Source organism: Chiloscyllium punctatum, chromosome 3 (genome assembly GCF_047496795.1).
Source record: "Chiloscyllium punctatum isolate Juve2018m chromosome 3, sChiPun1.3, whole genome shotgun sequence".
NCBI classification, from domain to species: Eukaryota; Metazoa; Chordata; class Chondrichthyes; order Orectolobiformes; family Hemiscylliidae; genus Chiloscyllium; species Chiloscyllium punctatum.
The window spans coordinates 57673480-57817658 of NC_092741.1; the positions used below are offsets into that span (position 1 = coordinate 57673480).

The following is a 144179-nucleotide window of genomic DNA, read 5'->3' on the forward strand; positions in this document are numbered from 1 at the left end:
TGGTTCCAGAACTGCGAGGGAATGGTTATCAGGAAAGGCTGAACAGGCTGGAGACTACTTCTCTTGAGAAAACAAAATGTTGAGTGGTGACCTGACACAGTACTTTAAAAGAATGAAAGGTTTGATGGGTAGCATTTGAGAAAATTTGTGGGTGAGATCAAAACTATGGCCATAAATGTGTGGTAGTGCCCCCCCCCCCCCCCCCCCCACCACCCATATAAAACCAATGATAAATTCAAAAGAAACTTTTTTACCCAAAGTTTTCTAAGACTGTGAAATTTGTTCCTGCAAGGTGTAATAGAGATGAACAACATACTTGTATTAACGAGACTAACAACGCATGAGACAAAATGGAATATAATAATCCTTTTTGTTTCAAAATATATTTTATTCATAAAAATATCTTTACACATATCATAGAATCCACAGTGTTGAAACAGTCCATTCGGCCCAACAATCCATACTGACCCTCTGAAGACCATCCACCCAGATCCATCCCCTTACCCTAACCCTGTAATCTTGCATTTCACATGGTTAAGCATCTAACCTATATATCCCTGCATACTATGGGCAATTTAGTATGGCTAATCCATCTAACTTGCACAACTTTGGACTGTGGGATGAAATAGGGTGGCACGGTTGCTCAGTGGTTAGCACTGCTGCCTCACAGTGCCAGGGACCCGATTCCAGTTCAGGTGACTGAGCGGATTTGCACATTCTCCCTGTGTCTGCATGGGTTTCCTCTGAGTGCTCCGGTTTCTCTCACAGTTCAAAGATGTGCAGGTCAGGTGAATTGGCCATGCTAAATTGCCCAGAGTGTTAGGTGCGTTAGTTGGAGTAAATATAGGGTCAGCGTCTGGTTGGGTTACTCTTCAGAGAGTTGGTGTGGACATGTTGGGCCAAATGGCCTGTTTCCATACTACTGGGAATCTAATGGAGGACCCATCAGAAACTCATGCAGACATGGGGAGAATGTGCAAACTCCACATAGACAGTTGCCTAAGGTTGGAGTCAAACCTGGGTCCCTGGCGCCGTGAGGCAGCAATGCTAACCACTGAGCCACCATGCTGCCCTATGTACATAGTCACAGTTCTGCACAGTAGCATATCAAGACTAACATTTGTATTTAATTCCATCCAAACAAACTAAAGGCATCTTGTTCCAGATTATTTTTATAAATGCAATTGAGGCATCAGGAGGCTCTGATAACTGAGTGGACCAGGGTTAGATGAGGAAGGCTAGCAGGAGGTTTGGCCCTGTGGCCCTGAATTGAACATCCTCCATTAAAGCAAGGTTGGAAATTAATCTCTCTTGGCGGCCAACCTGTCTTACTGACATGTTCTATTGCTGACCTGCTCCTTTCTATAAGTCACCTGGATACCTGCAGAAAACCAGTAGAGTATAATCTTAAATATGCATATCTATAATTTTAGTTGGACCTGAATCACGGATACAATAACAGCTTTCCCCTTGCCTGTTGGCAAGTAGGTCCTGGAGCAGAAGAGGTGAAGCAAATGGGTCTTTAATTCCCATTTCAGATTTCTATCTGGCCAGGAAAAGCCAGAGTTCCACTTCACCGATTCTGAACTAGAATATGTCCAAGGTTTTCCTCACAACGAAGTCATACATTCAGGAGTGGTCCTATGGGTAGTGAACTCCTCCAACTGGATTTTCATTCCTATTTGCTAGCCGGGTAGTGGATTTGGATGGGTTTGGTCAGGTCATTGAGAAAATTCACAAAAAAGTGATTGCAGCTTTTCAAATCAGTCAAGCATCAGCAACCTTGGACTCCCTAGAATGTTTTTGCTCATTTTTGCATTCATGTGCATCCCACACACCCTCACTTCAAAACTGTCAACAAAAGCAAATTGTTAGTGTAAGAAGCAGGGCTCATGTTTATTTTAATCAAAATAGAAATGAGGAAATTGGAATGCTTGCAAAGTAGAAATTTATAAAAACGTAATTCTAATAGGTAAGTGCATCATGATTGGAACTCCTCAACAATTACAATCATTTATGTGGAACTTTACATAATTTGACTGCCTCTTCATCAACAAAACTGCCACCAATCCTCATTAGTGAGATGAACGGCACTTTTCTTCCCCAAAACACAGCATGTTTATGTCTACTTCTGATTCAACAATGCACCCCTTGGAGCACTTAAGTACAATTATATCTTAATGTCTGCCCTCGGGCCTGCAGGTGATACTTCTTCCCTTGAAAAAGGGATATTAAGCTGATTAAAACACTTAGATATCAGTGTGTGTTACAAAATTTCCTGACCCTTAATCTATCATGGAACTGACACAATCATGAAATGTCACTGTTAGGATATTACTATTGAGTGCTAGAAGTGCTTGCTGGAAGTTGGACTGAATACCAAATGGGGACAAGACAGTAAAGCACAAAAGTTTAGTGATGCTGATAGTACTTTTATCATTGCTGTTATAAATATTTGGAATCAAGTTTTTCAGATGTGTTATAATGCACCTCTGGACGCAGGTTGACCTTGAACCCAGACCTTCTTGCTTAAAGGAAGAGACACTACCACTATGCCACCACAGCACAGGCAGATTTACTTATTTTTAATCAAGCTGTTCAGTCGTGTTATATAACACACCTCAGAAGCAGGTAGGAATTGAGTCCAGGTCTTCTGACTCAGAGGTATGGATACTACCACAGTCCCTTATTTGTTGCCAACTCAGGGAATGTTCATTGTTCTAGACCAACCTCTTTGTGGAACAAGTGGGACTTGAACCTAGGTATTCCAGCTTAAAGACTGGGACACCACCACAATTCCAGGAGAGCCTCTGATTTTGCTGTGACAGTGTGATAGGATTTGAAATTGGATATAAATATGATTCACTGAGTATTGTCACACTGATTGTGATGTCACAAAGCCATGTGATCCAAAATCCAATTTGAAATAAGGTGATGATTATCAATTCCCATCAGTCAGTAAAGTGACTGCTATAGAAACAGTTATTACATGACAGTGTTATGCAGAGTGTTTGCATGGTACAGCTGTTGGATGATCCAAGTGGTTACCTGTATCTTGTATTAACTGGCCTAGGCTCAGTCGTGGCATCCTGAAATGTGAGGTAAATTCAAGCTTCACTCCAAAAACTATTGCATGTCCTGAGTATAAAGTGTGTTGTAGCAACATGAAATACAATGTGAAAAATGTGAGCCTTTCAATGGATTATTCATTATTCTGACCACCTAAGTGACATTACAAGAGAGGCAAACTTGATATTGATTTTCTTATAGATCTTAGTTAACTATTGGGGAAGCAAAATAGTACATGCAAAATGGGGTTGGGAAATTTTTTTCAGCATCAAATGAAATGGTGATTACAATGACATTGCTGCGGAAAGGGGATACCAAGGTCACATAGGGATCGAATAACAAGTGAATTTGAGCTATTGTGAGAAAATGTATCAATATTTTAAAGATAAGTCAACAATGGAGACACGATGTATTTTTTTGTTTGTGACTTGCGCTGCCTAAACGCTCTGAGCTTTCCCTTTCCTACATTGTCCTTGTCTTAGCTGATCCATGGTTTTAGCTGGTTCCATGTATAAGATTTGCAATTCATATACATAAAGCAAAACAGAGATTTCCCTTTGGCAATGTTCTCACCTTTTATTTTGTGGGTGGTGGAACCCATTTATATGATGAACACCGAAGGCTGATATACAATAGTGAACAGTGATAGCGTTATCCCTGGCAATGCTCACTGTTGCAATTTATTGAGACCAAGATGATCATTTATATTTAATCTATATCTTTTTTGTTTTTTAATACAGATTTTTCAGAGTCTCTTCAATGTTCAATAAAATTAACTTGGTTTAAGTGCAACCACACAAAATATTATTGAGAGATAAATAAGTGAAAAAGAGTTTTAGATTGTTAACTAGGATCCGAAAGATGCAACATTTTACAACTCAGAAAGTGTGGAATGGGGATAGAACCAAGTCAGGAAACAAAGGCAAATTGTATCATGGCAAAACCACAAAGTCTAGGCATGGCCGAAGAACAAAATGCAGAACACAAGGCAAAACTGGGACTGAAAATATGGTGCTTGGCATGAGCCCAGCAGAGGAAACAGAGTTCTTGGGATGGAGCCAGGAAAGGAAACAGAGAGCTTGGAAGGCGTTAAGTGACACAGAATGGCAGAGGGCTTCAGCAGAGTGTAGAAGAGCCAGAAGGGTAATCCCACACTTTGCAACGAGCTGAGAGAAAATATATGCAACTTAGAAGAGTGTGAAGAAGGACTTGGAGAATGAATCCAAGAATCAGACCAGAGCTGAGGGAAATTTACATGAAGGAGAATCACGCAACTTAAATACAGCCAGAAAATAAAGAAATTCTAGCTTAAATCATATGGAAATCACAGATGGCATTTGATGACGATTCTGTGATAAATAGGAATTACATTCCTCATTATAGCTTCATGTCTGCAGCTACTTTGTTGCAAATTTGGAGTTTATACCCTTTATGCACTGATTTGATTAAATTTGTTATAACTTACAATTCCAAATGATTCTTATTATACCATAGTCAAAGTTCCATCATTCATACTTCCCTGTATCTTTTGGGGTAGAATGTCAATATAATGTGAAAATAGATACTTATTATCAGGAGTGCCAGTTTTATTAAATAAGTTTGAACATGAGAGGCATTCGGATAAGCTAAAAGAAGCAAAACTTTGTGGGCGATTTTTTATCCAATCTATTTTATGCAATCTGTTTTGCAATACTTGAAGATGCATAATAAATAAAGGTAACAGTTAAAGTAGATTTCATAGTTGGTATCAACTGATTGTTGTGTGATTACCCTGGGAAAGTTACAGTTCACTTTGGTCATGCAACATATGTTTAAAGTATTAATGTTTTTTAAAGTAAACATTAGTCAGTGAAGTAGATATCATTGCATATAGGATGAGGTGTTTATTATGGAATCATTCTTATAGCATGATACTCTAGAATTTAAGGGTAACCCATTTTTGCATCTCTGGATATGATGCAATGCAACACCTCCTACAACAAACATATGGATAATTGTGGGATGTCTATGAGTTCAAGAGACAGAGATGTGCACACATCCTTTCTACAGGGCTTTCCCTTCCATTAAATACCAAAGAAGTCAAAGAAACATATTTTACCAATGAAACAACAACCTCTCATTGTCCATGTAAGCACCTTCAATGGCTCCACACAATTAAATAATGCGGTAGCATCCTGACACAATATGAGACGATGGTTTGCAGCGTGTTGGTTAACTTAATGTTAAATATAGCCTGGTGAGGCTCAGCAGCCTCACTGTAGTTGGCATTTGCTGCATAAGAAGACACCGGGTGAGAGAAGGCACAAAGCACTGGCCTCTGATTTCTTTGGACCATCCTGTCGATCAGCTGCGCTATTAGCTTCTGTCTGCCTCTTCCAGTGCCTTTCCAAACTGTCAGCCTTGAGAAGTTATGAATAGCAAAGACTGTCTACTGGTTGGAAATATAGATTCAAAGAAAATAGGGGCAGAAGCATGCCTTTGAGCTATTTTAGCCTGCTCCATTATTCAATAACATCATGGCTGATAAACTAACTCACATAACCGTTAGCCCTAAGAACTATAACCAATTCCTTCTTGAAAACTTTCAATGTTTTGGCCTCAACCACTGTCTGTGCCAGATAATTCCACAGGCATAACCTTATGTGGATGAAGACACTTCTCCTCATCTCAGTCCTAAATGGCCTGACCTCTATTCTTAGACATTGGCCCCTGATTCTTCTCTCCACAGTCATCAGTAAAGTCCTTTCTGCATTTACCTTGTCTAGTCCTGTTAGCATTTTTTAGGTTTCTATAAGATCTCCCTCATTCTTTTAAATTCCTATCTATACAGACCTAACCAATCCAATCACTCTTCATATGTCAGTCCTGTCATCCCAGGACTCATTCTGGTAAACCTTTGTTGCATTCTCTCCATAGCTAGTGCATCCTTCCTCAGATAAGAAGGCTAAAATTTCACACAATACTCCAGGTGTGGTTTCACAGGGTCCTATTCAATTGAGGTAAGACATCCTTGCTCCTGTACCCATCCTCTCACTATGAAGGTCAACATAGAATTTTCCTTTTTCACTACCTGCTAGACCTGGATGTTTGTTTTCAATGACTGGTGTACAAGGACATCTAGGTCTTGTTGCAACCCCCCCCCCCCCCCCCCCCCCCCACCTTCCTGATTGACTACCTTACAGATAATAACTTCCTGTTATTGCTATCAAAGTGGATAACACACATTTGTCCACATTATATTTCAGCTGCCATCCATTTACCCAGTCTCTCAGCTTGTCCAAATCATACAGAAGCACTTCTACATCTCTCCTCACCGTTTACCCTTCTACCTAGCTTTGTCACCTGCAAACCTGGAGATATTGTATTTAGTTCCTTCATCTCAATCATTAAAATAATCTATGGTTAGCTGTGTCTTAAACACTGATTCCTGCAATATCTACTTGGAATATGACTTGTTTGTTCCTTACTCTTTGTTTCCTTTCTGCCAGCCAGCTCTCTATCAGTACACTAATTCCTAATCTCATGCACTTTTTTTTAGATAATCTCTTATGTGGAATTTTATCAAACATCTTCTGTAAATCTGAGTAAACCACATTCATTGCTTCACCATTATCCACTCTATTCGTTACACCCTGAAAAAAATCCAGTTGATTTGTCAAACATGATTTCCTTGTGTAAATTCATGCTGACTCTATGCAATCCTGCCACTATTTTCTAAGTGCTCTGCTATTAAATCTTTTATAATGAAATCTAGCACTGTCCCCACTATCAATGTCAGACTAACCAGTCTGTAAGTCCCTATTTCTTCTCTCTACCGCCTATTTTGAATAGTTGGGTTACATTAGCTACCTTCTAATCTACAGGAACTGTTCCAGGGTCTATAGAATCTTAAATGAGACCACTAATCCAACCGTTATTTCTAGGCCCACTTCATTAAGTTCTCTGAGATGTAGGTAGTTGGGCTTGAGGGAATTTATTGCCTTTTAGACCCATCAATATCTCCAACATCATTTCACTGTTAATATTGATTTCCTTCATTTCCTCTTTCTCAAGAGACCATGTGTTCTCTGACATTTTTGGGATGCCATTTGTGTCCTCCTTGTGAAGACATAACCTAAATATGTATTTAATTGATCTGTCATCTCTTTCTTCGCTATTATAACTTGCCTGCTTCTGTTTGTAAGGAAACTACATTTGTTTCACTAATCTTTTTTTAATCTTCCCATTCCAATAGAAACTTTTACAATCAATTTGTATATCTCCTGCAAGTTTGCTCTCATACATTATTTTCCCCCTCTTAATCAATCCCTTTGTCCTCCTTTGTTGAAATCTAAACTATTCCCAATCCTGACGTCTACAACTCTTCTCGCAAACTTGTATGGTCTGTCCTTAGACCTAATATCCTTTGCTAACCATAATCAATTCATCTTTCCCACTTTATTTTTTGACAGACAGGAAGGAACAATTATCTTTGAATGTTTGCCATTACCATCCATTATCAACCCTTTAAGTAATGTTCCCAATTTTTCGTAGCCAGATCGTGCCTCATATTATTGTATTTTCCTATTTTTAGGTTCAGGTCTGTAATCTCAGAATCATTCTCCATCTGAATGAAAATCTCTATCATCTTATTGTCACTCTTCCTCAAGGTGCCCTGCATAGCTCAATTGCCAATTATTCCTTTCTGATTAGCAAATAGTCTAAGATGTGCTGTCCACTGGTTAGTTCCTAAATATATTCATCCAGAAAAACATCCTGTACCCACTCCAGGAATTCCTCTTCTAGAGCATTGTTATTGATTTGAATTGTCCACTCTATTTGTAGATTGAAGTCATCCATAATTACAGAAATACCTTTAATCTTGCAACTCTAATTTCCTGTTTAATGCCTTCCGAACATTACGACTATGGTTTGAGGGTCTAAGTACAACCCCCATTGTCATTTTCTACCCTTTAGCATTTCTAGGCTCTCCCAGGACTGATTCAGCTTCAGAGGGGCTCATATCCTTTCTCACTACTGTGTTGATGTCATTTTTAACCAGCAATGCGACCACACCTCCTTTTCCTCTTTGTCTGTCCTTCCTAAACACTGAATGGCCGAGATGTTCAGTTCTCATCCCTTGTCATCTTGTTGCCATGTCTCTATAATCCCAACTATATCATGCAAATTTATATCTATTTGCATGAATAACTCATCCACTTTCTTGTGAATGCTCCACCCATGAAGACCTAAGGCCTCACGTCTTATCTTTGTAACATTTTTAGTCCTGTTCACATTAGTTTATACTGTGGCTTAAATTGTCTGCCTATTATCTTTCTTATTTCAAACTCTTTGTTTTGTTTTTGCCCTTGCTTCCCTCTCTCATCTCCCTCTTTAGGTTTCCATTCCCCTGTGATCTTAGTTTAAACCATCCCCAACTGCACTAGCAAATACTCCCCCTAGGAAATCAGTTCCGATCCTGTCTAAGTGCAACCCATCCATTGGTCCCATGTCCCCAAACTGATCACAAGACTCCAGGAATTGGAAACTTTTCCCCTAGCATTATCTCTCCAATATATCTTGCTGTTTCTACACTGTGGCACTGCTAGCAATCCCAACATCACCACATTGAGGTCCTACTTTTCAACTTGCTTCCTATCTCGCTTTATTCTGCTTGCAGGGCCTCATCCCTTTTTTTCACCTAGTTTGTCAGTACCAATGTTTACCACATCCTCTTGGTGTTCACACTCCCACTTCAGAATGTCCTTAAGCTGTTTTGAAACAACCTTAGCCCTAGCCCATGAGAGGCAACATACCATCCTCTAGTCTCATATGTGGCCACAGAAACAATTACCTATACTGACATGTTGGCAGTGTCTCCTAGCTTCTCATTCATAGATGTTCTTGTAGCAGAGATATTGACACTCAAGAGATCATGACCCAGTGGCCTGTTCATTGTACAGAAGATCTTTGGTGTATGGCTGTTATCCATTCGATGGACATGGCTGAGTCAATGCAGACATCACTGCTTAACTTAGTACTTAGGAGGAGCTCCAGCTTAGTGACCTTGCTTTGCTAAGAGATGCTGAGGATATATCTAAGACAGTGAAGGTGGAAACTGCCTAGCTCATGTTATCCAAGTTGCTGTAATGGAAAGTATTGAGGATGCATCCTTGGTACACTCGCAGTTCAGAGTTCTCAGTCAGGTTGTTGACGCTCCACACTCTCTTACTGAGTCTGAATATTAACTGCAGCCATTGCAAAGCATATTAATTTCAGCACCAAGTGACAGATTGCTAGTGAATGTGGAACCTAGATATGCGCAGTTCTCTGTAACCTTCAGTGTCACCTTGTCAATGTTGATAGATGGCAATATGGAAACAACCTGGACCATGACATTTGTCTTACTGATACCCATGGCAAAAGCTTTGCTAAACCCGTCCACTGTGGGTTTGATATCTCAAATCATAGTGTTCATAGAGTCATACAGCATGGAAACAGACCTTGCATTCCAAATAGCCGACGCTGACCATGTCCCCGAACTAAACTGGTCCCAGTTGCCTGTGTTTGGCCCATATCCCTCCAAATCTTTCCTATTCATGTACTTATTCAAATGTCTTTTCAACACTGTAACTGTACCTGCATCCATCACTTCCCCTGGCAGTTCATTCTACACATGAACCACTGTTTGTGTAAAAACGTTGGCCCTCATTTTCTTTTTAAAACTTTCTGCTCTCACCTTTAAAATATGCACCCTAGTTTTGAACTCCCAGACCTGAGGGGAACTACTCATGATTCATTATCGATGCTGCTCATGATTTTATAAATCTCTATAAGTCCAACCTTCAACCTCCTATGCTCCAGTGAAAAATGTCCCAATCCATCGAGCCCATTTTTACAACTCAATCCTTCCATTCCCAGCAACATTATGGTAAATCTTTTCGAAACCCTCTAGAATTTATTAATATCCTTCTTATAGCAAGGTCACCAAAGTGTCCACTGTACTTCAGAAGAGGTCTCACCAACGTCCTGTACTGAAAAGTCTGAGCAATGAAAGAAAGCAAGCATGTTAAATGTCTTCTTAACCACCCTCTCAAATGTGATGCAAATTTCAAGGAATTGTGTACCTGAAACCCTAGGTCTCTCTATTTCACAACACTACCCAGGCTCCCAACATTAATTGCCCCTATTCATTTAACCAAAATATAATGCCTTACCTGCCATTCCTCAGCCAGGCAATGTCAAGTAAAAGGCCCAATTGACCAAGATCTCTTTGTAATCTTTGATAACCTTCTTCACTGTGCACATACCATCAATTTGGTGTCATTTGCAAACATACTTACCATGCTTCCTATATTCTCAACCAAATCATTTCTATAAATGACAACCAAAAGTGGACCAGTAAGACAGGCAGCTGTCTAGAGCTTTTGCCATTGTACTCCCTAGAGTACAATTCAATGTTCTGTTCCATATTATCTCTCCAATTTTTTGTTGCAATCAGTGAAGACCTTCCCTGATCACATTTTCAATAGACCTTTTTTTCGCTGATGAACTTGTTGCTCTACACCATTTTATTTCACTATTTGCCACTCCCCAAACACTGAAGCAGGCCATGTCCATCTGCAGAAAGACATAAGCAATTTTAAGGCTTAGGTTGATACCTGTATCTAACAATTGGGGGCAGACAAGGGCTCAACAAAGACCATTTCCAATAAGAGAAAATGTTATAATCTCCACAGAACATTACCATTGCTGAATCCTCCATTATCAATATGCTGCGATTAAAACACTGACCAGAAACTGATTTGAATTCCAGAGATGAGATGAGAGTGATTGCTCTTGACATCAAGGGTACACCGAGTGTAGCATCGAGCAACACTAGCAAAACTAGAGTCAATGGGAATTTGAGGGGGAGAATGCTACATTAGTTGGAGTCATACCTGGCTCACAGGAAGATGGTTGTGGATGTTGGAGGACTGTCATCTCTGTTTCAGGACATTTATGCGGGAGTTCCTCAGGATAGTGTCCTAGGCCCAACTATCTTCAGCTGCTTCGTCAATGGCCTTTGCCCCATCATAAAATCAGAAATAAAGATGTTTGCTGATGACTGAACAATGTACGGCACCATCTGCGACGCCTCAGATACTGAAATAGTCCATGTTCAAATGCAACAAGACCTGGACAATATCCTGGCTTGGGCTCAAATGCCAAAAGTAACATTTGTACCATACAAATGCCAGGCAATGTCAAGTAAAAGGCAATCTAACAACCACCTCTTGACATTCAATTCTCCACTATCAGCATCCTGAGGGTAATCTATTGACCAGAAAGTGAACTGACGCACCATATAAATACAGCAGCTACAAGACCAAATCAGAGGCTAGGAATACTGCCATAAATAACTCATCTCCTGACTCTCCAAAGCCTGCCCTCAAGTTACAAGGCACAAGTGAGGGGTCTGATGGAACATTCCCGATTTGCCTGGATAGGTACTGCTCCAACAACATTCAAAAGTTTGACACCATCTAGGATAAAGCAGACCACTTGATTGGCACTACATCCACAAGTAAACACTGCCTCCACCATCAAGGCTAAGTAGCAGCAGTGTTCTAATTACAAGAGATAGTGCACAAATTTGCCAAAGAACTTTCAACAGTGGTTTCTAAACCCATGTTGATTCCATCGAGAAGGCAAGGGCAGAACATACATGGGAGCACCACCATGTAAGTTCCCCTCCAAGCCATCCAGACTTGGAAATATATCGCCATTCCTTCAATGTCACTCAGAGTTCTCCAAATCTTTGAGTTCCCTTCTTAAGGGCATCATTGGTCTACCCACATCACAAGGCTTGCAATGGTTCAAGAAGATAGCTTATCACCACTTTCTCAAGGGCCAATAGTGATGGACCATAAACGCTAGACCAGCAGTGATGTCCACATCTCACAAGAGGATCAAAAAATTAGGGGTAGGCAATAGATGATGCCTATTTCCCATGAATCCATACAATGAATAAATAAATGCTAACCCAGACTGTGACCCCCACATCCAGTGGATGAATAAAACCAAAATTCATAGAATGTCTATAATGTGGAAGCAAGCCATTCAGCAAATCAAGTCCACATCGACCCTGCGAGTCCTAGTTCCCTAAAATATCCCTATAACCCTGCATTTCCCATGGCTACTTCACCTAGCCTGCATATCCCTGAACACTACGGGCAATTTAGCATGGCCAATCCACCTAACTTGCACATCTTTGGACTGTGGGAGGAAACCAGAGAAAACCCATGCAGACATGGGGAGAATGAGCAAACTCCACACAGTTAGAGATTTTTGAGAAGATTTGTAGCTCAGGTTGATGATAAGTATATAAGTTAGCTCGCTGAGCTTGAAGGTTTGTTTTCAGATGTTTCATCACCATACTAGGGAATGTCTTCAGTGAGAGTCTCCGGTGAAGTGCTGATGGTATGTCCCGCCTCTCTATTTATAGGTCTTGGTTTCTTAATGAGTGATGTTATTTCCGGTTCCTTTTTTCAAGGGAAGGTACAAAGGGTCTAAATTGATGAGTTTATCGATGGAGTTCTGGTTAGAATGCCATGCCTCTAAGAATTCCTGTGTGTGTCTTTGTTTTGCCTGTCTGTGTGTTGTCCCAATCAAAGTGATGTCCTTCTTTATCTAGTGATAGTGGGTCAGTTTCCAGCTAGTTTGTCCGCACAGTCACCTGAAGGTGGAATCGAACCCAGGTCCCTGGTGCTGTGAGGCAGTAGCGCTAACCACCATGGATGCCAGAAGTAGAGGTTTTATCAAGATTAGTAATTTCCTTGCAGCCAATCCTTGCTCACCTGCCAGAGGAACAGTTAATCTGTATGATTCAGTGATCTGCTGTTGACAAGCCTGGTTTCTTGTTGTGACATTATGACAATATTCAATCTATTAAGTTCTGTGTTGATCTCATTTGTCTTTCAGATGTTGTTGAGCAGTTCAGGCAGCATCTGAGGAGCAGTATTTTACCCCGGATGCTGCCTGAACTGCTGTGCTTTTCCAGCACCACTCGAATCTAGACTCTAGTTTCCAGCATCTGCAGTCATTGTTTTTACCTTCCAGATGTTGTTGACAAGTCATCTGACAATCCTGCGCACAAAGGCCTGAGGCTGTAGCTTGCCAGCCAAAGAGTTAACAACTTACTTTCTCTTACTTGATTGTTTGCCTGTGTGATGGGTCCTGTTCACTTGCTCATCAGAGACTGTAAACTCCAAAAACCCTTTGAAGCAGACGGATAGGTGATGATTCTGCCCCTTACCAACTGGGGACTACCCAACTCAGTGCATGGTGGCTGAGCAGTGGGAGATGATCACCCCTCCCATCAGCTCATCCATGGCAACTGTTTCAATATCAGTTGAGTTTGACTTATCACCTGTAGCTGCTGACTCCCTTGTTGTGTTAACACTCAATCAAGAAACTGGAGTGTCCTTACCAGAACACAGAGCAGGGCAATATTTATCAGACCCCGATCTCCCCAATGTTAGGTTCCCTCTCCTGAACTCTCTGATGCATTCCAAAGGAATGCCCAACACTATATTTGGCACTGGCACAGATCTAGGAGTTGCCAAAAAGATGATAAATGTCGACATTACTGGACAGCCCACTCCAGAATTTGTCAGGATTTACTCCCTTAGCCTTCATCTCTTTTGAGGCATCCACAAAGCAATGGAGTGGTTTCCCCATTGGTGGGCAATTTTGTTCATGAGTGTCAGTGTCTGCTCATATGTAGGCAGGCCTGCACATTGCGTATGAGGAGCCAAACCTCCTCCAGACAATGTGCAGATTTACCACATCACTATTTCAGCAAATGTTAACGGCTGTATTTACGTTCTACAAGAGAACATCTCTCATGAAACAGTCACCTAAAAGAAATGAGCAAAGATAGTGAAGAGATCCTGTTGTATAAGGTGTGAAAATATTCAGTTTAGCAAGTTCTCAGCACATGCTAATTGTTACTTAGGTTGCTGAACAGATTGCTTCTGTTATTTCAATCATTACAAGGACAATGGAAATTGTTATGGTTCTCATTTATTACACTCATGGAATTCCATAGTTTGGAGAAATTCTAAATCGAAGTAAGTGCCATTAATTAATGGTGAGCTAATTTTACAAAATGGTCTCCTGTGCTCAAAAGCTCAACTGCTGAGAGCATGGGTCAAAGATGCACCCAGTGAGCGGAACTGACAACAATAGCGTCCATGGAAGTTTTGGACCTTCTGATCTTTCCATTACAAAAATGGAAGGAAAGTCTTGTGGTTGTCTGCAATTCTTAAGAGGTGCTCCTGGCCAGCACCATGCCAGATTCCTGCATTACCTCCTTCAGGAAGTTGAACATATGGTCACCATATTTCCCTGTCAATAAGAGATGACATATACTGGGATGCATTCCTGAAAAGCAAGCTTTTGCACTGGGATTTTTAAGGTAAATTGATAGAATCATTTTTTTAGATGAAAATAGTCACTTTTTTTGGAGACACTGGCACCATAATCAGCTGTTTTTCATAATAATATTCATAATTACTTAAAGAAATAGGGACATGATAGGGAAATTAGGGGTGGCACGGTGGCTCAGTGGTTAGCACTGCTGCCTCACAGTGCCAGGGACCCAAGTTTAATTCCAGCCTCAGACGACTGTCTGTGTGGAGTTTGTACATTCTCCCCGTGTCTGCGTGGGTTTCCTCCAGGTGCTCCGGTTTCCTCCCACAGTTCAAAGACGTGCAGGTTAGGTGAATTGGCCATGCTAAATTGCCCACAGTGTTTAGGGATGTGTAGGTTAGCTGCATTAGTCAGGGGTAAATGTAGGATAATAGGATAGAGAAATGTGCCTGGGTGGATTAATCTTTCAAGGGTTGATGTGGACTGGTTGGGCTGAAGGGCCTGTTTTCAAACTGTAGCGATTCTATGATTTCTGCTGCCAGTAAATCTTACATGTCTGTTGGTCATCCTGAAACTGTACTGCTATCAGAAGGTAGAAATAATATCAGCAAGGCTATCACGACAAATGACATGGTCTAAGCTCTAGCCTTGGTGGCTGTGTTGCAGATAATACTGGAGCAACAGATGGTGTGTTTTGGACCCAGCGAGCAGCCCTTCTGAAGAGTTGCATAAGAGCAGCCTGATGAAGACAGCAGAAGAGCAAACGCTGCCTCACCTGTGACCTGATCTGAGGAGCAGGTGAGAAATAAATTTACTCATCTCATCAAGGTTGCCAAAGCATGTGTGCTCATACTTTGCTTAATTTCACAATGTTGCCTTACAATGCATCCTAACAGCTTTCTACTGTGAGCTAGATGGAAAATCACAGAGGGAGAATGCATAACATTTTGGCAAACATTCACCTGATTTCCAAAAGCACAAGAATGCAAGTGTTTTAGCACTATACTTAGCTTGCTATCATGACAATGCATTTGTTCTGTAATCTATGAATAGTGACAGGCTTAAAGTGATATAAACAAAACTCCTGTTTAAGGAACAAAGCCAACATGCTGGACACAGAATTTATTGCACAGAAAGTTCCTGCATGGCTTTGAATAGCATTAATTTATACTTTCTGGGCTTTAATAAACCACATGCATGCCCTGGATTCAAACACCCGTCTTATTAACCTTAACTATGAGCAACAGATAGAGTGAATGACTCAGTATCCTACAATATGAATCACAGGTGCCTGAGACATATCACTGTTATTAATACCTTTATTTTTATAGAGGGTTAAATTTCATGTCTGGGCTTGTGGGTGTAGTGGACTGTTCAGCTGTGGGCCCTTCATAGCCAGAATCAATCCTGTCCTCAACTACCATTTGCAGAGTATATAAGGGTTTAATAGTAGTTGGGTAAATCCTTGCTTTCCAACTTGGAAGCACAGTTACAACTACGAAGGTCAACAACTACAACATAGATTTTTGTCTTTCCTCATAAGCAAGGCTCATCAACTCACTGAGCCACCAGGACAAACAGCTCTTGCTCTAACTTAATTGACATCGATTGCATTTGCTCGGCAGAGATTTTCGACATAACAATAATGAAAGTTACTTCGGTCTGAAAACAAAGCCATCACAGTTTGCAAATGCTGTTCTCTGCAAGATTCATTAAAATGTAAGTTGAGTTGATCATTAAGAAGGAAGGTAAACACAGGAGCGCTCAGTTCATAGGTATTGCTGCAGCAATTTTGCCCTGACTGTGTAAACCTGTGTTGCCTCTAAATGCATTTATCCTGCTAGTAGCTTGGATCAATAAATACTATGATTGGGGTTAATAGTTAGCTAGTGAGCTGTGCTATGTTAGCTTGTTGCAGCAGAAAATAATAGATGTAGGGTGATTTTTCTGATAGGAGATGTGACCTGCTTACAGAAACTGTTATCAAGTTTGTTTGCAGAAGATAAAGCTGTTGAAGAAAGCTTAAATCATAAAACTACTTTCATAGCTTTGGTCACTTGTGCCCCTGGGAAATCAGGAGAACTTGAGATAAATTGAGAGATTTCATACCATCAGCAGGATAAGAAATGTAAATCTTCAAAAGATGACAGTTAGAATCTTGCCTGCTGATGAAATTCTTGTCTCTGTGTTTCCAGCAATATGCCTAAGCTCTTCTTTCTTACCTTTATTTGAGGTGTGTTAATAGATGCATTATCAAAGAATGCCTAAGAACACCAACAGTCTAGATTCCATCCCATCCACTCCATTCTCAAAAAGAGGCTAAAGCTTTCTGTACAAAACACTAGACTGGTTTATGGGAAGCGAAGGGTAGAAAGCTCCAGTGATTTTGAAGAAATCAACCCGAGATATTCACCATACTGATGGACAAGTGGAAGATTATTCAGCAAGGGGATAAGAGGGATACATCAAGACTTATTTGAGTGCCTGTCAATCTAATGCAACTAAAGTACATTCTGTTAGTTGCTAACAAACTGGTGACAGAATAAATCATGGGGCAGAGGAGGAAGCCATTTGTCCATTTGTGCCCATACTGACTCTCAGAACAACTATTCATGTAATCAGTCTCATGTTTTTTCACCAGGGTCCTGCAACTCTTTCCTTTAATATATTCAATTTCTTCCATTAATTCATGGACGTAAGTATCAGTGGAAAGGCCAGAGTTTATTGCCTGTCTTTAATGGTCTTGAAAAGATGATGAATTGGCTTCTTGAATCACAGTAGTCCATTTAGTGAGGTACTCCTGCAGTGCTGGGAAACTCAAGTTTTTGAGCCAGCAATATTGAAGGAACAGCAATATATTTCAAAGTTACAATAGTATTGATTTGGAGGGGAGGTGATGGGTTTCCCATGTATCCACACATGGGACACATTGCATCAGTACTAGAGAAAACAAAGGTTTAAGGTGATGGATGCAGTGACAACCAATTAGAATGATTAGTCTTTGTTGAAATTGAGTTTCTTGAAGGTTGTTGGAGCAGCCTAATTCAGACAATCATAAAAATGAAGAGCAGGAGAAGTCCATTCAGCCCCTCAAGCCAGTTCCACCATTTGATATTATCACGATTAATCTCAACTCAGCCTCAGCTCTATTCTCCTGACCACTCTCCATAACTCTTCAACTCATTACTAATTAAACATCTGTCTATCCTTAAATTTATCCAATATCCCAATTTTGACTACACTCTAGAGTAATGAATTCCACAGAATCACAACCCTTTGACAGAAGGTAATTTCTCCTCATGCCTGCATTAAATCTGCCCCCCATTCTAAAACCTCTTATTCCAGACTGCCCTACTTGAGGAAACATTCTCTCTATGTCTACATTGTCAATCCCTTTTAGCATCTTATATACCTCAATTACATCTCCTCTTGTTCTTCTATATTCTAGAGAATATAGACATAAAGTATTCAATCTCTCTGCAGAAGGCAAATCCTTCACCTCTGGAATTAATCAAGTGAATCTTTTCTGAAATTCATCCGATGCAACTTTATCCCTCCTCAAGTAAGAAGACTTAAATTGTATGCAGTACTCCAGATGCCAACTCACTAATACCTTGTGCAGTTGCAGCATCTCCCTGCTTTCATACTCTGTTTCTTTAGCAATAATTGCCAAAATTGCATTTGCCTTCCTTTTAAACCTGCTGTACCTGCATTCTAGTTTATGCCACTCAAGCATGAGGACACTCAGATCCCTCTATACTGAAGCGCTTTGAAGTTTCTCTCAATAAGTTGCCTTTATATTCTTCTGAGTCGAAGAGTGCGGTGCTGGAAAAGCACAGCTGGTCAGGCAGCATCTGAGGGGAAGGAGAATCGACGATTTCATCATAAGCCCTTCATCAGAAATCAACTGAGACTGTCACCCAAGGTTTGAATCTAACCTGGGTCCCTGGCGCTGTGAGGCAACAGTGTGAACCATGGATTCTCCTGCTTCTCAGATGCTGCCTGACCTGCTGTGCTTTACCAGCACCACACTCTCAACTCTGATCTCCAGCATCTGCAGTCTTCACTTTCTCCTAGCTTATATTCTTCTGACCAAAATGTTTAACCTCATACTTCTCCACATTAAACTCCATAAGACAAATTTGTCTCATTCATCAAACCTAACTGTACTAATTTGTAAATTTCATATTTCTTTATTGCAACTTACTTTCCCACTTATTTTAGTGCCAAGTGCAAATTTGGCTACAGTACCTTCCATCCCTGCAACCAAATCATTAATATAGATTGCAAATAATTGGGGCCCAGAGACCAAACTCTACTAGTTACATCTTGTCAGTCAGGACTCCTTGCTTTGTTTCAGCTACTCAATTCTCTATCTCTAACCATACATTAACCCCATGTGATCTTACCTTGCCTATTAACCTTTTGTGTGGCACCTTATCAAATGCCTCCCAGAAGCCTAGATATACTAAACCGAAAGGATCTGTATTACCCATGTTGTTTGTTACATCTTCAACAAACTCTAGCAAATTAGTCAAACATGATTCACCCATCATAAAATCATATTGATTCTGATCGATTATATTTTGACTTTTCAAAAATCCTGCCATTACTTCCTAAATAATGGATTCTAACAATTTTCCAATGACAGATGTTAAACTAACTGGTCTACAATTTCCTATTTTCTGACTCCCTCTTGTTTTGAATAAGGGCATTTTATCAGCATTTTTCTAGAACATAGAACATAGAACATAGAAAAATACAGCGCAGTACAGGCCCTTCGGCCCTCGATGTTGCGCCGACCGAAGCCTACCTAACCTACACTAGCCCAATAACCTCCATATGCTTGTCCAATGCCCGCTTAAATGACCATAAAGAGGGAGAGTCCACCACTGCTACTGGCAGGGCATTCCATGAACTCACAACCCGCTGAGTAAAAAATCTACCCCTAACATCTGCCCTATACCTACCACCCCTTAATTTAAAGCTGTGTCCCCTAGTAACAGCTGACTTCATTAGTAGAAAAAGGTTCTCACTGTCAATCCTATCTAAACCCCTAATCATCTTGTACACCTCTATCAAATCTCCCCTAAACCTTCTTTTCTCCAATGAGAAAAGCCCCAAGTACCTCAGCCTTTCCTCATACGATCTTCCTACCATGCCAGGCAACATCCTGGTAAACCTCCTCTGCACTCGTTCCAATGCCTCCACATCCTTCCTATAGTATGGCGACCAAAACTGCACACAATACTCCAGATGAGGCTGCACCAGAGTCTTATACAACTGCAACATGACCTCAGGACTCCGGAACTCAATTCCTCTACCAATAAAGCCCAGTATACCATATGCCTTCCTCACAGCACTATTTACCTGGGTGGCAACTTTCAGAGATCTGTGTACATGGACACCAAGATCCCTCTGCTCATCCACACTACCAAGTAGTCTACCATTAGCCCAGTAATGCATCTTCTCGTTACTCCTACCAAAGTGAATGACTTCACACTTAGCTACATTGAATTCCATTTGCCACCTTTCTGCCCAGCTCTGCAACTTATCTATATCCCGCTGTAACCTGCCACATCCTTCTTCACTGTCCACAGCTCCATCGACTTTTGTGTCATCCGCAAACTTGCTCACCCAGCCTTCAAGCCCCTCCTCCAGGTCATTTATAAAAATGACAAACAGCAATGGTCCCAAAACAGATCCTTGTGGAACACCGCTAGTAATTGCACTCTAAGATGAACCTATACCATCAACTACTACCCTCTGTCTCCTTCCAGCCAGCCAATTCCTAATCCAAACCTCTAATGCACCCTCAATGCCATACCTCCGTAGTTTTTGCATTGGTCTGCCATGGGGTACCTTATCGAACGTCTTGCTAAAATCCATATACACCACATCTACTGCTTTACCCTCGTCCACTTCCTTGGTCACCTTCTCAAAGAACTCAATAAGGTTTGTGAGGCATGACCTGCCCTTCACAAAACCATGCTGAGTATCCTTGATCACATTATTCCTATCCAGATGTTCATAAATCCTATCCCTTACAATTCTCTCTAAGACTTTGCCCACATCAGAAGTAAGACTCACTGGCCTATAGATACTCGGGCTATCCCTGCTCCCCTTCTTGAACAAGGGGACCACATTCGCTATCCTCCAGTCTTCTGGCACTATTCCCGTAGACAACGACGACATAAAAATCAAGGCCAATGGCTCCGCTATCTCCTCCCTAGCTTCCCAGAGGATCCTAGGATAAATGCCATCAGGCCCAGGGGACTTGTCTATTTTCATCCTTTCCAGTATTCCACAGACCTCTTCCCTATGTACCTCAAGGCCATCCATTCTAATCACTTGTGTCTCAATATTCACATCAGCAACAGCGTCCTGTTCTCGCTCCACCTCTCTCCATGCTGTTTTAACTCACTGGTCTACTTCTCTACTGTTTCATGCTCTGAAGCAAATCTCTTTTATCCTTTTTCTTAACTCACTGGCCCACCTCTCTGGTGTAGTTTCTCGTTCTGAAGTTACACTCCCTTTCGTACTGTTTTAACTCACTATGTCTACCAGTCCCCATTCTGTTGCTCAAGAGAGTATCCTATCGACCTCCTGACTTGTGCTTTATAACTGTGGAAAGGCTTTGGGAGTCACGAGGTGAGTTATTCACACCAGAATACTCAGCCTTTGACCTTCTCCAGTAGCCTCAGCTTTTATGGAGCATAGAATCCTATAGTGCGGAAAGAGGCCACTTGGCCCATCGAGTCCAAGCCAACCCTCCGAACAGCATCCCACCCAGACCCAGGCCCAGCCCCAGCCATAACCCACTTACCCTATCCCTAGAACCCCACATTTACCATAGCTTGGCTCCCTAGCCGCACAGCTCTGGATAGTATGGGGAAATTTAGAAGGCCAAACCATCTAACCTTTGGATGGTGGGAGCACCTGCAGAAAACCCACATGACACGGGCAGAATGTGCAAACTCAACTGAGACTGTCACCCAAGGTTTGAATCTAGCCGGGTACCTGGTTCTGTGGATGCTAATCACAGAGCCACCGTGCTGCACCATAAATATTTCTTGTCACAGTTTGACTGTTTTAATAGAAGTGTTCAAGATTATGAAGTGATTTGAGTACACAAGTAGCTGATAGTGTTCAGTTTCTCGTCAATGGTGACCCCTAGGGATGTTTATACCAGATGATTCAGAAATCAAGGTGAGAGATTCAGACTTCCTTGTGTTGGAGATGGTCATCATCCTGGTACTTGTGTAGCATGAATCCTACTTGCCACTTAGCAGCTCAAGCCTGAATGTTGTTCTGTCAAATTGCAATGGACATGGAATGTTTCACTCCCTTTTGATAGTTATATTGAAACTGCTAGCAATGTCCTTTCATCTCTATATTCCAGATTACTCACAACATATAACAAAAAAACCTCATTCCCCAGTGGTTGTTTTGCCAATTATCTTAAAACTGTGCCCTCTGGTTATTGATGCCTATACCAATAGGAACAGATCTTCCTCACCTACTCTATCAAATCTCTTCATAATCTTGAACATTTTTATTAAACCACCCCGTTAGAGTGGACCAGTGAAAAGAAACATTTAATGAAATCTGACAGGCAACATGAAAGTAAAATATCATTGAGCTTCTGACAACCTCAAGTGCAGTTTCACATTCCCAATCAGAAATAACTACAAAACATAAGAAAACTTAGCAAATCATTCATGCAGCCTATTTGACACTTTAAACTGCAATCTGAAGACTAGAAGCTCATAACATACAGCCTGCCAAGACCCTGCTAGCTCCTCCAGGAGTTTCAATGAAAAATCACAGACCTAAAATATCAACTCTGTTTTTCCTTCAACAGGTGCTGCCTGATGTGCTGAATATATCCAATATTTTCTGTTTTTATTTTGGTTCCAGTTAGCTGCAGCACTTTGCCTTTGCTCTGCTAAATCTCCTCTCCTGTCTCCCCTGACTTTTCTCTGGACATGGTTCCCAATGAAGCAGGAACTTTGGAGAAACACGTTCATGCTTTCCATCCCTCCCAACTTTCCACTTTGAGATTGTCACACATCGTGGGCTTGACAGTAAACTGGAGGGGTCCACACTTGGTCTGTACATGGTCAATAAATTGTTTATACTTAGTGGAGCTCTCGAAATTCACTGACAACGGGAACAGCACAGGCCCCAGCATAAGCCTGCCACCAGCTTTATTGAGACCTGTAGGGGAACACCCATCTGAAAAGCCCCTTTTAAGAAAGGCAGAACTTGATAAAAATATTAATTCAAGGCAATGATTGCATTTGGCATGTATTAAACTCATAGCCTTCATTACATTTGGCACTTTGGATGTCAGTATGGTTTCATAACAATTTCTAATTATGCATCCTTAATGTTGGCTTGCACCCAGGCTTTCCAAATTTGATAGAAGCGGCTGCTGCTGCCTTGCCCCATCCACCTGCAAGCCACTCTATGTAGCAAGGTGGCACACTGCTATGGTGCAGAGCATTCTTTTATGGAACACACTGTCAGGCCTATTGAGACACTTGGACCTTTGTTTCAACAATGTGCATTCCATCTTGACTCTAGTGCTCCTCTAGCTTTGATTACACCTGTGTTACTTAGACAGAGTGGAATTACTGAAGAATATTGAGCGTTTGTTTGTGTAAGGGGTATCTCTTGGTCATCTATAGCCATTCCAGCATGTTTACAGAGGGATAAAATATTGGGATGATAGTTGAGCAATGCACGTTAAAACCATTTAAACAACTGTCAAATCTGGCATAGCAGTATGCTATTTCTGTGATCAGACAGCTAACTGAACACTATTGGATAAGTAGACATCGCTGCACATGAATACTGATGTTCTGGTGTCCTGTTAGTAGGCTGTGTGTACTCAAACAAATCCTGGCCAATAGGCAAGCTGCAAATCCCCATATTCTCTTGGATTGATGCCAATGGGGAAGGTGAATGATTTGTCTATCCTGGCTAACAGAGTATTCCTGAGCTACTCAATCTACTCCAGACTGGGATATGTGACTGATATCTGTTCAAAGCAGCCAGTAGCAAATATCTTGAGAGTCATGGTGATTTTGATGGACTCAGGTCCAAAAATGGCAAATGCTGATGTGAGAGGCAGAAAAGGGTCAGTACAGTCTTTGTGGAAAAGGTCAAACACTTAAAGCACTGCCCTGCATATAGAGCTGGAAAAGTGACTGTGTGTCTGTGTGGTCTGTGTGCTGGGCATGGTATCTTACAAGCAGCCCCCTCACCTGCTGTTTTCTATAGACACAGCTGCTGCTGCTTAACCTCTTTCGCTAACTGCTCCTCCATTCAAATCAAATTGGTAACAAGAGTACACATGAAAGGCCAATAAAGTTTCCTGAGGATAATTAAGGTAAAATTCATTAGAAGGATATGATTGGGATGACTGAAACTGACCAAGCAGCACAATACCAGCCCAGCATCCAATTTCCCAGCATCTGAAACTCATTTAATGCTACTGCCAATGTCACAGAGTCCCACTAACACTTTTCTGGTGCCTGGGACGGTGGGGGAGGATCACAGCGATGTTGAGTCAAAATATCATGGGGTCCCTAATGACATAGTCATAGGACTCAGATCCACATCTGTTCACAAGTCCATTGCATGTCTTGGCTGACTAACAGGATTGTCAGGTTAGAGTGACCATCAGTGAAAAGGTAGCAATAATTTGTTCTAATGATATTATCCACTTACCCCTTTCCCCAAGTGGGATGGGTTAACATTGCTCCTGATAACTTTAGTATGTCTCTCAGACATTCAATGCATAGCATTGGATTTAGTCCTCTCTTTTTACACACTCAAGAGATTTACGTTAGGTAAGCTATAAGGAGAGGTGAGAAAAATTCTGTGGAACGACAGAGGCTAAGAGGAGACGAGATAGAAGCCTATTAAATTGTGAGATGTACTGGTAGGGCTGAAGGTCAGAATCTCTTTCCAAGTGTTGAAATGTCTAATTCTAGGGAACATGCATTTAAGGTGAGGGGGGAAAGTGCAAAGGAGATGTGAGGGGCAAGTTTTTTTATACAGAGAGTGGTAGGAATCTGGAACACACTGCTAGGGATGGTGGTGAAGGCAGATATGGTGGACATGTTTAAGGGATTTTTAGATAACTGCATGAATATGCAAGGAATGGAGGGATATGGACCAAGGACAGGCAGAAGGGATTAGTTTAATTTGGTGTCATGCTTTCTGTTCAAAGTCTCTATGCTCTAAGTTCTAAGTTTATGATAGCTTCTGGGAATCTTTGCACAAGTCAAGACCTATTTTGTTCAGGTCAAGGTGGGTAACACACAAACCTGATGCTTCCACATCAACTGCAGCACTGCGTGTCTGGGCGAACAGTTTCAATGCTGCTTCCAACATCCTAAATATGCCGGCTTCCTTTGCACTCAGCTGGAGAACAAAGTAGCATTGTTCAGAGACTACCATGTGGGCTCTGAGGTTCACCCCTTAGCAAAGAGAGGCTGTACATACCTAAGATGAAAGCTGTTGGAAAGTAAGAGGTGAGGCAGGAGGTGAAGGAGAATAGTGCATCAGACAAGAGAGAGTGAAGCTTTCCGATCTAGAGCCACTATCTTGGAGGTTCTGGTGATCCAGGTGGAGCAGCAGGAAGGCAATGTTTCCATTGTGTGGAGGTTGGGTGGGACCAGGAAGACTTCACGTACCAACCTCAGAAGGGAGTAGGGACAGGTTGCCAATGCTCAGATTCTGGTCGCAAGGAAATGGCAGTAGAGCCACAAAAATAAATCAATGGTTGCACAATGATGTCAAGGTAATCGAATGTAACCTCACATGGCATTTTGTAGAACCACCACACCACCAACCTCTCACTCTGATTGACATGCTGCATTCCCACCACTTACCCACCAGCAATCCCTGCCGCTCAGGGCTCCTGCCTGCCATTCATGTACTCCCCTTCACCAACACACCCACATCCTAATAATACCCACCTCTCTCCACAGACCTTCAGCTATTCAACGATGGCAGGAACATCACCCAAACACAGTGCTGTCGATCACCACAACAGGAGGTCACATGCAACACCAGATCCACAGAAAAGTGATTGATTCTTAGATACGCTCTGGGCAATTTAAACTTCACCTTACCAGCTTAAGTGCTAAAATGTTGCAAATGTTGAAAGCTGATGTAGAGTAGGCATCTGTATTGGATACATTGATGGGCATGAATGGACAGTAGCCAGGTCAGGGAAAAGACATCTAAGATTTAGGTACTTTCTCTCCAGGGTTGAAAAGTGTGGCACTGGAAAAGCTCAGCAGGTCAGGTAGCATCTGAAAAGCAGGAGATTCGACATTTTGGCCTATGCTTGAAATGTCGACTCTCCTGCTCTTCGGATGCTGCCTGACCTGCTGTGCTTTTCCAGCGCCACACTTTTCAACTCTGACTCTCCAGCATCTGCACTCCTCACTTTCTCTTAGTACTTACTCTCCAGGTGTTTCTGTTTCTGCAGACCCTTTAAATAGTTTCTTACGAGCAAAATGAATCACTTCAAACTTACAGTCACAGAGCCATAGAGATGGACAGCAAAGAAATAGACTGTTTTGGTTCAGCTCATCCATGCTGACCAGATACCTTAAATAAATCTAGTCCCATTTGCTAGCATTTGGCCCATGTCCCTTTGAACCTTTCCTATTCATATACCCATCCAGATACCTTTTAAATGTTGTAAATGTACCAGCTTCCACCACTTCCTCTGGCAGCTCATTCCATACACGCAATAAGCTCTGCATGAAAAAGTTATCCCTTATGTCCCTTTTAAAATTTTCCCCTCTCACTCTAAACCTATGCCCTCTAGCTTTGGACACCTCTACCCGAGGGAAAAGACCTTGTCTATTTACCCTATCCATGACCTTCATGATTTTCGAAACCTCTCTTAGGTCACCCCTCAGCTAGCGCACTCCATGAGAGTCTCTCCTGATATCTCAAACCCTCTAACCCTGGCAACATCCTTGGAAATCTTTTCTGAACCCTTTATCACTATCCATTACACCTCTAATTTTGGTGTCATCCGCAAACTTACTAATTGTTCCTCCTACTGTTACTCATACTCACATCCACATCATTTTCAGCTTTACATTTGTCTGTCCATCTTACCAGTCCATCTATGTAATCCTAAAGTCTTTTTATATCCTCATCTTTGTTTGTACATTTCTGAAACATGTATTATATCGTATATACTCAAGTCCAGTTCATTGATATACTGCAGAAAGAAGAGTGGTGCTTATACTGATCACTGGGAAATGTCATTATACTCCTCTCTCTAGTCTGAAAGATGTTTGTTGACCACTGCTGTCTGTTTTCTGACTCTTAGACAATGCAGCTGCTGGCCATTTCACCCTATGGCGTGTGGTGTTGTTTTAGTGTCCCTGTCTCTGAGCCAGGAGGCCTAATTCAAGTCCCACCTGTTCCAGAGGAATGTTATACTGTCCTTGGGAATGTTGATTAAAAATACTTACAATTCTCCCCATTAGCTTATAGGCAGCAGTCAAGATCAGATTACCTTTATCAATTCTTTCTATTATTTCATTAAAGACTTGAAACAAGTTAGTCAACAATTTGGCTTTAACAAATCCACACTGACATTTATTTGCTAATATCTTCAAGTGTCAATTAATTTTGTTTTGATTCACTCTCTCTAAAAGTTCCCTTGTATTCGACTACACCACTGGTTTTATCCTGATTGCGTTGCAGTGGGCTGGATTCTCCCTTTCCCCCTCTTTGAGCAGGAGCAAGACTTTTGCAATGCTTCAATTGTTGAGCATGAATCACATATCTAGAGGGCAGTGAAAGATTATGGTTTGGGCCTCTACAATTTTTGTTTGTGCTTCCTATACCAACTTTGGATGGAACACATCAAACCAGGTGGCTTTTCAACTTTGAGCACTGGCAATCTTTTAAGTTCTTTCATATTTATCTGCTTTATCCATCCAATTTCTCAACTACCTCTTTGCTGATTAACTTTGATAGCATTCTCTTCTTTAGATAGATACAAAATACTTGTTTGATCCCTTCGAGACTCCAGCTTTCTTAGACTATCCTTTAACTTTCAATAAGGAATTTTGGGCTCTTTTTTATCTTTTGCACATATTTATTCCCACAAAGCTTCATTGTTGATCTTATGTATTTTTAGTTCATCTCTACCCTTTTTTGCATTCTGCTCAGATTTCCGCTGAATAACAGACCTGATGTTTGTCATAAATTATTTTTGACTAATTTTAATTTTCATATCTTTAGCCATTTGGGGAACTTCTAGTGTTAGATAGCCTTCATTTCCCCTCAAGAGTATGTATCTAATCTGTATCCAAGCTATCTCCTCCTTTAATGCATCCATTGCTCATCTACAGTTTTGACTGTCAATATTTGATTCAAATCCAAAAGTAGTACATCCATTTTTGATTCAAATTAGTCCTATTCAGTCGAATATTTTCAAATTTGTATGTTCCTTGTCCTTTTCTAGGATTATTGTGCTACTAACGATATTATGATCACTGTTTTCTACATGCTCCCCCAATAAAACATGCTCCACTTGCCCTTTTCACTTCCTGCTGCAGGGTGCACACAACACGATCACTCCTTGTGAATACAGAAGGATATTTTTATATGTGTCTAGGCACCTGGAGCATGATATCAAGAATCCAATGGCTTGCTTGATGACACACCTTGTGGTAATATGCTTTAGTTATAACCCCTGTGCCAGTGGTGTGGTACAAGAGCCAAGTATGAAGTGGGTACCTCTTGTCTCTTAGAAGCTGGGTTTAAGTCCGCTTTCCAGCATGACAAGGTCTGGGATTTTGGAAGGCTTCTGTATGAAGGTATAGACCGGCATGAAGTTCTTCTTGTGGTTGCACATCAGTTGTACATTGGATATTGCTGTTTATAAAATCCCTTGGGTGCTACAGTGGTACTCAGATTGCTACATGCCGACAGTCAACCCTAAAGTTGTGGAAAGCTAATCTGAGATGCTCATCCAAAATTGAAACTCATTCTGGCTTTTGCCATCGCAGGGAAAACTTGCATGTTGACAGCCCTGGTCAGCAATCCAATTGACTTACAGATTTACATGCAGTTTTCTCTGAGACTGTGGATATGTCTCTGGTCACGCTCTGGAAGGATCCAGTGGTGAAAATCTTTTCACTGTGTAACGATTCCAGTTAAATGGTTAACAGCTCTTGACATTTAGTCCAGAACAGCCACTAGGTTGAGTAGGGAACTGGTATTCCTGTCCCTCCTCTGGCCTCAGTCCCTCTTCTTCACATCTCCCTCTACTGTACCATCCTACGATGCTCCTCAGACCAGTCCACACATGCCTGTTTTCCTGTGGGTTTTCTCACCTGCTGACAATAATGACAAGCTTCCTTCCTTATGTCTGTGGTAAATGGCTAAGATGAATGAAAAGTAAAATGTGGCTGATAAGTCTGGCTGAGGGGGAAAAGACCAAATAAGTAAGTTAAGGTAATGCAAGACAGGAATGAGTATGCTCCGAATGAGTACTAAGAGAGCATGCAGACAGGCTGGAGATGCGACCTGGTCCAGTCCATGAACTGGGTGCATGACCCCGGGTGCATGGTGTTCATTCAGCAGCGTTACAATGATAGTTGCTGGTGCAGGCCATGGTGCAGCATTGAAGTGCAGAGGCATCCTTTAAGTGGTTCAGAGATGTGCCATGAGAATTCTTAGAAGCTAGCACATATTGGATGCCTATGTCCATGGATATTGGATGCGTGGGGTGTTGGTGCCCACGAAGCATCTCCTGTAATGTTTGTACCCGGTGTCTAATGTGGAGGTCATTTGGAGCAAGCAGCAAGTTGAATTTGCAAGGTACCCACACTGATTTCCATGTTGAGCTTCCTTGATGTCCAACCTGATAGGCGCCTTTGGTAAGATAGGATGTATGATGCAAGTTGGGCTGTTAACATCTAACTAACCATAACCTCCCCCTTACCCCCCCCTTTACATTTATCTGACTATAACACCCCCTTAATCTCCCTTTAACATTTAACCAACTATAACCTCCCCCCCTAACTGGCAACTCTCCGCTGCCCAGTGAGAAATTCACCACGCTGCTTGTGAAAAACATAAAAGATGGCACAAGGTGTCCTGATGTTGAAATAGACCTTGCCAGACTTTGCAATTCTGCCTTAACTCTCACCATTTCACATGTCGCTCAGACCCCTGCAGGAATCCACTCACACTCTGTACAAGCATTTGCCAGAAAGAGCTGAGAGGCTAGCCGCAGTAAGTGAGCTTTTATATAGATGGGACAAAAACAAGTTTAAATCCCTACTTAAACTGCTACTCAAACTGACTTTTGTTTCTCTGGCCTGTTTAAAGAACCCTGGAATACTGCATTGCACAAATCCAATTTGAGGCCAAATTCAAAACAATTTCAAACTACCTCCTAAATGTATCTACTTTTCTCAAAAGTACGTAACCAGTAAGCTCTCCGTTTCTTCCTTTGTTTCAGCCAGGTCTCTAGCTGTCTCCACAGCACCATAATTACATTACTTGTGCCTGCTCATTTACCATGCCCTGTGCATTTGCACACATCCACTCCAAAACCACCTCAGTTCAGTTCATTTTTCTCTCCTGACTGACTTCTCTTATTTCTGAAATACTCTTGGTCTTAATGCTGTTTGTATCTCTCCAAGTCCTAGTAACACCAGGGCTGCTGAAAATATCCAAAATGGGAATTTACAATGGTTTCTACTTGAAAGATTCGTCTTTCTCTGTTTGAGGCATGGATCAATCTGCTTTGTATTTCCAGCATGTTCCAGGGTCAGTAATCTTTGGAAATCTCTTCCCCAGAGAGCACTGGCATTTGAGTCATTGAATATATTTAAGTTTGAATTTGACAGATTTGTGACCTACAAGGGAATCAGGGTTTACGGGGGGTGGAATGGAGTTAAGATCACAGTAAGATCAACCATGATCTTATTGAATAGCAGAGCAGGCTCGTGAGGTTGAATTACTGGCCTTCCTCCTAATTCGTATGATTTCCTTAGAAGTTTGCTTCACTCTGATTTCAATTACCTTCCCATATAAAAGATTTCACAGGAATGTAACTGGGAATGGAATTTTCTTGCATGAATATAATTTCCTTTTTGCATTGCTTTTACTCATTCAAATACAAATTTAGCCATCTTATTTAATTAGCTGCATAAAAAGACAGCAATCATCCTGTGGAAATAATTCATCTTGAGGATGTTACTCACTTTCACCAAATTGACACTGCGCAGTGACAGCTTATAAATAATTCTATCTCCCTAATTGTTCCGATAATAGAGCTATAGCTCCACGATGTCACTAACTCTGCTCTCAAATTCCTCAAAATACCATTCTTCAATATAACGAGAAGCTCCCCGGTTCGATAGTGGGGTGTATATGATTGCATTGCTTCCCCAGTTGTCCTTTTTGATTTAAAGCTGCTAAATGAACAATCAATAAAGATAACGGGCTCCTGTTTCTGTTTATTCTCATCATGCTGAATTGCATTCCTTGGTTTAATTAGACAACAATTCAAATGTTGTTAAATGTTGCTCCCTGCCAAAAAAACAAAGTTATCCTCCAGAATCCAAGTGTGCCTTTGCTTTCCTGTGGCTGCAGCAGAGAAATACAGCATAGTTCCAGCTGTACAAATTTGTTGGAGCCTTTTCATTAATTAAATTTGTTTTATAGTCTTATTTGTCAAGAACCACCCAAGGGCACTGGGACACACTGGTGTATAGTATGCATAGGCCAAAGGTATGACAATGGTTGTCCACAAGATTAAGCGTGACTGCTGGAACTATTGCTGCCTAGGCTGGTTCTTGGTGCGTGCTAAATGAATGATACATAAAAATATGGTGCTTTCTCATTTTGAACATAAAATTAACAACATAAAAACAGGTTTATATTCTGCAGGAGCTTCCTTTCACTGAACAATGGTCTCACCCTATCGGCACAAACCTCTAGTCCTTTCTTCCTGAGGCACTTATCCAATTTGTCTTATACTGTATACATTTCTGCTACTCACCTCAATCCCTTCCTTCCTACGATAGAATATCCCACATTCTAATCGCCATATAGGGAAAATTTCTCCTGTCTTTATTGGAGGATGCAATAATAACCATTACTTATTTGTGGCTTTTGATTCCTCAATATTTCTCAACTTTCTCATCTCTTTTACTTCTTCCATTTTCACTGTTCCCCTTGAAGACCCTATTTTTGGTCTTTGCAAACTGTTGCCCATTCTCTCAGAAATGTTTGAGGGTATTTTTGTGCTTCCAAAAAATGTGCCCATCTTTGGATCCCTGCAGTCAGTGTCTCTGCCCCTGCCTCCAAAAAAGAGACATTTCTTCCCCCAGAGAGTGGTTGAGCCTGTGGAATTCTCTGCCATAGAAAGTGGCAGAGACCAAATCTTGAATGTTTTCAAGAAGGAGTTGGACATAGTTAGAATGGATTAGATTTCCTGCAGTAGGGAAACTGGCCCTTCAGCCCAACAGGTCCATACCAATCCTCCGAAGAGTAGCCCACCCAGACTCATTCCCCTACCCTACATTTATCCCTGACTAATGCACCTAGCATTATGGGCAATTTAGCACGGCCAATTCACCTGGCCGGCACATCTTTGGATTGTGGGAGGAAACTGGAGCTCCCAGAGGAAACCCACACAGACACAGGGAGAATGTGCAAACTCCACACAGATAATCGCCCAACGTGGGAATCGAACCCACGTCCCTGGCGGTGTGAGGCAGCAGTGCTAACCACTGAGCCATGGTGCCGCCCCACTTAAGCTGTAAGGTCCCTCCAGCTCACACATCACAGAACTTGACTTTGGAACCATATTGCCACCCTTTCATCATCTCTAAGTCAACATCCTAAAACTTTCTTCATATTATTAGCAATCATTGCACAGTCTGATACAGGAGATCCCACAGTCTCTATATATTAGCACGTTGGATACAAATAAGGAGTAGTTTTGTCAGAATGTCATCTCATTGTATGATTTGCAATAGCCAATCTGTATGAATGCACTTGCGTGAACACATGAGAGATAAACCAGATGTTTTGATGAAGTACCCAGAATGATCCTTTGAATCTTGGGTTTAACTGACTGGAGTAAAGTATGATACCAAAGTTAAAATTTGGGACAATATTAATCAGAAATAAAATCAAAGTAAAGTTGAAGTAGAAAATAATTGAACATAAAACAAATTGAAAAGAGAAATTAAGAAAAAATATACAAAAGTATTGTGAAGCTTTTAAAACTTTTTTTATTGTGTATTTATTTGAATAGGTAATAAAGCTATTTCTTTCATGATAGGAACATTATCACTGCAATATTATGTTTGACTTAGATGTGAATTGAAAATGTGTAAGAAATGACACCTGGCTCGCCTCGAAAATTTAAATTTCCTGAACTATTAACCATCTTGGGGCTAAACAAAGTTTACCATGTAATTTCCGGATTTACCAGTCATTTCTTTCTTTATCTGTGATTTAACCTCTCTTATACTGAATATTTAATATTCAAGAGTATAAAAGACTCTTTGATTGCTTCTGCCCTTGTGTTTTGTCTCTCCACACCAGTTGGCAGCACCCTCATTAAGATAAATCATTCTGAAAAATCATGAATTAATGCCCCCTCCTCTTTTCTGAGCAGTGGGATTTATCCTTTCCCATTGAGTTTCCAAGAAAGGCTTGAGCTTCAGATCTTAGAACTTATTTGCATCTACCCTTTTAGTATTTTATCCACTGCACAGCATTCACATTAATAATGCATCAGACATAAACAGTTTTGTCACATTTAAGCTACTTCTGGCTTTATTCAATTCTTCATGTATATCCATCACCATAAATTTCAATTTGATCATACTGTTCACACATTGTAAATAGTATTCCCTCAGTGATTTTACACTTAGATAAGATGAGCAATTGTAACCACCACATTCATAAATATTTGTTATCCTTATTTGAATTTGATTACTAATTGATTGCTCTTTTCCTCTGGAATAGCCAATGTGCTCTCTGTTTCCTGACTACTCCAATGTCTTATTTCTCTCACTCTTTTCACAATAAATCCAACTCCCACAATAATTATTTCAAAGTCATTATGCTTCTTGAGTTCTTTCTTTGTTCCCCAGTTGTATTAATTTTTCTAGTCTTTTGTAGCATTCACCTTGAATATAAGTATTGTCTATCCAGGTATCCAATCTCCGTTATATAAAAAAAACAAGAGCTGCAGATGTTGGGAATCTGAAACAAAAACAGAAATTGCTTGAGAAACTCAGCAGGTCTGGCAACATCTGTGGAGAGAAGCAGAGTTGACGTTTCGAGCCCAGTGACCCTTCATCTGAAAAGTCTCTTTTCAACATTTCATTTAGTGTACCAGTCTCCTGATATTATAGTTGTTGGACTATATTTGACCAAGGTTACATAAAGACGTCCTACACCTTCATTATTATAGATAAATTTGCATCATCAAGTAACAGGAAGGAATCCTCCACACTAATGTTCCTCAGATGTGCTACCCATCTGACATTGAGAACATGCTCAGCAGGGGTTAGTTTCACTGAGTCAACCATGTGTTTCTCTTGGGGAATACTGGTGGTATTCTACAACCGGCTGAACATGGAAAGATGTTCTAGTGGCCAATTTCAGAAACTGTAATTTGGATCCCAGCAAATTGGAAAAATAAACCTAAGATAAACCAAATGGAGCAGTCTCTGTCGTCAAATAATCTCAGCAACTGAAAACAAAGGCACAGGCCTTCACACGCCCTCCAACTCGACTTCATGTATAGTTTGAGTAATCAAATCTACAAATAATGTTTGGTTTGATACCATGATGAGCCAAGTCCAACTTCAGTTGTTGGTAAAGTTTTAGGGTCCATTATTACAGATGCGATTGTGGAGTACATGGAAGTGCATATAAAATAGGGCTGAGTCAACATCCAGGCTTCATCAAGGGAAGTCATATCTGATAAATCTGTTGCAATTCTTTGAGAAGATAATGATCAAGTTAGACAAAGGAGAGCCAGTGGACGTGGTGTATTCCAGAAAGTCCTTGACAAGATGCCATACACAGGCTGCTAAATAAGATAAGAAATCATGGTATTAGGGAAATGTACTAGCATTGATAAAGGATTGGCTGACTGGCAGAAGGCAGAGAGTGATAAAAGGTGTCTCTTTAGGGATAGCAGCCAGTGACGAATGGAGTTCCATAAAGCTCAATATTGGGACCACAACAATTCACATTACACATTAATGTTCTAGACAAAGTAACTGAAGGCATTGTTACTAAGTTTGTAGATAGCACAAAGATAGGTGCAGGGACATGTAGTGGTGAGGAGGCAGGAAGGATGCTGAAGAAATTGGATAGGTTGGGAGAAAGGGCAAAGAAACGGCAGATGCAATACAATGTGGTAAAATATGAAGCTATGCACTTTGTTAGGAAGAATAGAGGCATGGACTATTTTCTAAATAGGGAAAGGCTTCAGAAATCTAAAACACAAATTAGGTGTCCTAATTCAGGATTCTCTTCAGGTTAGCATGCAGTTGTCGGTTAGGAAGGCAAATACAATTTTAGCATTTGTTTCAAGAGAGCTAGAATATAAAAAGAGAGATGTACTGCTGAGGCTGTATATGGCTGTGGTCAGACCGCACTTAAAATATTGTGAGCAGTTTTGGGCCCTTTATCTAAGGAAACATGTTCTGGCCTGAAAAGATATTTACAAGAAAAATCCCAGGGATGAAGGCCTTGTCATATCAGGAGGGGTTGAGGATTCTGGGGTCTGTACCCAATGAAATTTAGAAGGATGAGGGGGAGGTTCTCATTAAAACTTACAGAATACTGAGAGACCTGGATAAGGTGGGACGTAGAGAAAATGTTTCCACTAGTAGAAGAGACTAGGACCTGAGGGCATAGCCTCAGAGTGGAGGGGTAACAATTTAGTACTGAGATGAGGAGCAATTTCTTTCGCCAGATTATGCTTAATCTATGGAACTCATTGCTGCAGAAGGCTGTGGAAGCCAAGTCATTGAGTGTATTTAAGACTGAGATTTTGATTAGTAAGGGGATCAAGGTTTATGGAGAGAAGGCAAGAGAATAGGATTAAGAAACATATCAGCTATGATCAAAATCCAGGGCAGACTTATTGGGCCAAATGGCTTAATTCTGCTCCTGTACCTCATGGTCTTATGGTCTTGACATTGGTTTACTTGTCACATGCTTCTGTTATTAAAATATGGTTTTTCACTCAGCTGTGCTGTATGGTTTATATCTCTATGACCCTTGTGGCATTTTCTGCGGGGTGTCATGTGGAAGAGGTAAGGTTAGGAGGAACTATTTCTCCTAGTTATCATTTTAGACAGAACATTACAGGTTTCTCATAGAAGCCCTTCTGTACTTATACTTATTAGAAAGAGAGGAGTGGTGGTGAGTGAGATAGCACAGCAACCCACCCAGCAGGACCCCATTGTTATAGAGTACAAACAAAGGCACTTCTTGTCATCCAGGAAAAGTGTTTGCAGAGACTAGACTTAAAAAGGGAAACCGTCACTGTACTACACTGGATACTACCACCCAATTTCCAACATACTTCTAGCACACGCACCATTCCGATACCATTGATCTTTACAGCAATGAGCTATTCCAAGCTCCGCGGGTGCTTCTGGGGGCTTCACAAGCACTAGCTTTTTCCGCCTGTACACATAGTTTAATCTCCTTCTCCATGGTCGCAGCATGACAGGTCCCTATGACTATTTAGACGTAGAGCAGTCATGGGGCTTCCCAGTTTTACATATGGAACATTGCACCCATGTACACTCTCCCACGCAGCAACTGTCTATGACAAAGGCAAAAGGTCCTATACTCTCAATGTCCAGCTTGCTTGCAATTTGCAGAATAGAATTGTACAAACATCTTTTCTCCACCAGCACCCTGCACTCACTACCCCCGCACCATCCCCCCCCCCAACAAATTGTAGTGTAAATGCTGTCCTCTCCACACTTCAGCTCTGATGAAGAGTCAAAATGTTCGCTTGTTCTCTCTCCATGAGAGTTGTCTGACCCGCTGTGATCTCCAGCATTTGTTGTTTTCAGAATAGTAGAAATACTTCCTTTGCAGGAATTTGGTAAAATGCCTTCTAATTTGAGCTTTGACCAGGAATAGAAAGTAGTTTACGAGAGACCAAGGCTGTTGACTGCACTTATGGCTGCTGGTTTCCATGTAGCTTCTGCTGACACCAGCTGAGTGTCAATAATTTGGTGATCATTTATGCATCAGATTAAATATTGAGCATGCCATTAGAGTCTGGCAAGCGTGCTTCATTGAACTGGGAATAATTTAGCCTCCCTTTGGCCTCAGAAGTCATGCTTGAGAGCTACATTCCTCAAAGTTACCTGACCCTGGCAGTCCCAGATATGGATAGCATTCAATGACCACCCAGGATTTCTAAGAGGGACAGGAGACTAGCGGTAGTTGCAGAGGACTACCTGTTACTAATGACAAGGCACGTTTGTGCCACACTCACAAAAGATCTTTACCTAACGAGTATATCTTTCTGGCCAATGCATTAACAGGCATCTGTGAATCTTCACCCAGCCCCCAAAAAAGTAGCATCATTCTATTGATTTTCCATTCCACACAAAAGCTTACTTAGCTCCTAACTGTGTCAGCATTTGTTATCAACTTCCACAGCTAACCATGAACACAGGTCTGCCTGAGCTTCTTTAGGACGGGCATGATCTTATCTCAAAAATGGATGGTTTGGATAAAATGGTAAAATCTAAAGCAGATTTCAGATATCACCTCAAGCACGCTCACTTCCGGTTTCAACCGAGGTGGATTTGTTGTGGAAACTTTCTAAGAGGATCATTTTAACATGACTTCTATTGTTCATTCATGTTGGTTAAGCCTTGGGCAATTTAGCAGATAAAAGAGGTTGAGAAGGGCTGGATGCATCAGCAGAGTGCCTTTCCAGCACTGCTTGTGGGCTGGGAGGAGCGGGAGCTTTTCTGCAGAGCTTGCCAGGTCAGCTTTTCAATACCACCATAACCCCTACTAGCTCCACAGCCACCCCCACCCCCACCATTATTTGACCATCAACAACTCCAACACCAAAACCTTGTTGATTTCTGACAGGCTCCCAATGTCCCCATCTTTTCCCTCAATCTCTAAGCCATCCCTCAACCCATTCGCGGGCTGTGCACTGACAATCCTTTGGGCAGCAGCCGTGTGTTACATGATTTTCCTGCCTGTTGGGCAGCCAAGTCTCTTACTTCAAATGGCTTCCAGGTAGGGAATCTGCTCAAAACATGTGTCATGGTGATAAAACATGCTCTCCACCAGCATGGAGAATTACTGCAGAAATAAAGGGGGCGGCACGGTGGCTCAGTGGTTAGCACTGCTGCCTCACAGCGCCAGAGACCCAGGTTTGATTCCAGCCTTGGGTGACTGTCTGTGTGGAGTTTGCACATTCTCCCCGTGTCTGCATGGGTTTCCTCTGGGTGCTCCGGTTTCCTCCCATAATCCAAAGATGTGCAGGTCAGGTGAACTGGCTATGCTAAATTGCCCATAGTGTTAGGTGCATTAGTCAGAGGGAAATGGGTCTGGGTGGGTTAGGTTACTCTTCGGAGGGTCAGTGTGGACCTTTTGGGCTGAAGGGCCTGTTTCCACACTGTAGGGAATCTAATCTAGAGCAAAGCTCTGCAAATGCTGGTAATCTACCCCAAAAAACTGAAAATGCCAGAAATACAGTGCAGGTCTGGCAGCAGCTGTGGAGAGACAGGGAATTAACATTCTAGGTCTTTGATCGGAAATTTTTACAGAATCAGAGAATGGTTTCTCAGCTCAGCTCAGCTAACTTGCGTGCCATGTCTGTGTGAAGGAGCGATTCACCAAGAGCCACTACCACACCTTCTCCCCATAACCCGCACAGCTTTCCTTCTCAAATAATAATCAAATTCCTTCATAAATGCCTCAATTGAAACTGTCTCTACCATGAGTTCAGGCGGTGAATTGCAGATCCTAACTAGTCACTGCGCACATAAGTTATTTCTCATGTTGCCATTGGTTTCTTTGCTAATTATCTCACATCTGTTCCTCTGGTTCTTACCTTTTCCACCAAGGCTTTTATCGCCTTCATTGTGAATGCCCTCACTAGCATAGACACAGCTTGGCAGTGGAATGGCAGCTGCTGTGAACAAAGATGGTGCCTGCCTGTATAATCGCAGTGCAGGGAGGAGTCAAACTCTTGAGCATCACTGAAATCAATGAACATTTCACAACTGCTGCAATGGTCAGTAAAGACGTCCCAATAATGAAATTCAGAACTTTCAAAGAAATTGCTAGTGGCTTTTTGCAAATAAATATCTCGCTGGTTTTACTGAGTCAGTTTTCCCTCATCTCTGATGTATTAAATACTGACAGGAAAGGGGTCAGCTTTACATCATAGGATCCTCATAAGTGATCTCCTGGCAGATTAATGAGTTTCTACAGTCTATACTTTGAATATAGTCATTCCTGACCAGTATCCCCCAATCAATACAGGCTATTTGGTCTCTCAAGCCTGCTCTAGCATTCAACAAGAACATGCCTGTTCTTCTATTTCACATGCCTGTTCTTCTACCTCACATGCCTGTTCTTCTATCTCAATGCTATTCTTTATTCTCAAAGCCTTAGAAATCTATCAATCTCTTTCTCAAACATACTTAATGACAGAGCTTTTACAGAAGTCTGGGGTAGAGAATTCTAAAGATTCACTCACCTTATAGTGAAGAAATTCCTCTTCAATTGAGATCTACATGGCCTACCTCTTACCCTGAGAACATGTCAAGAACTTCTAGATACCCAAAGCTTGGGAGAGTATCCTTCCTATACTTTCCCTGTCGGGCCCTGTAAGAATTTTTGTATGGGATTGTCTCTCATTCTTCTAAACTCTAGATCACACAAACCCATTAGATTTGACTTATTACTGTCACATGTATGTAGGTACAGTGAAATGTTTAATTTTGCATGCAGTACAAGCCGATCATACTGTACACAGTGTATGGGATAATAGAACATAGTGAAAAATACAATGTTACAGCTACAGAGAAGATACACAGAGAGCGAGATCAACCTCCTGGCTGGGCCTCCTCATTGTCGAGTCACTGTGGAATCAGGTCTTGCTCCCGTGCTGGTCGGGTCTTGGTCCCAGGTTTCCATGATGATGGTGGGATTATGGGAAGTCAGCAGGCCCTTTATTCCCCTGGGTTTGCTGTTATTGTGTCGGTAATTGATCCTCATTGATTGTACAATCTTTACACCTGAAATCTAGATTTAAGAGAACATTGTTAGTAATTCTGATAGACTTAGAATTGACCTTTGGAAGAGCAGAATGATGATAAGATATGTAAAAGTTAGATCTGCTGTAGACAGCTCGCAAAATGTCGCCACACTCCGGCACCATCTTGAAAGTTTGGGGATTTCTCCTTACAGGAGAATCCCACTGTCTCTCCTTCCAGGACAATCTCACCATCTCTCCTTACAGGACAATCCCACCATCTCTCCTTACAGGACAATCCCACCATCTCTCCTTACAGGACAATCTCACCATCTCTCCTTCCAGTACAATTCCACCATCTCTCCTTACAGGACAATCTCACCATCTCTCCTTCCAGTACAATCTCACCATCTCTCCTTACAGGACAATCCCACCATCTCTCCTTACAGGACAATCTCACCATCTCTCCTGACAGGACAATCTCACCATCTCTCCTGACAGGACAATCTCACCATCTCTCCTTACAGGACAATCTCACCATCTCTCCTTACAGGACAATCCCACCATCTCTCCTTACAGGACAATCCCAACATCTCTCCTTACAGGACAATCTCACCATCTCTCCTTACAGGACAATCCCACCATCTCTCCTGACAGGACAATCTCACCATCTCACCTTACAGGAGAATCCCATCATCCCCAGAATCTTTGTTGCACTCACTCTGGAACAAGTCTATCTTTCCTTAAGTAAGGAGACCAAACTGCCCACAATATTTCAAGTGCAATGTCAGCAACACTCTATACAATTGCAGCAAGGCTTCTGTGTTCTCTCTTGCAATAAAGACTAACATACCATTTGACATCCAAGTTCCTTGCTGCACCTGCTTGTTTCTATAACTTTTGTACAAGGACACCTAGGTCCCTTTGATCATTTGCAATTTTCAATCTCTTGCTATTTATAAGATATTCAGAATTTTGGCATTTTTTACTAAACTGGATAGCATCATGTTATTCCACATCACATCACATCTATCAAGTGGTTTAGCTCAGTTAGCTGAATAGCTAGTCTGTTAATACCAAGTGATACTAACAGCATGGGTTCAAATCCTGCACTGGCGGAGGTTACTATGAAGGTCCTATGTTCTCTCCTTACCTGAGCCTTGGTGACCCTCAGTTTAAACCACCACCAGTTTTTTCTCTGCACTGAGAGAGCAGATCTATGGTCTGGTAAGACTGTGGCAAATTCACCTTGGTGGTTGGTTATTTCAGTTAGCTGGACAGCTGTTGACTAATGCCGAACGTATGCACTCAATTCCTGTACTGGCTGAGGTTACTGTGAAGGGCTCTCCTTCTTAACCCTCAAGTTAAACCACCATCAGTCATCTCCCTCTAATCAGACAGCGGGACTATGGCAACTATCGCTCTTGCTTTTACATCTACTGTGTTCTTACCCACTAACTTAACTGACCTAAATCACTTTGAGGACTCTTCACAACTCATATTGCAACTTAGTTTTGAGTCATCAGCAAAAAATCTGGAATTTCAAAATTATACATTATAAAGATTATGAATGGTGAAGGCTTGTAAAACATTCTGTATCTTATATACATAATTTTACATATGCATTACATAACTATCTTATATAGTGACTCAGTGCAATTTTATTATTATTTTCTAAGTGTTACATCTTTACAATAGATTCAAACATTTTCCATGCCACAGATATCAGACTAATAGCTTTGTAATGCTCTGTTCCATCTCTCCCCCCTTTCTTAAATAATGGGGTTATATTTGTTCATGTTCATCCACTCTGCAGGAATAATTCCAGACTAAATAGAACTTTGGAAGATGATCACCAATGATCCATTGCCACTACAAACATCTTTCTCAGCACTCAAGATTATCATGATTGTGGAATTTATCAAGTTCCAGTCCATTAATTTTCCAGTGTGACTTTTTTTTATTGATGCAGCTTTCTTTCAGTTTCCCAATCTCATTGATCCTTTGGGTCTCTAATATTTCTGGGAGGTTTGTTTTTAAACTTTCTCGGTGAATAGCGAGACACAAAGCATTTGTTTAGTTTTTTGTTATTCCCTATTCCCCATTTAAATTTTCCTGTCTTTGCCTATAATGAACCCTCATTTATCTTTGCTAATCTTTTCTACTTTAAATACCTATGGAAGATTTTACCATCTGTTTTTGTTTCCCACTAGCTTACTTTCATGTTCTATTTTCTCTTTCTTTGTCAGCTTCTTGGATTTCATTTGCTGAATTCTGAAATTGGCCAAATTCTTAGGCTTACTTTTTTGACAAGTTTCTTCTTTAACTCTAATTTTTTTCATAACTTTTAATAATTTCTCTTGTTCACTATAGCTGGATGACATTTCTTGACGGGACTTTGTTGATAAAATGAATGCAAGTTTGCCATAAATCATGTTCATTTTTTTCTATTTATACAGTTATTGGTGAAGAATCTTAGGGACATGATTTAATTTTGAAAAGAATGGACTTATTAGGGAGAATCTCTTTGTAGAGGTCTTGTCTCACAAACTTGATTACGTTTTCTAAGAAACTGATGAAGGTGATTGATGAAGGTAGGGCAGTGAATGTAGTCAGCATGGGCTTTATTGAAGCATTTGACAAGGTGCCTCATGGTAAGTTAGTACAGAAGTTTAAGTCGTATGAAATTCATGGTAAATTGGATACAAAATTGGCTTGGTCAGAGAATACAGAGGATGGTTGTGGAAGGGTGCTTTTTAACTAGAGGTTTATGATCAGTGGTGTTCTGCATAGATCAGTGCTGGGACCTCTGTTGTTTGTTCTGGTTAGGACATTTGCAGACAACACAAAAATTGGTGGAGTTGTGGATAGTGAGGAAGGTTTCAAAGAATGTAGCAGGCTTTATAACAGTTGGAAAGTTGGACAAAGAAATGGCAGATGGATTTTAATCCAGTCAAGTATAGGGTGATGCATTTTGGGAAGTCAAATGCAAGAGGAAAGTGTACAGTTAATGGCATTGGGAGCATTGTTATACAGTGGGATCTTGAGGTGCAAGTCTATAGCTCCATGATAGTGGCAATATAAATGGATAAGGTGGTTAAAAAAAGTCATATGGCATGCTTGCCTTCATCACTCAGGGCATTGAGTATAAAAGCTGACAAATCATGTTGCAACTGTATGAGATTTTAGTTGAACCACATTTGGAGTATTGTGTCAGTTCTTGTCCTCACACTTTAGAAGGATGTGGAGGCTTAGAGAGGCCAAGAAGGGTTTACCATGATATTGCCTGGACTTGAGCGTATTAACCACACAGAGAGGTTGGACAGACTTGGATTGCTTCCACTAGAGTGCCAGAGGCTAAGGGGATAACCTGAAGTATATAAGATTGTGAGATTGTAGATAAAGTGAATAATTGGAGTCTTTTTCCCAGGGTGGAAATCCTAAATGTTAGGTTTAAGGTGAGAGAGAAAATGTTCAAGGGAGACGTGTTCTCGCAGCTGCACCCATCCAGGCAAGTGAGGAGTATTCCATCATACTCCCAACTTGCGCCTGACAAATGGTGGACAGGCACTTGGGAGACTAGAGATCAGTGACTCACTACAGAATTCCTACCTCTTGCAGCCAAAGTATGCATGTGGCTGGTTCATTTCCGTTCCTGGTCAATGGCAGCCCCAGGATATTGACAGTGGGAGATTCATGAATGGTATTATCATTCTACATCAAGCAAGTGATGGTTAAATTATGTTTTATAGACATGGTCACTGTCTGACACTCATGTGTCACAAAAGTTACATGCCCGTGCTTGAGTGTTGTCCAGGTTTTGCTGCATATGGGCAGAGATCCTGTAAATCCTAGCCATTGACTGTTTTTCATCATTGTCATCATAGGCTAATATAATTTCATAATCTACCACAGCTGATCTGCCCCTCAAGCCATTGTGAACTTCACTGCTTAGATTTAAGACTCTATACTTGGATTGAACTACATCACCTGCAAACTGGAATAAACCTCCAACAAATTCTGATCAGTTTTTCCTAAAAGGTCCTCTACAATGAGATAATTGGCCAATTCTTTCACATGGCATAATGCTAGTTCTAAAACAGTTGTTCTCTAATTAGTGTCTCAACAATAATGCTTGATAAAAAATATCATATAAATTTGAGGAATTTGTTTTCCACAGCATTAGTGCTAATCAGATTTATCCAGTTTCTATGTAAATTGAAATACCTCGTGGTTACTATATTATCCTGAAACAAACAAATCCAGAATTGTGCAGAAACTCAATGTATCTGGCAGTATCGGGGAAGACAAAATGAAGATGGCATTTTGAATCTAGTGACCCTTCTTAAGAACTGTATTCGCCTTGTTGCGAGCACCTCTCCTTTTCTGATTAATACTGTGTCTTACATTCCTATTAACTCCTATAACTTGAATAGCTTTGCTATGTCATGGTCAGTCTGCTCATCTAACTTGCTGCTTCACTTTTGTCTGTACTGGCTGCAAGAACTTAAATCTTTTGGATTAAGACTGAGGATTTTCCATTATTTGATCTCTTTACCTGCCTTGCTTGTAGTCACACACAGAGACCCAATCAGATTGTCCCATATTAAAGAATGTGACTGCCTCCTGGAATAAATTCACAGGCAACTTTTAACTTCCCTGTTGTGTTGCAGTGTCTACAGCACAGCCTCCAGCTCAATGATTCTGAGCCAAAGTTTCTGCAGCCACAGACACTTAATGCAAATATGTTCACCTCAGTTCACACAGACACCCATGACCTCCCACAATCTGTAAAAGCCTCTGCCCCAACGTTATTCCAACATTTACACAGTTAATTATTTTTACTGATTAAACATTAATTAATGTCTCTAGTCGTGTCGCTGTTTATATCCATATTATTTCAACATTTTTTTATTCATTCAAGGCATGTGGGTTTTGCTGTCTGAGCCAGCATTTATTGCCTATTTTTCATCATTCCTAATATTTACCCTGATTGAAACAGAAAACCTTCCTCAGCCAAGCTTTACTACTCTGATTAAAAATTCTATTTCCAATAAACTTTTAAAATGATTAAAATAACCTAAGGTTTTAAAGATAAATGAGAGAAGTGCACACTAACCAATTGAATACTCATTTTTCTGTATTACCGTGCCTGAGTTTCTTAGAACTTGGCCAGCCCTCTCCAGAGCCACAGACTGAGCCATTCCCCCATCCTGACTCATCCTGCAGCCTCGCCCCTCTCTTATGAAGTCTTTTTATAAACTCACTATTCAAGTGGACAACCCCTTCCCCCTCACTACATCTCCCCCATCATTCACCAAATTCCAACCTCTCACTCTGTCTCTGGCTGAAGTCGGCAGTAGGTCATGCTTGCTGACTTTGTGCTGATTTATCTTTGATTTTTGCAGATCTACCCCATCCTCCTCTCAATACTCCCACATTTTGTATCATCGTAACATTAACTTTGTTTTTCTCTCCATTGAGGCTTGCAGACCAGCTGATACATTCCAGCATTTTCTGCTTTGGTAACCAAAGTAAAATGTGTTATTGCCACAGAAACAAGATGGAAACCCTGGATAATGAAAAGGAGTCAAAGCAAATGAATCACTGTGAATGGATGTTATTTCTTTGAAAACTGAACAAGATTAGGGAGAAGATTTGAGAGATAATAAGAACCTCTATGGATGCTGGAATGGTGCTGGCTGATTGAAAACAAGCTACTCTAGTGTTCATTTACAAAACAAAAATGACAATTCAGCTACAGGAAACTACAGACATGTAACCCGCAGTCCCAATCTATATTAAACTCATCATCAGAATTAAAATAATAGTCAATCGTACAACTGAAAGATCCTGGAGCATTAGATTAGATTCTCTACAGAATGGAAACAGGCCCTTCAGCCCAACACACCCACACCGACCCTCTGAAGAGTAACCCACCCAGACCCATTTCCTTTTGACTAATGCACCTAACACTATGGGCAATTTGGCATGGCCAATTCACCTGGCCTGCACATCTTTGGACTGTGGGAGGAAACCCACACAGACACGGGGAGAATGTGCAAACTCCATACAGACAGTCACCTGCGGCTGGAATGGAACCCAGGTCCCTGGTGCTGTGAGGCATCAGTGCTAACCACTGAGCCACCATGCCACCAGCACAGTGCATGTTGAACATAGATTCATTGCTAAGCCAAAGATGCATGTGATCCTTTGGCCATGTTTCCTTGGATGAATGATGGCTGTATTCCCAAAGATCTTCTGACTGGTGGACTGTCACTGGTTCACAACTTCGTGAGTGTCTCCACCACTGCTACAAGAACATTCAAAGGATTGTTCACTTGTTTTATTATTTAATTTAATCAAAATCCTGAATTTATCTTCCAATAGATCAGCTTGTACAGCTTCAGTTGATCTGAAAAATTGAAATTGCTCCAGTTTGCCTCATAATTTAAACCTTTGACACTGGAGATTAGCTGTACTCTGTCTATACTGCTTCTACTTGATTCTTTATGAAGACCAGAAATGAACAAAAGTTAAGGTACAGCCTGGCCAGATGGCAGATAACAGCAGAGATAAATGTGACACAGTCACTGATGCTCCTGACCTTTGGAGGCTTATAGTTCGAAAGGACATTGGAGGAGCTGGGCAGATGAGGGCCCAGAGTAAACAGGAGCCAGTGAATCATCACTTTCTCAGCTCCTCTTAGTAGACAATGCAGCAGTTGCTACTGTGACAGAATGGGTCTCCTGAACCAGGCCAGATAATGTCGAACACAATGATTACTATCACAGAAAAAAAGTGCCTCACAGACCTGTGATATGGAAGATACCTCGGAGAAAGTGAGGACTGCAGGATGCTGGAGCTCAGAGTCGAGAGTGTAGTGCTAGAAAAGCACAGCAGGTCAGGCAGCATCCGATGAGCAGCAGAATTGACGTTTCAGGCATAAGCCCTTCATCAGGATGGAAGATGCCACTCAAAAAAAGCCAGTGAACTCCGATAAACATGGATTCAAGAGATAAAAATCTGATTTGACCAAACTCTTTGAATTCTTGAAGCAAATTACAATCCAAATGGACTGTGAAGATCTTACTTAACTAATGCCCTGGATATCCAAAGGGATTGAATAACTTTCTACATGAAAAACTATTAGTTAAACTCAAAGCAGTGAGAGTTATGGATATAAAAACTCTGAAAAATAAAGCAAACACAAGTACTCTCAGTAATTGAGCAACTTCATGTCGGGTGTAAGTACTGAGTGGATGCCAACTATCCCCCAGCATTGGAATCATTACTGTTTTCTATTTACATATTGGGATCAAAGGCTCAATGCACTGCAGTTAAACTTACAGAAGGCATTACATTGACAGTGGGCTTTGGTAAATTGGAGGCAGCAGCATAAAAATGACAAAATATGCTGAACAAAATGTGCATGCAGGCAGAAAATTGCCAAATTTGTTGCAGATAAATGGAAAGTACTGCACACAGTAAGGAGAAATAGATGGTACTTATCATGAATTATGTTAAACTAGCTAACAATGAAGTCAAAAGGATATGCGTGAGTCTTATTAGACATTAAAATGTCTTTGGAATTTCAAATAGTATTCAACAAACTCAATGCAACATTGAAACACAGATAAACAATAGCATATAAGTTAGATGAAAATGCATTGGAACTGCTCTGGCCAGGCTGTACCTTGACTTTTGTTCATTTCTGGTCTTCATAAAGAATCAAGTAGAAGCAGTATAGAGAGAGTACAGTTAATCTCCAGTGTCAAAGGTTTGAATTATGAGGCAAACTGGAGCAATTTCAATTTCTCAGATCAACTGAAGCTGTACAAGCTGATCTATTGGAAGATAAATTCAGGATTTTGATTAAATTAAATAATAAAACATGTGAACAATCCTTTGAATGACTGGAAGGTAATTTAGGACTATATCAGGAAGGACCCCCACATGGAGTGAGATCAACGTGCAGGACAAACTAAACAAAACAAAGCCAAGGCATCCAAGGCTATAAGCGAAATGCTGGAAAATGAGATTAGAATGGTTAGATGGGTTGTTTTTGACTGGCATAGATGATGTGGGCTGAAGAGCCTTTTTCTGGGCTGTGGGTCAAAACATCCACAGATGTCAAATGTGCAAAAACAGAAATTGCTGGAGAAACTCAGCAGGTCTCACAGCATCTGTGCAGAGAAAACAGAGTTAATGTTTTGAGTCCAGTGACCCTTCTTCAGAACTGCATTGCACACTTCGGGATCAGAACAAAACCCTGGAAGCCTTTAAGAAACAATGGAATGACACAAAGGATCTTTTTGGTTGAATGAATACAGATGTGAAGAAGTTGGGAAGATCCATAATTATTCTGCAAGCATTCAATTCCTTGTGTTTCTTCTGTTATTAGCAGTTCAAGACTTTGAATTCTGTATTCTAATCGCAATCCTGATCCCCTTGTTCGTAGGTGCTGAAATGGACCTGCTGTAAGCTGCTTCACCTGCATTGCTACATAGATAAATTGGTTTCTTTTGTTCTTTCTCATATGTGTGGGCATCAATGGAGTCAGGTCCTACATATTTTATTATCCTGAAAGATAATGTGACATTGCCTGTGCACCAGGCTTTGCTTACTAATTTGTGACACCAACAGAAGCAAGACAAGCCAACAGTTGCGAAGAATGTCAAAGAATATGCTGGAAGGTAGACTTGGTTATCAAAATTCAGCACATCCTGAACAGCTCATGACCTTTTTGCATTCAAAATCCAGCTTGTTGTGTTAGAAAAGCAGGTCTTTCCCTACACTCGTGGCTAATGGCAGAGTTTGTTGCAGACAAATATCATATTCATTTCACATTTCCTGTCAATACTGTGTAGCGATCAGAGTTGCTGTCATTAACATTTGAGGTAAAGTGAAGAGCGAGAGGACTCCATGATGTACATTATTAGCTGAACGTAGATATAACAGGAATTAAGTAGGCCATGGGAATTGGTTGGCAATGAAAAGGAGCAAATAAATGGCAATAAAAACAGAAATTGGAGAGTGTGGAAGACAATAAAATGGTTAAATTTCAGGGAAATACTGAGAAATTTGTATCATTGATAGTCACAGGCAAGGTGTCAGAAGACTGGAGGTTGGATAATGTGGTGCCACTGTTTAAGAAAGGTGGTAAGGACAACCCAGGGAACTATAGACCAGTGAGCTTGATATCAGTGGTGGGCAAGTTGTTGGATGGAATACTGAGGGACAGGATGTACATGTATTTGGAAAGGCAAGGAGTGAATAGGGATAGTCAACATGGTTTTATGCATGCGACATCATGTCTCACAAACTTGATTGAGTTTTTTGAAGAAGTAAAAAGAGGATTGATGAGGGCAGAATGGTGGACGTGATCTATATGAACTTCGGTAAGGTGTTTGACAAGGTTCCTCATGGGAGACTGGTTAGCAAGCTTAGATCTCATGGAATACAGGGAGAACTAGCCATTTGATACAGAACTGGCTCAAAGGTAGAAGACAGAGGGTGGTGGTGGAGGGTTGTTTTTCAGACTGGAGGCCTGTGACCAGTGGAGTGCCACAAGGATTGGTGCTGGGTCCACTACTTTCCATCATATATGTAAATGATTTGGATGTGAGCATAAGTGGTACAGTTACTAAGTTTGTGGATGACCCAAAATTGGAAGTGTAGTGGACAGCAAAGAGGGTTACCTCAGATTACAACAGAATCTTGATCGGATGGGCCAATGGGCCGAGGAATGGCAAATGGAGTTTAATTTAGATAAATGTGAGGTGCTGCATTTTGGGAAAGCAAATCTTAGCAGGACTTATATACCTAATGGTAAAGTCTCAGGGAGTGTTGCTGAACAAAGAGACTTTGGAGTGCAGGTTCATAGCTCCTTGAAAGTGGAGTTGCAGTAGATGGGATAGTGAAAAAGGCATTTGGTATGCTTTTCTTTATTGGTCAGTGCACTGAGTATAGGAGCTGGGAGGTTATGTTGCGGGTGTATAGGACATTGGTTAGGCCACTGTTGGAATATTGCATGCATTTCTGGTGTCCTTCCTATCAGAAAGATGTTGTGAAATTTGAAAGGGTTCAATAAAGGTTTACAAGGATGTTGCCAGGGTTGGAGCATTTGAGATATAGTGAGAGGTTGAAGAGGCTGGAGCTGTTTTCCCTGGAGCATCGGAGGCTGAGGGGTGACCTTATAGAGGTTTATTAAATCATGAGAGGCATGGATAGGATAAATAGACAAAACCTTTTCCGTGGGGCGGGGGAATCCACAACTAGAGGGCATAGGTTTAGAGTGAGAGGAGAAAGATAAAGAAGAGATCTAAGGTGCAACCTTTTCACGTAGAGGGTGGTACATGTATGGAATGAGCTGCCAGAGGAAGTGGTGGAGGCTGCACAACTGCAACATTTAAAAGGCATCTGGATGGGTAGATGAATTGAATTGAATTGAATTGAATTCATTGTCACGTGTACAGAGACACAGTGAAAAGCTTTGTTTTGCGAGCAATACAGGCAGATCACAGAGTTAAGGAGCATAGATAGTAAAGAATAGGTAAACAGTGGCAAACACAAAAACATAGGTACAAGCAAATGTTAAGAATTTGTGAGTCCATTCAATATTCTAACAACAGTAGGGTAGAAACTGTTTCAAAACCGGATGGTGTATGTGTTCAGGCTTCTGTACCTTCTCCCTGATGGTAGAGGTTGTCGAAAAACATTGCCAGGACAGTGGGCCTGGTAGATGGATTCTATAGATGGGAGGTTGGCCTTTGTGATTGTCCGGGCCAAGTTCACCACTCTCTGTAACTGTCTCCGATCTTGAATGGTACAGTTGCCATACCAGGTAGTAATAAATCTCGACAGAATGCTCTCGATGATACACTTATAAAAGTTGGCAGGGGTATTCGCCATCATGCCAAATTTCCTCAGCTGCCTGAGGAAGAAGAGATATTGTTGGGCCTTTGTGACCAGTACATCCACGTGAAGAGTCCAAGAAAGCTGTTGTGGATGACCACTTCCAGGATCTTGACATTCTCCACTCTTCACTGATTGTGGCCTGTGGGTCAGGAAACTGAGGATCCAGTTTCAGAGAGTGGGGCTTAGTCCGTGGGGCTAAGTTTAGTAATCAGTCTCAAGGGGATAATAGTGTTGAAGGCTGAATTGTAGTCAATGAGTAGGATTCTTACGTAGCTGTTCTTGGTGTCAAGATGTTCTAAGGAGGAGTCAAGGCAAGTGAGATTGCATCTTATGTGGATCTGTTGGTCCGATAGGTAAATTGGAGTGGGTCAAGAGTAGTGGGAGGCTGGAGTTGATTAATGCCATGACCAGCTTTTCAAAGCGCTTCATAATCACCGAAGTTAGAGCCACTGGGCGGTCATTGAGACATGCTGCATGACCCGTCTTAGGCACAGGGATGATGTTGGCCCTTTTGAAACAGGCAGGGACAGTGGCCTGCTGCAGGGAGAGGGCGAAGATGTCTGAGAAGACCTCTGCCAGTTGATCTGAGTGCACGGCCTGGTACTCCGTCTGGTCCCATTGCTTTCCTAGATTCACACAAAGGAAAACTGATCTGACCTCTGGTGCAGTGACTGTTGGGATAGGTTCGTCAGAACTTGTCAGAATAGGTATTACCTCTCCACCAAAATTCTGTTCAAAGGGAGCATAGAAGGCGTTAAGACGATCTGGGAGGGATACGTCATCATCTGCTATCTTGCACTGTCTCTTTTTAGAACGTGTGATGTCATTCAGTCCTTACCATAGTCGCCGGGTCTCTGTCTAGTTTGGATCGGTATTGGTCCTTGGCTGTCTTAATGGCTCTGCGAAGGTCACACATGGATTCCTTATATTTGAGTGAGTCTCCTGACCTGAAGGCCTCACACCTGGTTTTTAGCAGGTTCTGTATGTCCTGATTCATTCAGGGTTTCCTGTTGGGGAACACACAGATTGACTTCCTAGGGATGCAGTCCTCCACACACTTGCTGATAAAGTCTGTGACGGTGGTGGCGTACTCGTCCAAGGTACCTGTGGACTGTTTGAACATGGCCCAGCCAGTCGATTCCAGACAGCACCAGAGATGATCCTCTGCCTCCTCCGACCAGCACTGGACCTGTATCCACGAGGGGGTCCCCTGCTTGAGCTTTTGCCTGTAAGCCGGGAGAAAAAACACGGCATTGTGGTTGGAGTTCCCGAAATGAGGGCGGGGCATCCTTCAAAGTGGTCTAAAATGTTCGGGCCCCTGGAGTGGTGCGGGTAATGTTCTGGTTGTACTTGGACAACACCTTACTTAGATTGGCTTGATTGAAGTCACCAATTACAATAAACAGGGCCTCGGGGTTTTCCGTCTCCAGGGTGTTAGTGGTGGAATACAGCACATCCAGAGCTTCCTCAACCTTTCCTTGTGGCAGTATGTACACAGCAGTTAGTATAACCGCGGTAAATTCCCGTGGTAGATAGAAGGAGTGGCATTTGGTGGTGAGGCATTCAAGGTTTGGGGAGCAATGGTTGCCCAGGGTTACAATGTCCGTGCACCACAAGTTGTTGATTAAAAAGAAAACTCCTCCACCCTTTGTCTTACCCAAGGACGCTGTGCAGTCCATACGATGGATAGAAAAACCATCAGCCTGAAGTGCGCAGTCAGGAATGGATGAGTTGAGCCAGGTTTCTGTGAAGCAGAGTGCGCAGCAGTCCTGCAGTTCACGCTGGAAGCTGAGCCATGGTTTGAGGTCATCCATCTGTTTCTCCAGACATTGTGCATTTGCCAGGAGTAAGCTAGGAAGGGGGGGGTCTTGCAACTGCATAGTCTCAGTCTTACTTGCAGGCTGGCACGCTTACCCCACTTCCTCACAGGTTTCTTACATTTGAGTGGTCCGGTGGTCTATATGAATAAGAAGAGTTTGGAGGAATATGGGCCAGGTGATGGCAGGTGGGACTAGATTGGGTTGGGATATCTGATCGGCATGGACAGGTTGGACTGAAGGGTCTGTTTCCATGCTGTACATCTCTATGACTCTAAATGGAGAACAATGAACATTGGATGTAGAAGGGGACGGGTGATGTAGTGGTAATATCACTGGGCATTCTTGAGGTGCTGCAAACCATCACCAGAAGAAAAATTATATTCAGCTGCAATGTGTAACCGTATGGCCCAACATATCGCCCAATCTAAAATTAACATCAATCTGGGAGGTCGACCTTGGTTTGATGAAGGACAGCATGGCAACAGCAGGACTTGACAGGCTTAAAATGCGTTGTCAAACTGGGAAACTACAACACAGAACTACTAGCATGCCAAACTGTGGGAATAATATACAATAGACAGGGCTAAGCAGTCCCTCATCAATGGATCAGATCTTAGCTCTGTATTATGTCACATCTAGTGATGAATGTTGGGAGACAAATAAGCAATTAACAGGAGGTTCTCATTCTCAATGATGGGAGAACCCAGCACTTCAGTGCAAAAAATAAGACTGAAGCATGCGCAGAAATCTTTAGCAGAAGTGCTGGGTGGATGATTCACCTTGGTCTCTCCAGAACTCCCCAGCCTCATAGAAGCCAGTCTTTAACCAATTCATTTCAATCTATGTGTTATCAAAAAACAGCTGATGATACTGGATACAGTAAAACCTATGAATCCTGACAATAGTAATGATGACCTGTGCTCCAGAACTAATCATGCTCCTAACCAAACTGTTCCAGTACAGTGGCAACCTCATAATGTTAAAAACTGGACATAAAAGCAGAACAAATACAAACCAACTAATTACTGCCTGACCTGCTCACTGATGCTCAGTTTGGATTCCATCTGAACCACTCAACTCCTTACCTCATTTCAGCCTTTGCCCAAACATGGACAATAAAACTGAATTCCAGAGTGACTGCCCTTTATATCACGGCATCATTTGACAAAGTGGGGTATCAAGGAATACTTGATGAATCTCTTCACTGGTGGGAGTCATACCTGGCACAAAGGAAGCTGGTTGCTGTTGTTGGAGGTCAATTATCTAAATCCATGAGCATCACTGCAGTAGTTCTTCATGGTGGTGTCCTTGGCCTAATCATGTTCAACTACTCCATTAATGGCAGCCCTCCATCATGAGGTCAGAAGTGGGGATGTTCACTGATAATTCAGCACCATTCTCAAATCTCAGTTACAGAAGCAGTTGTACCAATATACAGCAAGATCTGGCCAACATCTAGGCTTGAATTGATAATGGCATCCACGCCACACAAGTGCCAGGCAATGACCATCTCCAGCAAGGGAGAATCTCTTGATGTTTGAAGCAATACCATTGTTGAAACACCCTCCATTATCATATTGGAGGTTACTATTGATCATCCATTTAAATATTGCGGCTACAGAGTAGGTCAAAGACTGGGAATTAATTCTGTGTTGAGTAAGTACTCTTTTGTTTCCACAGTGCCTGTTCGCCATTTCTAAAAGCACAGATCAGGTCGGTGGTAGAATATATTACAATTGCCTGGATGGGTAAAGCTCAGATGACACTGAAAAAGTTTGATACCACACAGACAAAGCAGCTGTCTTGAGTAGGACCTGACCCAATACATTTACTCCTTTCACCAATGCATCGTGCCAGCAGTGTGTACAAGGTACACTGCAGAATTTCCCAAAGGCTCCTCTGACAGCACCTTCCAAACTCATGATCTCTTTCACCAAGAAACACAAGAACACCAGATGAATGGGAATACCACCTACAAGTCTCTGTCAACAAGCCACTCAACATCCTGAATTGGAACTGCATTGCCCTTCCTTCACTTTTGCAGGATCAAATTTCTGGAACTCCCTTCCGAACAGTACTGTGGGTGTCCCTTCATTACAAGGATTGTAGCAGTCAAGAAGGCAGCTCACCGCCACGACCTCCAAGACAATTATGGATGAGCAGTAAGTACTGGGCTAGCAGGCAGTAAGTAATAATTAAAGTTGTTAATATAAGTGCAAAACGCATGACAATGAAGAGCCATGAAGGTAACACGGCTGAAACAGGTAATGTGGCTTTGACGAGAGGAAGCTGGAAGCAGTATTTCGGGGAGGGTGAAGGAATGAAGATTTTTGCACTAACTGGGATAGACTAGAAGAGTATGAAATGTAAAGGACTGTAAGAAAAGTAACTACTGTGCTGGAATGGAAAGAAGAATAAAGTTGCACTGGAAAGTGAGAGAGGAAAGTACACAGGTACTTCATTTCTATACTGAATAAGTGTATCACTGTTTTTCTGGAACTGAGTGGCGAATACTATCTGTCAGTGTAAGTGTCCCCTGTCTAATTTCTGTTTCCACTGCATTCTCATGGTGATCTACATGACTGGATAGTAAACCTCCTGCAGCAATACTTCCACATCTGTATATGAGAAAGTGAAATTTTTTTTTAAAGTTAAGGAGATCTTGGACAACATGAGTCAGCTCCAGCTTGTAATGTGAGACCCATAAAGTGTGTACCTAATGCCACTGGAACTGAAACTGTCTCTACTATAGATCTGAAATTGTAGCCTTTTCTATTTCATAGAACTACAGCCCTGAACAGCTACTGTCCCCGGAATGGTACTTGTTTTTGTGTATACGCTACATGCCCTTCCTCCCACTCTACTTTATCTAAGGCTGTCAATGTGTCCTTCTAATCCTTCTCCATCGCCTACTCCCAACCATGTTTCCCCTTGTATGTGCCAATGTTTTTCACTTCAGTGCTCCTTGTGATAGTGTTTTAGCATGAAGACATATCTGCGAAATTCTTTATTGGGTATATTAATGATCGTCTTATAGTTCGGGTCCATAGTTTTATTAATCTTATTTTGAGAACTTTGTTGAATGCTTCTGACAATCTGAATAAATGATATTTATTCATTTATCTTAGTCTTAGATAAGTTTCATTTTCATTACAAAGTTTTATTTCCTGATAAGAGTTTTTGAACTAGGAATGCAATTATTGCATCCAACAGAATCAGAAATAGAAATAGTTTGCCTATATTACAACATTGACGACAATCCACAAGGATTATCATGAGCAATGATGCACTTTGGCACCCTGAGGCTGTGAAAGGTGCTTTTCCTTTTGAAAATATCAGAACGGCATCGTAACGTAGACATCTGAAAGAGAAGGAGAAATAAATGCCTTGAATATAACTCTTCAGCACAATCAATCATGACGGAATCATATTCTGGCTCTCCTTTTTTTTCCTTTGAATCATCTGCAATGTGCAAAAAGAAAGCCCTTCCAATGCAATCTGATTGCATTTGAGGCTATTATCATTCCAAAATAAAAGAAGTCAGTTAAAGTTGCACAAAACTGAAAGATCTGCCAACTTGGATTATTCACAAAATCCACCTAGATGACAAATGAAGGGTAAATAGCAGAAAGATCAACCAGGACATTACAATCAACTGCCATGATCCAGCATTCTCCATTTGTTAGATTTAGAGTGTTGGACTTTATGCAGGCTTTTTGAGTAACAACTTAGTGACTAATGAAATCTTTTTCAGCACGTGCCTCATACAGGCATCTCTAGTATGTGTGGACAAAGGAAGCAACAGTGTGCTTCATCAACAAATCAGTTTAAAGAACATGGCTGAGACAGATGGAGTACTAATACGCTTTTTGCAGGGGCATCAAATAGGTGATATGGCTCAGCCCAAACGTAATTTTTGTCACAAAATCTGAACTAATTGTTTGCATTTTTGCTTACATAAGAACATTAAAAAATGCATTGAATAGACCATATGAGTATGTTCCATCATTATATAAGATCATAGCTCATCTTTTACCTTAACTCCACCTGCTATCCATATCTCCATTTCTTTAAATTCCCTTAAAACCAACATTCTATCAGTCTCTGTCTTATATGTAACGATGAATCAAAATCCATAGCATTCTGAAGTAGAGGACTCGAAAGCTTCACAATCCTGAGTAACCCAATTTCTCCTCACTGCTGAAGACTTGTAATTCCAACATTTTCTAGTGTTATTCCAGATATTGAAGGTTGGTCAGGTTTTCTGTTTCTTTGTTAAATCCTTCTGAGTGCTGTACTTCTAAATGATGCATTGAAAAGATGTGAAAAAGTCGTTATGGATGTCAGATGGAAAATAGATGACACAATGCATTCCACTGTCACTTTACTGAGGTGTGGAAATTAAAGATATCAGATGGACCTGCATTCCTAGCATTGCAATAGATATAGGTAATTTTGGTAGAATTTCACCATTTACCCAGCAATTACTAATCTTTAATCAATGCGCTAACTCTATTGGCTTTTAAGGTCCTTCTGTCCTGTTTGCTAACTTACTAACAGATGTTCTTGCACTTATGCTCTTACTTCTGTATTGTCATAAATTATCTTGTAAGAATTATTGATGCTTTTAATATTAGACATTGATTTAAGATCTTTAAAAATTGTTTTGCTGTTACAAATTGTGACGGCAGTTTTAATTATGCAAGGAATTGCACCCATAGGGACCTAGTTTATCTTAGTCGCCTAAGCTAATTATATTCGAAGCCGATTGCATCTGTTAAAGATAGTGGGGATTCTCACCCCATCTGTCTGAGTTGGAGTTTAATCTTGGTCCCTGAGGTAAATGGACGGTCTCCTAATCCGTGGCGCCGGCTGGTACCTTTGGGTTAGAATGGAAATGACTGAGCATTAGCAGAGAGAGAGAGAGAGAGGGGGGGGGGAAATGTTTCATGCATCCCATTCTTTTGTAAGAAGGGCACAGTCACAAAGCAGCGGCTTCCCGACAACTCTGCGGTGTGGTCTACCGTCAAGGTCTGGATTTGCAATGCAACTGGACAAAATGAGGGAGAGTAACTGCTTCTCCCGACTGCAATGAGATGGTCCAACAAACACAGCTATGGCTGAGTTAACTTTTCCGATGGTGACAGGTAGATACTGACAGGCAGCCCTTGGGATTCAGACCTAGAGCCATCTGGATAGGAACTCCGTGTTGGAACTATTAGATGTGTCTTTTCAAAAAGAGCTTTATAATAGGAACCTTCATTCATCATTATTAGGAACTTTAAAAAGTGACAATTTTGTAAAAGAAAGTTTTTGATTTAAGAGAAAGCTTCTGAATTACTATAATGATCACTTTCGGGTATTGTTTCTCGCTCATTTTCCAAGTTAATGTTTTGACTCCTGGATCACTCAGGCAGTAAATCAAACTGACCCCTGTCACATGTTAACCCGGAAAGTAATGCAGTGGAGAATCAAGTTGCTAAAAATCGCCGGACATGCACGGTACAGATTGACATACGGTATGTCATTCCAATTTGGGAGATAAATTGTTAACTAAAGAAGCGTATTGCTCAATGTTTTCCCTCAGCTTTGATCAAATTCAGTAGACGGTGGAACTCATTACAGTTCGACCTTAACACTGCATCACTTTGCGATGGCCATATTCCTCTAAATTAAAAAAATAAATGTGTCCACCAATGTATGCTATTAGTTTTACTGATAATAAAATTCAGATAGAAATAATATTTTCTTTGTAAGATCATAAAATGGCTATCAAATCTTGAACTGAACAGTGGGGAATGGCACTGATCCAATAAAGAAAACATTCATGCAATTTGTGTTAATACTTCAGTCCGATAGCTTTATAGCAGGGAGTTAAGAATCATATAAATGTCATTGGACCTATAGTATCTTGTCATTTTAATTCTCTGCTCCATTGCCACTCTGCCCTCTCTGACTCAGCCTTTTACTGGTTACAGTTCAAGTTCAAACCTCAGCTCAAGCAGCTCCTCATTCAATCAAACACAGAGTTCTTTCAAACTCAGCATTGTGGTCAGCAAGTTACTCATATTTAAGACAATACTTGTTCAGGTTCATATTTACACCTTTTTCTCGACATCTTTTGTTTTATTTCTACTATTATCCTCTGCTTTTGCTTTTTACCAATATGCCTTTTTTAAACATTTAATCTCTCCTGCCTTCCACTGATAATCTCATGATTTCCCTTCCATTTCACTCTATGTATTTAAAAGCTGTACACCTCTATTTTTTCCAACATTGAAATGTCATTGAATTGACGTTTGTCTCTCAGGTTTTTGGTAGTAGATGTTGCCCAACCCTATTCATATATTCAGCATTTGTTTTAAAAAAATTCAGATCTCCAGCATCTGTAGTGTTTTGCTTTTGCTTCTGTTTTCAGGTAATGCTGTATAACATTGTGATGGAGAGCTGATCATGGCCAGATTGAATCACAGAATCTCTACAGTGTGGAAGCAGGCCATTCAGACCATCGAGTCCATATCAACGCTTTGAAGAGCATCCCATTCAGATCCACCCCTCATACTCTATCACCCTGCATTTCCCAAGGTTGACCCACCTAGTCTGCACATCCCTAGACACTATGGGCAATTTAGCACTGACAATCTGCCTAACCTGTGCATTTTTGGACTGTGGGAAGAAACTGGAGCACCCAGAGGAAACCCATGCAAACCACACAGACAGTCACCCAAGCGCAGAATTGAATCTGGGTCCCTGGCGCTGAGAGGCAACCACGCTAACCACTGAGCCACCGTGCTGCTTCAAAGAGGTGAGTTGGAATGGGGGTTTGTTTCTACATTGTGTGGTAAAGCTAAGACACACATTTGAGGCACTCTGTTTTAAATCCAGAGATCCAATGTTACAGCACTAGGTACATAGTTCATGCACTCTGTAGTAAGGTATACAGAATGGGTGCTCTACAGTAAAGATGAGGTACCTATAGAATGAGGTTCCATCATAAAACTGAATGACACAGTTTGGTTGTTCTGTGGGTAACAACTAAGATGCATCATAAGATGACTCTACAGACAATTGAAGTTTATTAAATTTTGATTATAAACCTAAAGAACTGCAAATGCTGTAAGTCAGAAACAAGAACAGAGGAAGGGTCACTTGACCCAAAACATTAACTCTGATTTCTTTCCACAGATGCTGCCAAGTTTAAATTCTATTTATGTTTGTCTACAGTTTAATTTTCTTACCTAAAATTAATGTCGAGGTTAAAAGTCAAATATATTACTAAGAACTGATCTATGGATGTTTAATTTCAATTTATGATTCCATCAAACCCTTCTGATATGAAGACTCCATCACCCATTTCTTCCTCAAAATCCAGAATCACAACCAAAATCTTGCCACATCACTTCCCTGTACATTGCTTTCTTTCATAAGCTGTTCTCTGCTTTTGTATGTACAGGTTATCTGAACTTAGATTTAGATAAAAAAGTTTCAGATGCATAAGGTTCAATTGATTTGGTTTATTGTTGTCAAATGTATCTAAGTACAGTGAAAAGTTTTGTTTTGTGAGCAGTACAGGCAGATCATAACAAACAAGGACATACAGATCATAGGGTGCTTAGACAGAGCGTGAAGCATACAAGGTTACAAGTGCACAGGAGGTGCACAAAAGCCAGGTCAACATTAGAATTGAAATTAGAGAGGTCCATTCAGCACTCTAATTTAAACAGTAGGGAAGAAGCCGTACTTGAACTTGTTGATGCGTGTGTTCAAGCTCCTGGTTTTGCTGGGGAAAGCTACGATTCACATTATAATGGCACGCAATTTTTTCTGTTTGTATTTTTAAATTACGTCAGCTCTACATGATGCAGAGCTGAGCTCACAATGAAAATAGTCCATCAGGACTGAATTTAACATGTTAATCTCAGAGAGGAGGAAGTAATTCAATCCTTATCTTTAACAAATATTACTCCATGAATTAATGTTAACAATTACTTATTTATAAATTGTATAGTGAAGTTTAATCATAGTCATCTATTTGAGAAGGTCTGTATTTAATTATTGCACTATAATGATCATTAGGTGAGAAAACAAAATGCTAATGTTTCATGGTGTTATACCTGGAAATGACAACTAATGAAAGAACATAAGTACTTTTAAAATATTTTAGTATTACAATTTATTTCACTGATTTGACATTACTGTGCCATATTAGCATATCATTATGTTTAGCATTAAATGAAATACTACACATAATCAAAACATTCTCCAATCATTTATCTTCCATTTGAGTTTATTATTGAATTTATAAAGTTCAAGAGATTCTTTTTACTCTACATGGCTCCAATAGAATGATGAACAAATCTCTGTAAATGCTGACATAAGCACCAGCTGGCTCTGTCAATAGATTGCTTCTCAACTGAGATGGTCACGATTTCTTACAGAATATCTGCATCTTTCAAGCCCCACCTGCCGTGTTGTACTCCACACACAGCAGGTAAAGACAGAAATAAGAAGCTGGATAAAACAGTTAAAGCTCATTGTGGGTCGATTGTAAGCTGATTATAGTTTAAAGAGCTGTAATATTCTTCACAAGAGCACAAGATAATTATGCATGATGGAGACCATTCAAGCCATATTAATTCATCCATTCTGAAGCATCTGACAGTTCCCCATTACAATGCCTAATTCATCTGAAATTATTCGAAAGTCTTTCTTTTTAATCTGCAGCACCCTGCCTAGAAGTATGTTTCAGGTGTTGATTCCTGCCTGTGTAATGAAGAACTTTCTTACATACATTCTGAAGATGCCCATGCCACCTTGCTCCATTTAATCTAAAGTAGTACTCAGAATGTATTCTTTCTGCTCCTTTTTTTAACATATCTTTATTGATAAATTTAACCAGACCTGTTATGATAAACTTTTAGAGTAGGTGGACTTGAACACAGGCCTCTTAGTCTAGAGGTAGGGACACTACCACAGCACCACAAGGGACCTTTCAGGGAAATCACACCTTTATGTACACACACCATTCACATCGAGATTAGCTCCTCCCAGTCAGGGAATTGAGCCTTGGTCTCCCACATGACAGCAAGGATACTAACCACAAGAGTGATGCAGAACTTCCCTTACATAGATTTATAAGTCAGCGTCTGAGACACCTTGGGATAACATTTGACTTTGTGTGAGAATATAAAATGGCTTATAGTCAACCAGCAAGTCTATTTTACACTAGTGCTCAAAGGCAAAATCCCGAACTTTTAGGGAATCATGAGGTTTCCCAGCTATTCCTCATATCTCAGACTCCTGAAACCAGAGGCCAGCCTCAGGGCTCTTTACTGACTGTGTTATTCCGAATTTTAAATTGCTGTTTTATTTATTATCTGATAAATTCTTAATGTGACGTAAAACATATCCCTCCAGTTTAAATGAAGTTGGCACCAAGGTATCTTAAATCAGGCATTCAAACTTACAAAGGCAAGACTCTACTGTTTCTTTTAAATTGCAGAAGTTCATCAATTTCATTGCAGCAGTTTAATTCAAATGAATTTTTACAATAATTTTTAATAATAATTTCATCAATAATTTACTGAAAAAATGGAATACTAATGTTCGGTATGAGCCTCTGTGATCAGTTGCAATCACTCCGATACAAAAACTGACCAAAACCTTGATAAAGTTAAAGCAACTTAAGTTCCTAGACAATAAATCTAGGAGGAATAAGACATTGCTGAAAAGGAGACATTTTATCAAAGTATTTCTGTTACAGTTAGCAGGACATTTCGTAAGAATAAAAGTTCAAGACTAAAACCAACATATATATTTTTTTCAATATTACGCAACTCCTGTGCTGTTAAAGGACCTGGAATAAGGCACAAGAAACAAAGGCAAATATATAAAGGAAATAATAGAAATTCTACAAGGGAGCTTGAAAGAAGTAGTTCATTAGGTATGAACATTTTGACCTGATCCTAATTCTTTGCAATGGGATGGATTTTAAATGTAGCTCAGCCTTGATGTTACAGTACATATACTGTACTGTACACTTACTAGAGATCATGTTATTCACAAGCGCAATTGTACAGGTGGTTTTCCTTTAACAGGTGTTTCCAGACAAATTGGCTATAACATGCTTGACGAATTTAGACCAGTATTTGTAGAACACAAACTATCCTTACTTGTTTTGGCAATAACATGGTTCCGGCCCCATTAGTTTAAATGGTATTGTATGATTTTCAAGAACGCACAAGAACCAAACTATGATGTTATAAGATAACTACCAGTACTACTCTGATATTTAGCTTAAGGTTTTCTTAAAACCTTTCTGAAAGTGATGTCAATATGAGCATGTATGAGAAGGTGCTTTTTTAGGATCATAAAGCTTTTATTGGCACGTACATCAGAATAACTACTTTTCTGCAGTCCCTGTGATTTTCAGGATCTGAAGTGTAATGGCAAATGGAACATATAGGAATGCTTGCTAAATGTTAGTGAGGTTTGTGGAGGTATATAGAGAGATCATCAAACTAGAGGAGTGCCAGTTACAATAGAATCTCAAGGATAGTGAAGCAATCACAAAAAGCAAGTCAATTAACTGTGCCAGAGGACTGAAGAAGCTCAATCAGTAGAAAAAAGATGGCTAGGAATCGTTGATAGAGACACTGAATTCTTTGTCCTGTATCTGGGAGATTTGATACAAACTTAAGAGAACTTTGAATTAATCAAAAAGGGTAAGTAATGCCAATGTTAGCATGGTCATTATGTTACAGTTTGTTCTGAAATAATGCGATAGTTCATTGCAATCTGGCATTATGAGCAAATCCGGTAATAGCAGCACCATTTAAACTAATGGGACTGAAATCATGTTATAGCCAATACAGGTGAGGGAACTTAACATTCTACAAACTATGGTCTAAATTCTTCAATCGCATTATAGCCAGTTCGCATTGAAGAAGCGTCCATTATAGCAGAACTGACTGTACTGAATTAGTAATGCAGAGATCAGAATTTATGATTCACAGGCATGAATTCAAATTCCACTGTGGCATCAGGGGATATTAAATTCACTTAACCAAATAAAATGTGGATTTAAAAAAGTCAGTGTCAGCACTGGTGATCATTAAATTTATCTGGTTCCCTAACTTAGGAAAGGAAATCAGCTGTCCATACCTGGTCTGGATTATGTGTAACTTCAAACCCACAACAACTGACCTTTGAAATGACAAACCATTCAGTTGTGTTCCAGATGATGGCTTATTACTACCTTCTGACGAGCCATTAGGGATGGGGAGCAAATCCTGGCATTTTAATGATTCCCACATCCCAGGAACAAACAAAAGCAGAGTTCAGATCTGCAGTTATTAACATTGGAACTAGATACCAGCCAAGTGGATTGAAAAATAAAGAAATGATCTATCTCAAAGAAAAGTGAGGATAAAGTGTGTTGCCAAGGGAGGAAGAAAATGAATGAGTCTTTCTGCGTAAATGTGAAATTTATGGACGATAGACATGTGAGCCGAAGAGTTTACTTTACCTTTCCTTCATTTCTTATATTCCTATGTATCCATTATAACTTTGTCAGTGTTACGACACAGGGTAAATCCCTCTGCTAATTTAAACCAGCAACACTGAAATGATTCACCCCGTGCTGTAATCTGTTAAAATTCAAGAGACAAAGAACTATCCCAGAGGTCACTATTTAAAGTAAAAATTAACAACTTTATTTCTTTAAGTCTAACAGAAAGTATTAACTAACAACTAATTATAACTCCTTTCTCTTAAACCTGTCTTTTACCTCTCACTCTACAATACTGGTCCGATAAAAAAGTCCTGATTAAGATTTACAAAAAAAAAGTTTCAAAACCAGTCAGCTTTGCCAATTCTCTTCTGTCGATTTTCCTCTGTAGATTCACTCCAGGTCGGTTTCAATGTTCTGCTGTGCAAACTCCTTATAGACAGATACCTTTCAGAGAGCTCTTCAGTTAGCAGTTTATATTTGCCGTTCTTTGGCAGTTCTGCCCCTAAATTTTCAAAATGTCTGGTTTTATACCACAAAACATTGGACTATTTCATTGATTTTAATATTATCAAAATACTAAATGGAGTTTGGTAGCTTGGGACATAATTTAAACTGATTGTCTGAAGTTGAATTTGTTTTTATTTCATGGCAACCTAGGTGCTGCTATTTGTTTTGACCAAGTGTTACATTGTTATCTTGTTCAGGACACTGCGCTTTCAGTCTTTGCTAGCTTTTCAACTCTCTTAAAGGTACAGTACACCTCTACACCTTCATAACATCAGTTAATGTGAGATATGATAAAAATCATCAATATTTCTAAAAATGTCCAAATTAATCCATTTAAATATCAAAAACGTGTTGGTTTGTTGTTTATTGAAGTCTGACTGTTCTGTATCTCTCATTTTACATTCATTCTTATCTAATTGCTATAGGTATTATAGCTCGGGCCCAGGTGGAGATGCCCAAATCCAGATGGAGTACCTCAAACTGTAAAGATCCCACATGAGGAGGGATGAATTAACTCTCCTTGGTTATTCATCTGCCCCCTCAGGTGGTCATAACAAATGTAATGTTAAAAGAATCTCTTCATTTCTGGATATCTTTTACACAGATTCAAACAAACTTATATTTTGAAAGGAGTCAATTTCATAGAATCATAGCATCATATAGTACACAAGAGGCCTTCAGCCCATTGAGTACTGACAAAAATTACTCTAAATATCCACTTGTACCACTTTCTAGGACTTGGACCATAGCCTTGAAGGTTATGACATTTCAAGTGCTTATCCAAGTACTGTTTAAAATATTTGATATTTCCTCTCACGCAGTGCATTCCAGAGTTTGGCCACCCTTTGGGTGAAAATAAATTTCACAAGTACTTTCTAAACCTCCTGCCTTTCACCTTAAAATTATGGACCTTGTTACTAACCCCTCAACTAAGAGAACAGCTGTTTTCTATTCACTTTGTCTCTGCCCCTCTTAATCTTATAAATCTTGATAAGGTTCCCTCCCAACCTTCTCTCCTCCCAAGAAATCAGTGACTTATCCAATCTATTTTTATAGTTTAAATGTCCGATCAATCTCTTCTGCACCTCTCCAGTGCAATCAGGTCCTTCCTATAGTGTGGTGACCAGAAATGCACACAGTACTCCAGCTGTGGCCCAATCTAAGTTAAGTACTGTATAATTTCAAAACAGCCTCCTTGCTCTTATAATCTATGCTGTACTGAAGGTAAATGCCCTATTTACTTGTCTTGCTGTCTTCAGGGATCTGTGGACAACACCCCTCCCCGAACCCACCAAGATCCTTCTGTTTCATAGAATTTCCTACTGTCATGCTATTCATTGAGTTCTCCTTCATCTTGTTAGTTCCTTCAAAATGTATCGTCTTACAATTTTCAGGGTTAAGTTCCATACCACTGATCTGCCCATCTGACCAATCCATTTGTATCTTCCTGTAATCTAAGACCTTCTTCCTCACTGTCAACCACCTGGTCAATCTTTGTGTCATTACCATTACTTATCATCACCAACACCATCGCTCCCCCCCCCCCACCCCAACCCCACCCTCTATACACACACACACACACACACACATACAATCTGCTTTACATTGTTTATGAATATCACAAACAATAATGGACCCAGTCCCGATCCCTGTGTTACTGTCCTCGTTGCATAAGCAGCTTTCTGCTACCACCTTGTGTCCTACCACTGAACCAATGCCAGGCATTGTTAACCAGGCTTTCTAGAATTAACAAAAGAAGAGTTTGGGACTCAGCAAGATGGCGGCGATTCTGTAGGACTGCTGTGGACAGCTCTGCCTGACAGCCAAGGCATACCAGTGTTTTCTGCCATCACTGGCCAACTTATGTGGTGGAAATATTAGTTTAAAACCTTACCGAACACACATTTGTTAACATTTGAGAGTGGGAAGGATGCCAAAGGGAAAAGGAGTGAGCAAACAGCAGCAGGGAGGACACTCCTCTGCAGCACCTACCACACCAGAGACTGCAGCAGCAGCAGCCTCTCCTGAACCCCCTGGGGATCTGACCGACTCACAGTAATTGGCTGTGGCGATGGAGAGACTTATCTTGAACGTTGCGGCTGCGATTGAGGAAATCCGTGGGGAGATTCATGCCCAGGTGCAACCTATCGCATCCATGCTGCAGGAGCATGAGCAGGAGATCCAGGGCTTCGGGGAGAGGCTGGAGGAGGTGGAGGGTCAAACTAAGGCCTCGGAAGCTGCAATGGAGTCATCATCCAGTCGGATCCAGGTGCTGGAGTGAGAGGTGCGGGCCTTGCGAAACCATATCGACGACCTCAGAAATCAGGGTCAGAGGATAAATCTCCGAATTGTCGGGCTCCCTGAAGGTGAGGAAGGTGAGCAGCCAGTCAGCTTCTTTGAAAACTGGCTGCCGAAGTTTTTGGGCCTTCATATCAGAGTCCAGCAGGCTACAGATTGAAAGGGTGTATCGGGTTCCAGTGCACAGGCCGGGCCGGTGCAGCACCCCCACCCGGTCCTAATGCACTTCCACTCATATAAGGACAAGCAAAAAGTCATAGAAGCCTCTCGATTACTAGGAAATAATCTGCAGGTGCTGCTGTACAAGGGGTCAAAAATCATGTTTTTCCAGGATTTTTCAGCAGCTGTAATCCGAAAGAGGAAGTCCTTCAATGAAGTTAAAAAGAGGCTGAGGAACCTGGACATCCAGTACTCCCTGAGATACCCCACAGTGTTTCATTTCAGCCTAAAGGCTAAAAACTTTGTAGACACTTTAAAATAGACGGATTGGCCTGAAGAATATGGTTAATGTTTGTTCTGTTTTCTATTTTTCCCCATGTTTTCCATTCCTTTTTTAAATTCCTTTCTTTCTCCCTAATAATTTCCTTTTTGGAAAGGGGAGAAAAGACTTTGGAATAAGTTGTTCCTTTTTTTTTAATAATTGGATTTTCTAATGGGAAATTTTGTGGATGTTCTTTGTTGTCTCTCTCCCTTTATTTTTGTTTGTTCTGCTTCTTTTTTAGTCACAAGTAGGGGTGTCATGAAGCCAGGGATGGGTGGAGTGCTCATCCTGACTTTGTCTTCTGATTTAAGGATCATCCCCTTGATTTTTTTTCTGGCCTAACACTGGGGCACACTCCAGGTTTGAAGGAGCTGTGACGGAGGGGATGGGTAGGGTGAGTGCCCCCTATGGGCAGGGGGAAGAGTTTTCCATTCAAAGTTCTAAAGTTGGTTTTCTTTGTAGTTTTTTGGTAGTAATAGTTGTTTGTAGTTATGATAGAATAGTTTTTGTATATATACTTTTTCGATTCTATGAGTCTTTATTTACTTATGCTCTGCGCTTTGTAAGCAGGGTTCTTCCTCTGAGGGGTTCAAGGGTGTCTGAAAGGGGATATGGTTAAGTGTCTTATTAAATGGTGCACCTGGAACATTAAGGGAAGTCATTCGCCTATTAAAAGGAAAAAAGTGCTTTCTAGCCTTAAGAGGGAAAGGGTTGATATCGCTTTGTTGCAGGAAACCCATCTTGATGATGGGAAACACCTGAAATTACAACAGGGGGGTTATGACCGGGTATTCTTTTCATCCTTTACTACTAAAAGTAGGGGAGTGGCTGTACTTATCCAGAAAAATCTTCCGTTCACATTATTAGAGCAGGTGAAAGATGAGCAGGGATGATTTGTGATACTTAAAGCCCTGATACATGGGGAGGAATGTGGCATTTTAAACGTCTACTGTCCTCTGGTGCATCCCCTCAAATTTTTGATAAGTGCTTTCTCTAAGTTGAGTGCTTTTGGAACACGGCACATTATTATAGAGGGGGATTTTATTTGTCTTTTGGATCTGACAGTGGACAGGATGCCTTGTAGGCCCCCAACTCTTTCTTTGCAGGCCAAGTAGGTGGTTCACTTATGCGAGGAGTTGGGGCTGGTGGATATTTGGAAATGTCGTCAACCTACCGGCAGGGACTTCACCTTTTTTTCAAACCCACATAAATGTCACGTGAGGATTGACCTGTTTCTGGCTCCCTTGGCCCTTCTGGATTCGATTATGGATTGTAAAATTGGGAATATAGCTATCTCTGATCACGCGGCAGTATATTTGGAGGTTAAGGCCAAGAGTGAAGGGCTAGGTTTGTGGCACTGGTGTTTGGACCCTTTTCTCCTTAAGGATTCCAAATTTGTGGAATACTTTTTGAAGGAGTTTCAGGAATTCTTGACTATCAACTCAGGCATGGCTAGTAGTCCATCTATGTTATGGGAGGCCACTAAGGCCTTTGTTGGGGGATTAGCTATTTCCTATTCGGCCGCCAGAAATGACAGAAGGAGGAACAGCAGCGTCTACTTCAGACGCGGTTGAAAGCCGCGGAGGCGGCACATTTTGCGCAGCCTTCGGTGACTAAGCTACAGCAGATCACGGCCCCCCAGGCTGCCTTGAATTCAATACTGACACAAAACGCAAAGAAAGAACTTGCTTTTGCTAGGCAGAGGCTGTTCGAATATGGAGATAGGCCAGGGAAGTATTTAGCATACCTGACTAGGAAAAAGTGTGCTCCCCAATCCATTACTGCAATCAGAGACAGCGCCGGGGTCCTTACATACGATGCTAAAAAGATTAATGAGGCTTTTTGGAGCTTTTACTCTATTGTATCGGTCTGAAGATTGCGAAGACAGGAGTGCTAAAATGGAGACCTTTTTCAAGAACCTGGACCTTCCAGGGGTAAGCTTGGAACAGACTTCGCTCCTTAATGTCCCCTTGACAGTTTAGGAAATACAGGAGGCAGCTAGGCAACATCAGAGTGGGAAAGCGCCTGGCCCTGATGGTCTTCCGGGTGAGTTTTATAAGGAGTTTATAGGGATTCTGTCAGGGCCGATGTTGGAGATGTACAATCACTCCTATATGCATGAACGCCTACCACTATCTTTGAGAGAAGCTAATATTTTCTTAATTCTTAAGAAGGGGAAGGTTCCTGAGGATTGTGCCACATACAGGCCCACCTCTCTATTACGTTCAGACTTCAAGATTCTGTCCAAGATCCTGGTGCTGAGATTGGAAAAGGTGTTGCCCCATATTATTAAAGAGGACCAGACAGGTTAGAAGGTTGCTGAATGTGGTCCTAGTTTGTCAGCAACGATCGATTCAGGGGTTGGTGATTTCCTTAGATGCAGAGAAAGCATTTGACCGGGTGGAATGGCCGTATCTTTTTTATGTCTTAGAACAGTTTGGGTTGGGTGGGGTCTTTGCGAGGTGGGTGGAGGTTTTATATCGCCACCCTCTGGCTGTGGTCATCACCAACGGAGTGAAGTCTGGGAATTTTACAATTGGTCGGGGTAGTCGGCAAAGCTGCCCCCTCTCACCGTTGTTGTTTACGTTGGTGATAGAGCCGCTGGCAGAGGCTATTCGTCAGAACGTCCACCTAACTGCTCCGGAAGTGGGATCGAGGGCACACAAGGTTACATTGTACGTGGATGATGTCCTTCTGTTTTTATCGAACCCAATCACCTCCCTATCCCATTTGATACAATGTATCAATTCATTTGGGGCTATTTCAGGATATAAGATTAACTTTGCAAAATCAGAGACTATGCCTTTGGGGAACCTCAAGGATGTGCCAGAAGTTGAAGGTGGCTCTAAGTTCCCTTTTAAGTGGTCACAGGCAGGGTTCTAGTACCTAAGCATTTTTATTACCCGCAAGTTTGATCTGTTATTTTGGACTAACTTTGCTCATTTGCTCGACAATGTTAGGCAAGATCTCCAGAGATGGGAGGCTCTTCCAATTTCATGGCTGGGTGGAATATCTCTCATTAAGATGAATGTTCTTCCTCGTTTGCTTTATCCCATGCGTATGGTCCCAATACTGTTTCCCAGGTCAACGCTGCGGAAGCTTATGAGGTGGTTTGTTTCCCTTGTCTGGCATCGTGGGCGGCCCCTCATCAAATTTACTAAATTGCAGTTGCCTCAAGGAGGGGGAGGAGTTGATTTCCCAGACATCAGAAGGTATCAGTTGAGTTCCCTGCTGTTCTTTGTCTGCGATTAGGTAGGTAACGATCCAAACTCAATATGGCTGGATATTGAGGCCTCCCAAGCAAAGTGCCCTCTTATTATTAACCTGTTGTTCATGGATAAGATGAGGACAGTTATGGACCACTGCCGGAACCCCATTGTCATTAGTACAGTCACGGCGTGGAGGGCGATGCGTCAGAGTGAGGGTTGTTTATCCAAGACTTTGCTACTTGCACCTATAGTTGGCATGCCAGGGCTCTGACCAGGGATGATGGACTCAGGGTTCAAACTATGGGCAGCGAGAGGAGTTTCTAGTTTGGGAGACTTGTTTGAGGGGGAGGTTATGATGTCTTTTGAGCAACTGAGCCGCAAATACGGGTTGCCCAGCAGAGACCTTTTCCGTTTTTTTCAAATTAGGGATTTCATCCAGAAGAAGACTATACTTGTCACTAATCCCTATAAGCCCAATAGAGAGAATGTTGTTACATTCCACAAGCACCATTTCAGTTACTGCCCTCTATCGCCTGCTGTGTGGCAGGGCCTGGCAGGATATTAACCGGTTATGTGAGGTCTGGGAGCAAGAGCTGGGAATGGAGATCTCTTCTGAAACATGGGAGAACATATGGGTGAATATTCGAAAGATCTCAATCTGTAACAGGATATGTGCCATGCAGTTAAAAGTTCTGCACAGAGCTCATCTGGCACCGGATCGTCTGGTGAAGTTTAAAAAAGGGGCATCTTCAGTGTGCCCCAAATGTAAAAGAAGTGTAGGTACTCTTACCCATTGCTTCTGGACATGTCACAGGCTCCGTGTTTATTGGAGCACTGTGGCTGGAGAGATAGGGAGGGGATTGAGGACCGAAGTCAAAGTAGACCCAATATCTCTCATCTTAGGTCTGCCGAATTTACCATCTTTAGACAGGCATGGGAAGAAACTATGTAATATACTTGCATACTGTGCACGGAAGAATATTCTGATGAATTGGGTGTCTGAGAACCCGCCGGGCTTACTGGGATGGCAGAAATTAATTATGGAGCACATTCCCTTGGACTTTTTCACAAACATGGTGCACCACACAACAGCCAATTTTTATAAGACATGGCAGCCCTACTTGAGTTATTTGGATATAGATTTATCAGTTATCTTAAGTCGGGCGTTTGTTTAACCGGATGATTAGATTTGTCAAGCCCTGGGCCCTGGAGGGGGTCTCCTGAGTTAATACGGGTATGTAAACAATGCTCCCGTTCCTTTGTTTGGGAGCCTTGTGCCGAGCATAGCTGTTCTGTATTTTGTGGGTTTTTTTGTTCTTTTGTTGCTTGTCTTTCTTTTTTTTGGTGTTGCTTTGTACAGTGTTAGGGTTTGCTTCGTATTATAGAGTAGGTTAGTAGTTAGTAGATAGTAGTTGTATTGTAATTTGTGTTTTATTTCTTTTTATTATACTGATATTTGTGATTTTCTTTTCAATAATTTTATAAAGTTAAAAAAAATTGCTAATAAATATATTTACAAAAAAAACAAAAGAAGAATTTATCAGTTAGTAAACATGGGAAAAAAATCATTTAACATACATGCACACAGATTAGAAATAAGTATTAATCAGTCAAACATTTTTAAAGACAAAAATTTTGAAAAACTGATCAGTCTCTGATAAAAGGGATTGAATGATGGTACACATGCCATTTCTTGCGTTGCAGGTTCATTTGAGAGTCGGGACATGCGGCTGTGGGAGTTGTTCCCTCGCCTGTCTGCCTCATTTACAGGAGCAGGAGCAGGAGCAGGAGTGGTGAGAGCGAGAAGCTGAGTGGGATCGAGGATGGTGAGGAGCTGAGTGGGAGCAGGCAGACCGAGAGGCTGAGTGGGATCAGGAAGAGTGAGGAGCTGAGTGGGAGCGGGGAGAGCGAGGAGCTGAGTGGGAGCGGGGAGAGTGAGGAGCTGAGTGGGAGCGGGGAGAGTGAGGAGCTGAGTGGGATCGGGGAGAGCGAGGAGCTGATTGGGATCGGGGAGAGTGAGGAGCTGAGTGGGAGCGGGGAGAGCGAGGAGCTGATTGGGATCGGGGAGAGTGAGGAGCTGAGTGGGATCGGGGAGAGCGAGGAGCTGAGTGGGATCGGGGAGAGTGAGGAGCTGAGTGGGAGCGGGGAGAGTGAGGAGCTGAGTGGGAGCGGGGAGAGTGAGGAGCTGAGTGGGATCGGGGAGAGTGAGGAGCTGAGTGGGAGCGGGGAGAGGGAGGAGCACAGTGGGAGCGGGGAGAGGGAGGAGCTGAGTGGGATCGGGGAGAGCGAGGAGCTGATTGGGATCGGGGAGAGCGAGGAGCTGAGTGGGAGCGGGGAGAGCGAGGAGCTGATTGGGATCGGGGAGAGCGAGGAGCTGAGTGGGATCGGGGAGAGCGAGGAGCTGAGTGGGATCGGGGAGAGCGAGGAGCTGATTGGGATCGGGGAGAGTGAGGAGCTGAGTGGGATCGGGGAGAGCGAGGAGCTGATTGGGATCGGGGAGAGCGAGGAGCTGAGTGGGAGCGGGGAGAGTGAGGAGCTGAGTGGGATCGGGGAGAGTGAGGAGCTGAGTGGGATCGGGGAGAGTGAGGAGCTGAGTGGGAGCGGGGAGAGCGAGGAGCTGAGTGGGAGCGGGGAGAGGGAGGAGCTGAGTGGGATCGGGGAGAGCGAGGAGCTGAGTGGGAGCGGGGAGAGGGAGGAGCTGAGTGGGATCGGGGAGAGTGAGGAGCTGAGTGGGAGCGGGGAGAGCGAGGAGCTGAGTGGGAGCGGGGAGAGCGAGGAGCTGAGTGGGAGCGGGGAGAGGGAGGAGCTGAGTGGGAGCGGTCAAATTGCGCTCTGGGAAGGGGAGTGAACTGATGTATTGGGCAGCGGCAGTTATGGTTATACATACTGGCACCAATGTTAAAGGTAAAAAGCGGGATGACATCCTACAAGCAGAATTTAGTGAGTTAGGAGCCAAGTTAAAAAGTGGGACCTCAGAAGTAGTAATCTCAGGATTGCTACCAGTGCCTTGTGCTAGTCAGAGAAGAAATGAAAGAATAGGCAGAATGAATGTGTGGCTTGAGAGATGGTGCAGGAGGGAGGGGTTCAGTTTTGGAACATTGGGACTAGTTCTACAGGAGGTGGGACTATTACAAATTGGACAGTCTACAACTGGGCTGGACTGGAAACAATGCCCTCGGAGGTGTTTTTGCTAATGCTGTTGGGGAGAGTTTAAACTAATGTGGCAGGGAGATGGGAACCAAATGAGGAGGTTAGTAAGGAGTAGTAACTAAAGCCTATAAGGACCTAGATAATGAAGTCAGTGTGACTAAGGGTAAAAGTAGGCAGGGAGCAGATGTTGAAAGCAAAAGGACTGGTGGCTGAGCTGCATTTGTTTTAATTCAAGAAGTGTAGTAGGTAAGCCAGAGGAACTTAGGGCTTGCATTGGTATCTGCGAGTATGATGTTATTGCTATTACTGAGACTTGGTTGAGGGAGGGGCATGATTGACAACTAAATATTCCAAGATATCAATGCTTCAGGTGGGATTGAGAGGGGGCTAAAATGGGTGGAGGAATTGCATTACTGGTCAGAGAGGATATCACAGCTGTGCTGAAGGAGGGCACTATGGAGGACTCAGCAGTGAGGCAATATGGGCAGAACTTAGAAATAGGAAGGGTGCGGTAATAATGTTGGGGCTGTACTACAGGCCTCCCCACAGCGAGCATGGGATAGAGGTACAAATATGTGAATAGATTATGAAAAGATGTAGGAGTGACAGGGTGGTGGTGATAGAAGGCTTTAATTTTCCCAAAATTGACTGGGATTCACTTAGTGTTAGAGGTCTAGATAGAGCAGAGTTTGTAAGGAGCACCCAGGAGGGTTTCCTAGAACAGTATGTAAATAGTCCAACTTGGGAAGGGACCATACTGGACCTGGTGTTGAGGAATGAGCCCTGCCAGATGGCTGAAGTTTAAGTGGGGGATTGCTTTGGGAATTGTGATCACAATTCTGTAAGTTTTAGAATACTCATGGACAAGGGTGAAAGTGATCTAAAGGAAGGGTGCTAAATTGGGGGAAGGCCAACTGTACCAAAATTTGGTAGGAGCTGGGGAATGTGGATTGGGAGCAGCGGTTTGAAGGTAAATCCACATTTGACATGTGGGAAGCTTTTAAAGAGAGATTGATTTGAGTGCAGTAGAGAAATGGCAAGATTAAGGAACCTTGGATGGCAGGTGAGATTGTGAGACTAGGTAAGAGAAAAAAGGAAGCATACATAAGGTCTAGCCGACTGAAAGCAGATGAAGCTTTGGAAGAATATCAGGAAAGTAGGACCAGTCTGAAACAAGGAACTAAGAGGGCTAAAAGGGGTCATGAAATATCTTCAGCAAACAGTGTTAAGGAAAATCCCAAAGCCTTTTATTCATATATAAGGAACAAGAGGGTAACTAGAGAAACGGTGGCCCACTCAAGGACAAAGAAGGAAAGTTATGCTGGGAGTCAGAGAAAATGGGTGAGATTCATAATGACTACTTTGCATCGGTATTTACCGAGAAGAGGGATATGATGGATGTTGAGGTTAGGGATAGATGTTTGATTACTCTAGGTCAAGTCGGCATAAGGAATGAGGAAGTGTTGGATATTCTAAAAGGCATTAAGGTGGACAAGCCCTCAGTCTGGATGGGTTCTATTCCGAGTTGCTGAGGGAAGTGAGAGAGGAAATAGCTCTTTGCAGCATCCTTGAACACAGGTAAGGTCTCAGAGGTCTCAAGAATTGCTTATGTTGTCCCCTTGTTTAAGAAGGGAGCAGGGATAATCCAGGTAATTATAGACCGGAAAGCCTGATGCCAGTGGTAGGGAAGCTGCAAGAGAAGATATTGAGGGATAGGATCTATTCCCATTTGGAAGAAGATGGGCTTATCAGTTATACACAACATGCAGGGAAGATGATGTCTTACCAACTTCATAAAATTCTTTGAGCAAGTGACAAAGTTGATTAATGAGGCAAGGGCTGTAGATGTCATATACATGGAATTCAGTAAGGTGTTTGATAAGGTTCCCTATAATAGGCTGATGGAGAAAGTGAAGACAGATGGAGTCCAGGGTGTACTAGCTCGATGGATAAAGAACTGGCTGGACAACGGGAGACAGAGAGTGGTAGTGGAAGGGAGTTTCTCAAAATGGAAAATTGTAACTAGTGGTGTTCCACAGGGATCCATGCTGGTACCACTGTTGTTTGTGATATACACAAATGATCTGGAGGAAGATATAGGTGGTCTGATTAGCAAGCTTGTAGATGACATTAAGATTGGTGGAGTAGCTGATAGTGAAGGAGACTATCAGAGAATACAGCAGAATATAGATAGATTGGAGAGTTGTGCGGAGAAATGGCAAATGAGAGGTGACGGGGGAAATCAATGTACAGAGAAATCTGGGTGTTCAGGTCCATTGTACTCTGAAGATGGCAATGCAGGTCAATAGAGTGGTCAAGAAGGCATACGGCATGCTTTCCTTCATTGGACGGGGTATTGAGTACAAGAGTTGGTAGGTCATGTTACAGTTGTATAAAACTTTGGTTCGGCCACATTTGGAATACTGCGTACAGTTCTGATTGCCACATTACCAAAAGGATGTGGATGCTTTGGAGAGGGTGCAGAGGAGGTTCATCAGGATATTGCCTAGTATGGAGGGTGCTAGCTATGAAGGTTGAGTAGATTAGGATTATTTTCATTGGGAAGACAGAGGTTGAGGGGGGACCTGATTGAGGTCTACAAAACCATGAGAGGCTGGATAGCAAGAAGTTTTTTTTTCCCAGAGTGGTGGACTTAATTACTAGGGGTCATGAGTTCAAAGTGAAAGGGAAAAAGTTTAAGGGAGAGTTCTTTACACAGAATGTGGTGGGTGCCTGGAACACATTTCCAATGGAGGTCGTAGAGGTGGGTATGATAGTGTCATTTAAGATATAGCCAGACAGATACATGAATGGGCAGGGAGCAAAGGGATACAGATCCTTAGAAAATAGGTGACTGGTTTAGATAGAAGATCTGGATCGGTGCAGGCTTGTAGGGCTGAAGGGCTGTTTCTGTGCTGTAATTTTCTTTTTACTTTGTTCTTTGAGATTGACGTGCTCCTCAGTAATGACCGAGCAGGATCAAAATGGTGGTCTGTGAGAAGTCTGTTGTCTCAGGGTGAATGTGCCTGGCATTTTCCATGACTGTATGGTTATGTGGTCTGTGATGAAACAAGCTCAGCCATTGGAGGCTAAGGTGTTACTGCCAACAGAAAACCTTCCAGTCTGGGTCACTGAACCTTTTCCTGGGAATCTAAAAATTTCCAAGGAGGTAATATCTAAATTTCAGTGATAGCAATTCAAAAAGCTGATCCACTGTTAAAAACACTAGCTCAGACTGCTGACATCGAAGCGGAGTCAGAAACAGTCCCTGAATGCTAGAAGTGAGGTACTGATGAGGAAATGGAGATCTCTTCATAGATTCAAATGAGGAGTGCAAAGTGATCTACCAGATCATGGTGCAGAGACTAGGTACACCAGAATCCACCCTTTATTTAAAAAGAAAGCCTCCGAAATGTCAATCTAACAATGAGGTTTAATTGTCAAAGCAAGACAAGAGAAAATGTGCTTCTCAGTACACCCAAAATTAGACTCTTCACACCATCGTTACTTCATTTCCCAGCATTGCCAGCTTTCATTTTGATGATCCTAAATGTAAAAATGTAAAAATCAAGCATTTTCCTTAAAGTACAGTTCCATTACTTCAACTGGAATAATAAAACTTATTATTATTGCAACTTTCCCACGTGTTGATAGAGTTAAAGTCATACAGCATGGAAACAGGCCCTTTGGTCCCAACAGTCTATGCCAATGGTAAACCACCTACCTGCCTTGGCCCATATCCTTCCAAACTTTTCTTATTCATGTACTTACCTAAATGTCTTAAACATTGTAACTGCATTCACATGCACCACTTCCTCTGGAAGTTCACTCCACACATGAATTACTCCCTGCGTAAAAAAAAGATGCCACTCATGTCTTTTTACAATTTTTTCCCACTCACCTAAAGAAATGCCCCTGTTCTTTAAACCCCCCCACCCGAGGAAAAAGATACCTGCCATTCACCTTATTTATACCGCTCATGATTTTATAAGCCTCTACAAGGTCACCCCTCAGCCTCTTACACTCCAGTGAAAAAAGCCCAGCCTGCCCAACTTCTCCTTATAACTCAAACCTTCCATTCCCTGGCAACATCCTGGTAAATCTTCTCTGAACCCTGTCTAGCTTAATAATATCCTATGTTTCCTTCTAAATTGCTGAGGACTTGGAGTGTTACTTAAAAAATTGATATAATCTTCAATTGTTTATCATTGCTGGAAAGTTGAAGAGGACTTTGAGTGTTGGCACAGTCTTGACTAAATAGTATATGTTCCTGAAATTCTCAGAGGACTTCACCTAAAAGATTGTGTGTTGTGTTCTCTACCTGTAAAGAAGTCACTAGGCCCAAAAATGCGGACTAAACCAGATGTTCAAACATATGAATGTGGTAATAATACAGGACTGATTCAGCCCTTGCTTTCACCAAAATAACCCCAATGTTCCCAGGATCTCAACTCATCTAAACAAACCCTATTTGCTCGAGAGGCAAAATGAGTCACTACACTTACATGGCATGTGTCATTTAGACAGTGAGAGCCTGGTGTTAGGAAAGGTGATACTTACTTATCTGCAAGCCAAACAACAACATGGAAGCAACTGTGGAAATTACAATTGCTGCAGCAGCTGAGAATCCCTTCATAATGTTGTCTGTGTACTTCACAACAACTGAGGTGTACAGACCTCCAAGGATTGCTAATACTGATTAGATTAGATTACTTACAGGGTGGAAACAGGCCCTTCGGCCCAACTAGTCTACACCAACCCTCCGAAGAGCAACCCACCCAAACCCATTCCCCTACATTTACCCCTTGACCTAACACTATGGGCAATTTAGCATGGTCAATTCACCTAACCTGCACGTTTTTGGACTGTGGGAGGAAACTGGAGCACCCGGAGGAAACCCACACAGACACGGGGATAATGTGCAAACTCCACACAGACAGTTGCCTGAGGCAGGAATTGAACCCTAGCCTCTGGCACTGTGAGGCAGCAGTGCTAACCACTATGCCACCGTACTGTGGAGATGAAAGCAAAGTGATCACTGCATAGGTAGTTAACTGGACAAGATAGCAAATTGTTAGAGTCTCCATTTAACTTGTTTTTTTAACCTCAATGTGAGAAACATTGACATGGCTTTTTTGTGTGTGACACTCATCAGGAAGCTTTCACCTTGGACCTGCAAGTCCTTGTGCTGATGATACTCCCTTAAGAGCCAGGACTTTTACCCAATGACAACACAGCAACGAAGAACAGGCAACTAATGTGCTTGGATGGATTCCTGACTTCATTACGCATAATTTGAATTGTTTTAATATAAAAATCAAATTATTTATTTCACTAGGAAGATAATAGTACTGACATACAACAAACCGGGTTCAGTGCGTATATCCAGGGATATCCCTTTCTCTATCACTTGGGCACCATCATTCACATAAACTCTAAATGCAGTGACCTCTGTAGCAGAGATATCCATCTGTATGTTCTTCACCCACAGAGAAGTTTCAGAACTTTTCAATCTCTTCTCAAAGTATAGATCTACAAATCCAGAATGTTCCTATTCAAATGGGTTTTTGAAGAACTGACTGTACTCATCCGTATGCAACTCCTAGTTTTAACTATTTTCAGATAGAGAATATATTCTTATATGAATCAAAGTTAAATGTTCCTCAGCTTTAAAGCATTTAGCTTTCTTCATTTAATGATCTCGTGTTATTAACTGAATAAACAGTTAATAGATTGGATTCATCAATTATACTGTATATATTTTCTAGTCTTTCAATGGCTCCCTAAGTATTTACAAAATGATGAATATACAATAATTAACACAGTACTGATGGCTGAAGGAAAGCTGTCTGGTTGAAGATCCTGACAATATCTTTGGAAAAACTGATCTTGTTCGGAATTACCTTGTCAACACAGTTTTTTTGAAAATGAATGGGAACTATTATAGTGATAAATGATTTGGCAAACTAGCTCTGAAAGGGAAAGCATGAAAAACTGCGATAAAGATAAAGTAATTCTATATCAAATGTAAAAACTGACAAGTGCTGTTTAGATGTTCATCATATACAATATGGCAAATCATCAGTAAAATAAAGAACTTTTGTCTTCTTGGGTTATGTAAAAGAAGGTCTCAGGTTCTCTTAACACTACAGTTAGTAGCACTATATGCACATCCAAGATCATTTCTTATTCTTGATACTTCATTGTAAAGCATGTCATTATTACTTCTATCATGATAATTTGTTCTAATCTAAGTGAAGGCTAAGGCAGACAATTACACATTATCAGCTAAAATATGCCACTTGGCATTCCACAAGGCATGCCGTTCATTATCCCCACTGACACTTTTTGTTATTGTAACCCTGGACAGGTGTTCTGAATATTTATTTCAGACAGCAAAACATAATTCGTTTCATGATTTCCACACAAATAGCTGATTATTCAGGGATCAAATCTCAAAAGGATTAGTCAAAATAAAGTACTGAGTGAAAAGAACCATCTCAGGAGGAGGGGTTGGGAGTGATGGGAGAGGTGAGGAAATTCAGCTATTTGGAGTCTACTGCAGTAAAAGTCCATTTGTTTATGCATGAGATATGGGCTTCTCTAGCAAAGCCCCCCATCTCTAATTGGGCTTGAGAGGCTGGTTGTAACCTGCCTTCCTGAAATGCATCAGTCCCTGGATCTTGACTCAACAATGTCAAAGGAACAGCAAAGCATTTCCAAGTCAGGATGGTGTGTGTCTTGAAAGTGGTAGTGTTCCGAAGTACCGACTGACTTTGCCCTATTAGGTATTAGGAAGTCATGAGTTTTGGAAGCGCTATTGATGAAACTAAACACATAGAAGTTATTGCTGTGCTTAACTTTTTTTTCCATTTTCTATTTTAATCAAAATAAATTAACCAAACGTGTTAGATTAGATTCCCTACAGTGTGGAAACAGGCCCTTCAGCCCAACAAGTCCACATCGACCCTCCGAAGAGCAACCCATCCAGTCCCACCTCCTTTTGACCAATGCACCTAACACTACAGACAATTTAGCATGGCCAATTCACCTGACCTGCACATCTTTGGACTGTGGGAGGAAACCGGAGCACCCGGAGGAAACCCACGCAGACACGGGGAGAATGTGCAAGCTCCATACAGATAGTCGCCCAAGGCTGGAATTGAACCTGGGACCCTGGTGCTGTGAGGCAGTAGTGCTAACCACTGAGCCACCATGTTTACCATGTGATCTACTGTATTTTCCATGTCATGTGAGAATATAGTCTCCTGTAATTTCTCCTCTGTGTTCAAAATTCAAAACATGTTTATAGAACCATGAGAGGCATAGATAAGGTGAGTAGCCAAAGTCTTTTACTCAGGGAAGGGGAGTCCAAACTTAGAGGGCATAGGTTTAAGGTAAGAGGGGAAAGATTTAAAAGGAACCTGAGGGGCAAGTTTTTCACACAGAGGGTGATGCATGTGTGGAATGTGAGGAAGTGGTGGAGATGGCTACAATTACAACATTTAAAAGACATTTGGATAGGTACATGGATAAGAAAGGTTAAGAGGGATGTGGGCCACATGCAGGCAAATGGGACTCGTTCAGTTGAGGAAACTTGGTTGGCACAGATAAATTGGGCAGAAGTGTCTGTTTCCATGCTATATGACTATGTTATGCAGTATAACAAAATTAAACTTCAGAAAAAGAGTGAGAATGTCAGAGGCTAAAATACCCACCAAGCTGGAACAATAAATCTGATACTTTGCTGCACTGGTGTTTGGGAGTTGGGGAAGGAGATGGGTCACATATTCCACAGCACCAACTATAAAATAGGAAGCAGCCTCAAAGCCTGATTGACAGACTGGCTAAGCAATGGTGGGGTCGCAGGGGACAAGAATAAAGGGTGGCAATTGAAGGCCATCTTGAAAAAGGAATAGCTTAATTGCATGTGTCTACCCTTTTCAAGTACCCTTTTTGAACAAGCACTATACCTGTATTATGGACAACTCTCATCACTTCCATGAAATTTAGGTGGTTAACAAGTTGGTTCAGATGATACTCAATGCACTTACATCCGACAAAGTTGCGTGATCTTTATCAGGTGCTACATACATCACAAACCTACTCAAACCTAATAATGGGGATATCACATTTTGATCATCACTGACCACATTATTAGCCAATGTGTGCTCTTGATAAGAGACAAATGGATACCTTTGATAATATGATTTCTCAGTTGTTTGGGTTAAAGACTATACAACAAAGTGATAGGTTTGTATGCATGTCAGGTAGTCAGGTGACCCTACAGAAGTCCTATTTGACAATTGCAGTGCAGAATCCAAATGACATGAATTAATAGTCATTCACATTCACATAATAAAAGCTCAGTACAGTTCTTTACAATATATTTATTTCAATTTAGAATTGCACAGGAGAAAACTGGAACATGCTTGATACTGATAATGATGAGGTAGGTTGGTAAGAGCTTGTGCACTCCATGTTCTTTATTAAAGTAACATTGCCTTCATAACTAGAGTATTTACAAATGCCTGTGAGTTTAATTTTTTCTTGCAATGTTACCAGAACAAAGTGGGGGAATTATGCATCCTGATACAACTTACATTGTGACAATGGAGGGAAATATTACAAATTTGAATTTCAGGTGAGAGAATGTGAAGAATATGTTGGGACTTCAGTGATTCATTCCCAGTGTTATTTATTTGGTCATTTACTTTGTGTGTGGCTAAGAGATATTTATAAAAGCATTCTTTGAAAATTTCTTTTATTGAAAGGATCACACACCCTCAAGCCCTTAGTTTAAGGAAGAAGTTCATATGAGATCCACTAATGTATAGACAAGGCCAAAACTAATGTAACAAGAAGGGGAAGAATCGATACAATAAGACTACTTATCCAGACCTAGCGCACCATGACTATGGAAAATGAGAAACATTGTAAAGAATAGAAAAGGAAACTCAATGATTGTGAAAAAATAATTAAGGATGTAAAAGTTTAAAAATATGAAAGGTTTATTGTAGAGGTTACTGTGCTGCCAAAGATTATGATGTAACATTGATGTGAGGAATCATTTTACCATATTTAAAATCTTTGGGGGAGGAAATATTGTTCTTTATGTCTAGTTTAGGGCAAACTGATGTGTGAAGCAAATGGGGATAAATAGGGTGGAGGAATTGCGATGCATGTTGTGAATGAAATCCTTGTTTATTGATATTATTATAGTAGCATGTTGGTGATATTGCCTGATTTTCCATGAATTTAAATAATTGGGCCTTGCAAATTCTCCATTCTGAACAAGTCATCCCTCTAACTCATCTCAATTTTAGTAGTCCACTCCAGCCATCATTTACACTCAAATAGAATAGAGGAAAATCTGCCTTAGCATCACCACAGCTCAATGAATAGGCGTATTGCCTGCATGATATTCACCTGTGCAAATCAGAAGGATGAAATCACCACAATTGGCCAAAAGACAACTGGGATGATTTGGTATAAAAGGGCTTAGCAGTCGTGCATTATTCACTGAGTGAACCCTAATGAAAATACTGGTTTGTGCTGAGATCAGAAAAAGACAGAATAAAGTTCAGTTCTAATAGTAAAGTCTGCTGATGCTTATTGCTTCGGAATACCAAAAGGCTGAAGGGTTGCTGATATTCATGAAATTCTCATACAGCAGAGTTTGGCTCCTTCAGAAGCAGAGAAATTGAAGTCAAAAAGAATGACAAAAGTGTAGCGTAGACACATGTGGTAATGTGATGATGTTATAATGTTATTGGTCATCTCTCATTCATCCAACCTATAAAATGAAATCTGAATCCTGGTTACTAAAGCAGTTATAAAAAAGAAGAAAAGATATCATTAGGACTTTGTGTTTAATTCACCTCATCCACAACTGTCAGTCACTGCAGAATTGCATGTCCCTCATTTAGACTAGTTGCAGACCCCATTAACAGTCAATATAGATCAAATATTTTCTGAATTTGAAGAATGTGACTGAATTTTTATCCATGCCATAAAAGCAAAAACTTGTTGTTTTCAACACCACATTTAACATAAAGTCATAACGTCAGTGCCACAATTTTCATTGTGTTATGAATTTGACTACGCTAATGAAAAGTGATCATATTTTCTTGTGGAGCCTTTGTTGATGCATGACAATGACAAAGTAACACAAATTAGTAAGAATATTAAAGAACAAAAGCATATGAATTTCCAGTGGTTGCAGGCTGTATTTATTAACTATTCATTTAGGGTATGCAGCCTAAATATATTGATACAATATATTATTGTCAAAAAGAACACCCCAGAGAGTTTATGGAAATAGCTGTCTCCTTTCTCTAGATGCAAACCAATTTATAATAAATCTCAAAAGAGAATCCTGCATTAAATCAATCACAAATTAAAATATTTTTACCAATGGCTCAATGGCACTACCAGAAAGTAATTTGCTTCTCCAGATCCAAGAAGAGAACTGCAAGTACCATTATTTATAACTCGAGTTAATTGTGACAAGTGCTTCACATCAAAATCACTGAATGTTTTGTTCTTTTGCTTTTAAATCAAGAAATCGTTCAGTACTCCAGGGACAGTTTAGTGAGACAGGTTTGACGAGTGTATCTTGAAAAGTGCAATCATTTTCATTTAGATGTCTCTCTTTCGAACCCCCTGGCTTGCTGTCAGTTTTTTGCAAGCTTGCCAATTGTGGCACACCAAGATTTGGCAGCTTACTACAGCTATTGACTTGATTGTTAGGGGCAAAGCTGCCGGTACTGATGCCATACTTCGTGGACAAATCATGCAGAAAAAATGGCATTTCTGCAGCATGGAGTGCAGGTTCATAGCTCCTTGAAAGTACAGTCGTAAGTAGATAGGATAGTGAAGAAGGCGTTTGGTATGCTTTCCTTTATTGGTCAGAGCATTGAGTATAGGAGTTGGGAAGTCATGTTGAGGCTGTACAGGACATTGGTTAGGCCACTTTTGGAATATTGTGTGCAATTCTGGTCTCCTTCCTATCGGAAACATGTGACATGTGAAAGGGTTCAGAAAAGACTTACAAGGATGTTGGCAGGGTTGGAGGATTTGAGCTATGGAGATAGGTTGAATAGGCTGGCACTGCTTTCCCTGGAGCGTCGGAAGCTGAGGAGTGACCTGATAGAGGTTTATAAAATCATGAAGACCCTGGATAGGGTAAATAGACAAAGTCTTTCTCCTGGGATGGGGGAGTCCAGAACTAGAGGGCATAAGTTTAGGTTGAGAGGGGAAAGATATAATAGAGACCTAAGGGGAAACTTTTTCACACAGAAGGTGGTGCATGTATGGAATGAGCTGTCAGAGGAAGTGGTGGAGGCTGGTACAATTGCAACATTTAAAACACATCTGGATGGGAATATAGAAAGGAACAGTTTGGAGGGATATGGGCCGGGTGCTGGCAGGTGGGACTAGATTGGGTTGGGATATCTGGTCAGCATGGACGAGTTGGACCGTAAAGTCTGTTTCCATGCTGTACATCTCTATGATTCTATAAGTATTGTACATTGCAGCAGAAATAGAATTTTTTCAGATAGCATTGAGAGTCCTTCAGTCCATGTCTCAATATTATCAACTCATCTAAATTTTCTTCTCCTTCTTCAGTTTTTACTTTCGGTTTCTGCTTCAATTGTTGCCAGGATAAGGCTGTCAGATCTTTCTTTCCATTGACCATATTGGTATCTTTCTTTGTAGAATCGTACTTAGCAACTCTGTTCATTCATAATTTCAACACTTAATCTTATTCCATCATTTATCTTTCTGTCCAAATAATGACTCTGAGCATTCTCTACCATACCCACATTTCAAAAGCTGTTATTATGTTTCAAGTAGAATGTCAAGCTTCAAGAGATCTGCGGTAAGATGGAGCATGAAAACTTATATCCTTAGGTCCATAAGACCATAAGACATAGGAGTGGAAGTAAGGCCATTAGGCCCATCAAGTCCACTCCACCATTCAATCATGGCTGATGGGCATTTCAACTCCACTTACCCGCATTCTCCCCGTAGTCCTTAATTCCTTGTGACATCAAGAATTTATCAATCTCTGACTTGAAGACATTTAGCATCCCAGTCTCCACTGCACTCTGTGGCAATGAATTCCACAGGCCCACCACTCTCTGGCTGAAGAAATGTCTCCGCATTTCTGTTCTGAATTTACCCCCTCTAATTCTAAGGGTCCTAGTCTCCTCGCCTAACAGAAACAATTTCCTAGCGTGCACCCTTTCCAAGCCATGTATTATCTTGTAAGTTTCTATTAGATCTCCCCTTAACCTTCTAAACTCCAATGAATACAATCCCAGGATCCTCAGCCGTTCCTCATATGTTAGACCTACCATTCCAGGAATCATCCGTGTGAATCTCCGCTGGACACGCTCCAGTGCCAGTATGTCCTTCCTGAGGTGTGGGGACCAAGACTGGACACAGTACTCCAAATGGGGCCTAACCAGAGCTTTATAAAGTCTCAGTAGCACAATGGTGCTTTTATATTCCAACCCTCTTGAGATAAATGACAACATTGCATTCGCTTTCTTAATCACAGACTCAACCTGCATGTTTACCTTTAGAGAATCCTCGACGAGCACTCCCAGATCCCTTTGTACTTTGGCTTTATGAATTTTCTCACCGTTTAGAAAGTAGTCCAGGCTTGTATTCTTTTTTCCAAAGTGCAAGACCTCGTATTTGCTCACATTGAATTCCATCAGCCATTTCCTGGATGCAGCGATCACATGATGATCCTGGATCATCACATGCAGTGATGATATCATAAGTATGTCTCTTAAAGATATACTGACTGTGAGCCATTAGACAACAAGGTCAGCCCTCATTTTTCATTTTGGCAGTGGGATTTCTTTGGTTACAGCAAAATTCAACCCTTTGTGTCTCGAAATCTAGTTGTAATAGGAGGCTAGGCTCTATATAAGCATTATTCTATTAAACAAGGTTCTGTTACATGGGGTAGGACCATTACTACTGCAAAAGTACATTCTTGCAAAGGGATTGGTAAATGATCCCAGAACACAGAGTACATCTGAGTGTATCAAATTTACACCTCAATTAGTTACACCGCATTTCTATTGTCTTTTTAGCGATGTCATGATTGCTTCTGTATATGGGTGAAAATATGTAGGAAACTCCAAACAAAACTAGGGTTAAGCAAACGTTTCATACATTTAATCTGGAACAATTTAAATCATGTGGGTTTAGAAATTGATAATGACAAAAGTCATTATTATAACTTTCGCGCAGCTGATCCTCCCCAGGCCTGGAAAACAATTGTAGCATTGAACTATTTGTCAAACCTGAAATGAAACATGTTCAATTACATTGATCGAGCAAACCATAATGAGATTTCTATTGCAAATACGTGCTGGCAGCAGTTCTCCATTGGCAGTGTGGACTAGTGAACAACCCAAAGAACCCATCTCCTTGAAGAAGCATTCAATTGTAACAAAAGGACAACTGTATTCACCTAAATCACTATTGCATTCTATTATATTGAAGATCTCTTCACTTAAATTTAGCGTTGCTACTATAACAGTTTATGTTCTTTAGTTTTAAAATGCTGGTCTGATTTTAAGCTAGCCTGAAAACTAGTATTACATCATGAGTCAGAGAAAAATGCGAATTGGTGCTGAATTTACTGTCATTCCAGTAAGCAACTCACTTAGCTCATCAACCAATAATAATAAAAATGCTGAAGATGTTTTGTGGTATGTTATAATATAGAAGAGAGCACGGTTTGCTCCTGTCAAGAGGAATTAAAGTGACAATTTGATCTAAACTGTGAACTGACCAGTCCGGGAATCATTGCACATTAAGCAGCTGAAGTAGACATCGTTAAAAATCACACAACACCAGGTTATCGTCCCACAGGTTTATTTGGAAGTACTAGCTTTATTTGGAAGTACTAACTTTTGGAGCACTGTTCCTTTATCTGTAGACATAGACAGTGACAGATTAATGAAAGAGGGAGTCAGTTCTGGTAGGATGTAAAATGGATGTAACTGTATATCACTGGGGCAAGTTATGTAACATATCTTATGCTTTTATGTCAAACAAAATCAAAATTTTGCAGATGCTGGAAATCAGAAATATAAACACAAAATGCTGCATGTACTACGTAGTCAAGCAACATTTCTGAATCAAGAAACAAAGTTAATGGACTGAACTTTCTTGGCAGCGCAGAAGTGGCTTTTGAGATTTGGGGACAAGTAAAATGTGATTGACTCTTGTCAGCCCAACTCCATGACATGTTCTCACCTCCTTGGTCATTTCCCAAAGGCAGGATCTCACCTCATGGTAGCTAATATGGGCAATTTAATGAGGCAATTAGCCCCCATATGTGGGTGTGGATCACAGGCAGCTGGAAACCAAATGGAAGCAGCTTTACAGCTAACAACAAACCATAAAAGACTTTTCTTATTCAGTTATTAAACCACAGAGCCCTAATCTTCCCATGCAAAAGACATACAATTGTAGCTCCTTCATGGAGATTGATCTATCTGCTAATGTAACTGCTGCTGCAATACTAGCCATTGACACTTAAGGTGCCCCATTGCACACTGTCTTCCCTGTTATAATCTTTACATTTCATGGACTAGCTGCCCCACCCACAGGATTGGTTCAGCAGCCTTTGCTGAAGTTGGAACTGGGCCTTGTCTAATGATGCGGTTCTGGGAGATGACTTCCTACACAGCCACTTACAGGTTTCAAGACTGAACCCGGTATCAGGATCATGAATGACCTGGTCAAATTCAGATCAGCATTTCCAGTGGAGAACCTTCCATCAGAATGGAAAGCTGTTAATGGTGGGTGGCTTTAAAGCAAATACACAGACAGTGGAAGGAAACAGGGCCAAGAACGAAGGGAAATGATCTGTGACAGACAGGACAAAACAGATGAAGAGCAGTGGAAAGAAGTCAGCTTTGTAAGCAGTAAATACAGCTAATGAATTTGTACAAGTACAAGTGAATTACTATCTCACCTGGAGGAAAAGTTTACGTCCTGGATAGAGGGAAATGAGGAAGGGTTCCTGTGGCACAATGGTAGTGTTTCTATCTCTGAGCAAGGAGGCCCAAGTTCATGTCCCACCTGCTGTAGTGGCATGTAATGACATCTCTGAACAAGATAATTTAAAATATCTATAGAGGGAAGGGAGGAGTTAAACTGTAGATGTTGCATCTCCTGTTATAGCATGGGAAAGTGCTAGCAGGAAGGGAGCAACTATTAAGAATTGGAAATTAATTATGGAACAGTCTTTTCAGAATGTTGAAATAAGAGGAGGAGAGGATGTGTTTGGTTGTGGCATTGGGCTACAGATGGCAAAAATACTAGGGGACTATCCATTGTTTTTGATAAGGAAAGAAAGTACAAGGAGCACCCTAACACAGGAAACAGAAAGGATGAGAATTGGTGTGAAAAAAGGGCCAGAGATGTTCATCAACCACAAAGGAGGAAAATCCTCAACTGAGGCAAAAAGAAGACATTTTCAAAGCTGTACATGTGGACGTTGGAATTGTCAGAACAGGCACAACAGAGAAACTGGGAGAATGAAATAGGATCCTTTGTAACTTTGTAATTGTGACTTTGAGAGTTAGAGGCTAGTAGTACATATTGATGAAGTATTCCCAGAAATGTAGCTTGGAAAGTTGAGGAAGAGAAGGGGAGAGTCAGAGACAAGAATGTAAGGAAGGGGGTGAATCTGAATCATAGTTAATGACTTCGTCTAGTTCAGGGTGAGAGGAGAAAGGAGCACTAACACAATGATCGATATATCTGTACTGAGAAAAATGGTGAGGCAGAGGATCCAACAAGGAGTGTCCTACACATCGCATGAACAACCTGGGACTAATCTGGGCTCCCAAAGCACCAGCTCTTATTTGAAGGTGTAGTTATAAGACAAGGTCTGTACCGTAAGAAAAATTCACCCACAGGAGAGGGTGGATGAATGGGTGCCGCTGAGATTTAAGAAAGAAGCAGAGGGCCCAGACCATTCTAATGGGGTTGCAACAGTCAAGGGACTAATATCCAAAGCAAAAAGGATGCAAGTAGGCTTAGAAAATCAGAAATTCTTAAAGTAGCAGAGGATGTCACGAGTCCTTGACAATATTTAATCTAAGCTGCATGGGTCCTTGGCTGCACAGCATTCCAGAAAAAAAACAGCTCATTTCAACGAACAGGCCAGGATTAACAAAGAAACCTTAGGGGAACAATGTGAGTCAGAAAAAAAATGACAAAATGAGAAGAACTAGAGCTGATACTGAAAGCAATAAGTTCCATGGGGTATGAACAGGTTAGAATTGCAGCTGTACAAAACAATCCTGTTTATGAAACTTTACCTGTTGGATTTGAGAGAGCAGGGAACTAAGAGGTTGGAAACTGGGAGTATGGGGATATCTCCAGGATTGCTGAGGTTAGTGATTGATTAGGAAATGATGACATGATGTTCTGTGGTGGCATCAGTTTCCACAAAAGCTGGAGGAATAGTCAATGAGATGTCATTCAGCCTCTGCAAGGAAAGGGCTTTTTAACTAAACAACAAGTGACTCCTCTGCCTGTGGATTTAATGATAATAATTAATGAGTTGGAGTCAAGAGAATATAATGCTGCAAGTTCGGACATTGGTGATTTGAAATAAGGGAAGACATGCCATAAAATATGTATTGGGTCACCATCATTTGTTGAATTATTTTAATGTGAAAAGCTCTGAAAAACATTCTTCCAGAGTCACGACATTCTACAAATACATTAAAGACAAAAGAGTAACTAGGGAGACAATAGGGTCACTTACAGATCAGCAAGACTGCCTATGTGTGGAACTGCAGGAGATGGTTGAGGCACTAAATAAGTATTTTGCATCAGTGTTTACTATGGAAAAGGATATAGAAGCTAGAGAACTTGGGGAAATAAATAGTGATATCTTGAAAATATTATAGAGGTGGAGGTGCTTGACTTCTTAACACATAAAGGAAATATCCCCCAAGCCAGATTAGGTGTACCCCAGAGCTTTGGGGGGAGCTAGGGAAATGATTGCTGGGCCCTTTGTTGAGGTATTTGTATCATCAATAGTCACAGGTGAGGTGCTGGAAGACTAGAGGTTGGCTAACGTGGTGTCATTATTTAAGAAAGGTGGTAAAGAAAAACCAGGGATCTATAAACCAATGAGCCTGACGTCAATGGTGGGTAAGTTGTTGGAGGAAATCCTGAGAGATAGGATTTACATGCATTTGGAAAGGGAAGGACTGATGAGGGATAGTCAACATGGCTTTGTGCATGGAAAATTATTTCTCACTGACTTGAGTTTTTGAAGGCAGAGTAGTGGACATTGTCTATATGGACTTCGACAAGGTTCCGCAGGGTCGACTGGTTAACAAGGTTAGATCACATGGAATACAGGAAGACCTAGCCATTTTGATACAGAACTGGCTCAAAGGTAGAAGACAGAGGGTGGTGATGGAGGGTTGCTTTTCAGACTGGAGGCCTGTGACCAGTGGAGTGCCACAGGATTGGTGCTGGATCCACTGCTTTTGTTATTCACATAAATGATTTGGATATGAATAAAGGAGGTATAGTTAATAAGTTTGCAGATAACACCAAAATTGAAAGTGTAGTGAACAGCGAAAAAGGTACAGAGTACAATGGGATCTTGATCAGATGGGCAAATGGGCTGGGGTGTGGCAGATGGAGTTTAACTTAGATAAATGTGAGGTGCTGATTTTGGAAAGGCAAATCAGGGCAGGACTTAGACACTTAATGGTAATGTCCTGGAGAGTGCTGCCGATCAAACAGACCTTGGGATGCAGGTTCAAGGTTCATTGCAAGTGGAGTTACAGTAGACAGGATGGTGAACAAGGCATTTGGTAAGCTTGCCTTTATTGGTCAGTGCATTGTGTATAGGAGTTGGGAGGTCATGTTGCCGCTGCGTAGGACAATAGAAGACCGCATTCAATTCTGGTCTCCCTGCTATAGGAAAGATGTTGCAAAACTTGGAAGGCTTCAGAAAAGATTTACAAGGATGTTGCCAGAGTTGGAGATTTTGAGCTATAGGGAGAGACTGAATAGACTGGGGCTCTTTTCGCCGGAGCATCAGAGGCTGAGAAATGACTTCTCAAGATTTATAAAATCAAGAGGGGCATGGATAGGGTAAATAGCCAAGGTCTTTTCCCCAGTATAGGGGAGTCCAAAATAGTGGGCACTCTAAGGTGAGAGGGGAAAGATTTAAATGGACATAAAGGCACAGAAGTAAAAACAATAACTGCAGATGCTGAAAACCAAATACTGGATTAGTGGTGCTGGAAGAGCACAGCAGTTCAGGCAGCATCCGAGGAGCAGCCTGAACTGCTGTGCTCTTCCAGCACCACTAATCCAGTATAAAGGCACAGAAGGTGTGTGTGTGTGCGCGCTCCAGAGGAGGTGGTGGAGGCTGATACAGTTACAACATTTAAGAGGTGTCTGTATGGGTATCTGAATAGGAAGGGTTTAATGGAATATAGGCCAAATGCTGGTAAATGGGACTAGATTAATTTAGGATAACTGGTCAGCATGGACGTGTTAGACTGAAGTGTTGTGTCCGTGTTGTACAAGTCTATGACTCTAAATGATCAAAGGAGCGAATGGGCTTCAGAACACCTTAGAATTATTTGTTTCTGCTTTGGAAGGGATATATTTGCTGTGGAAGGAATTCAGTGATGCTTGAATATGAGAATATTCATGATAGCAGTATACTCAGGATGTGTAAGGGATATTCAATTCAGGTGTTGAAAAGATTTGGCTTGAACCTATCCAGTTTACCATGGTATTGAGAGTCAATTTGCCTCCAAAATGCCATCCATGGTGCATTTACACATTCAGACTAGACACAGCAGACAGCATTTTGGTGTCAGCACAAGGTACATCTCCCAGACAGATGCACAATAGGCAGATCATAAGGTAATTTGGAAGTCATCCCTTCAGCTAATGTGCTCTTTTAACCTTATACAACCATACATGTGCTATTCAAAGGCGTCAGGTTTGTCTGATCAACTTCCACTGGGTTTTGCTACAAGTTTAGGTGGTGATTTCCAAAGGTGTTTAATGTTGTTGAAATTCATAGGGAGTGGGGTGGAACACATTGATTGACTTGGTTCGAATTTCAAGGATTTCGCATCAATTCCTTACTCCCAGACATGGGAGAAGCAGTTGGAATTCCCTTTGGATTACAACACACTGGGGAGAATAGATAGAGGTTACAAGGAGCGGGGGGATGGTGCTTGAAGAGGTTGGAGGAAGAGGGGAAAAGGGCTGTAATTTGGAGGCCATATTGGTTAAGCATAGGGAAGGAGGGTGGTTGGGGAAGGAGAAGATGGAAAACGCCATTGGTTTGGAGGCCAGCCAATTCCAAGATTGGAATCTTTTTCTCATGATCATAACTCGGATCTGAAGTTGGGGTGAGGGGTGGTGTAATGGTTGGGGATCTGAGTCTTGGAAGGCTGTAAGCACTGGGGGAATTCAGAGGTTTGCTGCAAATTTGGTTGGAGGGCTAGGTGATGGGTTTTGCAGCCCTCTGTGGAATGAAATCAGAGATGGTGACTGTTGAGGACAGAAGAATGGAGAAGTCAGTGAGGGAGGTGAAGGTCTCACAGATAGAGCTCAGAGCCTTCACGAGGTGGATTTGGAAAGATATTAACAAGGCTCAGTGGGTAGTGTCCGATTGTTTTAGATGGGTAGGCAAGCACATTGAATCCAAGTGGATCAGTACTTACCTCCTGCTTGAACAGAACCTTATCCAACTAGAGTTTCCAGACATTCAGGAAATGCAAGATTGTATTGAAATGGTGGGTACACATGAGGTAAACAGCCTCATTACAATCTATAAAGTGCTGTTCAGCTTCCTTTGAACTAGTCAGCTGCTCACATCTATCATTAAATTGGAAGTGGGCAGTTTGAAGACTGGTCAGGTCAGGATTCCAAATTATAATACTTTCTTCTGCCAGAGGGGACCATACAGATCAATCATCTGATGTTGTGAGGATCACAGGCTTCGCCCTGACTATATGTACATTGCTTTGAGGACATACAACTCTTCGATACACTGCAACTAAAAGAGATCACACTCACTCAACATCCAGCTGATATGCAGCTTTGGAACAAAACATCATACTGGACCATGTCCAGTATCCTGGCAGTAGTTATGATGCTTTCATTCTGTCAAAATCCACTCTTTAAGCCACTATTTATTCACTACTATAGCAACCACTTGACTACATGCCAAAATAAACATTCCAAACTTAACTTTATCAATCAAGCTACATTGCGATAAAATATTTTATAAACTGTAAACTATAAAAAAAATTATAGTGCCACCACATGAGCTGACCTCATAATCAAACAAAAGGTTGAATTGGTGAAAATGAAAACTCATCTAGTCCTGGATGTCAGACTAACAGCTAGACAAGACAGAGGCAGTGGAGGTATTGAGGTAGGTGGCTAATAAGTAGAACTGTGTGACTTCAGTGCAACATAGCTTTGCTAAGATGCAGGGTGATTACAATGAGGGAATGGATAAGGATTGAAGGACTCCAGAGATAACACAGCAGGAAGACAGGCCTTCCTATGCAGATGCTAGTTAGGATAGTTAAATGTGAAACCAAGTGAGGGAAACCCTCTCACCGAGTTAGAGGAAAATGATTCAGTTGATCATGTCAAATGCTGAAAGAGGTCAGATAGGTGAGGAATGACAGTGTCCATGGTCTCACTCACAGAGAACATCTTTTGTGACTTTGATTAGGGTCATTTCAATGTAATGCTGGAGTAGAATTCTGACTGAAGAGAAATGTCAAAGATGCACATAGATTTGGGAAGCAATAGCACATGCAGGACTTTGGAGCAGAAAGAGACGTTGCGGATGGATGGTAGTTAACATGGATTTGAAAGTTCACAGAAGCTGTAGGTATTTGAGGGGGGAGGCAGTACTGACAACAGCCTTGATGGAAGAGGGGACAGTAATTGAGAAGAGGTAACTGTTTACACCTACTGGCAAGGGTAGCAGGAAGGATAGTTGAGTGACCAGTAGTTTAATTAGAATGAGGTTGAGCGAGCTGGAGCTGGGTCACATGAACCAAGAGGCGAGTAGAGAGAGCAGAAAAATTAACAAGGTGTCACTGAGAGAAAAAAGGCAATCATTGGCACTGTATATTGCCAGTCTTAACCAGACAGATTATACAGAGGACAGAAGTCAATGAATCAATCAGATGATGTTCCACAAAAACATAAGCCAGAACAATTATAATGATCTGTGAGTGCAGAATATCCAGTCACTGCTCTGTTTAGTTAATGTTTATCTCAAAGAAGTGGCAGCACAGTGGCTTGGAGTGGGACAGTGGCTCTGTGGTTAGCATTGCTGCCTCACAGTGCCAGGGACCTGGTTCAATTCCAGCCTCAGGCAACTGCATGGAGTTTGCACATTCTCCCTGTGTCTGCGTGGGTTTCCTCTGGGTGCTCCAGTTTCCTCCCACAGTCCAAAGATGTGCAGGCCAGGTGAATTGGCCATGCTAAATTGCCCATAGTAGTAGGTGAATGGGTTACTCTTCAGCGGGTCAGTATGGACTTGTTGGGCTGAAGGGCCTGTTTCTGCACTGTAGGTAATCTAACCTAAGTCATAAATAACAAGTAGAGTTCTAAAGTGAAGCTTCTAACAATTTCTCATTTTCCTCCAGAGTAACGTACTGAACATGTGTGAGTCGTTTCACTCTAATTTCCAATAGTTAGTGCAGCTGCTTCTTTGAGATAACGTGAATGTTTTCTTGTGTGAAGATGATCATTGGGTTTTATTCACCATTGACCGTCATCACACTCAGAGCATCAACAGGCTTTAAAACTATAACAGGACGAGGTTCTGGTGATAACATACTTCACTTAGCCAAAATAAATTACATTTAAACTCAAAGTTGGCTCCGGATGACCATTAAATGCACCAGGACAAGTGGGAAAATGAAGAAGTTTCTCATGAGAATACACTCGGAACATAATTCTAAGTCCCCATGGCTGCTAACAATTCTTTTCTTTCAATAGAAGTGATGGACTATTGGAGAAAGGTGCAGCATAGATTACAACAAGTCAAAGTTTCTCTGCATTTTCGGTCTAACTCATTGTTACATGTCATAGGTTTCCATTTGAAGAGAATTGTGAGCTATCAGTATTTTTCCCAATTATATCAGTTTTTCTTAGGACTGTATCAGCTTTCTTACAGCTTTACTGGATATCTAAACATTTTAGGTTGGGATTTTTGTCCTGAGAATTGTTAAATGTATTGAGACCATAAAGGGTAGATGTCTGAAATCTCAAAATATCTATATAAATATCTATACAAACCATCAGTCAGACTGTGCCAGCAACACCATCACCACTGCTCATTAGAGCTTAGCCTTAACCCTTTTGTGGAATTATTGTCCAGACCGACTGGAGTCTCCACAGCAGAACAGAAATACTTCATAGCAAAACATAAGTGGCAGTATAACTGTAGACTTGAAAGTGTGGGGATAGCTCTATCACATTTAGGATCATAAGGTTATTCAAATGTACACAGCTCCACTTTAATGATAAGTTGCTACATTATAACTAATATATCACAGCTAACACAATGGAACACCTCTATAATTTCCATGTTGCAACCTCTTTGTGTGGGACTGGAAATTACTAGGGATGACTTGCCCTAATTAATTTACCCAACGTGTTTTCCTATAATTCATCTGTGTTCGGTAGTTGCTCAGATCCTGTTCACAGAAATATACTTTGGATAAGGAACTTGATTTGTTTCTGAATAAACAACAAGTGTGCAACAAAGTGGAAACATTTTCAGAATAAAGCTACCTTTAATCGTGAAATGGTGCATTTTAAAATCTGTGTTTTCATGCGAATTTCTCTCATTTGAAAATGCTTTGTGCAATTATTACCTTGTAGTTGCTACGGCAATGTGTTGCTTAGCAACAATAGGTCATGTTGTAAACTGGTTAACGGTTTTCCTTCACAGTGCAATCTAGCTTTACCTCAAACCCTAACGGCTTGAATTTTTTTTTCAAATCCCTCACTTCGACAGTCATTGGTACATAGCGTCACAGAGTTGTACAGCATGGAAACAAACCCTTCGCTCCAAAACAAAAATAATTTTCGCTTGATGCAGTACAATGGAAAACTCCCTCTGTCCCTATTGTTGAGGTTCCAGGGTTTTGTAGAAAGTAAGTAATGTTGCCATAATCTTGAGGACCTGAGGGCTGCTCTCTCTTTAGAGACAGAGATAACTGGTGGCAGTTTAGCCTGAGGGTCACCACACCTCAGACAAGGCGGTGAGGTTGAGAAGGTGGGAACTGCATGGTGACCTCAGCCAGTGTGTTTCCACATTATATAGCAAATATAACTCAACTGTGAGAGTTGAGTAGTTAATCTGCTTGCAAATATCCCAAACTGATCAATCAGTTAGAAGGCATTCAAGGGTAACCCAAACACAATTCTCCCTTTCGGAGAATGCATATGAAACAACCTGACCATAACTGAGATGAGAAATTCAGGATCTCACCATTTGTCTGTTGGAGTGCAACATCAAATCTTCAAACCAGCCCTCTGGCCCTTAGAAAACTTCATCTTTAAGTTTTAATGTTATGCTAGTGGAAGAAATTAGATTAGTTCAATGTTCAGAGGCTATAACTTGTACATTCCTATTATACACCAGCACTGCTGGGCCAGCATTTATTGCCTGTCCCTAGCTGCCCTTCAGAAAGTGTGGTGAGCTGCCCTCTTGAACTGTTGCCGTGCTTTGGGGTTATGGAGGGGGATTGCAGGATTTTGGCCCACTATACTGAAGAATCAGCAATATATTTCTATGTTATAGAATCCCCGAGTCATACAGCATGTAAACAGACCCTTCGGTACAAACAGTTCATGCCGAACATAATCGCAAACTATACTAGTCCCACCTTCCTGCTCCTGGCCCATATCCCTCCAAACCTTTCCTATTCATGTATATATTCAAATGTCTTTTAAATGTTGTGATTGTACCTGCTTCCACCACTTCCTCAGGAAGTTCATTCCACATGCAAACCACTTTCTATGTAAAACATTTGCCTCTCGTCCTTTTTAAATCTCTCTCTTCTCACCTTAAACATGTGGCCCCTCGTCTTGAAATTCCCTTTCCTAAGTAAAAGACAACTATTATTATCTCTACCTATACCTCTTATTATTTTATAAACTTCTATCAGGTTGCCTCTCAACTTCCTCTGCTCCAGTGAAAAAAGTCCCAGTCTATCCAGCCTTTTCTTATTACTCAAACCTTCTATACCTGGTGACATCCTGATAAATCTCTAGTGAACCCTCTCCAGCTTGATAATATCCTTCCTGTAACTCGGCAACCAGAACTGGACGCAGTATTCCAGAAGAGGCCTCAGCAATGTCTTGCACAACCTCAACATGACTTCTCAACGCAAAGGACTGAGCAATGAAGGCAACCATGCCAAATGTTTTTTTAACCACCTTGTCTGTTTGTGACGCAAACTTCAAAGAATTATGTACCTACACCCCTAGGACCTCTATTCTACAACACAATGGCACAGTGGCTTAGTGGTTAGCACTGTTGCCTCACAGTGCAAAGGCCTTGGGTTCACTTCCACCCTCAGGTGGCTGTTGGTGTGAAGTTTGCACATTCTCCCCGTGTGTGCGTGGGTGTCCTCCAGTGCTCCAGTTTCCTCCCACAATCCAAAGATGTGCAGTTTAGGTGGATTGGCCATGCTAAATTGTCCAGAGATGTGTAGGTTAGATGGATTAGCCATGGGAAATGCTGAGTTATAGCGATAGGGTAGGGGGCGAATCTTGATGTGATGCTGTTTGGAGAATCAGTGTAGACTTGTTGGGCCAAATGGCTTGCTTCCATACTGTTGGGATTCTATGAAAACTACCCAATGTACTGCCCATATTTGTTGTAGCAAAGTGCAATGCCTCACATTTATCCAGATTGAACTCCGTCTGCTATTTTTTTGCCCATTGACCCATTTGATCAAGATTCTTTGTAATTTTAGAAAACCTTCTTCACTGTTTAGTCTGCTGCCAATTTTAGTGTTGTCCGCAAACTTACTAACCACGCCTTCTATGTTCTCATCCAAATCATTTCCATAACTGGCAATCAAAAGTGGACCCAGATCCAATCCCTATGGAACGCTGCTGGTGAAATGCCTCCAGTCTGAAAAGCAACCTTCCACCATTACTCTCTGTCACCTGCCATTAAGCCAATTACGTGTCCAATTGGAAGCTCCCCCTGAATCCCATGTGACCTAACTTTACTAATTAGTCTGCCACTCAAATCCAAATAAGCAACATCAACTGCTCTGCCATCATCAATCTTTTTGGTAACTTCCTCAAAAAATCCAATGTCAGGATGACTGGCTAGCACTGTGACCGAGAAAAATACTTCACGTTTCATGATAGCTCTGATTAATAATTTATTTGCTTGTACCTGTAAGTGTGTTTCTGAGGTAGAGTCTGTCAGATCTGGGCCTCATGGATTGGAGAGTTTTGAATTTGGTGTGGTGTGTGATTAAGAAATTGCCACAAGAAGATTTCCCAAGATATTTAACCGACTGCAGTTCAATGCTAGTGGCAAAGTAGTCTTCTGTTGCAGGAAGAAATATGCCCAGACTGATCAGTTTCACTGGAGGTTTTCTAATGCATTATTTATACTGATTTTCCTTCATATATTAGACTTTATTTGTTAAGCAGGAAAACAGAGTTCCTAGCATCTTAAACAGCTACAAAGAGTGACAACTAATTTTAAAACCAACCATGTCCTTTGTAATCTTTAGAAAATGTGAATTCCCTCAGGATTGAGGATGGCTTTCTTCCACTCCAACCCTGATCCATGTCCAACGCATTCTGTCTCTCCATGGTGTCCTTGATGTGTCCCTGCTCTGAATATGAAATGATACGCAGCAACTGGCAGATAGAAAAGTTCCCTTTTAACAAAGAGAAATGTAGGAATTTTATTAACAAGAACGTCTTGAATCCTTACTTGAGTTAAGCAGCAGTGTGAGAAAGACCACAAGCTGGATGGTTAGAGAGGGTGCTTCTCTTAGTCAAGGTGTAAAGGAGTTAGAAACAATATTGTGAAAGTTGAATTTCTCTCGCCCATGCCGAATCCGAGAGCATAAATTTCTAGCTGCCAGTTCAGGTGATAATCAAATCAGCCTTAAATACATAAATAAATACATCTTTTGTTTTAACCATATGAACAAATTATCACATTTCCATGGCAGAGAAATGTTTAAAAAATGTGAACATTTGTTATAAATATTTGTATTCTTGACTTGAAGCAATGAAAATGTGAAAGCAAATGATTGAATCACCTAACCATCAGGTATGCAAAGTATTACCTTTGAAGTGTCAATTTCAATACTATTGCATTTACTGCATGCTTAACAAATTTATGAACACTTGAACTGAACAGTTCAAGAATATTTTTGGTTTTGAGAAATAGAAAGAATATTTAATCCTAAGTGAAAGCCATTTTCTAACATTCATCTTCAACAAGTAACAGATGATTTCCTCAGCTGACAATAACTGTAGTAGAATTTTCTCTCCATGCATTTCCCTTATTGTTGTCATTGTTTCTGCTCTCCTTTACAACACAGTGTCTTACTTAAATGCACTTCTGACAGCTTTCAAATTCTTCTAGTCCTCCCCATAGCTGCTAAGCCCAAGCTGATTTGCAGATGTTCCTGATGCTCGATCCATACTTGAAAGATTAATTTGTCTGATCACTCCAAGGACTCTGACTGACTTAGAATCACATGACTGTTATTCTGAATAACAGAATAGTCACTCCACAAAAGGAGGTCATTCAGCCTGTCATGTCTGTACCAGTTCTCTGCAAGAAAAATCACCTATTCCTGCTCCCTTGCCTGTTCCCCAAGTCCTGAAAACATTTCCCCTTCAGATAACAGTCCAATTCTCTTTTGAAATTCACAATCTAGCCTCCACCACACACTTTTTGTGGCTTTCGTCAAATAGATTCTGTCCATGACTGCTCTGAGATGTTGTTTCTCTCCACAGCTGCAATGTTCTCCTTAATCTATGGGAAAATGGTGGCATAATAGTCCTGTCCTGGGGAGATTGGTCATAATGCCAGCTAGGGGAATGTAGGTTCAATTAATAGAATCTGGAAATAATAGTTAGTCTCAGTAATTGTGACCATAAAGCTATCATTGATATCGTAAACACCCATCCAGTTCACTGATGTCCTTTGGGGAAGGAAATCTGCCAGTTTTACCTCGTCCAGGAGAAAGTGAGGACTGCAAATGCTGGAGCTCAGAGTCGAGAGTGCAGGTCAGGCAGTATCTGAGAAGTAGGAGAATTGACTTTTCAGGCGTAAGTCCTTCATCAGGAATGACTTACCTAGTCTAACCAATATGTGACTCCAGACCCAAAGCAACATGACTGTTTGTTACATGCCTTTGAACTGGCCAGTTAGTTAAAGAGCATTTCTGCATGAGCAACAAATGCTGGCTCTACAACATTGGTCTCACCCCATGGTTGAACAAAAAAAAAGTTAACATTGCTTCCCAGCTCCCCTTTCCTTTCTTTCCCAAACACCTTGTATCAGAAATATTTAGAGGTCAGACTGTCCCATGGTTGAGCCTAATCTCTATCATAGTCAAAATATTATATTTCCATGTGACTCTCTGCATCGACAGTCCACCTGTCTTAAGTAGCACTCACTGTGGATTCACATGCATCTATAGTAATACTCATTTAGACTTCATTGCATTCCCTCTTACTCTGACCCCACCTAATACTTACTTTTTCCCAATCTGGTGCTATTTGTTATTCCAAATTCCCCGTACGCCATAGCGTTCCTCTTTAATTTTAGCACCTGGTCCTCACACCCTTGCTAGTTTAATTTAATCCCTCCTCAAAAACGCCAGCTAATCGCACCATGTTGTCATTACGTATATGAACTATGATCACTGGTTGATTGCGCTCTCCCCTCAGGGTGCTGTGCAGCCACTGAGTGACATCCTTAACTCTGCATCCTGCTGGATCCACATCTGCAGCTGCTGAAACATTGCAATTGAATCATTTATCAAAGTTGCTATTCCAGTCTTTCTCGTGCCGCACCCCTGTACAGCTGAACCTGTCAAGATGCCATGGACTCAGCTTTGTCTGTTTCATCCCCGAATTAAGAATTGTATCATATTTGGAAAGAGAGATGCACACAGGGGACCGTGTACTACCTGTTTGCTCCTTGTTGACATGCCTCCCATTGCCTCTCTCCTGCATCCCCACAAGATGCCAGTGACCATACCTGTCAGCATGCGATTCACACAGCCCTCAACCTCTCAGAGGTGCTGCAGTGCTCCGAGCAGCTATACAGGTTCTGAAACACAAAGTCTGAACTGCTGCAGTTGATGACGCTTCTTGCATTACCCAGGGCATGAGGCATGTCCTTGATATCTCACACATAACAGGTCTGACTGAGCATTTCCAGTATTTTCTATTTATTCTCACATCATGCTGATTTTTTTAAACTCAGTTTCATGCTGCCGCAGTTATATATATATATAAGATTCCCACTCCATTTCTGTTCAGACCTTCAACATAACAAATGAATCATATTCTTCAAATTTTACACAGCACTTAGACATAGCGTTACAAGATATAAAAAGGTTTTTCACTCTCCACAGCTGGGTAAATTAAATGATAATCATTTGTATTAGTTAACTGCCCAGATGGCAGCTTAAGATGTCTGAAGTGAGCATTATTATGTGTCAGGATTGGCTGGTTTTCTCTACCAGCTGTTAATAACTTCACACCATGCAAATCAGCTGTAGCAAAATCATTGGCACGAATGTTTTTATTAGCCGGACAACGTTCTAGAATTTTTAGTTTATTACTTGTTTTTAATGAATTATCCGTGAATTATCCCTTATCTTTGATTGAATCAAACTCAGTACAATATTCATGAAAAACAACCAAGACATAGTTTCAAACTTGTTTGAAAAAAGTCACAAAATAATCAAACTAAAACTATGTGGGGCTTTTTAAATATTGAGATATAATTACAAAGAAAGGCAGACACCAGGATGGTCAGCTCATATGTTGAATAACAGTGTTGCCCACTACACATTCTCATAAAATTAACATCTTGCCCACCCCCATACATTTTTAAAAATAAAGTTAATGTAATGTAAACTAATTCCTGTTTCACGAACTCTACACATCTACAAGTGAAAGCAAGAAATCAAAACTTGGTGAATATAAACTTGGTGACATAATGACAACTGGCCTGTTTGATTTAAACTACACCCAGAAATCAAGTTTAGTAACTGACTCTGCATTGCACAACTGAACACAACATTAAACAGAATGAAGGAACCTGCAAAAATACTGCTTAAAGGGATCATGAACTATCTATGAGTTAGTTGCTGAACTGTTTCTTCTGGTAGTTAGTCCCATTAATTGTGTTTTTGGAGCTTTTCTACCGAGTTGTGAACAGGTATACTGGCTGGTTCTAAAGTACATTCTTCTTCATTCAGAAACTTGTTGAAACAAGTTGTTTCCAGACATGGATGACCTGGATGGGCTTCCTCTGGGAATTGAACATGATGAGGAGAATGAAGAAAGATCATGCAGAACAGGCCAAGTTGCTGATCAAGAAAGGAGCTGGAGAGGGAGAAATGTTCTCAGCAGGAGACCAGATCTGCTGAGGGTCTTAACAAAGCAATTCTCTTATCTCATCTTCCATACAGATCAATGCGAGGGACATCTTCATTTCATTAATCAGGTTACAACTGGAGCAACAACTGTAACACCAATTAGTTTCAGGACAGCATTGCCAGTTGTGGTCAAGCTAACGGTGACTGTACTTTTTTTCGGTCTTCCAGGTTGTCACTGGAAGTATAAACAGCATCTTGCTATTTGCAGAGTGTTCTGTGTAAGAGGCATCAGTGTGGCTCTCTAAACTGGGGAAAACAGTTTAATCTTACTTCTGCTTCTCAGAGCCAAGCAAGCTGAAGGTGTTTCCCTGGACTGCAGGCTTTCCCATACCTCAGATACAATTGTTAGGATACATATACCTTGCAGGTCAAACAAGAACAAGGAAACCTTTTGCTAATTACAACCTACCATCCTGTCTTGGCTGATGAATCAATGTTCCTCCATGTTAAGCAACACTTGGAGATAGCACAGATCGTACTCTGGGTGGGCTATTTGATTGTCCACCATTAAGAGTGGTTTGGCAGCAGCATTATTGATCAAGCTGGTCAGGTCCTAAAGGACATAGCTGCTAGACTAATTCTGTAGCAGGACGTGAGGGAACCAACAAAAGGGAAGAAGGTACTTGACCTCATCCTTGTTAATCTGCTGGTTGCAGACACATCTGACCATGACAGTAATGGTTAAGAGTGACGACCGCACTGTCATTTTGAAGACGAAGTCCTGCCTTCACATCGAGAATAACCTCCATCGTGTTATGTGGCACTATTACTGTGCTAAATGGTTCAGACTTCAAATAGATCTAGTAAGTCAAGACTGGGCACTCCTGAAGTGCCGTGAGCCATCAACAGAATTATACTCTAGTGTAATCTGTAATCTCATGGCCTAGCATATCCCCCAAACAACCATCACCATCAAGCCAGGGATCAACTCTGGTTCAACGAAGATTGAAAAAGGTCATGCCAGGAGCAGCACCAGGTGTCAATGAGGTGTCAACTTGGTGAAGCCACCAAAAAGGACTATTTGCATACCAAATAGCATAAGCAGCAAGCTAAGTGACCACAAAACCAACAGATCAGATCTAAGCTCTGAAAAGCACAGCAGGTCAGACAGCATCCAAGGAGCGGGAGAATCGACGTTTCGGGCATGAGCCCTTCTTCAGGATACTCCACATTTGCCTGAATGGGTGTAGCAACAACAACACTCAAGAAGCTCGACACCATTCAGGACAAAGCATCTTATTTGTTTTGAACTACATCCACAAAAATCCACTTCCTCCACCATCTACGCTCAGTAGCAGCAGTGTGTATCATCTGCAAGGTGCACTGCAGAAACTCTTGCCTTCCAACTTCTAGTTTCCAAATACATACTCACTTCCGTCTAGAAGGACACAAGGGTAGCAGATACACAGGAATACCAACACCTATAATTTCCCCTCCAAATCACCCACCATCCTGACTTGGAAATTTATCGCCTTTCCTTCTCTGACACTCGGTCAAAATGCTGGAATTCCTTCCTGAATGGCATTGTAGGTCTATCTTCAGCGCTGGGCAGGTTATTCCAGCAGTTGTCATGATTCCTTTATCCTTCAGCAGTCCCTTTTCCCTTATGTTTCATAGAATCCCTAAAGTGTGGAAACAGGCCATTTGGCCCTAACAAGTCCACACCGACCGTCCAAAGGGTATCCCACCCAAACCCATTCCTCTACATTTACCCCTGACTAATGCACCTAACCCATACATCCCTGAACACTATGGGCAATTTAGCATGGCCAATGCACCTCACCTGAACATCTTTGGATTGTGGGAGGAAACCCATACAGACACAGGAAGAATATGCAAACTCCACTCAGATAGTCTCCCTAAGGCTGAAATCAAACCCAGGTCCCTGGCGCTGTGAGGCAGCAGCGCTAACCACTGAGCCACTATGTCACACAATGGCAGCACATTAGACCCTCCAATGGTACGTCAAAGGCTAGTTAGTGGCTGGAATGGTTATCAGTCATGACATTGCACCTGACTTTATACAGATGTACAGAATAAAAGCTATGTTGCCACAAGGAACAATATAGGGCAAACCAAAAAGCCTCCTCAAGAAATACTTATGCTATCTGTACTGCTCTGAAACAATCCAGCAGTACTTCGCTGCGCACATTTGAAATTTGCTATAGTATGCTGCTTGCTGAGCAACCTGGTCAATGTGAGGGAACATTTCTTGCCAGCAGCTATTAGATGAGAAGCTAAGGAACACTGTGAAAAACAAAGAAACAGGGTTAGGCCATTCAGTCTATCAAGCCTGTCCCACCATTCAATATAATCATGGAGTAGGAGGAAGAATTGGGAGTGAAACAGGAAGTGCAGGATCAGAATTTGGAATTTTGGCTACAATTTAGATGGTTCCCTTTCTACCTGGGTTGTGTGTGTGACCAAATACAACTAACATCAAGTATATCAGCCCATACCTGCCAGTCTGTGCTCCTCTGTTCTATCACAGGCCATCACAATTTCAACAACACAATTAAACACACCAGAAAATTCATTTTCAATCTCATTATCATAATATATGCAAATAAATATGCATTATGCATTCCTGTGCATGTTTACACCTCAAGACAGAGTTCAGCGGGTTTGTGTTCCATGCAGCCTCTGTCACTTTCTTGGGTGACACCTCAGCAATCGAGCTGCTCTGTTATGGAACAGATCGATAGATTGCTGTGATACCCTCAAAGTCCCTTTTAACAATGGCACCCACACTCATGACAGTGGTCTGAGCTTGCCAGGCTGCAGACTGTATTTTCACCACAGCACTCAGACCTATGATAGAAGCTGTTTGTGCTGCATTGGAAGTTGTGACATTGACCATCAAATGTTACATCATGGTTGGATCCCCAGGCTCGCTATTACATAGAAACATCCAAGGGAGGAGCAGGAGAAGGCCTTTGACCCCTTGCACCTGCTCCATCACTCTTTTAGATCACAGTAATTGTAGTAATTATGGCAGTCACTCTGTACTCTGGCCTACCTGGAATGCCCTTTGATTCTCTTATTCATCAAGAAGCTACCTACCTGTGCTTTAAAAACATTCAGTGATTCCACTGATCTCTGAGAGCCTAAAACACTCAAAGTCTTCAGGAGTATCCATTATCCACAGCCCTGGCCGCAGCTTGTGCATCAACTTGGTGAAGGTGCCATCTGGCTGAGTGAACCAACACACTACATCCAAAAGGTATTGTCTGCTGTGCCCAAGCCCCTTTCCATCCCAGGTACAGATCAACCATTCACCTTTTCATTGCATTCAGTAGAATCCACCATCATATTTATGTGATATAAGTGATGCTGATTCCTTCCTCACAATTAATGCCTTTATCCACATTCACCTCTCTTTAGGTCAATCCTGCCAACTCCTGCATCATGGAAGTGCCAATGTTAGATTTGCAAGCACCAATGGCTTGGTACAAATCACCTTTGACCTACACATGAGGCCTAAGCCTTTTCAGTCTGCAAGCATTGCAAATGGATGATGAAAGATGACTATTTGTACTCAATAAAATGTTTGGAAATGCCTGCTTGATATCCTTCCTTCAATGTCCTGGTACTAGCAGTCATGGACTCTATGCTTTCACCCATCAAGCTGACATTGATTGTGTCCAGCCAGGGATTGTCCCAGTCATTTTCCAGTTGAATTTCACATCTAGAGAACAGCAAGCAGTGGCAGGGAATGTGGAGGAATCCATCAGCACAGAGCTTCTCCAGGTCACACTTCTCCTCCTTCTCCCCACTCCTCCTAGAGGCACCATGTCATTTTATCGTTATGTCACTTGACTGTCACAGCTCATTTTCACCCATCTTCCTCATGTGGAGACCCATCACATTAGACTTTGCCTCCAACTGTCTTTCCCTACATCCTGAACCTTGGCATTCCATCCTAATGATGCCCAACCTAGTCCTCTATGTTCTCCCCTTAGTGGTTAGGGCAATGGTTACTGTTAATAATCCCCATCTGCCAATCCCACCTGTAGCCACCACGCTCTTCAATGCTGTTTTACCCAGAGAGACAATTGCATCCCTTTGACAGGACTGAAGACTACACTCTATCCAGTTTCTGATGTGGTCATTTAGTTGAATACACAGGCGGTTGGCACATACTGTATGTATCAAATTGACATCTCGGTGTGCAGCACAGCAAGATATCCCCACCTTACAGACAGATGGCTACTGCCAAGCATGGCATTACTAATAGCCTATAGGTTCTGGCTTAAGAACCAATGTGTGCATAGGCATGGCCCACATGGCAAGACTAGGCAAGGTAGTAAACTGTGAGCATGCTGGTAGGCACTAGGTTAGTGAACCATATGAGAGCAAGCGAGTAGCCGTGAGATGCCTGTGAACTGGGTGCCTGGCCTTGGCGTGCAAGTGTCCTTGCAACAGCCTTTCAATGCTCATTGCTGATGCTCCCAGCAGTGCATGGTCTGTACTTCCTTAACATCTTGCAAGTGGATCAGAGTGATGCCATGACGATCATGAGGGGCTGGTAATTATCGGATGCTTTTGTCTGTGGACAAGGGTTGAGGGCAGCTGGTGCCCATGGATTGTGCCCTGAGATGCTGTTTCACGCTGAACAACATGATTGCTCTTCAAGCCAGTGACGAGCTGAAATCGGCAACTACCCATGCTTTGCTCACAGCGGGTGGTAGAATGGGAAGCTCCACCTGAATAGAAGTTAAGGTGCGTAGTTAGTAATAACAAGCAATAATCCCCCTTAATTGGTAACTCACCCACTAGGTAAAAACAATGACTGCAGATGCTGGAAAGCAGATTCTGGATTAGTGGTGCTGGAAGAGCACAGCAGTTCAGGCAGCATCCAAGGAGCAGTACTGCTCCTCGGATGCTGCCTGAACTGCTGTGCTCTTCCAGCACCACTAATCCAGAAACTCACCCACTGCCTAGCGAGAAGCTTGCCTCAGCAGCAGATACTGAAAAAGATGCAGTGAGTTGCTCCTGACATTGGAATGGGCCTTACTGGACTTCTTGAACAATTCTGCCACAAATGCCACAATAGCCCATGTCATTCAAGCCCCTATAAGATTCTGCCATGGCCTGTCTTATGCCTATTCTTTGCTGTTAGTCAGCTTAACTTGCTTGTTCATTTCACTATATTTGGTGGTCCCCCATCATTATAGGTTTTTCCTGGCAATAGGCAATGGTTTCATGGTCATCATTAGACTCTTAATTCAGACATTTTACTGAAGTCAAATTCCAGTGTGGTGGGATTTGAACATGGATTACTTGGGGTCTCTGGATTATAGGTTGTTATTTGACCTATTTTTCTAATCAACCTGTTCAGAGATGTTACTATACACCTCTAGTACAGGTGGAATTTGAACCCAGGCATCCCCCTCTAGGAATAGGGACACTACCACTGCACCACAAGAGGGCCCTCATCCATCATTATATTAAGTGTCACAGGCTTCTTCTTTAAGTGGATTACTCCCATGGATCAAAAGATAGCTTTATATCCAAGGGCAGGGTAAATATAACAATAGTCAGAAACCAAATAGAATAGTTTCTTTCAGCAAAGTGAATTATCACACAGGGCTTGCTGTGATTCACTCCTTCCATTAATAAGGGGTCAAGTGGAGCCCAGTGGTAAAGCTTAGATAAGCAGAGATAAATATAGACATTATAGGATGAAATACTTTGTCGAACACTATGGTTCCAATCCTGTTGGGACCATAGTGTGGAATTCCGAAGTAGAAGTTTAATACCTTAGGAATCTCATGCTGCATTGATAATTTGGAGTTTTTGTTCAGTTACCCTTGAGAAGCAAGGAACATTTTGGAGTCGACAGACATTGTCTGTGGTATTTAGCTGCCTCAGTAGATAAGCCATATTGGGAGTTCATGAAAAGATCACTGAACAGAGAAGCTAACAGAAGAAAAGAATTATTCTGACCACTTGCACGCAATACATTGTACCTCAATATCATGTATGATGTTATTAGCCTTCAGGTTAAAGGAACAATGTTGACTATTACTGAAGTCTAGTGGTGCAGTAAAAGTGTTTCTATCTCTAGACAACCCCTAGACAGTGAAAGTTTTTCTACCACTAGACTAGTTCAAGACTGGTGCCAGGACTTGTTGCCTATGGAAAGGACAGCTGCAATAATCTTTGATAATCAGCTCAACTGAAAAAAACTGGCCTATTCCTTAAAGCCCAAATTATTTCAATTAAATCCCAAAATCATCAAACTTGGGAATCATCAAACCACAACTGAACTTTATGACATACCATCAAATGGCTCTGGTCAGACAACACGTGAATATAATGCCCTACTTGAACCACCAGGACACAGAGAGGCATTCAAATACTGGAGGCGATGTAGACAAGAACCACAATCTGATCCTAGGTGTCAGATACCTGAAATTTGAGAAGATATATGGGCCTTTTAAGATTTCAAAGGTGTTTCTGAGTGTTGATGTAATGGAGATGTGCAAGATAATAAATGGTTTGGGTTATTAAAATCAGGACCATAGGACCAATCAAAGAAATGGTAACTTTAGGATGGATACGAGAAAGTTATTTGTCACACAGCAAGTGATGAATACAGTGGAGGGACTTCCAAAGAAAATGATGGAAGTGAAAGCATTGGATGCATTAAGAACAGTTTCACAGCAGGCTGTTTCTCGATGAATTAACTAATGTGGACAGAATAATCGCCCTTCTCCATAATTACCCTGTGATCTTCAATTCAGTCATTCCAGTTTGTGTTCACACATGACAGGTTGGCATCACTGCTATGTCAGGTGGGATTGTCTGACAGAAATCCACTCTGGGGGTGATGGTTTGGTTAATTGGTGCCTATAGACTGACATAAGATCAACAGAGGGGTCAGAAAATGAGCCCCCAGCTGTCTCATGCCTGCAGAGAACAAAAGGAAGCAAAGAGCATGTGGTTAGTCCAATGCAATCTTTGAAGCAAGCCTGATTTAATGACAAGAAATTAATTTACCTTCTTGAAAACAGTGAGTCAGAACTTGACAGCTAAGCAGGAAACTGCAAGTTAACCCAGTAATATGGAAAAATGTGATGCAGTTATTATTCACAAGGAGGTCATAGAGTCATAGAGATGTACAGCATGGAAACAGACCCGTCAGTCCAACCCGTCCATGCCGACCAGATATCCCAATCAATCTAGTCCCACCTCCCAGCACCCAGCCCATATCCCTCCAAACCCTTCCTACTCATATACCCATCCAAATGCCTTTTAAATGTTGCAATTATACTAGCCTCCACCACTTCCTCTGGCAGCTCATTCCATACACGTACCACCCTCTGTGTGAAAAAGTTGCCCCTTAGGTCTCTTTTATATCTTTCCCCTTTCACCCTAAACCTATGCCCTCTAGTTCTGGACTCCTCGACCCCAGGGAAAAGACTTTGTCTATTTCTCCTATCCATGCCCCTCATGATTTTATAAACCTCTATAAGGTCACCTCACAGCCTCTGACACTCCAGGGAAAACAGCCACAGCCTGTTCAGCCTCTCCCTATAGTTCAAACCCTGGCAACATCCTTGTAAATTTTTTCTGAACCCTTTCAAGTTTCACAACATCTTTCTGATAGGAAGGAGACAAGAATTGCATGCAATATTCCAACAGTGGCCTAACTAATGTCCTGTACAGCTGCCATATAACCTCCCAACTCCTGTACTCAATACCCTGACCAATAAAGGAAAGCATACCAAATGCCTTCTTCACTATCCTATCTACCTGCGACTCTACTTTCAAGGAGCTATGAACCTGCACTCCAAGGTCTCTTTGTTCAGCAACACTCCCCAGGACCTTACCATTAAGTGTATAAGTCCTGCTAAGATTTGCTTTCCCAAAATGCAGCACCTCTGAATTAAAGTCCATCTGCCACTTCTCAGCCCATTGGCCCATTTGATCAAGATCCTGTTGTAATCTGAGGTAACCTTCTTTACTGTCCACTACACCTCCAATTTTGGTGTCATCTGCAAACTTACTAACTGTACCTCTTATGCACGCATCCAAATCATTTATATAAGTGACAAAAAGTAGTGGACCCAGCACCAATCCTTGTGGCACTCCACTGGTCACAGGCCTCCAGTCTGAAAAACAGCCCTCCACCACCACCCTCTGTCTTCTACCCTTGAGCCAGTTCTGTATCCAAATGGCTAGGTCTCCCTGTATATCGTGAAATCTAACCTTGCTAACCAGTCTCCCATGGGGAATCTTGTCGAACGCCTTACTGAAATCCATATAGATCACATCTACCACTCTGCCCTCATCAATCCTCTTTGTTACTTCTTCAAAAAACTCAATCAAGTTTGTGAGACTGTGTTTGGAGTTAAATAATTCATTGAGTTTAGATTGTTACTTGCACTTCTTGGCTGTCTAGATATAAAGCAATGAAATCTTGCCTGATTTTACTGACACTTTGTCATTTCCCTTTTGAAGTTTTGAAAAGATGCATGCGAGCACACAATATCCAATTTAGATTACAATAACATCCTCTTACACATCAAAAACAAAGAACAAAAAAAGTATAGGAACAGGCCCTTCGGCCCTCTAAGCCTGTGCCAACACATTTTGACCTTCCATACTAAAACTGTCTTCACTTACGGGATTGAAAAATGTGGTTCTGGAAAAACACAGCAGGCCAGGCAGCATCCAAGGAGCAGGAGAATCAACATTTCGGGCATTCCTGAAGAAGGGCTTATGCCTGAAACGTCGATTCTCCTACTCCTCGGATGCTGCCTGGCCTGCTGTGTTTTTCCAACACCACATTTTTCAACTCTGGTACTCCAGCATCTGCAGTCCTCACTTTCTCCTAGTTCACTTACAGGATCCAAATCCCTCTATTCCCTTCCTATTCATGAATTTGTCCAGGTGCTTCTTGAATGCTGCTTCCACCACCTCAGGAAAGGGCTCACATTCGTACCCCTCCGCCCCCACTTCAACGAATTCCAGATCCACTGCAACGTGGACCCTCCGTGCCTTCTGTTTTTGAGGACCCCCTCTCCCACCTCCAACTTTCCTCCTCCACTTGGTCACCACCCACCAGTCTTGTACCCGCCCTAGACCTCTTCATTGCAGACTGTCCACGTGTCATCGGCTGCCTCAATGTCTCCACCCATTCACCCATTTCAACCTCACCCCCTCCGAATGTGCACTGCTCCACTCTCTCTGCACCAACCTCCGGTTCACCTTCAAACCTGCTGATAAAAGCAGGGCGTTGGTAGTCTGGAGAAGGGACCTGTTGCAGAGACCAAATGCCAACTCTCCAACACTACATCCTACCTCCCCCTTGCCCATGACCCCACCGTGACCCATCATGCCCAAATCCAAGACACCGTCAGTGCCCTCATTGCCTCCGGTGATCTCTCCTCCACTGCCTCCAAACTCATAACCCCCCAGCCCTGCATTGCCTGGTTCTACCTACTCCCCAAGATCCACAAGCCCAACTACCCCAGCCAGCCCATTGTCTCAGCATGCTCCTACCCCAGAGAACTCATCTTGCCCTACCTCAACTCCATCCTCTTGGCACTTCCCACCTCCACCCGTGACACCAACCATACCCTCCATCTCTTCAGTAACTTCCAGTTCTCTGACCCCCATTGCTTTATCTTCACTTGGTTGTGCAGTCCTTACACATGTCTATACCCAGCAAGGACGGCCTCCGGGCCCTCTACTTCTTCCTCTCCAACAGACCCATCTAGTCCCTCTCCATCAATCCCTCTTCTGCCTCACTGAACTGGTCCTCAACCTCAATAACTTTTCCTTTAACTCCTCCTATTTCCTCCAAATCAACGGGGTGTCATTGGGCATCTAGATAGGACCCAGCTACATCTGCATCTTTGTCAGCTACATCGAACAGTCCCTTTTCAATACCTACACAGGGACTGTGCCCCAACTCTTCTGCCATTACATCAATGGCTACATCGGTTCAGCATCCTGCACCCAGGCTGAACTGGTACAGTTCACTGACTTTGCCCACAACTTCCACTCCGCCCTCAAAATCACTTGGTCCACCTCGGACACCTCCCTCCTTTTCTTGACCTCACCATTTCCATCTCCGGCAGCAGTTTCCAGACAGACATTTACTACAAACCCACAGACTCTCATAACTACCTGGACTACACCTTCTCCCACCCAGTATCCTGCAAGAACTCCACCTCCATTCTCCCAATTCCTCCGCCTCCGTTGCCTCTGCTCAGACGAGGAGACATTCCACTCACGAGTATCCCGATGTCCACCTATTTCGAACAGTGCATTTCCTCCCTCTGTCATCCAGATGGCCCTTCACCATATCACCTCCACTCCCCGTTCCACTGCTCTTAACTTCCCCAGCGTAATAAAGGCAGAGACCCCCTTGTCCTCATCTACCACCCCCCCACTCTCCGCATCCAATGCATCATCTTTAAACACTTCTGCCAACTCCAGCTAGATCCCACCACCAAGAGCATCTTCCCCTCCCCACTCCTCCCAGCCTTCCATACGGAATGTGCCTTCCATAGGGTTTGCTCCACTCACCCCACCAACACCCCCCCCTTCCCAAAACCACCAGGTACCTTCCCCTGCAACCGGAAAAGATGCAAAACCTCCAGGTACACCAACCCCCACACTTCCATCCAGGGCACCAAACAGTCCTTTCAGGTGAGACAGAGGTTCACCTGTCTCTCTTCCAACCAAGTTTACTGCATCAGGTGCTCCTGATGTGGTCTTCTCTACATCGGGGAGACTAAACATAAACTTAGGGAACGGTTTGCCAAGCATCCCAGCCAGGCCTGCAAAGACCTCCCAGTCACCGCCCATTTTTATTCCCCTTCCCGTTCCCTTTCCCACATGACCATCCTTGGCGTCTTCCATTGCCAAAATGAACCACACTGCAAAATGAAGAAACAATACTTCATCTTCCACCTGGGCAGCCTACAGCCCCGAGGACTCAACATTGAGTTCTCCAATTTCAAATAACCTCCCTTCCCATCCCCTGTCTCCCTTCTCAGCCCCTAGCCACCAACCGGATTCATTCCTCCCATTGACCAACCAGTTCATACCCTCTACCTGTCTTCACTACCCCCACTTCACCAACCTGCCCCCACCAGCCCCTACACCCCCCCCCCCCCACCCCCCCAGTCCTGAAGAAGGGTTACACCTGAAACATCGACCCCCACCTCCTGATGCTGCCTGGCTTGCTGTGTTCTTCCAGCCTCTGCTTGTTTACCTCAGATTCCAGCATCTGCAGATTTTTTGTCTCCAGTACCTCCTCTGGCAACACGTTCCAGGTACTCACCACCCTTTGTGTGAAAACATTGCCTCGCACATCTTGTTTAAATTTCTCCCCTCGCACCTTGAACCTGTGTCCCCTAGTAATTGACCCCCACCACCCTGGAAAAAAGCCTCATACTTTCCACTCTATCCATGCCATTCATAATCTTATAAACTTCTATAAGGTTGCCCCTCAACCTCCTATGTTCCAGTGAAAACAAACCCAGTCTGTCCAACCTTGCTTCATAGCTTAAATCCCCCAAACCAGGTAACATCTTGGTAAATGTTTTCTGTACCCTCTCCAAAGCATCCACATCCTTCTGATAGTGTGATGCTAGAACTGTATGCAATATTCCAAGTGTAGCCTAACTAAAGTTCTAGAAAGCTGCAACATAACTTGCCTATCCTTATACACTACTCAATGCCCCTTCTAATGAAAGCAAGCCTGCCATGGGCCTTTTTCACTCCCTTATCTACCAGTGTTACCACTTTCAGTGATGTGTGGATCTGCACACCCGGATCTCTCTGCATATCAATATTCCTAGGGGTTCTGCCATTTACTGTATAATTTCCACCTGTACTAAACCTTCCAAAATGCATCACCCCACATTTTTCTGGATTAATCTCCATCTTCCATTTTTCTGCCCAAACCTCCAATTGATTTATAGGCTACTGTATCCTCTGACAAACATGGTATTCACAAATCCACCAATCTGTGTATCACCTGCAAACTTACAAATTAGACCAACTACATTTTTCTCCAATCATTTATGTAGACCACGAACAGCAGAGGTCCCAGCACTGATCCCTGTGGAACACCACTCATCACAGACCTCCATTCTGAACAGCACCTTTCCACCATTACCCTCTGTCTCCTATAACTAAGCCAGTTCTGTACCCATCTTGCCAGACCATCCTGATACCATGAGGCTTCACTTTTTGAGCCAGTCTACCATGAAGGATTTTGTCAAAAGCCTTACTGAAGTCTGTGTAGACAACATCAACCACTTTTGCCCCATCAATCATCTTCGTTACCTCATCAAAAACCTCAGTCAAGTTAGTGAGGCACAACCTCCCCCACACAAAACTATCAACGACCTGAGACTCACAAGCCTGTGATTTCCAGGATTATCCCTGCCACCCTTCTTAAACAATGGGACAACATTGACTTTCTCCAATCCTCTGGGACCTTGCCTATGGCCAAAGAGGATACAAAGATGTCTGTCAATGCTTCAGCAATGCATTCTCTTGCCTCCCTCAGTATTCTGGGATAGATCCCATTAGGACCCAAGGACTTATCCACCTTAATACTGTTTTAAGACAGATAACACCTCTTCCTTTTTAATAGCAACTTGACTTAGAAACTTGACACTCTCTTTCCTAAGATCATCTTCCATCAGTTCCTTCTGTTTGGTGATTACCAACCCAAAGTATTCATTTAGGACCTCACTTCTTCTGGCTCCACACCTAGATCCCCTCCTTTGTTCTGGAGTCGGCTAACCCTTTCCCTGGCTACCCTCTTGTTTTCTATATCTGTATAAAAAGCCTTAGGATTCACCTTAATTCTGTTTGCTTTTCATGACTCTTTTTAGTCTTTCTCATTCCTTGTTTAAGTTAATTCCTACTTTCCTTCTGTGTTTCAAGGGCTTCATCAGTTCCTATCCTCCTAGACATTACATATGCTTCCTTTTTCATTCTAACCCCCTGGTCATTCAAGGTTCACTTCTCTTGCTATACCTACACAGACAATGAGAATGGTGATTAAAATCATGTAACCAGTGCAAATTCAAAAGTGCAAAGAACATGTTAAATCCAACAGTGATTGTTATTATTTCAGACTGGTTTCTAAACTATCAACCCACACTCAATATCCCTTAGTAATGCTAATGTATATTTAGATTCTACTCATAATTACAAAAGGGAAGGAAAACCGTTTATAGGAATGATTGGCGCTGAACTGAACATAAGGACAGGATATTTATTTTACAGGAAGTAGTCTCAAAATCTGCAGGACCAGCAAATAAGAACAGAATGTCATTGGTTTTAATTTTATCTGACTGATGTTGTCCTCTTATTCTTCATTCAAAAATGTGATGATTTGCAATGGAAAATTTACTCTTGCATTATGGCATCAGGAGTAGAAAAATGGCAGCACCAAAGCAATAGCCATAGATGTCCTTCAAACAGGTCAGTGATGACAGAGAAAACATTAAGGAACAGCTCAACAATTGCCTGACAGTAGGTCAATCCCGACACACTTTGAACTTGGTGCCTTACACTGTTCAAAGATCAGTAAATGGGATGCTCAGGAAAACAAGGCCATAACAGAGGAAATTTCCATAAATAATATTAACATAGAATCATAACCTGTCACCCATAAGTTATTGGTTTTCTCTAGCTGCCAATTTTCCAACTGGAATCAGACACTCTATGCCAGAAAATATTCCCAATCTATAAAGATGGGATGCAGTGTCTAAACATAAAGTACTGTTTCTAGTTTTTCTTTTATCAGGACCCTCACAGCAAAGCATGCAACTCTTTCAACAACTTGTCCCTACTGGGAACTGAGTAAAAAGGAAGGTAGTAAACAGAGATATAGAAACATAGAAAATAGAAGCAGGAGCAGACCATTAGACCCATTGAGCCTACTCCACCATGTAACATGGTCCTGACTAATCCTCTATCTCACCACCATACTCCTGCTGTCTCCCCATACTTATAGACACCCTTAGCCTCTAGAAATCTCTTTCTTAAATATATTCCTGACTTGGCCTCCATAGTCTTCTGCAATTGCAGATTCCACAGATTCAACCTAGGAGTGAAGAAATTTCTCTTCATCTCAGTCCAAATGGTCTACTACATATCCATGAGGCCATTACATCTTGGTCTAGTCCCACCTGGCCAAGAGAAATAGCATCTCTTGCATTGGGTCAATGGAACCTTGTCAGACTTTTCCCTGTTTCAATGACGCCTCCACTGATTCTTCTAAACTCCAGATGATCTAATTTCTCCCTATACAACAAACCTGCCATTCCTGGAATTGGTATTTTGAACCATCACCATACTCCATTGATGGAAAATATATCTTTTCTTAGGTAAGGAGATTGAAACTGCACACAGTTCTCTGGGTGTAGTCTCACCAAAGCCCTGTACAGCTGCTCCTATACACAAACCCTTTTGCATTGAAGGTTAACATAACATTTGCTTTCCTAATTGCTTGCTGCATCTGCCTGTCTGCTTTCATTAACCATTGTAAAGGAGCCTTAGTTCTCTTTGTACATGAACATTTCACAATCAATACTTATTTAAATTAGTTTCTGCCATTCTGTCTTCCCTTCTGAAGTAGACAACTTCATATCCACATATCCATGTTATACTGCCATGTTTTTACCAACTCACTCAACTTATCTAAATTGCCTTGAAGCTCTTTAAATCCTCTTCACACTCACTAACCCATCTCGTTTATTTGTCTTCAACAAGTTTGGAAATATTATATTCGATTCCCTCATCCAAATCATTGATATGTAAGTGAAAGCAGGGGTCCAAGTACAGATCTCTGTGGTACCTAAAGCATCTCTACTTTCAAATCCAAGAAAAAACACATTTATCTGTACTCTTTGTTTCCTGCCTGCTGATCAATTTTCAATCCATATCAATAAGTCACCACCAATTGCATGCACTTTGTTTTTGGATACTAATCTATTTTGATGTTATCAAAAGCTTTCTAGATCCAAATACCCACATCCAATCTTCTATTCTTCTAGTTACATTCCCAAAACTCCAAAAGGTTTGTCAAGTGTGATCTTCCTTTCATTTATCCACATTGACATTGTGAAATACCATTGGTATTTTACTCCTTTTATAACATACTCTACACTTTTTCTTATTCCTGATCTTTAAGTTTAAAAAGTACAAAACATTTTCACCAGCTTACATCCATTGTGCTTCTTCAACTGTTCATATATGTCAGTGCTCCCAAATAATGTAACCAGCCAATGCACTTAAGATTACAGACTAGCAACAGGAGAATTCCAATAAGATGCAACTCTACATCTTAGCCATGACGTACTTCAATTTGACCCACTCATTGACCTTTATTGCAAATGATTTGGAGTAAAATAAGTATAAGAGTATTGCATGCAGTTTCGGTCAGTTTACTTAAGGAAGGATTTTGGAAGCAGTTCAGAGAAGGTTCAGCAGGCTGATTTCTAGGATGATGGGTTTGCTTTATAAGAAACAATTGAACAATTTGGAGATGATTTTATGATCAGATTCTGAGGGGTTTGACATGGTAAGATGGAAGGATATTGAGAATTTGGAGCGATAGTTTCAAAGTAAGGGGTTTCCCATTTAAGACAGGGATGAGGCAAAATTTCTTCTCTCAGTGGTATCATTAGTGTTTGCCGTTCTCTTCTGCCAAGTAGTGGAGACTGAATATATATTCCAGGCTGACTTAAATAGATTTTTGATTGATGAGAGAGCCAAGGGTTATGGATGACAGGTAGGAACATGGAATTATGGCCACAGTCAGAACCACCTTGACTTTATTGACTAATGGAGGGGGTTCAAGGGGCCACATGACCTACTACAATTCTTTTTCATTATGTTCTTCTCAACACCATCTGTTTGAAGTGTTTTGAAGTCTGCAATATGTTGAATTAAACTTGTCAATTACAAACAATTCCTGTAGCATTCTGATTGCACAATTATGGTCTGAACAAGTGCACAGCTTTGTTTCCCAGTTTTGAAAAGGTTCCTCAATTGCACATCAAATGTCATTATATAATATCACCGTGAACTGCAATTTTCTGTGTCTATTCTCTAAAGCTTCAGGTTTCAATCCATTTTCTTCCCTTTAAAGCAGTTAACAATATCATACTGACATCAAAAGCCAGTTAAAATGAAAGGTGTTCTTAATATTTGTTAAGGCGAGATGAAAAATTCAACAAGTGCAGGATTTAACAGCTTATATCTCTGTTCTTCAAAGATGTAGCAATTTCTGTTTGGAAGACATGAGAGTGACTTCAGCACTTTGCCTGGAATGACTAGACATCTGAATATTTGTTCTCCATCTTTTCAATGAAAAGACTAAATTAGTTTGATTTAAACCCTGACCATGCATTAAATTAATACTTTAAAAAATGCCAGATGTCACCAACTGATATTTATTTGGCAGCTTCTGAGCATGCAATGAGTCTGATGTATGGTACTGCAATGAAATATCATCATATTTGTAGCTAATTCATAAACATGGCTCATTATTAGGCTTGTGCTTTCCACACTTTATCAGATTTTATTTTAGCTCCTTCTTTGTTTCTGTGAGCTAGCTTTTTACTGATTATTTATTAGTTCTTATTTGTTTTATCTTCGAGACCATTTCCTCTGTAGGAGGCATCTGGAGAACCTGCCTGCCAGGAGTGTCTATTCAAAGGCAAAAGTGAGGGCTGCAGATGCTGGAAACCAGAGTTTAGATCAGAGTGATGCTGGAAAAGCACAGCAGGTCAGGCAGCATCCGAGGAGCAGGACAACCGACGTTTCGGCCAAAAGCCCTTCATCAAGAATCGAGGCAGGGAGCCTCCAGGGTGGAGAGAGAAATGGGGGGGGGGGTGGGTGGAGCGGGCCTGGGGAGTGGGTAGCAAAGAGTACAATAGGTGAATGGGGGTGCGGATGGAGGTGATAGGTCAGAGAGGAGGGTGGGGGGAGGTAGCAAAGAGTAATCAGTTGTTTATGGAGGCAGGCACTGAGGAAGCAAATGTGGCTGCCACTATCTAAGCTAGAGGCTGTGAGCATAAGCTCTAGTGAGTGTAAGCTCTTTTCACTCTTATGACCTTACTCTTCCTTTGCCATGTGCATTTGAAGAGGCAGATCAGCCAGTTCAGAAAGCACAATGGCATTAGGAGGAGGCTAGAGGAGGAAGGTGATGAGGAAAGCAGGAGTTGCACAGTCACTCCATCTGCAGTTTCCTTTCTTAAACTCATTCATGGGATGTGAGTGTCATTTGCTGGCCCAGCATTTACTGCCCATCCCTAATTATCCTGGAGAAGGTGGTGGTGAGCTACCTTCTTGAACCGCTGCAATCCATGGACCCACAGTGCCATTATAGTTGGAGTTCCAGGATTTTGACTCAGCAACAGTGAGGCAATGTAAGGATTTCCAGGTCAGGATGGCGTGTAGCCTGGAGGTGATTGCTCTTATGTATCTGGTGCCCATGTCCTTCTAGATGGAAGTGGTCATGAGTTTGGAAGGTTTCTAAGACATCCACATTCCATGAATGAACAGAATACAACTGTTGCTTGATAGCACTATTGATGGTCCCTTCCATCACTTTGCTGATGATCAAGAGTGGTTGGATGTGGCACCAGTGTAAGATTAGTATTGCTTTACTGTGCACAGGATATGCCTGGATAGGTTTACACATTTTCAGGAAGATCCAAGTGTAACAGCTGTACTGGAACAGTTTGACTAATGGCCTGGCCAGTGTTGGTGCACAGATCTTCAGGACAATTGCTGGAATATTGTCAGTGCCCAAAGCTTTTGCAGTATCTGGTGTCTTCATCATGTGCAGTGATTTGAATTGGCTGAAGACTGGTATCTGTGATGCTGGGGACCTCCTAGAGGAGGCCGAGATGGATCATCCACTCGACATTTCTGGCTGAAGATTGCTCCAAATGTTTCAGCCTTATCTTTTGCACTGATATATTGGTATCCCCCATCATTGAAGATAATAAGTGTGAAGTCTCCTCCACCAATGAGTTGTTTAATTTTCCACCACCAACAAAACTGGATGTGGCAGGACTGCAGAACTTAGATGGACTCTGTTAATTGTGGGATCGTTTAGCCCTGTTTATTGCATGCTAGTTCAGCTGTCCTATATTGTAGCTCCACCAGCTTGACACCTCATTGTCAGGTATGTCTGATGTTGCTCCTGGCAAGCTTTCCTGCAGTCTCCTTTGAACCAGGATTGATCCACTTCTTGATTGTAATGATAGCGTGACTGATACACTGAGTCATGAGATTACAGTTAATGGCTGGACACAATTCTGCTGCTGGTGATAGTCCACAGTACCACATTGATGCCCAGTTTTGACTAGAGCTAGAGCTGCTTGAAGACTGTTCCTTTTAGCACAGTGGTAGTGTCACATAACAATGTGAGTATGGGACTTCATCTCCCCAAGGACTGTATGGTCGTCACTCCTACCAATAAGCTCATGGACAGATGAATCTGCAGCAAACAGATTGGTGATGATGAGGTCAAGTAAATTTTTCCCTCTTGTAGATTCCTTCATCGTCTGCTACTGACTCAGTTTCGCAACTTGTTTTTAGCATAGAATACGACATTGGCCAAGTAACAATTAAAATCAGAAAAAGAAAATAATTATTTACAAATTATCTAAATGTTGGTTTGGAGCCAAAGTCACTTTTCACACAATTTATTGGGACTGTGGTTCCTCCCTGAATTGGTTGTGGCTGGTTGAATTCTCTTTTTCTGGATGCAGTGATGCAGATTTGGACTTCTCCTTTAAGAGCCCTCCACTTAAAGCAATGAAATCTTCTAGCAGTCTTTTTTAATTTAACTTGGACCCGAGGGGTATCAGAAAAGGAGAGTGAGGGCAAAGGTTGTTGTTCCTATGGCAGGTCCTTCTTGACCATATTCAAAATCAATGTATTCCACTCCCACAAACTGGGTCATGTGAACACTCCCTGAAAGCACTGCAGAATCGATCTGTTCAATTAGCCCGTGTGCTTTGTATAAATGAAATAATGTTGCTGTTGTCGCCTCTGCTTTGAAAAAGTGTCCTCTTCAAAAAGCTCAAGATGTCCATGGTTGATATGTGCAACTCACGATGGCATAATTCAATAAATCCTACATCTTCAGAGCACCACTGTTATCTTCCTTTCTGAAATTCATGTTTGTTGTTATGGATTGTTGACCTTCCTGTCTGCATACTATACATTTTGCTACATTCATTTTATGTTTGCAGTCTTCTCTATTTATTCTTTCTGAATCTTTTCACGTAACCTACATGTTCTTTCCCTTTTTAAGAAGCTCTTCACTTCCCCATTTAACCATCTTGCCATCCCCTTCTTGTCCAGGTGGAGCCCATTCTTGTAGACTAGTTCCCATCTGTTCCAGAAATGATGCTAATAAAATGGAAATCCTCAGTTGCTATGTCTCACATTCCCTCCTGAGCAGTATTCAGCCCAAGGCTGACAGAATTACATTTTGAGATATCCCAGGGGTGCAGATTATTGACCACATCAAACAAATATTCCTTGACAAAACTTCCATCACTAAATGGTTTGCACTGTTGCAGAATTTGATAAGCATCTCCATAACTGGATTTGGTTGGTTTGATTTGTGGCTGCTGGAACAGTGACTGTCTGCTACTGCTTCTCTAACTAACTGATCCTCTCTGCTTTTGTCTCTGAAACAATCAAATCTGTCCCAGTGCAGCCACTAACAGCATAGCAAGTCTTTTGCCTCCTTCAGCAAAGAAACAGGAGGTTCACAGGTAAAACACACTCTAAAAGCCAACCTGATGGAACAAAACAGACAACACTTTCTGAAGATTTCTGTAAAAGAAAATAAAACTAGTTGTCAGTTGTGACAGTTGCATTGCCATTAGCTCCCCTTCACTGTAAAATCGGAATGATCTGGTTTTGATTCTGATCACCAGTGTTTCCTGTTCAAACTCCTCTTACCCCAGTTCCTGAATCACCCACACACTCCACAAGCAATCTGCTTAATCTTTACCCTTCATTAACCAAACACTAGTGTGATGGAATACTGCCCAAATATTTGGGGGGAATAGTTTCATCGATGCTCAGAATCCTTGACATAACCCAGGACAAAATGGCACACTTGATTGGCACCCCTCCCACCACCAAAACCCGAGCTCCCTCCAACTCCAGCTTACCATGGCAGTAGTATGTACCATCCATAAGATGCTCTGCAAGCATTCCCCCAAATCCTTTGACAGCATTTTCAACCTTCACCTTTCACACCATCTAGAAGGACTGGTGCATGAGGCACATGGGAATACTGTTGTCTGTAAGTATCCCTTCAACTTATACACCTTCCTGACCTGCAACTTTATCACCATTGCTTCACACAGTCACTGGGTCAATGTCCTGGAACTCCCTCCCTCAGAGCCCTGTATACCTGCACCCCCAGCAGTTTGTGAAAGCAGCACACAACTACATGCCCAGGAGGCATTAGGACAAGCAATCAATGCATGCCTTGTTAGTGACACCTTATTCATGTTCTTGTCGATTGATAGCCAACGGCTTCCTCACAAGCTCTCCTTTCACTGCAGATATTTAACAAATGAACTTCTGACACTTAGAATATAATTGCCCGCACTTCTTGAAATTAAATAAATAGAACATGTCACAAAATCGCAGAGTTAATATTGTGCAGAAGGAAGTCACTTGACCCATCATCCCGGGACTGACAAACTATCTAAAGCTTTTGAAAACGTGATGAATTTTACCACTATCCCAATATTCTGCAGCAATATTAGGACCTACATTTCTGAATGGATATTCATGACACAGACGTTGGTGTATAAGGTGCCATTTGAAAATCTATAGATAATGCAAAACCTATTGTGAACTGGGGCAATTTGGGTGGAATAGGCACACAAGTGGCAGATGAGATTTAGTGGAAAGAAGAAGTGTGAAGTGATTCATTTTGGTATAGAAAACATGGAGAGATAATATGAAATAAAAGATAAAATTCTAAATAGGTGCAGGAGCAGAGAACTTGTGTATATTTATGCATAAATCACAGGTAGAGCTATAAAGTAGAAAGCAAATTTAATGGAGCAGCAACAGACTTTATTGGTAGTAACATAGAGCATTACTTCATCATTCCTGAAGAAGGGCTTATGCTGGAAACGTCAACTCTCCTGCTCCTCGGATGCTGCCTGATCTGCTGTGCTTTTCCAGCACCACACTCTTTGACTCTGATCTCCAGCATCTGCAATCCTCACTCTTTCCTAGATACTAAAATAAGGAAGTTAAGTTCAGCGCTGTATCAAACACTGTTCCAGTCTCAGCTGGACTATTGTGCCCAGTTCTGGGCACCATGCTTATAAATGGATGTGAAGGAATTAGTGAGAGTGCGGAAAAGATAAACAAGAATGATTCCACGAATGAGGAACTTCAGTTTTCTGGAGAGGTTGGAGATGTTGTGAATGGCTTCATCAAAGAAGAGACAGGTAGAAGAAGATTTAATGGAGGTTTCAAAATAATGCTGGTTCTGAACAGAGTAGATAGGAAGAAACTGTTTCATTGGTGGAAGGATTGAGAATCAGAGGCACACAGTTAAACAGCAAATCATTGGCAATGGAAGCAATGGCAACGTGCAGAAATGTTTTTTCACACCGTGAGTGGTTGGGATTTGAAATACATTGCCTGAGAATGTGATGAAGGTGGATTCAAACGCATCAATCAAGAGGGAACTGGCTTATTACCTAAAAGGGAAGCATATACAAGGCTTTGAAATAGAGGAGTGGCACTCAGTGGTTTGCTCCTTCAAAGGGCCAGTATGGACAAGATGAGCTGAAGGCCTCCTTCTGTGCTGTAACCATTCTGTGATAATGAAAGGATGTCTCATCCCATTAGCTTATATTTTCCATCATTATCACCTCAGCAATGCAAGCTATGAGGAATGCCATAACTCAATAGGCATCCAGTGTTGCTAGGTGAGGAGTAACACTTAGCAAAATGTCAAATGATATAAAGCAGGCACGTCAATGGTCCAAGGTCTGTCTCCAACATTTTGCTGCGGTTTCCTTACCAATTCCTTAGCGAAGGTTGCTTGCTGTTGAGTGATGATGGTGCAGATATCAGATTCCTAAAGCACTGGATACGTACCATGCAAGGAGAAATCCCACACGGTAGTCATCAATATCTTGTATATTATTCTGACCTTGGAAACAATCCTCATATCTGCAGTAGATTGACTGCCAACTGTGAAGCCTGCTGTATCATTGCAGTGGCAATGATATTTAATTAATCGCACCATAAGGAATCCTACCTCAGGCGGAATGGATGTTAGCTTCATGTTAACAATTGCTTCACATCTGATGCTATGTTGTTTCTCTTAATCCATGTCAAAGATTTCCAGACTGTGTATCACTAAAAATAGTGAGACTAAAAACAACAAGGTTTGCAAAAGTTGAATCATGCACAATTTAAAGTGATGTGTTACTATCATAACATGCAGTCTGGCACAGAGTGGGGTGTGGGAGCCTGGAGGTTTGTGATTGGTCTGGAGCAAAATTGGGAAGGTCTGATGGAGTTAAATAGCCATAATTTACCAAATTCACTGCATTAATGGCTGTTTGTGCCCTTGTGGCAAGAATCACATCCTGTAACTTACCCATCTTCCCCTGCACCACTTCCAGAGCAACTCACCATTCAGCCAGGGTCCTCCACAAAGACCAGCATTCCTTAGGGCTGCACCATCTTTCAAAACCCCCTTTGCATCTGCAGGTGCACTGCCATGTGCAAGCTGTGTCCTTTGGCTTTTGTTAAACATCAAACAAGATGGCAATGTAGGGAAAGCTAGTACCATTCCTCTCTGAGAAGGAGGGACATGGATGTCCTGGTGGATGGGCAGGTGGAGAGGAGAGGAACTCTCTTCCCAAAGGACTTGCGGAGGTGGCCTCATCACTTTACTGTGTCAGTCTGGCCAGAGGTGGCCATTTGGATCAATGCCCTCCCCATGGTGAGGATGATTGAGCAGCAATGCATGAAGAAGGTCAAAGATCTCCACTTTGCAATATCCTGCTGTCTGCTGCCTCACATTTACCTGTGCCAATGCAGTTAGCTCCCATGAAAGCTAACACATGCATGCAACCTCTTGGTCTTGTTATTCTCCAAGTCTCCTACACATGCACCAGCCCTTACAGCCACGCCTCCCACTTGCATCTAACTCATTCACCTCCTTTATGTCATTACAGGACATAACGGATTGAATGGCACCATCCAGGTTGGGGTGGGGTGGGGGGGGGAGGTGCAGCAGTTGGGGGTTGGGTGTCCAATATCCACGCTCTTACCCTCTCTCTGGATCGGATTCTTGCCCTCAAAGGAAAAGGCAGGGACCATTCCTGCTGGGATATGGAGACATCCATATCCTAATACTTCAGTAAGTGGCACTTGTTAACCTACTGCAAAGGTCACATTAACCAGGCGTCAACCACCATGACTGACTCATGGCTGCCACATCTTTTGCCTCTTATGCCTGACAGATACACCCATCCCCCCAAGGACCAGGCCATCTTCCACAGGGGAGAGCTCCTGTGGAGACCTACCCAGATCATGTGCATTGCCTCCTGGACCCCCTACCGGCACAGGTAAGGACATCTCAGTGGGCTTTGGAAGGATGCGCAGTGAATTCCAGGCATCAACAGCTCCACCTACATGTGCGGGAGGAATTGCCCAGGCTACTGGCACTCAGAGAACTGCCGGAGACTAAGTGCCTGCTGAGCCCCTGGCAGGAGATGACCACGCAGTCTTAACTATGAGGTGGAGTGGAGTGTGCAGTGGCACAGGATGGAGCAGCAGTAGGAGTCAGACATAGAGGAGGCACTAACCCTCCTGGCAGAGAAGCTGGAGTGGCTTGGCACTGCATCAATTCACTGCCTGTCATTGCTCAGATGCTGCAATAGTTCAGCTACTCCTGCAAGCATCTGACTTCATGGATGTGCTGGCGTTTAATCATAGGATTATAGAATCGCTACAGTGTGGAAAAAGGCCATTTAACCCAACAAGTCCACACTGACCCTCCGAAGAGTAACCCACCCAGACCCATTCCCCTACCCTCTTACTCTACATTTCCCCTGACAAATGCACCTAACCTACACTTCCCTGAATACAATGGGCAATTTAGCATGGCCAAATCACCTAACCTGCACATCGTTTGGATGTTTGCCATGGAGAGAGGCTTAGCGCCCTCATGCGCAGTTGGAGAGCCAGACTGAGAGTGGGATGGGAAGCCTTGAGCTTTGTGCAGGTGGTACCTCCTCAGAAGGAGACCAGGCAGTCCAATGAAGCACCTATGAAAGCTCACAAAGAGCTCCTAGACAGTATCAACTCAGATGGCTAGGCCCTCCCCCTCACTCAGCCTGCTCCCTTTTGAGCACTGAGGAGGGTCAACACCGCTTGACAAGAAGTCCCATCCTAGCCAGAGCTAATGCTCACCGGCTCACCCAAGAAAACTGTGCAAAAAGAACATAGGAAAGCAAACTTGGTCAAACTATACCAGAAAACCCAAAATGCCTCAGTGGTGACCAAACGTGCTGACAAGTGAAACCAGACAGAACTATAGTCACTCACAGACAAGGGGATACACTTCCCAAAACACACTAACAATACCTGGTCAACACAGCTGTCCCAAAGCCCCGAGGGCAGTCTCATAACTCAGAATACCAAAGCCACACAAAGAACAGGTCAGACAGAGGGGCACCAAAGGACCTCGCTCCCAGGACAGGAACAATGGAAGCACCTTACAGCTTCAAAAGAGACATTCTCACTTACCTGCAAAGAGAGCTGGAATCTCCTGATCCCATCAAGAACTCATTGATACTGTCAGGATGTTACATTGTATCGACAATCAGGACATTCTTCCGATAACTGGTTTTCAATTATCATCATTGTAGCTGGATTACTTAATTTCCAAATACATTGCATCTTTCCCCATTTGAATTAACCTCATTGTACAAGATTCCTATAAAACCTGGCTTCATCCTCGGCTCGAGGAAGAGAATTCTTGGCTACCTGGACAGATTATAATCAACTAAGCAAAGGTGAGGACTGCAGATGCTGGAAATCAGAGTCTAGATCAGAGTGGTGCTGGAAAAGCACAGCTGGTCAGGCAGCATCCGAGGAGCAGGAAAATTGATGCTTCGGGCAAAAGCCCTTAATCAGGAATAGAGGCAGGGAGCCTCCAGGGTGGAGAGAGAAATGGGAGAAGGTAGCAAAGATTACAATAGGTGGATGGGGGTGGGGATGAAGGTGCTGAACAGATTGTCTGTGCTGTTTCAGCTTAGTCAATTTCTCTTCTGCAATATCACCGTCCTAATAAAACGTTTGTTAATTTCACTTCGAACTGTGCTTTCTGATCTCTAATTTATTGGGCTAATTTGTCCAACAAAAACCAATGAGCAAAAGCACAGAGCAGACTCATCCGCAGCAGGAGAACACAGTGCGGCCTAGTGAGAGGGAGAGGAAGGTATTGACATCACATGTGAGCAGCATCTGGAAAACTTGTACGTAGTTTGTTGTTCATTCTATCTGTCGTAAATAGTTTGTTTACCATATTATACTGTGACCACGGTTTAGTCAGGCAGCTCTTTCATGTTTAAAGTTTCTTTCACAGCCAATGGTCGTGGATGGTTTTAACATTTCATAACCCATTGTGGTAGATTCATTTGGTTGTCCCTGATTCTGTTGTGGTTGTAGACACTTCATAGTGCCCATGGCTTCACTACATTCACACGGTGCAGTGGTTGGGGGTCTGCGACAGTCAATAAATATATTATGTGGGGGGCAGGATCTGCAATATATATAAATGATATTGGCTCACTCCAACAGTTTAGACCCCCTCACCCTCTTCATCATTGCCTACAGTTCAGCTGGTCAAGTGCGCAAGAGTGAGTAAGTTACTCAGCAAGGATATTAATGGATACAAAACCACAGTTAACAAAGAGTTCATTGAATCAAAAATGTTGTAAAGCAGACCTATCATGGCTGCTCTGTCTCTTCAAATGTGTATTCCCTCTTAAGGCCATTCTCTGGTCTTTATCCTGTACACTTGCACACTGTTTCTATTCAATCAATCATGTAATGCCCTCTCAATGTCTCTGTTGAACCTGTCTCCACCTTGCTTCCAGGCAGTGCATTCTAAATCTCAACCACTTGTGCAAAAAAGTTTTTTTTCTACATTTTCGATCACTTTAAATCTGCGTTCTCTCGTTCTCCTTCCTTTTACAAGTGGAAACAATTTCTCCCTATCTACTCTACCCAGATAATTATGAGTTTGAGGACACACATCAGCCATGATCTCACTGAATGGCAAAAAAAATGAATAAAGAAGGATTGATCTCCTGCTTCGATGTTCTGAGAAGCTTGATATTAATATTTCATCGCTCCCTCTCAAGTATGTGTGACGTGTGAAATCCACATTGAAGATGCCAAACACATTGTTGGAAATCGGAAATTAGAATTTTTAAAAAAGCTGCAAAAGCTCAGCAGGTCAGGCAGCATCAGTGGAGAGAAACAGAGTTACAATTTTAGGCGACAACTTTGCATCCGAACCGAAGACAAATGGAAAAGTAAGAGGTTCTAAGCCAGTGGAAAGGGGAGGTGGCAGGAAGAACAAAGAGAAAATGTCTGTTATAGCAATGAGAACAGAGAAAAAAAATCCAAAGCTCTCCCACTACAGACCTTTTGTTTATCATCCTCAACTTTACACCCCTTTCCAAATGAATGTGCCATGAAGCAGAGCACTAACACTGACTTATTTTCTACATCCATCAACAGTTTGTCCATTGATTCAATAACTTTTTTTTTATGGCTCCAGGTACTTTATTATTTCAACAAATCTCAAATTTACCCCTCATACAACAGAATCAATAATTATAACTGTTTGCTTTGGTCTTCGGCATGACTTTACTCTGGCTTCCACATTGAATGTTCTAAGTCTTGTCAGTGGTTTTATCCTTTCCCTTCTTGGTTTATTTGTGCAATTACCAATTGACTGTCTATTGATCTCTCACCTCCATGCTTCATGCTATTCTCCTGCAGCTCAGTTTATCTGTTTTCAGTATCCATGGTAACAGATTCACTCTTTACCTTGGCTCTTTGCTCCCTTTGTTATTGCTACCATGATTTTGCATCATTTTTGACAGCCATGAGTAAAAACATAGACGCAGAAAATTCTCACCCTTAATCGGCCCACTTTCTGAAGAAACTCTTTCCAATTCCTCATATTTGTAAGACATAAAGCTTCTTCCTTGCTTAATTCTGTTCCTTGCAAATGTTATCATCGCTTTCATCTTTTGTCCATGTTATTAATGACTGTATGAACACAAAGCAAAGCTCAGCTAATGCTGGCAATATGGGACAAAATCAGCAGCTTGGTGCAGAGGCCAGACTAATGAGCATTTTGGGTGTGTGGACACTTCATCAGAACATGAAGATATTATAGATGAGTAGCATTTAAAAAACAAACAAAGGGAAGGGAGATGGGTTAAAAAATATCACAACTTCACAGAACATTCCATTCTTTTCTCAAGATCTTTGTCTTTTACAGTGTGTGCTTTTGTAGCTCCCTCCCAACTATTAATTCCATTCAGCCTTCAAAACGTTCTTCTTCTGTTATTACTTCTTGTTCCAAAGAAGCATCTACACTATAAGGTTAGCTTGACTGATTTCTCTCCATATTCGGCTAGGCCTTACATTGTTTCCAACACCTCTGTTTTAGTTTGTTATTTATAATCTAATACATCACACAGACTGGATAAGACTATCCACTTCTATCACAATAGAGTATTTTAATCTAATCACCGTCAGATTAAGTTTAATTTAAAAAAAAACACAACTGCCAGTACCCAAACCATGTAATTGTACAAAAACCTAAAATAAGTTTTAAAATTACAAGTTTATCCAGTGCCCAAACCACAACATTAAAGACAATTTCTGACTTCAGGTGGCTCAGCTGTTCCACAGTGTGATCAGATCACAATGGTCCCCATTAGCAAGTTTCTTCCAATCAATCATTCAGTGAGGGAAATAAATTGCCACAGCAAGTTTTCTAATGATGGACAGTGTATAAAATGTGTGATGTTGCTGAAAATGAATGGCTTGACAGTATAACGGTCTACTTTTGGAATGGATGACAAAAGAGGACTCTGTGACCAGAACATTCCAGATTATGTGCTACAAAAAGGGGAGGGAAGAGGTTCCGCACTGAGGCAGTATATTCTGGGGTACACTCACCTGAAAGGCTGATGGAAGCAGATTCAATGGTAATGGAGAATATTGGAAACAAAGGAAAAAAGGAAAGAATAGGGACATTCATTAGATGGTTCGAGCGAGGAGTCAGCACAGACCTAATGGGACGAATAGCCACCCTCCAGTGTTGTATCATTCTTGATTCAGCGCCAAGTTTGAAATTCAAAATCATGTGTTTGATTTTAGATTAGATTTACATTACAGTGTGGAAACAGGCCCTTCGGCCCAACAAGTCCACACTGACCCACCGAAGCGCAACCCACCCACACCCCTTACCTAACACTACGGGCAATTTAGCATGGCCAATTCACCTGGCCTGCACATCTTTGGACTGTGGGAGGAAACCGGACCACCCAGAGGAAACCCACACAGACACGGGGAGAACGTGCAAACTCCACACAGTCAGTCACCTGAGCCGGGAACTGAACCCGGGTCTCCGTCACTGTGAGGCAGCAGTGCTAACCACTGTGCCACCGTGCCGCCCGAAGCAGCCCTTTAGCACAGTTCATCCTGATACCTTGGTGTTTGGCAAATACTGGGGCTAGTTGAGTTGTGGTAGAGATGCAATTGGTCTTGACATCCCTGGATTAGCGTGAAATGCTATCAACTTTGCTCGTGATCATCAAAGTCAGGTTGCTGCTGTCATGTATACTGAACTCAGTGCTGAAAGTGGTTGCCAGCAGATGACTACCCTGTGTTACTTTCGATGATGAGAAACGCTAATGTATTGAACAATGGTAATGGGATGGTTTATTGTAGAGCATGATTCTGCTGACATCTCTGAGCACCCATGTTCCCAGCACTGTCAGTGCCCTGCTTGGTGTGTCTCAGCTAACTGCCTCAGACTGCTGTGCCATCCGTGTGGAAATGGGTGTAAAGCCAGGACTTTATTGCCCAGAGTTACTCAAAGACATCTTGCCCTGCCGTCCTATTCTGGTATTCCCTTTCAAAGAACATAGAGTCCCTACAGTATGGAAACAGGCCATTCAGCCCACTGAGTCCACAACGCCCCTCCAAAGACCATCCCACCCCCTATGCTATGACCCTTGATTTCCCATGGTTAATCCATCGTTCATACATAACCCTGGATACTATGTGAAATTTAGCATGGCCAATTGACCTATTGCACATTTTTGGACAGTATGAGGAAACCAGACCACCCAGAGGAAATCCACGCAGACATGGGGAGAATGTGCAAACTCCGCACAGGTAGGCACATGAGAGTGGAATCAAACCCGGGTCCTTGGTGCTAACTACTCAGCCACCATGCCACCCCAAACCTGGATATTGCCCAAATGTATTGAATCAGTTAAGTAAGACTGAGAGATAGGATTCATGACTATTTGGAAAAACAGAGTTTGATTAAAGATGGTCAGCATGGCTTTGTGAGGGGCAGATCATGCCTCATAAGCCTTACTGAATTCTTTGAGGACATGATGAGACAAGTTGATGAAGGTTGAGCAGTGGATGTGGTGTATATGGATTTCAGTAAGGCATTTGATAAGGTTCCCCATGGTAGGCTCATTCAGAAAGTTAGGAGGTATGGGGTACAGGGAAATTTGGCTGTCTGAATACAGAATTGGCTGGCCAAAAGAAGACAGTGAGTGGTAGTGGATGGAAAGTATTCCACCTGCGGGATGGTGACCAGTGGTGTTCTGCAGAGATCTGTTCTCGGGGCTCTGCTCTTTGTAGTTTCTTTAAATGACTTGGATGAAGAAGTGGAAGGGTGGGTTAGAACATTTGCTGATGACACACAAAGGTCAGTGGTGTTGTAGATAGTGTCAAGGACTGTTGCAGGCTACAACAAGACATTGACAGGATGCAGAGCTGGGCTGAGGAGTGGCAAATGGAATTCAACCTGGATAAATGCAAAGTGATTCATTTTGGAAGGTTGAATTTGAATGCTGAATACAGGGTTAAAGACAGGATTCTTGGCAGTGTGGAGGAACAGCGGGATCTTGGGGATCATGTACATAGATCCCTCAAAGTTGCCACCCAAGTTGATAGGGTTGTTAAGAAGGTGTATGGTGTTTTGGCTTTCATTAACAGGGAGATTGAGTTTGAGACCCAGGAAGTTTTGCTGTAGCTCAATAAAACCCTGGTTAGACCACACTTAGAAATATTGTGTCCTGTTCTGTTCACCTCATTATAGGAAGGATGCAGATGCTTCAGAGAGGGAGTAGAGGAGATTTACCAGGATGCTGCCTGGATTGGAGGGCGTATCTTATGAAGAGAGGTAAAGTGAGCTGAGGGATTTTCACACTGGTGAGAAGAAGGAAGAGAGATGACTTGATAGAGGTGTACAAAGTAATGCAGGCATAGATTGAGTGGATAGTCAGAGACATTTCCCCAGGGCAGAAATGGCTGTCACAAGGGGTGATTTAAGGTGATTGGAGGAAGGTATAGGGGAGATGTCAGAGATAGGTTGTTTACGCAGAGTGGTGGGTGTATGGAATACACTGCAAATGGTGATAGTAGAATCAGGTACATTAGCGACATTTAAGCAACTGTTGGACAAGCACATGGACAGCAGTAAATGGAAAGGTGTGTAGGTTAGGTTGATCTTGGATTAAGACAAATGCTTGGTACAACATCGTGGGCTGAAGGGCCTGTAATGTGCTGTATTGTTCTATATTCTCATTCTTTAAAAACCTATCATGTTTATTAAGACTGAACCTATCTTTTTCTCAAGAAATTGTGTGAGCATCCTTCCTGACTTGGTATTAGTAATTTAGACTCTAGAAGGATTGGTGGCAATGAATCTACACAAGGCATTACAGATGCTTTTGTTGACACACCCAGAACATTACAATACTGTCCATGTATTTGTCCATTGTGATATTAATGTTCAGCCATTCTGTGGTTAGCAGAAACCTTTAAACTCCTCCATGAACTCACTACAACACCTCCACCAACATTATCAGAGCGCATATAATTGAGAAGCACCTCGCTTGCAACTTATTGAGAGCCTCTTTAAGTAGGCCCAGAATAGATCTTACTTGTTGGGTAATGAAGGCATTCACAGCACATTCATTTTGGGAAACAGTACGTCTGTACAGCACTACATGAATGAACTTTGTCATCAAGGGAAAGCACACACTATGGGAACAGCAGTGAAAACTGTAGATGTACAGACTAACAAAACAAAAACAGAACAAACAGCTGAACAGGAATAAGTATAAAGCAACAGAACTATAGTTATAAACAAACACTGAAGACAAGGTTTCAAAGGCCAAAGTGCACAAGTATCAGGAATGGATTCAAAAGAAATCATTAGCTGTGGGAAAATAACCACAGAGAATCCTGAGGAGGAGAATGACACTTCGAAATGATGAGGAGAGAGAGTTAAAAGGTTATATCTTAGTGCAGTAGATTCAGATTGCCATCAATCTGACCGAGTGGATGTAATTATAACTATATTATTAAATCAGAAACTCTGAAGAAGTAGGCTTTAACTTCCACCTACTCACAGCTGAAAGTTCACCCAACAGTGCATAATGCTATAGTGTTTGTGAAATTAATGTTAGTTGTTTAGAACAAGAGTATCAATGAGAAGAAAAATCTTGGGCTCATACTTCACAATAATTTGAAGCGAACACAAGTAAATGATGCATGCTATCTTTAGGTAATGGAGTAAAATGAAGGTCTCCAGAAGAATTTCTGGTTTAATGCTTCAATGGATCACTTCAGAAAGCCACAAAAGGAGATTTTTTGTACACTAGGCGTTTAATTTATTATAAGAAAAAGTGCCGTTCCTTTCCACCCCCGGAAACTGCTGGCATGTTATATAATCACAGGTTGACAAATTTATTTCAACAAAACCTATCACAAGGGTAGTACTCCATATGACGGGAAAAAAGATGATGCAAGTGTGGCAAACTACAACAGTGGGAGAAAGTGAGGACTGCAGATGCTGGAGATCAGAGCCATCTTCCTGATCAAGAGCTTATGCTCAAAACATCGACTGTACTGCTCCTTGGATGCTGCCTGACCAGCTGTGCTTTTCCAGCAACACATGTTTTGACACAAAATACAACAATACAAACTAAAATTGTAAAAAAATGATTTTATAGCAGAGGTAAGGTATAGCACATAATGTAAATATTTAGAATTAGGTAACAATATTTATAGCAATATGAGTGTCAAAGATTGATTCTGAGGATGAGATGACTATCTTCCAGTGAGAGATTGAGTAGAATGTGCCTGTATATGTTGGTGTTAGGAAGAATGACAGGTGCTTATTGAACCATACAAGTCTTTCTGTTATTTATTTTTCAAAGGAATGTGGACATATTGTTGCCCACTCCTAACTGCCCTTGAATTCAGTGATTTGCTAGACCATTTCAGAGGGTGCTTAAGAGTGAAGGTGTATGTCACTGCAAGGGTCACATACAGGCCAGACCAAGAGAGCAGATTTTCCTTTCTAAGGGACATTAGTGAACCAGATGTCTTTTTGCAATTATTAGCGACAGTTATCATTGTCACTATAACTGATAGCTAGCTTCTAATTCCAGTTTTAATTTATTGTACTTAAATTCCACTAACTGCCATCAACACATGCCTTCAGAGTATTAACCTGGAACTCTGATAGTAATCAAGTGACATTATCAATATGTCACCATCAGCACCACTGGCCAACATCCACACCCCCTTCCCCTTTACAAACAACCCCAAACAGATTCAGAGAAGGTTCGACGAGGTAAATACTGGGAAGGCATTTCACCCGATTGGAAAGTGCCAAAGTAAGGACAATGACCTTAGGATAAAGGTATGCTATTTTGGTCTGAAATAAGGAGATAGTTCTTCATTTAGATGGTTGTGAGTCTTTAAGACTCTCTCCCCAGAGCATTGTGAAGGTTCAGTTATTGAGTATATTCAAGGATGAGCTCAATAGAGTTTAGGACTTAAAAGAATCACAAGATTTGGGGATCATGTGAAAATGGAGTGGAAGTTGATTGGCAGAGAAAGCTCAAGGGCTGTATGTGTGGTCCACACTTGGTTCTGGTTCTTATGTTCTTTCAGTCACCTCCAATAAAAGCTTGTAACCCTGATGTTTATCTGTTCACTAATACAGACAGAACACAAGCTGGGTTTGGAGAAAAATGAGTGTCAAAATCCAAAGTTATACTGTGGTTGATGAAACCATGTTGAATATCATACTCAGGCCAGCTTTTTGAAACAAATAAATATTTTCATGTTCTCTTACATTGCCTGTGGTTCTTTTGCTAAGTCTGTGTCCTCTGATTCTTACTCTTCAATCAGTGGAAATAATATCTCGATGAAGAACTGTCTCAATCTTATTTGTTTTAAGAAGAACAACCCATGATCTCTAATCTTACTACATCACTGAAACAATTAATGCTTCTAATGTTCCTATAAATCTCCTCTGCATCCTTTCTGAAGCTTTGAAAATCTTCCTGAATACCTAGAATTGGCCTCAATACTCCAGTTGGGACTTCACCAGTTGCATGTGCCTCGATCTCTACATTTAAAGATACCATATACATTGTTAACAGCTCCTTAGCTTGTTCTGCAACTTTTGAAGATTTTACAATTACATCCCTATTTCTCACTGCTTTTGCAACCCCTCCTAGAATTGTACAATTTAGTTTAAATTACATCTCAGTAATCTTCAAACTAGCATGAACTACAATAGACTCTTTTGCATTAAATATAACCTGCCAGATCTCTCCACATTTCACCAGCCATTGGATGTCCAGTTACTATCCTCATTGCTTACTTCCAGTTTCCTCCCACAGTCCAAAGATGTGCAGGTCAGGTGAATTGGCCATGCTAAATTGCCCGTAGTGTTAGGTAAAGGGGCAAATGTAGGGGAATGAGTGGGTTGCGGGTCGGTGTGGACTTGTTGGGCCGAAAGGCCTGTTTCCACACTGTAAGTAATCTAATCTAATCTAAATTTTCTAGCTCCCATTATGCAATGGTTGAGGAGACCATACATTGAAATTATGCCCAGTTTACATAATTCCATTATATTTTAATTCATTCATGGGATGTGAGCATCACTGGCTGGTCAACCTTTATTGTCTATCTCCAGCTGCCAATGAGAAAGTGCTAGTGAGTTGCTTTCTTTAACCACTGCAGTTCATTTGGCATGGGTACCCAACAACGCTGTTAGAGACAAAATTTTAGGATTTTGGCCCCGAGACACTGAAGGAATGGCAATATGTTTACAAGTGTGGATGATGAGTGACTTGGGTAGGAACTTGTAGGTGGTAACGTTCCCATGAATCTACTGCCCCTGTCTTTCCGGATGGTAGTGCTTGTGAGTTTGGAAGATATTGTCTAAGGAGCCTTGGTAATTTCTATTGAAGATGTCACATGCTGTTGCTACTGAGCACCAGTGGTAGAGTGAATGAATATTTGCCGATGTGATGTCAGTCAAGTGGGCTGCTTTGACCTGGATGGTGTAAGGTTTATTATTATTGGTGCTGCACTCATCCAGGCAAGTGGGGAGCCTTCTATCACACTCTTTATTTGTGGCTCATGGATGGTGGATTGGTGAGCTGCAGAGAGTTAAAAAGCTGTTAGTGCCATGAGTAGAGAGAAAGAAACATTGACTGCTCGCAAACATAAAGCATCCATCACTCCTGCTTTCTTCTTCATGTGGAGAAATCATAATAAAAGTAAGGAAGCTTGAAAGAAAAAAATCATACAAGGCCTAAATCCACCTGATCAACCACTGAATCAAAGAACGACCATTAACCTGCAGTCAATAGCATGTCATCATTTAAAAATCAAAAGGATTACGAGAAGATAACTTTCCACCTTGCATTCTGGACTTTTGATCTTCAGGAGCTTTTTCCACACACAGTGTATGTTATACCATTTGTCATTTTCCTGTCTTAATCGTGATTAAGTACCTTTATATTTGGGGATTTGAAGGTTTGTTGTTTAAATTGTGAGTAGATTAGAAATCCTTTATATCACTGCTCTTGTTAAAGTTAATTGTGCTACAACAAATAGAATTATTTTTCTGTTACGGCTAAAACCTGGTGTGGATTGCTTTTGGCCTAAGTAGCAATCAGTCATGCAAATTAGTCATTTCGGTGGTCTCATTGGAACATGTATATGTATTTGAGGAAGACTAAGCTTAGTACAAAAACTCAGGGAAAAGATTATCAGATTCTCAAGACCAAAAAATGAAGGTTAAATCCTATAGATGTGATAGGGAAAGAAATTCTCTCTGGTATGCGTAATGTAAAGGGGCACTGTTGAAATTGATAGGATTTTATTTTACTGTATATTTTGCAATCTTGAAATTTCGGTATTCTGTAAATACTTTGATTTATTCTATCTTATCATTATTTTTGCAAAATAAACTTTTGTTTTATTGTTTAAACCAGAAATACAGCTTTGCATACTTGTGTTTCGGTGAAAGTCCACTTTGTTTAATTGAATTGAATTAACTTTATCGTCACATTTAAAAGGCACCTGGATGGGTATATGAATAGGAAGGGTTTGGAGGGATATAGGCCGGGTGCTGGCAGGTGGGACTAGATTGGGTTGGGATATGTGGTCGGCATGGACGGGTTGGATCGAAGGGTCTGTTTCCATGCTGTACATCTCTATGACTCGATGAACTCAAATGAGTGCTGTGAAATGTTCATAATTCACCACTTACAGCACCATCTTAGGTACAATCTTTCGTCACAGAATAGAGAAATGAAGAAATAACAGTTACATTACAGTTTTACACCATATAGCCTTGGTCATTAAAAAACAAGAAGCAAAATTAAAAAGATAAACATCACCATCTCTCTCCAAGGGCTCTCTGCAGCAGACCAGCACAGTGGACCCTCCATATGGTCTGACCACTGGCTGCTGTCCCTGCTCCCACACTGGGCCACTGACGCCATGCTCCGCACTGGGCCACTGGTGGCTGGCTTCTCCGCTTCAGAAGCTGGGAATTGGAGACGGGTCCGGTGTCCAAGGCCGAGAGGAGGGAGCGAAGAGAGGAAAAGGCGGAAGAAATAAAGAAAAAGAATGGGTGCAGTAAATGAGATCTAGCTGAACCGTCCTACTCTGTTGCCATCTTACCAGAAAACTAACAATACAAAACATGACATCTCAAGCCAGTTAGAAGTTTGGGATCTGACTTAACCAATAATACCTAGACTTGAACCGGAACTTTATCAACAAACACATTCACTTGGATCGCAGTTACCACCCCCTGAGAAAAAGAATAGGAAATGACATCACCAACCCAAGGAAATCTAAACACATAAATAGAAAGCGGGCCATGCCACCAGTGCTTCATCCGGAGGCTCACTGATGATGTTACCTAGTCTGGTGATGACGCGTCTGAAAATGAACCTTCCAGGTCAGCGAGCAAACCTACATCCAGAACCTCAACTTGAGCTACAAATCTTCTCAAAACTCACTAACCTAGACTTCCAGTTTGAGTTCATATGAAGAAGTTAAGGATACTTCCTAAAACGCTAGCATCATTTGCTCTGATCAGGTACCATCCTCCACAATTTTGAGGTTACCTTCTTTCTTTGGGCACTTGAGATCCAACACTAGTGGCACAGGTACCAACCAACATATAGAGGATGGCAGATTGCAAATTTTCAGACACGGAAACATTTAGCAGCCGTTGTTCAACAGTGAATTGTGTCAGAATCCAAACCTGCTTTCCTTTTCCCCTCCTGCCCTAATGATACTGATGTCAACTGTGTTGTCCTATTCCCAGAGACATGCTTGATGAATTTAGTTGCTTTAGTACATTTTGTTAACCTGGAACCTTCTCATGTGGGTTAGTGCCAGAAATGCACTGCATTTACCCACTGATTCATCAAGGGAATAGCTGCTTTCACTTTGAATTAATGAAATGATGTACGTCAGCATGATTGCAATTCTGGTTTATTTTGCTTTACTTATAAAATAAGTTATTATGATTTAAACAGAACTGGAAGAAAACAATCATTTTGTGCACTAATACAATTAATATGAACAATAATGAAAGATGCAACTGAGCTTAATATATCAGTTAATTAATTTGATTAGAATTATGTTTCCTAATTAAACCGAGCACACTAAATAATGGTCAAAAACAATTAAACCCTGCAGTAATATATTTTATGCTTGGACTATTTTATTTAAGTAACCAACATAGAAATTACAGAAGAAAAATACCAGCCAACCAGAAAGTAGGCAGTGATCCTACAAACAAATGGGAGTCAGAAAACAATAAACATGTTTGTTGGAAGAAAAGATTAAATCTCGGGGTTGAAGGAGTTTACAATTGGCCCATCAGCTGCACTCCTTCCACTGTGCACACATAATTACCTCACATGACCTTTTCTCATTTCATGTTGTCCATCAGCATTATTGCTCAGATTGGTAAAAGTACAATTCATTCAGCCTTATCCTTGTGTTTCTGATCTGATTTATTTGTTGCTTAATGTATTGTTTTTATTGTCCATTCTTGCTTTCATCAGGCAAAAAATTTGTAATTAGCTTGCATCCTTTAAGTTTATTTAATGCAAAGATGAACGTTTCTCTAACTTCAAAGTTACTTTTTAAGAGAATATAATTGAATAGAAAATTTGCATCCTTGTTCAATAAGTAGAACGATAAATTATGAATTAGAGTAATGAATAAATATAAGATCAACATTATTCGCAGGAATTTGCTTTTACTTCTTTTTAATGCTTTTGTAACATTACCTCTGTAATAAGAATTGTGAAATGATGTCTCCTCATTGTAATCATTTTTCCTGCCTCAGTACCAGTGAACATTACCATACGTTAATCATTCTTAAGTCCCATCTGTCATTGCTCTGCCCAGTGAAGTCTCAGCAAATTATTCTGAACTTTATCATCTTGCTCAAACAGCCTGCTTTTCCACACGACTTGGTATCATCTGCCATCGAGATGTCAGTACTTTCATCAGGATAAGTAAAGAGAACAGACCCCAGGGCTGAATCCAAGGATACTTCTCTGGTCCCAGCTGTCTAATTAGATCTACTACCATTGATTATTACCTTTTTGTCCCGTTATTTTACCAATTTATTCTCCAATTTACAAAACCTTAATTTATCCAAAAGCCTCTATTTTATCCATGAAAATTCGAAGTACACAATACCCATTTCATCACGTTAATTCATCGATTATGACACAGCCTCAAAACATTCCAATCAGTTCATTAGCTACAATTTACCATTCTTAGATCTATGTTACCAAGGGAATGTTAGTATTATTATCATTAATTATACTTTAATTGATTCCTTTACAATAGGTTCTAATACTTTCCCCACTATTTATGTCAAACCAACAGGACTATAATTCACAGCTTTCGGCTCCTAATGTTTTATTTAAATTAGAACATTAGCTATTTTCCACTCTTCTGGAACCACCACCCACGTGCTCAATGAGCTGTGAGAATGTTCAGCCACAGCTCCTTCCAGTTCTGCCCTCATTTCCTTAAGTAGTTCAGCATGCACTCCATCTGGTCTGATCACTCATGAATATTCAAGCACTACAGCTTTTTAATGACCATCTTATTATTTCCATTTTCTCTACAAACACAGATCTCTCTCACCCCCCACAAATACAGAAGAAGTATTTCTACCCATGCTCTTTGTTGCAACATTAAGAACATATTTTTGACATTCTCCCTTGTTCATGGTGGAAAGGGATTTCCACCATTTGATATTGTGAACGTTGTGGGACAAGTTTTTCTGATCATCATATTAGGAAAATCATAACCTATTGTTTTAGAAGTTTTATAATTTTACAATGTTGAAAATAAGAAATGTTTGTCACAATGCCATTAACACAATGTACTCTTCCACATATTTTAATTTTAATACACCCAAAGGCTCTACAATACTTAGTGAATTTATGAAAGGAATATCTCTATATTCTTTTAAAATCCCATGTAGTTTACTGTCCCTGTACTCTCATTTTATAATGGCAATGCAGGTGTTTGTAAAATCTATGCAATATCATCATGTCGCAATGTTTTTGTAAACTGAATTTTAGAAACTTTGCAGCTGCAGATGGATGAAATAGTTGTTATTGTAGATTCAGTAAGACACGAGTTTGAGTGTTTTACTGTCTATTATTTTAATGTTGTCCTGCTAAGGTTATGTAAAATCGTGCAGCAGTGGGTCAATAAACTGCTCTTTCATCCTTCATCAATATTAAGCATAAACTACTGAAGTGATGTAATATTTTTGAAAATGGTACCTTATGAGCTTTTTAATCTTCTTTGCTTTGTGAGGCATGATTCCCAATTCATGAGTTGTGCTGACATCCATGTTAAGTGTAATTACTACAGGGTATGTGAAGACGTTGGCAATTCACGGGTGACAAATGGGTGGCCCAAGGGTATTTTACTGAATTATGCATTGGTGGCAGTGTTATTTCTTCAGTAACATGAAATCTACCTGCAGTGACATATTGAATGCCAAGTAACTGAGAATGAATTATAAGGTTGTCATTTGCTCCTGGGACATCAGGTATCATCACAAGAAACAAATAGCTCAAATGGTCTGTGCGATTGAGGTTAAATTATAACCATCTATCCATGAGGTAATGTTTTTTTAAAACAAAGAAATTCTAAACTCAAATAAAGAGCATGATCGTGCACATTAAGGGGCAAATTCAGATTACACATCTTCAGATTAAGGCAGTTAAATACTAATTATAATGGCGTAGAATACAATTAGCATATAACTGATTTAAACAGTTATAAGGAGGGGATAGACATCTCATATTGTGGATAACGTATGATATGAGGAAAACTTTCTCAACTTGGAGTCGGACTTAAATTTAACAGAAGAATTGGACTTGGTTGAATGAAAGGAAATGCTTCTCGTCTTTCATTTATCAGGAAAAATGCTAAATTTCAAATGATAGTGACAATTAATGCTAAAGCCGAAAAGACTGTTGATTGATTAGCAAGGCAATGCTAATTGGCTGAAGCATTGCCATGGAGAAAGCAACAGGGAACTATAAGCTCCCCAATGCTCAGGTAATTATAAGGTGGCTCAAGGCTTGAACATGTTCTTCTGTTTGAAGAGAGCACGTCCCTACATTCAAACATACGTTGCAACCAGCAAATATAAATGAGCCATTTTATGGGTTTGAACAGTTATCTTAAATTGGTTGTTTGTGTAGCTATTAGCACACTCAGGGTTGGTCAGCAAATGCTTCACAATGATGGAATTACATCCAATAGTGGATGTTTCGATTTGGGTTTTGCAAGAATTGCCCTGTTTGAGTACAAGCTAAGTGCATAGCTTTTTTTACACAAAACTTATTTATTATTATGACCCATGAATAATTGGGACAAAATTGAATGGTTAATATTGAGCAAACATTTTACTGAAAATATGGAAATAAACATTAATTTACTCTTTCTCAAGACTGTCCAAAGCTTGAATAGAATTCTAGATACATTAAAAAAATCCACATCATACA

The 144179-nt window shown here is 41.5% G+C and overlaps 1 long non-coding RNA gene across 2 annotated transcripts; it reads right to left on the reverse strand.

Annotated features, from left to right (window-relative positions):
* Positions 1-39525: 39525 nt before the first annotated feature.
* LOC140459024 (uncharacterized) lies at positions 39526-102069 on the reverse strand. 2 transcript variants are annotated; one of them, XR_011953825.1, is made up of 3 exons: positions 102015-102069; positions 100980-101047; positions 39526-39819 (listed from the first exon to the last, which is right to left on the reverse strand). It is a non-coding gene; the product is annotated as an uncharacterized lncRNA (long non-coding RNA). The 2 variants fall into 2 exon arrangements; XR_011953824.1 differs by lacking the exon at positions 39526-39819 and adding an exon at positions 77447-77514.
* Between the last annotated feature and the right edge of the window lie 42110 nt (positions 102070-144179).